At 53.1% G+C, this 128,842-nt stretch overlaps 2 protein-coding genes across 2 annotated transcripts; both read left to right on the top strand.

The window, feature by feature from the left end:
• The first annotated feature begins 54,793 nt into the window (after positions 1-54,793).
• On the top strand, positions 54,794-95,524 carry PADI1 (peptidyl arginine deiminase 1). Its single transcript, XM_032302662.1, has 16 exons — positions 54,794-54,997; positions 73,876-74,056; positions 75,220-75,292; positions 75,917-75,978; positions 77,301-77,418; positions 77,535-77,660; positions 79,240-79,412; positions 79,565-79,668; positions 80,645-80,768; positions 81,167-81,274; positions 82,613-82,764; positions 87,727-87,871; positions 88,645-88,738; positions 89,765-89,844; positions 90,611-90,736; positions 93,483-95,524. The coding sequence occupies exons 1-16, from the start codon at positions 54,906-54,908 to the stop codon at positions 93,714-93,716; spliced, it is 1,992 nt and encodes a 663-aa protein (XP_032158553.1). The 5' UTR covers positions 54,794-54,905; the 3' UTR covers positions 93,717-95,524.
• Positions 95,525-97,904: 2,380 nt separating this feature from the next.
• PADI3 (peptidyl arginine deiminase 3) lies at positions 97,905-127,584 on the top strand. The gene is made up of 16 exons (XM_032301911.1): positions 97,905-97,996; positions 105,682-105,862; positions 108,149-108,221; positions 109,582-109,643; positions 110,622-110,739; positions 111,498-111,623; positions 113,528-113,706; positions 113,912-114,015; positions 114,123-114,234; positions 115,326-115,433; positions 116,615-116,766; positions 118,174-118,318; positions 118,427-118,529; positions 121,045-121,124; positions 124,010-124,135; positions 125,655-127,584. The coding sequence occupies exons 1-16, from the start codon at positions 97,905-97,907 to the stop codon at positions 125,886-125,888; spliced, it is 1,995 nt and encodes a 664-aa protein (XP_032157802.1). The 3' UTR covers positions 125,889-127,584.
• Positions 127,585-128,842: the final 1,258 nt, after the last annotated feature.

Genomic DNA, 128,842 nt, shown 5'->3' with positions numbered 1-128,842 from the left:
GCCTCTTAGCGCTCATCAACGCAAGAAAGAAGAGCCCCCTCCTCTCTGCTCCCAGTGAGTGAATTCCACGGGTTCCACTCTTTAGGGGAGGGCTCGAGACCTAACAACACACAGCCAGCAGCCTGGATTTAAACCCAAGTGCCACCTTTATCTCTTTACCTTTCTATTTTCCCATTCGTGAAATGTACGCGATGAAAGTGTCTTCTCCAGATGATTGTTACAAGGATGAAATGAAGTAAAGCATATTAAAGCCCTTGGCACATAGTGTTCAGAAATTGGTGGTAAGTTCTGGAAACAGCCACTAGCCATGAGGGCTGAAATCAAGTGATAGGAGCGGTCCAGAGACCAGGACCTTGCCCCCGGATGATAGTTCCCCTGTGCGGTTGGGGGACACCAAAGTCACCAGGGAAGGGGGAGTGGGTGACCCGATTGTCATTTCCACAGCTAATGCTACCTGAGTGTCACTGTGAGTTCCTGGTACCCTTGAGGTGGCTTTTCTGCCTAGAGAAGATCATTAGGTCTCCTTTGGTTTTCCAAAATGAACAATTTCTTACAGTTTTAAATTCAATAACTGCATTTCAGCGTTTGAGTTCAGAATAAAAATCCCTCATGGGGGCGCCTGGGTGGCTCAGTGGGTTAAGCAGCTGCCTTCGGCTCAGGTCATGATCTCAGGGTCTTGGGATCGAGCCCGACATCGGGCTCTCTACTCAGCGGGGAGCCTGCTTCCCCTTCTCGCTCTGCCTGCCTCTCTGCCTACTTGTGATCTCTCTCTCTCTCAGATAAATTAATAAATAAAAAAATCTTAAAAAAAATCCCTCACAAATAGTGCAACTTTAAAAATAAGTTTTTAAGATGATCATTTAAAAGTGATGAATGTTTACGATCTTGGTTAAACATGTGTAAACACTTTAAACGGAATGTATAAATTTAATATGTTCAATTTATGTTTAAAATACTTCACTTGCCTTAATGACAAACAAAACTTTCTTAAGCACTTAAATAGTTCTTAGAAATCTAATAATTTATGTTAATAAATATGGTGAATTTGAATTCTCAGAACTACTCTGATGCTGTTGACAAACTTGGATAGATTTCAATTTAAAAATCCTGAGTCTAAATCAATCAATGATTCATTTGTGCATTTTCAATTAGAACCAGAAGGCTGATCTGTTACACCCATGGAGCATATTCTTTTAAATATGATACTCAGAATTCTAAACACGCACCCACCCATCATTTCTCGACGTCACTGTGTAACTGCTGTATGTTTGATTCTCTTAAATGCCTTTTTAAAAATTTTATTTTATTTATTTGACAGACAGAGATCACAGGTAGGCAGAGAGACAGGGAAGCAGGCTCCCTGCTGAGCAGAGAGCCCAATGTAGGGCTCTATCCCAGGACCCTAGGATCACGATCTGAGTGAAAGGTAGAGGCTTTAACCCACTGAGCCATCCAGGCGCCCCTCTTAAATACCTTTGTACTCAATTCTTATCAAGCTCAAAAAAGTGGGTTCACGAAGGCTATTTTGCCACTCCAAGCAAATGTTGAGGTTAACTTCCCAAGCCATTTTGGGGTTATCTCCTCTAAGATTTCTTAATATCTACAGAAACCGCAGGCTTTGATGCAGATTTTTGCCCATGACCTTGATGGGACATGAGTCCTTTGTATGTCACTTGGACAAGATTTCCCATCTCCTGGAAGGGAGTGGTTCTCTAGCTTGGCTCCTACGGGTTCCACCTGTGGATTCCCTATTTCTCAAGTCATATTTGAGGTTAAGTGTTTGGGTTTGGGTTTTGGTTCAACTGGATTTACTGCTTGAATCTGTTCTGAACCCTGTTCAAGGACTTCCTTTTGGAGCCACCCTGTTACAGATACTTGAATGACACCCGACTGAATCTTTCTGATTTTGTTTGGTTCCTAGGCACAATTCTAAGGCGTTTATAGTGACAACTTGAGAATTGACAACTCAATTCTTAAGCTGGAGCTTAAGAAACTTGCACGCAGCTGAAGAAACGGGGTGTCGGTCAGGTCGGAGGGGGTGTAGAGGTGGAGCCTGGGGTGGGGCTTCCTCTTCATTCTAGTCTCAGCCTCTCTGGCCAAAACCCCTCATCCCCCATCACGGTCTATGGTGCTGATCACCCTTTCTTATTTTCCTCAGATGATTCAGTCCCTGGCTGAAAATATCTTGTGCAAGCAAATGAAAACATAAGCCACCCAGTTAAATTTGAATTTCAGATGAACAATGAATAATGATCCCAGAATATTGCGTGAGGCATTGCAAACTATTTGTTGTTTATCTGAAATTCAAATTCACCTGGGCACCCTGTAGTTCATCTAGCAAGGCCCCCCTACGTAACTGTGTTGATAATCGCCAGTCCTACACCCTCTCCCCAACCAATACTGTAAGCCTGTGAAGGTTCAGGCTCTCTGTCTTGCTCCCTGCTGTACTCCTGGTGCCCAGCATGGGATCTGACTCACAGCACCCCCTTTTTTGGGAGGTTGCCCTTGGTGATCTCTTGAGCAATCAGATCGAGCCTCCAGGCTGAGTTCAACACCTCGTTTTCTTCCTGGGGCCACCTGGGCCTGGCTGGGTTCATCCTAGACAATTTTTAAAAAAGAGTTTATTCATTTATTTATCAGAGAGAGAGACAGAGAGAGAGAGCATAGTGGGGGGAGGGACAGAGGCAGAGAGAGAAGTGGGCTCCATGCTGAGCAAGGACCCCGATGAAGGACTCCATCCCAGGACCCCAGGATCATGACCGAGCCAAAGGCAGATACTTAGCCATCTGAGCCACCCAGGTGTCCAATCGTAGGCAAATTTTTTGGGTATGTTGTTCCAGTATTTTGTGATGGAATTTGGAGCAGCGTTTCCTGCTGTTCCCCATGGTTGGGACCAGTCCCGCTGTTCCCCATTGTTGAGAGCCTGGCCCAGGGGCCTCTGAGGTGCTTCTGAGCCCTGGAGTCGTACCTGCTTCACCAATCTGAGGCCAGTAGATGGCCACCCACAGCAAAGCCGAATGTAGGGGAGAGCCACTCACTAGTCCCACCTGTTACCTTCCCAGTGCCTGCTATATGTACCCAAGAGAGAGAACAGGGGTCCCATGTGTGGCAGGAATGTGCTCTGCTGGGCCTGGTGGGGACCCTTCTGCCCTCATAGGCCCTTGCGGGCTTCCAAGGAGGGGTCCTGGGGTCTCCACGTGGGCTGCGCTGCACGGAGCCACCCTCACTCCAGCCAGGGAGGGGCTGAAGCCTCAGCCTCTGCCCCCATGAGCCAGACTCCATCAGCACGGATGAGTCGACCCTCCTCCCACTCGGGCCCAGACCTGCACATGTGTGCGCTCAAACACGCACATAAGCTTATCCTGCTTTGATCCCATGGACCTCGTAAGGGTCAGCTCCCCAGAAGGCTTCCTGGGACCCAGCCCCCTCTTGGAAGGCATGCCTCACCCTGAGGGGCAGTGAGGGGCTGGGAAGTCTGCCCCCATCCCTGGCAGTGAGCCCCTGGTGTTCGGGGACCTCTGATTCATCTCTGTGCCTGGCGCCTGGCCTAGGGGTCGGAAGTCTCAGTAGCCATTCACCGAATGGTATGAGCAGAGTCCTGCCACGGCAACAAAATTAAGCCCTGCTTCATGTCCGGCGCTGAGTGCTCTCACCAAGCTTAGGAGGTGGGGACTACCATTACCCTCACGTTCCTGAAGGGGAAACTGAGGCACGGAGCTTCAGTAACGACAGTGGTGAACTCATTTGAGCCCTGTGAGCCTGCCAGCAGTGAAGATTAACCCTTCCACATAATTCCCCTTTATCCACATGACTTAGTTAAGGCTCCTAGATGTCTCCTGGTTTCGCTATGGCCCTTGGTTTCCAAACTCCCATTCTTTACTGGATAAATGATTAGCTGAACTGTTTGTCGCCACGGATCCATCAGAACACGGTGCTGATTAACCAAGCTCCCTTCCTTCCTCCCTGCCTGTCTGGTCCACCCTCAGCACGGGCCAGCTACAGCCCCCCGCCCCCTGCCCCCGGCAACAGTAGGGCCCTGGGGCCCAAGTGGTCTACCTCTCCATCACCCACGTTCCGGCCCACTTCCCCGCACCAGTTCCTCTCGCCTCATTCACTCCTTTCTAGAAAAGAAAAGCCCTTTCTGCCTGCCTCTTGGGGTGCTCACAGAATGTACAGATGGCCAGAGCTCTCCCTACTGCCAGAGGCCCTCCTACCCCATGAAATCGTTCCTTCCTTCCCTGCAACAATCCATGTGAATAAAGCCGTGCCCTACACCGTCTGTCTTTGTCGGGTTTAGTTTGCCGTAACTTGTCCAAGCTCACACGGCCAGCAGGGAGCCGGGCAGGGTTCCGATCCAGGCTTTCCGCTCTGGGAGCTGAGTTCCAGATGCTCTACTAACTGGCCCGTTGTGCGCCTGCGCGCTCCAGGCCTGCGCAACTACCCGCAGACACACCTGCGGAACGTGGGCCTCCATCGCCCTTCATGCACGCGGGCTCACGCATGCGCTCATCCTCCCGCGGGGAGTGGGGGACCTCCCCCAGGTGTACGCGCGCGCGCTCAACTCTTCCCATATGCCACCCCTCCCACCCCGCGCGCACAGCAGTCCCGTTCTCTGTGGCGGGAAAGGAAGGTGCGTCTGTGCGAAAGCTGGTAGCGGGTTTGGCTGTGAGCCTCGGACCCCGCATCCTTCCTCCGCCTGATGGGGTCTCCTGGTCCCCCCAGAGTTCTCCCAGCTGCCCCCCCACCCCAAACCAGGCTGCTGGCACTGCTGCTGCCCTTGGGGTATGAGTCAGGTCCCTGCAGGGAGGGAGTGCGAGGGGGTTGGAGGACCCTGGAGCTGGTTCATGGAGCTGGGGTGACATGGGCCCCAGCACCCAGGATCTGGCTGGCAGATGGAGAAGAAAGGCTTGAGGGGCCCACACTGAGGCGTGGCTCCCTGTCCCTCCCATCTGAGAGGAGCCTCGGCTGCAGAGAGCGGGGAAGCCCAGGGCGCTGCCCTTTCTTCTGGATATGAATCTTCCGCAGCTGCCTGCGGGCTGGATGGTCTTGGACGAGTTACTTAACTTCTCCGAGCTTCAGTATTTTCGCCTGTTAGGCGAGGACAAAGAAGACAAATGAAAAAGAGGGGCTAACACGGACTATGTGCCAGACACCGGGCCATGAGATTAGAGAGGTTAATTTATTTGATCTTCTCAGTAGCCTGTCAGGATAGATTTTAGGTCAAAGCATGTGAAATTGCAATTTTTATAGTTCAGAAACAGTCAAAATGCTGACAGATGTGTTTAGTATAGCCTGATATTATCTTCCCTGTGTTACAGATAAGGAACGGAGACTGAGAGAGGGGACAATTCCTGCCCAAGATCACACTGCTCTGGAACAGCAGAGCCAGGATTCGGACCTAGGCCCACATGGTTCCTCTCTTGAATGTCACTGCTGGGCCTTGGTGAGGACCAAACCAGCTCAGGGTAAGTGCTCAGCACGGCACCAGGCACACAGCAAGTGCTCAATAAATGCACTGTTTCTTGTTCCTGGGGTGACTTCTCAGTTATAATCTCATCCGGCTAGACGATTGACTCCCCCATTCCTACCCCAGCTCCTCCCTCTGACCTGTCACTCACTCCAGTGCTGGGGTGAAATCATGGGCTGGCCTCACCCACGCCGCACTTGACCCTTGACCTTCATCATCATCAAAATGCTTTCAGGCAAAGGCAGACCATCTTCTCTCAGGGAGTCTTCCCGGATGGGCACCTCCCTGCCAGGTGCACACTCCCTTTCTTCCTGGGCTCAGGTTCAACGCCGTGTTCAACTGGTTTTGCGTTTGCCCACGGAGGCTGTGTGCCTGCCGTGCTCCGTGGGGCTCTGGAGCCAGAGTGCCTCCCCCACACCCCGCCCCGAGATCACCGACTAATGTCATGTGTGGGGCCCTGGGCTAAGTGTTCTCTAAATTTGTTCCCATAGCAACGTTTCCAGAGGGAGAACTTTTATTCTATTCTATTTTGCTGATGTTGAGACTGAGGTTTTCAGAATTAAAGTGACTTTCAGGCTTGAGGTGAGCCCGAGGATGGAGGGGCTCTGACCTCTGCCCAGGGGAATGAAGGGGCGCATCCTGGTGGAGGTGATGTTTGGGGAGGCTCTTGTTCCGGGGCTGGCCTGTCCGCAGGCAGGGGTAGGGACATGAGAAGAGAGGAGAGGATGAGCCAGGAGGACGAGACCACGTGAGCAAGGCTTGAAGACATGAACAGCTCTGGGTGTTTTCAGAGAGCACATGGAGGAGAGAGTGGTAAGCAGGGTGGGTTGTGGGGGCTCACAGCGTGGCTGGACAGCGAGACCCTGGGGCCAAGATCAGGCAGAAGGAGGAAGGTTGCTGGGGTTGGGAAGGGAGTCATGGCCCAGGTAGGAAGTGGGTCCTGATCATCTAGAAGGTCCCTTCCATCCAGAACACTCTGCTATTTCACTGCCCTAAAAGTCTGCAGTTTCACATACGTAGGCTAAATGAGTCTACGGGTTTCGTGTTTGTTACTTTGAACAAGTAGCGTCCAAAGATTCCCTAATCCTGACGTTTTAATGGTCTAAGGTCATGCGTGTCTTCCATCTAAGCTTCTACTAAAGCAAGAGCTTACAAGGTCAGAGGTTCTATAATTCACACCTGCTGAATCAGAGCCCTCTGCGTCTCAGATCCCGTGATTTGCAGATTCTATGATTAATTTCAGGAAGGTGCTAAGCATGTAGGTGGGGAAGGCAGGGGCAAGGCTGGTGCCTAAGCATCAACCCCCTCCTTGAGTGTCAAGTTTCCAAGGGTTGGGTACAAAAGAGGAACCAGGAAATATTTACAGAATGAATGTTTGGGTGAGAAAGGACAAGGCCAGCTTGGTGGGGGCTGGGGTGGTTCTGAGCCAGGTGCAGGGCTGACAGTGGCACCATTAGGAAGACAGCGTCAAGTGCCTTCGTGGGATGGCCACAGGAAGTTGCAGATAAGGGTTGAGGATTTGAGCTTGTATTTGACGTTGGCACGATGACATAGCATGCTATGAAGTCAGATTTGCAGTCCAGCCCCATGGCTGCTGGGAAGCCAGGACAAACCCCAAATGGGGGTGGCCCAGCCTTTTTCATAGATGGCCAGCGGGTAAATATTTTAGGTGCTTTGGACCAAGATACGTATTGTTTTCTTTTAGCAGAGATACAGTGCCCTTGCATAAGTACAATGCTTTGCCATTAAATTCACTAACAAAATAATACACACGCTCCCCTGTGCCTGAAAAGTGTGACGTCTGACCATCAACAGATGGAGGGATAAGCATATTGTAGTATTTACATATGAGGGAATATTATCCAGCCTTGAAAAGGAAGGGAATTTCACTATCTGCTGCAACACGGATGGACCTCGAGGATAGTCATCTCAGTGAAGTAAGCCAGTCACAGAAAGACAAATACCATATGATTCCACTTCTGTGAGGTTCCTGGAGTAGTCAAATCCATAGAGACAGAAAGCAGAATGGTGGTGACAAGGGGCTTGGGGAGGAAGGCTTGGGGGGTTAGTGTTTAATGGGTGCAGAGCTTCTGTTTGGCAAGACGGAAAGCTCTAGAGACAGAGGTGGTCGCTCAACTGTGTGAACACATTTAGTGCCACTGAACCATACACTTTGAAAAGGGTTAAGATGGTTGAATTTATGTGGGGTGTATTTTACCACAATAAAAAAAATATAATATTCAAAGTCCATGTTTTTCCATGTTTTGACATGATTGGAATGCACTGGTAAAAAAAATGCATAAAAATACTGTGGTGATCTGCACACTGTCACCTTAGCTGTGTCACTGTGATTTGTCGCGCCCTGCACGGCCACGCACAGTGAGGAGAGCAGAGAGTTTGTCTGTAACTACTGAGCTCAGTGGTTATGGGGCGAGGGGACCCTGGACAGCGAGTAGGGAGCAGGTACGGTCCTGTTCCGCTGGAATTTTATCTACGGACATGGAAACAGAATTTTATTTAGTTTTCACGTGTCATGGAATATTCTTCTTTTGATTTAACCCCCCTCCCCGAATCAACGTTAACAAATGTTAAAGTTGTTCTTCGCTGGTGGGCTGTAGGCACCTCTGCTGGGGGGTGGATTTGATTCCTGAGTTGTAGTCGGTCAGCGTCTGGTCTAGAACATCAGGTTTCGCGATAATTTGGCCAGTGGCTTCCTTGGAGAATTGATAATGTGGTGGATTGACTTTTGGTCTGTTTGCTCTCAGTCCGCCATTCTGCCTCCACGGGCGGGGAAGGATTTGGGCTGCTTGGGCGCTCCTTTGCCCGAGAGATCTCTCTCGGAGGAGAGAGACGCCTGGTGGCCTGAACATCTGGTCAGGATACTGTGGCCCAGGTCAGGTGTCTGGCAGAGAAACTCAGGGGATCAGGGGCAGGACAGGGTTTCAAGACTGTGTCCCAGAGAGGAGCCCCTCCATCGTGATGCTCTTGGATACTGGGGGCTGGTGTCCTTCACCACCGTGCTAACTTTGGGTTTCTTGGTTCCAATCCCAGGTACCTCCTCTGTGATTCCTATAAAATACATCTAAGGAAAGTGAAATCATTTTTTTTTTAAGGTCAAGCCGGAGACATTATTTTGGCATAGCTCTGGAGAGCCTGAGACCTGAGCTCTTTTTGCCTGAAAAGGAGATTGGCAAGTGTTAAAGGCAAGAGTAGCGCCCAGCTGAGACTCTCTCCTTGAGGTGACCAGAAGGAACAAAGAGAACCCTGAAAGGAATTACTTGCTTCAGGGGACTTTAGTGCTACTTAAAGCTGTGTTCATTTCCCTGTACCTATTGAAAGGTGTCTGGGGGACCACCAGTGGCATTTTTGATACATTGGAGAACAAGAGAGTAAATTACTGGCATGCCTTTAATGTGTTAGTTTCTCCAGGGCTAGGTTACTCGGAGAGCATGGTCAGAACAGGAGGTGATTCCGTTGGCTCCTTCCCCATGGTTGCTGGTTGAAAGGAGGAGAGACGGGTAGTAGGAGGAGGAGGCTGGGGGGAATCTCTGGGTAGGAGGGCTGGAGAAAGGGCTCAAAGGAAGGGGGGGATTGCATTGGCAGAGAAGCACTGAGTTTGGGGGATCTGCTGCTTTTACGGCAAGCACAAGGAAGCCGGCTTCGTCCTGGTGTCGGGGGAGTGGTGTTATCCCTCATCCCTCGAGTTGCTTGCTGCAAACACGAGCCTGAGACTTGGCCTGGGTAAGGAGCAGTCAGGACACGGCCATTTTGGCAGAGCCAGCAAGAAGGCACAGAGATGCGTAGGGCTGGTGGCCAACTGCCTGTCCTAAAAGTGACATGGGTGGGTGCAGATCTCCCTGGGGGCAGGAGGAGAGAAGAGGCTTTTTCCACAAGGGAAATGCATCTAGCTCTGGAGCTGTAGGGGCAGTTCAAGTCTGCTTTTTAGGGTAACTTTCACTCCCCCTGCCTTTCAGGATCCAGCTAATCGATGGAATATATGCTCCCTGCCGGGTGCTGCACTGACCCTGGCAGTGCACCTGCTCTGTGCAGGACACTGTGTGGACCCTGTGAAAGGTCTGAGATCTTACCCTCCCTTTAAGCTAATAGACCAACTGTTACCGTTTCATGGACGCTGGTAAATAACCTGAGACCCCTGCTTTGTGCTGGACCCTGGGATTCGGAAATACATAGGAGCAGGTTCTAGCCTCAGGGAGCTCCAAATGGGAACACTAATACAGGTTTCAATCCAGCACCTGTTGAAACAGGAAGGGCCTGTGTTCAAGTGGGAATGAGGGAAGGCTTCCCAGAGGAGGTGGTGTTTGAACCGGGTCCTAAAGGGCAAGCAGGAGTTTGCCGGGCAGAGGATAGAGAAGGGTGTTCCTGGCAGGGGGATGGTGTGTGTACTCTGGAGATGGGAGCAGTCTAGATGTTCTAAGGAATGGGTCTGGCATGTTGGTCCTGGATCCAGAATCCTGCCCATTTAACCACTTGCTTATTCAGCTCCAGCACGTGTGGGCAGGAGAGAGCACAGAAGAGAGGGTTGGAAGCCCCTGACCTTGAGGATGCCCGCATTCTGCCCAGCACGGGCATGACCTGTTCCCAGGGAGGGGCCAGAGGAGGGAGAAGTGATTTGGGAACACTTCCCAGAGGGAGTAAGTCATTTTATTTTAAAAAATTATTATTGCATAGACAATGCATGTTTGTTGTAAAAAAAAAAAATCAAACAATACTAAACTATACAAAGTGAAAAAAAGTGAAAGCTTGCCCTCCCCCACAATCCTTCTTCCCAGAGGTAACCACTTTTAGCCTTTCAATGTGAATCTTTCTAGAACATTCCTAACATATATAACCATATCTTATGAAAAAATTTTCCAACAAAAATGGGATCACACTACTATATATCTTATGCTTCAAATTGCTTTTATGCACAATCATTATTGGCACAACAAATATTTATTGAACAGCTACTGTATTCCAGGCAGTGTTGGTCTACTCTAGAATGAAAGCAAAGGTCAGGTCAGGCAAGGTTATGGCTCAGGCTGAGCTTACTTTTACAAAGAGAAGAATGGTAAGCAAGCAAACAAATGTATAAAAAATTACAGGGTATTAGAAGTGCTGTAAAGGAAGTAAGCATGAGGTTGTCACAGAGAAAGCAGAAGAGACCTATTTACTAGGGTGGTCAGGGAAGGCTTCTCGGAGGAGGCGATGTTTGATGGGAGATTCAGAAGAGGAGCGGGCAGAAAACCACAGAAAAGCCAGGAAACCAGCTTTAGGCAGAGGGAAGGGAAGCACAAAAGTTTATGCCAAAGTGCGTCACCTGAGTCTGATGATGAGGAAACATCAGATAAAATGGAGGTACAGCGTCTGCAAAAACTTCAAGAATGTCATTGTCATGAAATGCAAAGCAAGTCCAAGGAGTTGTTTCAGATGAAAGGGGACTAAAGAGACATGAGGACCGGATGCAACAGATGATCTTGGATTTTGTTTTGCTGAAATGGACATTATTTTGACAGTTGGTAAAATCCACGTTAAGGACCATGGATTAGATAATAGCATTGCATGGTGTTAGCTTCCTGGTTTTGAAAATTATACTGTGGTTATAAGAGAATTCTACACTTGTAGGAAACACATAAACAAATATGTATCTGTGGTAAAAGGTCATCATGTCTGTAGTTTGGGGAAAAGCATGTATATTAAATATATAAAACATGAATATATATATATATAGAGAGAGAGAGGGAGACATTAATGTAGTAAGATGTTAATATTTGGGGAATCTAGTTGACCTAGATGGCGGGTATCTGGGAATTCTTTGCATTATTTTTATAGTTTTTCTGTAAATCAGAAATTATGGGGGCACCTGGGTAGCTCAGTCGGTTAAGCCTCTGCCTTCGGCTCAGGTCATGATCTTGGGGTCCTGGGATTGAGTCCCACATCAGGCTCCCTGCTCAGCAGGGAGCCTGCTTCTCTCTCTACCTCTGCCTGCCTCTCTGCCTGCTTATGTGCTTGCTTTCTCTCTCTCTCTCTCTATCTTATTTGTTTCATTGGGCACCCCTTATGCTTGGGGCTGAGTGTGTTTTTTTCTTTGTGTGCTGGCCATTTTCCTTCTGTATAAGTAGGGAAGCAACGGGGGTCCATGACCAGACCCTGGGCCCCTTCGGAGGAGGAGAAGAGAAGTTGAAGGAAGCCCAGAGAGCATGATGTTGAGGAAGCCGGGGAAACAAAGTGCTTCTGGAAGGAGGGAGGCCAGGTATGTCCAAGGCTGCTGAGAGGGCCAATAAGATGAGGACAGAGGAGTGGCCCCTGGGGTTGGTGGCCTGGAGGGCACAGTCTCAGTGACATGTTGGGATGGGAGCCTAATCACAGTGGGTGGAGGGGGAATGGGAGGTGATGTTTTGGAGAGACAGACTGGCCCCACACTTTCGGGAATATTGCTAGAAAGGAGAGTGGAGAAAGGGGGTGGGAGCTCGAGGGGAGGTAGGAGGGTGACACTCCTTGTGTTTGCTCAGGGGGACATCCACATCCTGTTTTGAGACAGGAGTGGGCAGAGATGACAGGAGTAAGATCCATCAAAAGAGAGGGAACGTTACATTCCCTCTTGGGGACCTCCTCCAGTCCCATGGCATAAATCCCAACCAGACACTGGTGCCTCCCAAAGGTGGCTCCTCTCTCCACCCTAACGGCTTCCCTGAGCCCCAGTCGTGGCCATCCGCCTGCCTGGTTGATATCTGTCCAAAGATGGCCAGTGGGCACTCCAGCCCAACTTGGCCAAAGAACGCATGACTTTGGGGCACCTGGGTGGCTCAGTCAGTTAAGCGCCCGACTTTTGATTTTGGCTCAGGTCATGGTCTCAGGGTTGTAGGATCGTGTCTGACTCCGCGCTCAGTGGGGAGTCTGCTTGGGATTCTCTCTCTCCCTCTGCCCCCTCCCCTGCTCACTCTTGCGCTCTCTCTAAAAACAAAACAAAACAAGACAACAAAAACAAAAACTTGTCAGATGCCCAGCTGGCTCAGTTGGTAGATGGTAGAGCGTGTGACTCTTGATCTTGAGGTGGTGGGTTTGAGCCCCACATTGAGTGTAGAGATTACTTAAAAAAGTAAAATCTTTAGAGAAACAAACTTCTGTCTGAACCAGCTTCTGCTCTTGCCTTCTGCCATTTTTTTCCCTTCTAAGAAAAAACACCACCATCTTCCCAGTGTTCAGGGCAAAACCCTTTGAGGCGTGTCCGGATCCTTTGGTCTCACTGCAGTGCCCTTCTGAGCGGCCCCTCGCTCTATAAAATCTGTGGACTAAGTTCTGGACTTTGTGGAGAATAACTAGGCAGGTGCCGTGGACTGTCCTTTGCCAGATGCCCCCATTAGTAAGTTACATGGAATAAAACTCTGTGTAAATTGTACGGGGCCACCTGCTGTTTTCTGGTCTCAAAGTGCCTTCTCAGTTTGGGGGATACTTTACTGTCCCTCCCACCTTCTAGGAGTGGTCTGTTCTTGTTGTTCTCCCCTCACTAGATCATTCCAAGAGTGGGTGACCTTGTGTCATTCACCCTGTACCTCCAATGTCTACCACAGTGCCTGACATACAGTAGTTGCTCAATGAATAATTGTTGAATTGATTTGAAATTACCTGGTTCACCTCTTCATGATTTTTTACCATTTTTCTACTGAGTTATTATTTATTTGCAAGAACTCTTTGTTTATTAAGGATATTAGTACTCCGTCTTTTGATTTCTTAGAAGGTGTTTGCTGAAAATGGTGCAAACTTTTCACTGTGGCAGCATGAGCTAGAACTACTTGGATGAACCGCTCCAGCCTCAGAATATACAGAGAAAAGAAAAAAAACCCCACTAATGGACACTTAAAGTTTGCCAGCTCATATGCAGAATCAAAGGGAGGGACGACTTCCCTTCCTTGGAATGCTGAGGAGCTTGGACTCCTAGACCCTGCCCTGACTTAGCTAGTGGCACAAGCAGGTGACTTTTTGGCAGGTCTCTTTGCCTGAGCTGAGTCACTCACAAATTGGGGATAATGATGTTTGTTCCTGGCTCATCAGCTTGGGGGTGTTTTAAACTTTTCAGGTAGAAGGATTTGGTGATGGGTCAACAGGTCCGTAAACATGAAGTGAGTTCCCTCTCTCGGCCACGGCCCTGTAGAATAAGACATCACTGGTGTTTGAGGAGCTCACTGTCCACACGGGGAGAGAAACAAGTAGGAGAATCAGTCCAGTGGCTACGGGAAATGGGGTGTGTGTGTGTGTGTGTGTGTGTGTGTGTAGCCACAGACAGGATACCCACAAAGGGTGGCTGCCTAGAGGGAGGGAAGAAAGGCTTCCAAAGGAAAGCACATCTGAAAGGGGCGAGGGGGTGAATAGAATAGAAGTTTGTCAGACAGACAGTGTGCAGGGCAGTCGGAGGGAGGGACGTGCAGGAGCGGAGAGGCTGGAAGGCTCGCAACAACACAACCGAGATGGGGGCACTGGCATCTGCGGGATTCCCCTCTGGCCGACCCAACACTTCCTCTTCTTCTTGCCTTTCCCGACTTTGGCCTGAGCCAAGGTGGCCTTGGTGGGGAGGTGGCTGACGTGTGACTACAGGAGTGGCCAGCCTCCCTGCAGACAGCTGGGAAGCAGTCCTTTAGGAGGCGCTGCTTGGGGAAGCCAGTCTTTAGGGGGCTTGTCAAATCTGCCTTCTCTGCACAACAGGGAAAGAGGCAGAAGGAGACCCTGCCCCATGGCTCTCTTGCTTGGCTCAGCAGTCTCACATCTCCTAGGGGAGAATCCTTTCTGGGAGCAGAGAAACCACAGGGATGGGGACTCTGGGGGGGACCGGGAGATACTGAGCTGAAAGGCAGAGCTGAGGAGAGTCTGAGCTACCTTAGTCCAGGGAGGGCAAAGTATTTCATCCTCCCTGGGACCTCTGTCCTTGGTGCTTGGTGGCCTCTGCGAGCGGCGTATTTGAGGCTGAGATGTGTTTCAGCAGGAAAGTGTACTGGGATCGATTAGCAATGTCTGCGATGCTGGAAGGCCGAGAAGGGGTCCGCAGGCTGTATTTCTTGCTATCTCTGACCTAGTCAAATGCCTTTTATAGAGGGGGAGACTGAGGAACAGAGAGTGGCAGTATCTTGTTTGTTGTTCTATTTCTAGTCCCAGGACTATATCTGTCACATAGTATCAGGAAAGTCTGTGAAACTGGCTTGTGTGAGACAATAACCCAGTTCTCTAGCCTCAAATCTTGTGTTCTATTAAAACTGGACAAGTGGCTGGTTTGGTGCATGGATGTTGCACGTTCCCTGGGAGTTTTTCTGCAAAGGGACACCCCCCAGAGGAGGAATTGGAGTGCCTTCTCCTGGCAGCCTTGGGCTGACCAGGCTGCAGAAGAACTGATTTTGCCCTCTTCAAACAGATCAATTCAAAAATATTAAGTGTAACAGTAGAATCATAGACCCTCAAGTCTGAATGCCCTCAACAGATTTTATTCCAGTTCAGCGGGAAAAAAAAAAAGCCCAGACATGCACGCAGAAATCAGCTCGATTTCTTTCTAGCTGTGTGACCTTGGGAAAGTGACCTAACCTCTCTGATTCCATTCAGTTTCCTCATTTGTAAAAGAAGACTAATGTAATCTCCTGCTCAAAGGTTTGAATGAAATACATAAGCACATTGTCAGCCAGAGGCTTGACACTGAAAAGAGGAGTCTGCATTTTACAAAATGGAAGGAAAAAAAAATGAAAGAAAACTCAGCAAATTCAGGTTCCAAAGACACTAGTGTCCATATTTCTAGCAAATAGTCATATAAACTGTAGGCACATTTACTGGTCTTCCACCCCTTCCAGAATATGCCATCCCTCTACTTCTCCCACTAAGTCTTGTCTCTTTCAGCAGTTCAGTGTGGAGTTCTGGAATGGCCTCAAAGACCCCAGGTTCACTCAGCACCTACTATGTGCAAGGGCCCAGGCTAAGCGCTAGGGCCCCAGTTTAGTGTAGACAGGAACAGGTGATGACATTCGGTGACCAGGGAAGTCCGGCTCTGCTGGCCCCAACCAGGTTCCTTCCTCTGGGCCTCAGTTATACTCATCTGTGACATGGGGATATGGGCGTGACCAGAGGAACTGTGGGGTCTCACCCTGCTGTAGCCTGCGGTGTGGGGCAGGGAGGAGGATGTTGGCTGTTGCTGTTGGAGGTCTGGAGGTGAGAAAGGGCGAACAGCGTGGTGTGCGCGGGGCGAGAGAGGCGCCCTGACCTGTGACCGCCCTGCCCGCTGGGGAGCGAGCCCGCAGCCAGGGCTTAGCGAGGCTTTAGGCCGGGATTACCGTGGATGGCGGGCTCTTGGGTGACTAAACTGCTCATTCGCAGCCCGAGCCCCGCCCTAGGCGCCGGGGCTCCCAGGACACCGCCCTCCTCCAATCACGGGCTCTCTCTTGGCGGCCCTCCTCCAGGTCTTTGGGCGAGCCCTGGCCCCCACCGCTCCCCGGGATCTGCCGCGGTCTGTTGGGGGAAGCAGTCGTCCCTCAGTTCAGACACCCCAGTCCCGCCCAGGTTTGCTGCTGGAGGACATCTATGCTTCCCAAAGCGAAGTCTTGGCGCCCGAAAAGGGAGCCCCCCTTTTCGGTGGTCCCAGGCTTCCTTCGGTTTTGTGGCAGCCAGGTGTACTGGGTTCAGATGCCACCTTTGCCTTTTGCCTGACCCGTGACCTTGACAAGTTAAGCTCTCCAAGCTCCAATTTCCTTACGGGACCGTGGTTAAACTCATTATTATTAAAAACAACACGGAGCACTTATTAAGAGGCCACACAGAGCGTGGAAACTGCTGGTGTGGTCTATGGACCAGCAGCACCGCATTTCCTGCGAGCTTGATAGAGACGCAGCGGCTAGACCTGCAGCCAGACCTGCTAAGCCACTCTGCATTTAAAAAAAAGAAGAATAAGAATAAGAATTATTTATTTATTTGAAGGAGAGAAAGAGTGAGTGCCGGGCGGAGGCAGAGGGAGAGGGTCTCAAGCCGACTCCAAGTTGAGTGAGGAGCCCCGAGGGAGACAGATTCTTGACCCCAGGACCTGAGCTGAAATCAAGAATCAGAGGCTCAACCTACTGAGCCCCCCAGGTGCTCCCCAGCCTACATTTTAACAAGATTCCAGCGTGCTGTGAGGAGTAACCCCAACGGGGAACTACGAGAGCCACGACCTGTGGGCAGACCCCATCTGCCTCCTATCACCTGCTAAGTTTGGGCAAGTTACTCTGGGCCCAGTTTCCTCCTCTGTGAATGTAGAGGATAATAAGATGAACTGTGTACTTTGAGAGAGTTGTCCTGAGGACCAAACAACTGAAAAATGAACCCCCCCCCCAAGAGCCACCCCACAACAGAACAGTGGCTGGTGCAGAGAAAGACTCCAGCATAAGGGGCTCTCACGCCCGGCTTCGCTGCCTCTCCAGCCCCAGCTGCCACCTGCTCCCCTTTCCTGGGAAACAGCTCCCAGCCACAGCGCCTGCCCCTCTGGGCAGGGACTCCCTTCCCTGCTTGCAGACACCCCTGTCTCCCTCTGTCCATGTCCCCCCAAGAGGGAAAGGACATGCGTCCTCCAATTTCTACCACCCTTAGGGCTTTATACATGGCAGATCCTTAATAAGCAGTTGTGCAGTCTGGGCTGACTTGCCCGTGTTGCTCTGTGTGCATGTGGTGGTGGGGGAAGGGGGCTGAAAGGGAATTTAATGATAGCCTTTAGTAAGCACTTGCTCCGTGTTGAATCCTTGCTGTATGCCCTACATGGTTATTTATCTAGTGCTCAGTAAACAGCTCTGAATGGGGCAGCTGCTCTTATTATGCCCCCCCCCCCCACCCATGAGGAAGTGAAGGCTCCGGGAGACAGACTCATGGATTCAAGTTCCCACCACGGGCAGGTGGCTGACCTGGGATCTGGCGTTGTCTCTCCCCTGCTGTGTGAGGATGCCTCCTCTCTATTGAGTCTCTGGGGACAAAGAGCAGGGAAGGAACTGGGGAGAGGGGAGTCCGATCTGGGTCTGGATTGAGGTGGGATCCGAGGTTCCCCTTTGCCGTCTCCCTGGAGAGACTATTAGCCTTGGCGTGGGGTGGAAGGAGAGAGAGAAAAAGAGGATGCATAGGAAAGGGAGCTAGCTGTTTCTAGAACACTTCTTCCCCATTTTCCAGATGGGGAGAACGAGGCTTACTGCCTTTCTGGGAGTCCCATGGTCAGAAGCTGAGCCTCCCAAGTGCCTGTCTCCCTCCCCCAACGCCCCAGCTTCACCCAGCTCCTGGGCCAGGACCTAGGCCCTGCCCCTGTTTCTTCCAGCCCCTCCCAGGATTCTCCCTTAATCCTTTCTGCTTTGGCCTGACCCGCCAGGTGGCTGGAGATCAAAGGTCCAAAGGAGAGTTGGGGGTGGTGTTGGGCCAACAAAGCCTCACTCAGGTAGGGAGACAGGCTTCCCAGCAGAGGGTGAGCCCCTTCCCCTGCCCACTGAAGAGGAGGGAGACCCCATGTAAGTCTGGCTTTGAACTCTGGACTTTGTGATTTTAGGGCTGGGCTCTCAACCTCAAGTTCTCCTAGGATTCCGGGGAGATTGGTGCTGTCACCGATTTCCCAGATGGGGAAACTGAGGCTCAACGTCTGTGGTTGTTTCCTGTGGCTGCTCTAACAAATTGTCGCGAAGTTGGTGCCTGAGCCATAGACATTTGTTACTTTATGGTTCTGGAGGTCAGAATTTTGAGGCGAGTCTCACTGGGCTAAGGTCTGTGTCAATAGGGGCGCGTTCCTGATGCTCTAAAAAAGAATCATTTCTCTGGTTTTTCCAGTTTTCATTCACTGGTGCACTGTCTCCTTCCTCCAGGTCCAGAGTCAGCGGAGTCGCATGCTAGGAGAGGTTCTGTCCTCTCCTAAGGGTTCCTGTGATTAGATAGGCCCAGGCGGCTAATCCAGGATTATTTCCTTATCTCAAAATCCTTAAAGCATTTCTGTAAAGTCCCCTCTGCCATTTTTGGGAGTTCCAGGGATTAGGTTGTGGACCTGTTTGGGGGGTGGATTATTTTGCCCAAAACAGAGGGGTTTTATCCAAAGAGATCTGTCCAAAGCCACACAGCCCAGGAGTGGCAGAGCCAGGACTTGAACCCCCAAACCCTAAGCCTCAAATCCTGGTGACCTCTCCTACCGGGCGCCCCTGCTGCTCTGTTTCTAACTTCTGTTGACTGGATTTACCCACAGGTTTCAGGAGACTTCTAAATTAATAAATGACTTTCTAGGGCACCTGGGTGGCTCAGTGGGTTAAGCCGCTGCCTTCGGCTCAGGTCGTGATCTCAGGGTCCTGGGATCGAGTCCCGCATCGGGCTCTCTGCTCAGCAGGGAGCCTGCTTCCTCCTCTCTCTCTTTGCCTGCCTCTCTGCCTGCTTGTGATCTCTCTCTGTCAAATAAATAAATAAAATCTTTAAAAAAAAATAAATAAATGACTTTCTAAACAAAGATCTCTCGGTAGACTGGCGCTCAGTAGATACCATTAGTTGGAGGATGGAAATGCCAAAGGTAGGATGGAGGAATTGGACCCCCCAAAGAACCAGGCTCCATTGTGGGCACCCTAGCTTTGCCTCCATACTTCTCCAGCTGGCTCTAGGACTTCACCCTAGAATTTACATGGAGTATAACCATGAGGTTTCATTTAGCAAGAACTGTAGAGAGAAGTGGCAATATGAATGGAGCTGGGGAGCGCCTGGGTGGCTCAGTGGGTTAAAGCCTCTGCCTTCAGCTCAGGTCATGATCCCAGGGTCCTGGGATCAAGCCCTGCGTCAGTGGGGAGCCTCTCTGCTTAGTGGGGAGCCTGCTTCCCTCTCACTCTCTGCCTCCCTCTCTGCCTACTTGTGATCTCTGTCAAATAAATAAATAAAATCTTTTAAAAAAATACGGATGGAGCTGGAAGATGAGAGGCCATGTCCCCTTTCACATTTGCCTACCATATACCTTAGTAATAAGTAGGGGGTCATAAAATCTCTATAAGAATAGTCAGTGTATTTATTGTGGGGCTATTCCTAAAACTGTTTATATTTGTTAGGATATTTTTCAGCAATAAGGGGAATTTTATTGGCTCATGATACTAAAAAACCAACAGGATAACCTTCAGGTATAGCTTGATCCAGCAGCTCATACATGCTCAGTTCTGTGGCTCTATCCTCAGTTGGATTCTCCCCTTGTGTTCCTAAGATGGCATGAGAAGTTTCTGGGACTCTATGTCTCTAGATTCAAATTCAGTAGTAAAGAGAAAGCTCCATGGTAGTAGAAAAAAGTTCTGGAATGGGTTTGTTGATCTCAGTTGGCCTGTCTGAGGTCATCTGTGTATCTCTCAGTCAATAACTATGGGCAGAAGGATAGGACATGTTGATTGACTTGGACACCTGCCTCTGAAGCTAGAGACGAGGCTAGTTTCTCTTAAAGCACCAGATTGGCAAATTTGGGGTTCCATTAGGAAGGGGGAATGGATGTTGGGCAGTCTATGGTATGGCCTTCCCAATCATTATCATGTCCTCTTTGTGAGGACACATCCCTTTGCTCTTTCACAGTCATGGGCACATTTGTACCTATGGATACCATGACTCTTTTTTGGGGGGGGGGGAGTGGAGAGAGAGAAGGAGAGAGAGGCAGAGGGAGAGGGAGAGAATTTTAAGCAGGCTCCATGCCCAGCATGGAGTCCAACATGAGGCTTGATCTCACAACCTTGAGATTGTGACCTGAGCTGAAATCAAGAGTCAGATGCTTAATTGACTGAGCCACCCAGGTACTCCCGGATGCTGTGACTCTTCTGTGTGTGGGGGTTGGGAGGGTGGGGTGAAAATCAGAAAAAAATTGAGGAGAAGAGAAAATGATGGTCAAATAGGATAGAGCCCGGGAGAATTAGCACATGGAAATTAATGTCACAAACTCGTACTTTGTCCCCGCCTCTGTGAGCCTCAGTTTCCTCATCTATAAAATTGGGATAGTAATACCAGCATCATGATATTAAGTGAGAGGCACTTTGTAAAAGTGTATAACTAGAAAGGGGGTGGCCATCCAATCCCTCAACAATCATTTATTAAGCACCTGTATGTGCCAGGCGCCTTGTTGGGGGATCTAATGATGGGCAAGCCAGATGCGGTCCCTAAGCCAAAGGGCCCAGAATTTTCCAAGGATAAGAAGTTGTTGTTACCATTATTTAAAGATGCTAATGTCAGAGGGGGCCTCCCCAACTCCCCAACCAACCACGGGTGTGTAGGGACTTTCCCAAGGCCACTGAATGGTAGAGCTGGGACTTGAATGTGGAGCCTCCAGCTCTCTCCAGTATGACCCGGGGCCTCGCCCTCCCCACAGTAGCTACTTTCTGGTTAATGGGCCAGACTTCCTTCTGGTGCACTTAGGAGCCACGTTTGATGTTGCTCAGCCTGGTTCCAGGAGCGTCCAGGCCCTCCTCAAATTACCACTGGTAATTGGGCTGGAGAGTTAATCACAGCTTTGAGGTTCCACTTTCCCCTCCGGCGGCCCTGCACTGCTGCCTGGAGAGGGAGGCTGAGTGCCAGCACTGGGTAATGATTTTTGTGTTCTGGGATGAAGCCACTGGGAGGAGGTCAGGCCAGCTCTGCTCAGTATGTACATATGTGTCAGGTCATTTGGGTGTGCATTGTGTGTGTGCGCACACCGGGGGTCTGTGAGGTTCAGAAGTATCGCCGGGTGGGTTTGGGGCCTCCCCAGAGGAGACCTTGTTCCACTTGTCCCTATCTGGGTCGTTAAGCCAAGTTACCTTTCCCTAGTCGGCCTCAGTTTCCTTAACTGTAAAACGGGAGTAATCCTTGCCACGGTCCTTGTCTTCCTTAAGAGATGTTTGTGAACACCACACAAAACCACGAGGCCAAAACTGGCTGGGGAAAGGGAAGGACACCCCATAAGGATGCAGACAAGCTCCCCACTTTATTAGCTGTGTGCCCTCGTCTTCACCTCTCTTGGCCTGCTTTCATCTGCAGAACGGGGACAATATTGGGAGCCACCAAAGCTCATCAAAGCTAAGACTTCCATCCATTGCCCAACACCAGTATTTTATGTCCCATAAGTAAAGAAAGGAGGGGACCAACCAGGACCCCGTGCCCCCTTACACCGAGGTTATATTTTATTCTTACCAGAAGAGCTCCTTTGCACAACGTTCTTTATCGTAAGTCGGTCTTGTGGATACATTACAAGGAAAATATAAATGAAATAGAAGTGAATTGGTGAAGATGTTCTTTAAGCATCTTCATATTCAGAGGCCAACTTTTCGGAATCACTTTTCAACTCAGACTTGGCAGGGAACAGGTTTTCCCATGATTATGTCCTCCGTGCCAGCAGCAGTGTGTGTGAGGGGTTGGCGGACTCTTTGAGAGAGAGCTTGTCCTGCAACATACTTTCTTCCAACCCCTCGACCTTCCAGCATTCCATGGGGCCCTTTGCCCTCAAACTGTAAAAGGCAGAGAGATTCAGAGGGAAGGTGACAGTTTGCAGCCCCTCTGCCAGCTTGGCAGGGGCTCGGAGAGCACTGAGACTACAGAAGTTTGGAGATCCGAGAACAGGTAGACATGAGCTGGAAAACGGTGATCAGGGAAGGGCTTCCAGATGGCACCCCGAGTTCTCAGACCTCAGACGGGGTGCAGAGCAGTTGTCACTTCTTTTTAATTTTTTAAAAGATTTTATTTATTTATTTGACAGACAGAGATCACAAGTAGGCAGAGAGGCAGGCAGAGAGAGAGGGAAGCAGGCTCCCTGCTGAGCAGAGAGCCCAATGCGGGGCTCGATCCCAGGATCCTGAGATCATGACCTGAGCCGAAGGCAGAGGCTTTAACCCACTGAGCCACCCAGGCGCCCCTAGTTGTCACTTCTAAGGAAGGTGTACAGTGGCACTGTGGGGTTATGCAGGGTGACCCTGGGCAAGGGTGGCTGAGACCTCACACTCAGAGGCCAAGTGGGGATGCGGACTTATCAGGATGGTCAGGAACCACATGGCAGGACGTCCACCTCTGATTCTACCCAAGTGCTGGATGGCCCCAGCTCTAGTCAGCAATATTATAATGCTATATTTAAGTTATTTTTTTAAAAAGATTTTACTTATTTGAGAGTGAGAGAGAGCATAAGAGAGAGCACAAGCCAGGGGCGGGGGCAGAGGGAGAGGGAGAGGCAGATTCCCCACTGAACATGGAGCCTCACATCGGGCTTGATCTAGGACCGCAGGATCATGACCTGAGATGAAGGCAGATACTCAACTGACTGAGCCACCCCGACGCCCCTATAATGTTAGATGTAAATTATGAATTTAAATGCTGTTGAGGAAAGAGGAAGGAGTGAGGAATGGGGAGGAAGAACGCCAAATTGATGGAACTCACCCTGATTTGCTCAAAGCAGGTAAATCTTCGTTGGCTGAAATTGATCTGAAATGACCAAGGTTACCCATCGGCTGGTTTAGGCTTCCCCCAGCAGGGAACGAGGAGCCTGAGACATAAACTACATGCAGATGCAGAAAACAGAATGTTTTTGCATGTGTGACTTTGTGTCCTGGGAAATCCACACTCATAGCATATTCAAACCCACATGCTTGAGTGTTCCTGACCACATTGATACAGGCAGGAAAAAGATTCAAAGGACAGACATCCAAGGTTGCTATAGGCTTCTTCAATGGGGCAGGACATGCACAGTCTAGGACGGATACAGGAGCTGACTGGTATTTTAGGTCCCAGGCTCCTTCTGACTCGGTGGTCTGCCCTCCTCAATACTTGAGGATTGGTCACCTTATGATCTGATATGGCTTTCCATATCACATATGCATTCTATCTGGTAGGAAAGCAGAATGGGAAACGGAGGACAGATTCATTCTTTCTTCCTTTTTTAAGGGTACCAACCAGAAGTTGCACTCACAGCTTCCTGTCACATGACTTGGACTTACCCTGGTCACATGGACATGGAGGCTGCAGGGAATGCTGGGAAATGGAGTCTTTCCTCCCCAGCCAGGGGTCCACTCTTCAAAGGAGAGAGAGGATCTGGGGGAGGGGCATCTAGCCCTCTGCTGCATGGATGGCTTTCCGTGTTCCTTGTTCTGTTGCATAGTGAGTGAAATCATCTTGCCCCGTACTGCTGGTTCCATTTTTACTTGTTTCTTCCGTCCTTGTCCAATGGGAGGCAGGTGATGGAGAAGGAAGAGGGAGGGTCTGATCTGGGCTTAAATCCTGGGTTTAACTTTGCCACTTTCTGGCTGGGAAATTTAGGGCCAAGTTACTTAAACTCCCGGTGGGGGATGCCCAGATGCTCCCCCTTCCTGTGAAACAAAACCAAATCCTAAAACACACGGCCCCAGCGGCGAGGAACACCAGGCAGCGGAGAGCTCTCCGGTGAGTCCCTCTCTAGAAATTGTCCTCAGCCAGAGGGAGCTACCTTGCCCAAGGCCATGCCCTTCCCTGGGACAGCCCACATCCTGTGATGCCAGTGTGGGGGTACAGAGCCTGCTCCTCGCCTCAGGGGAGGACATCTCTGAAGGCCATTCCAGCAGCAGAGCCTCTGGTGGGCTTGGCTGAGGTCTCTGTTGGGGATGCGCTCCAGTCCAGCTTCTCCCTCCACCCAAGCTGGCTCTCTCCCCGCCACTGCCACCCCATAGGTATGGATCCTGAGAGCACCCCTCGGTTAACTCCTGCTGTGCATATCTCCACCCTACACTCTGCTTCCCCAGGAGGGACTCTAGGTCAGTTCCCTGGATCTGTAAACTTGAAACAATACTGCCGTGATGTTTCATAAATGCAACTGCCCAGCACACAGTAGTTGCTCAGTAAATGATAACCTTGGCGAATGCTTCAATGGATAGGACCGACTCTGCCAGACAGCGTTTATATCCTCTGCCCGCGTGATGTCATTTACTCTTTGTGACGAGCCTGGGAGAGAGGTACCACGAGGATCCCCATTTTGCAGAGGAGCAAACAGGCTCAGAGAGGTCAAGCAACCTGCTCCAGGTGCCCAGCTTATGAGTACTCAGACGCAGCGCTGACACCTGTTAAGTGGTGGGTCAGGATGACAAGGTCAGAGCCAGGAGGACTGGCTCGGTGACTCCAGGGAAGGAGCCTCTGCCTGTCACCCCAGGGGCTCCTTCAAGGCTCCCTCCCAAGCCTCCAAGGATGGAGGCGCTTTGCTTACGGAAGTGCGCTGGGCACGGCGGAGCTGTGCTTGTCTCCCGTGATTCTTATTATGATGACGATGGCGCCCATTTGTGCAGCCCTCACCCTGCCCAGCCTGCGTTAAACACTCGACAGGCATCTTGTCATGTACTTCTCGCCTACCCCACAAGGCAGGCGGCTGTTCCTGTCTGTTTTCTAAATGAGACAACAGAGGTTTGGGAAGGTGAAGTAAATTGCCTCGGTCTGAGGGCAGGGAGTTGGCAATGTGGGTCAGTGTGAGTCTGGAAGGTTGTCCCTCACCATGAGACCTTTGTCAGGATGAGGCCCTGAAGAGACTGCCCTCAAACAGACCCCAAATAGAGAGGATAAGTCTACAAGGGCTGGCCAGTGTCCCAGATCAGGGGGTCCAGGGAGTTCCCAGGGACACCCTAGAGAAGCCCCTACTTCGATGAGCAGGCTTGGCTTCTCTCCGGGCAGAACGGCTAGTCTGAGAGGGGGAGGTCCTGGGGCAGTTCCTGGTGGGGCAGAAGAAACACAGGCCCTGCTAGAGAGGAGACCCCAGTTTAATGAGGGAGGCTGAGGCCCAGCCCTTGCTCTCCACAGGGAAGAAGGAACAGTGGTGGAAAGGGGCCAAGGAAGGGGAGAAGCTGGAGCAGGAAGCTGGCTCGAGGCCAAGGCCAAGGCCAGTTTCTCCTGTCTTGCCCATCCCCCGTGCATTCAGGCCTCAGTAACAAGCCCATGAGTAACTGCCCAGCACCTGGGCGCCAGTCATGAGGGCATGATGGGGCCTCATGAAGAAGCCACGTGACCTGGGGTGGAATGTGCTGATTTGGGAGTGGCCCTGTGTCAGGTTGTGTGTAGGCCGGGCTTGGCCATCCCTCTGGGCTGCCCACCCCCTGCCCCCACCTGTCCCCAGTCCCCACCCCAGTGCTGAGTGGCCCTGGGCCACTTCTTTCCCCTCAGGACCTCAGTTTCCCTATCTTCCATGGCTCAGCCACCTCTGTCTTGGGACCATGGCACTGAAGACGCTTCCCCCGCTGGTTCCCATCCTGGCCAGCTCCATTTCCCACACCTCCTCAGCTCTCCGTGCCCTCCACAGAGCCCCTTCCAAGGAAGGCCTGAGCTGCTCAGTGGCTTGGCCTTTATAACCCGCTCCCTGCCTGGGCTGGCTGATGGGGCAGGTTCCCCGTGGTCCTCTCCTGCTGCGCTGTCACCTCCTTTCCCCGCCCCTGTCCGCCCCTGGCAGGGTGTAGGGGATGGAGGGCTCTCAGCCACACTTAGTGGTCTCTCTGTGCGAGCAACTTCCGGGGTGCGTGTCCAGCTGCTCATGGGGCTCCCGTGGAGGGGGTTGGCGTCCCCAGTGTCACCTGACAGGAGAAATGATCACGGGGCTCACAGCCATTCCGCACGCTCTGTTCTTGACGGGCTGCTGTCTCTCCCTTCCCCACACTCAGAGTTAGTGAAGCCTTCACATTCCGCCCCCCCGGGGGGGTTTGTGCCGGTACCCAAAGCCAGGCACCCCTCAGACGGTGTGCGCTGTAGAGCTGGGACTTTGTATATGTTGAGTGTTTTCCTACCCTGGAGGAAAACGCTCAACCCAGGTTCTGGACTCCAGCCCTGGCATGCAGTAGGTGTTCAAAATATATATATATATATATATTTTTTTTTTTCAGATAAATCCAGTGACTGGATGGTGGAGTAAATGCATGAAAGTTTCGTCATCTATGCAGTGGGGGTGGTTATGGGACTGCCTTTAGGCGTCTGGGAGGAGAAATGAGAAATGCCAGTGGGGGGCTCCACACAGCACCAGCTCATAGGAAGTACCCAGTGCGTGCTGACCAAGACTATTATTGGGCTATAATTTGGCAGGACGAAGGGATAGGGACTTGCACCTGCCGCCCTGTCAATTTCTCTTAGACCTCCACTGAGATTCCTGCCTTTAGAGTGAGTTGAGGCCAGTAGCTGATAGAAGAGCTCAGAACCGCTCAGTCCAGAGTCTCAGCCTCCAACTCCTGGGGACTTGTGGGCCACCCAGACCTCAGTGTTGTCATTGGGCAGTGACTGGGAGGGCAGCCAGCGACCCTTCAGGAGGACCTCATCTGAGAGAACAGAGCCAAGGCAGGACCCCGCACAGAGGGTGACTCCTGAGGTTGGACCAGCCTTGGGATCAGCCTCTGACTCTCTGCTGTGCACCTGCCGTGTGCCTCCAGCTGGGAAGGTGTGATCTGGGTGAGATGTGGGAGGCAGCTGCTTATAGGGAGTTCGGAGTCAGATACACTTGGGTCAGATCCTAGTGGGGTAGCCATGGAGAAATCCCCTCTCCTGTCTGAGGCTCTGTCCTCAAGCTGCAAGCTGGCACTGAGGACTGAGTGAGTGAGCACAGAACCCAGCCTGAGATGGTTGTGCTCCTGGCTGCCGCACACAGTGTTCCGGAAGCAGAACCTGCCTCGTACGCTTAATTACAGCGTATGGTCTTGGCTCTTAAGGATCTTGTATTCTCACTGAGGAGACAGGATGGGTCAGAAGCAAGCTGGGAGTCCATAATTTCAGCTATGATGTGGATCCCAGGGGATGAGCATCTTGGCATCAAAGGTGTAGCATCACCTAGATTGGAGTGATCCTGGAGGGCTTTCTGGAGAAGGGGTCCCTGAGCAAAGCTGCAGGGAGAAAACAGGCTGTGGACAGGTGGATGGGAGAATGGAGGGCATTTGGGCGAGGGAACAAGGTGCAGGAGTCATGCTGGTGGGATGTGTGGCCTGAGGGCTACCAAGGACACTTTTGGGGTGCCACACGAATGGGATGGGGGAGGCAGGGCCCACAGGCTTCTGAAAGGAGGCTGTTGAGTGGGCCTCTTTAAAGAAAGTTTTTCTCTTTCACACCGCACAGGGTTAAGAGTTAGCTTTAGCAGTTCAGGGGAGAGACAAGAGGGTTGCAGCCTCCTGTGTCTTCAGGGTCAGTCCAAGCCCCTCAGCCTAGCCACCTGGGGCCCTTGGTGACCTGGCCTCTCCCCATCTCTCCTACCTGAGCAGCCCCACCCAACCCTCCGGCCCCTCTGAACGACGCCCTTCCCCAACCACGCCCTTCCGGGAACCACGCCCATTCTCTAAACCCCGCCCGGCTTCTGAGGCCTTTGCCCTACTGTCCTTGGCCTGGAATGCCCTTTCCCCCACGCCCACCTGGCGAACCCCTCCTAATCCCTTTAAGACTGACTTCAAAGCCACCTCCTCCGTGAAGTCTTCCTGGATCTGCCCAGGAGGAAGGGACTCCTTTCTCCTCTGTGCCCCACAGCGCCCCCTGCCTGCATTCATCATGACAAATGGCATTTTGCTCTGCCAATTAGTGGCCGCGTGACCCTGGGCAAGTTATTAAATGTCTTGGTGCCTCAGTGTCCTCCCCAGTAAAATAGGGGCAATAATAACACCCGCCTCGAATGGGTTAACACTTGTAAAGCATTTAGAACAGTGCCTGGCATTTAGTAAGTAGTAAATGTTACCCATGATTAAAATAATTACTGTTGCCTCATAGGGCTGTTAGGAGGATTAGGGAGTTAATGCACGTTAAGTGGTCAGCATGGTGCGGGGCACCTAGTGAGCCCTTAACAAATTAGAACCTATCATCCCCATTGTCACTGCCATCCCCACCATCACCGTCCTCCTGTCCTCCTCTGGTGGCCCGTGTGCCTCCCCCCCACACAACCTCCGAGGCACTGCTGGGACCTGGCCGTCTTTTATCCCAGGGGCCAGTTCTGAACTGGCCCCACAGTAGGTGTTCAGGAAGTGTGTTAAGTGGCGCGGAGACCAGGTAAGAGCTGGGTGGAGAGGGCTCAGGGAACCATTTTTCCCTCCTTAGAATTTTTTTTTTTAAGATTAATTATTTTAGATTGAGAGAACACGAGCAGAAGGGACAGAGGGAGAGGGACAAGCAGACGGTGCCAAGCACGGAGCCCGACTGGGGCCCGATCCCACGACCTGAGCTGAAACCAAGAGTCTGACTGTGCCACCCAGGCGTGCCCTCCTTGGAATATTTTAAAGCTAGCCCCACTCGAGGCTTGGAAACTTCTGTCTAAGCTATGACCTTGCTCCAAGGGGGTGTCCTGTGAGACGTAGGCATACCCAGCTCCACAAACTAGTAGCTGTGTGGCCTTGGGCAAGTCCCTTAAAAACGTGGGGCCTCCATTGCCTGCTCTGTGTCATGGGGGCGGTGATGGCCGTGGCCAGCATTCGTGGAGTGGCAGCTCCCGTCATAAATGCTTTGCACGCGGTGGCTAACTGAGTCCTCGCGGCCGATGGGCGAGACAGGAGCTATTGAAACAGAAGGCGCCAGTGCAGTAATTCGGGTGAAGGGTTCGGCCCCACATCCGGCCCTGGGGAGTACTCTGCTCTAAGAGCTGCCACAGAGGGGCGCCTGGCTAGATCAGTGGGTAGAGCAGGCAACTCTTGATCTCAGGGGTGGTGAGTTCAAGTTCCAAGATCCTCTGGATGCTGACTAGGACGGAGTCAGGCCCATGCTCTGAGTTCTGGACCTTGCCTCCTGCCTGCACTAGGGTACGAGGGTGCATTCCAGGACTCTCTCTGGAGCCTGGTGGGGCCACTGGCCTCTCTGGTCTGCCTCTGCTGACTCCCCCGCCCCGTGGCATGAGTCAGGCAGCACTGCCTCCCTGGCTATGCGCCGGGCCAGCCACCTACCGTGCATCACGTTTTGATGTGAGTTAATAACAGCCATTACTGTCATTATGAAAAATTTACGTGACCGTGCAGGTCCAAGAGGCCCCAGAATGCCCCAGGGGAGCTCCTCTCCAGGGCTGCTTGGGAGGAGGCTCCTGCTTCCTCCCAGTTCTGTCCTGCGCAGTTGGACGGGGAGTCCTTTTAAGGATGAAGAGGGTATCCCCATCGTGAGGCTGGAGCTCTGGACCAAAGATCTTAAAGAACGCTTAAAATGCATGACGGAGCTGGCAAGAACATAAAGAAGCTATTCAAGAGCCAAAAATAAATTAAAAAAAAATTCAAGATGGGTGCACCTGGGTGGCTCAGTGGGTTAAGCCTCTGTCTTTGGCTCAGGTCATAATCTCAGGGTCCTGGGATCAAGCCCCGCGTTGGGCTCTCTGCTCAGCTGGGAGCCTGCTTCCCCTTCTTTCTCAGCCTGCCTCTCTGCCTGCTTGTGATCTCTCTCTGTGTCAGATAAATAAGTAAAAAAAATTTTTTTAATTAAAAAATTAAAAATTAAAAAAATTTTAAGATAAAGAAAGGACGTGGACACAAATCAAGAGAGGAAAGTGAGTCCCACCCTGGTAGACTCCCCTGAAAGGTGCCTGTGAACTAGAGTTTTGTCAGTGTTTCAGTGGAAGCGAAATGTACCAAGTGTGCTGTTCGCCCCTTTTAGCGTGAAGGTTTTTTAATTTTGACGAATGCAAAAGGCAGTCGACCCTCGAATGACATGGGGCTTTGCGACGCCAACCACCCCACCTCCGTCACGCTGTTGAAAATCCCCTCATCACTCTTGACTCCCCAGACTTAACTACTAACAGCCTATACTGTTGGCCAAAACTGGTAGCACAACAGTCAGTCAACAAGCATCTTGTCTGTTCTATGGACTGTGTCCTGCATTCCTACAGGAAAGTAAGCTAGAGAAACGAAAATGCTGTGGTAATTGTATGGAGGAGGAAATACATTTGCCCTACTATTCTGTTTTTATCAAAAAGAAAGCCAAGTGTAAGTGGACCTGCACAGTTCAAACTGTGTCCTTCAAGGTCAACCGTAGTTGTGACCCCACCACCATGGTCAAGATCCGCGTTTCCTCTCCTCTTAAATCTCCCTGTGTCCCTCTGTAGTCTGCCTGTTTTCTCGTCTCTGGCCCTTGGCAAACACTGATCTGATTTCTGTCCCTGTGGTTTTGCCTTTTGTGGGACGTTGTAGAAATGGAATCCTATGGTATGTTACCTTTCATGGCTGGCTCTTTTTCAGCATAAAGCATCCGAGAGTGATTGTGGTCAGGTACGCAGGTACCTTATGTCATTGTATGGATGTACCACATTTCCTTATCCATTTGCTAGTTGAGGGACATCGGGCTTGTTTGTGGTTTGTAGTGATTGCGAGTAAATGCACAGGGCACGGTGTGAATGTAGGTTTTCATTTCATTCGGGTGGATAGCTAGGAGTGAGTTCGTGGGGTTGTATGGCACGTATGTGCTAGACTTCATGAGACTGCTCTGACAAACTGTTTTCCCAAGTGCCTGTGCTACTTTGCAACCCCCTCTGTGACCAACAATGTGCAGCTTTGCTTTTCTTATTTACATTTTAATGATTTTATTTATTTATTTGGGAGAGCGAGGGAGCAAGCATGTGTGAGTCAGGGGAGGAGCAGAGGGAGAGGGACAGGGAGACTCTGTACTGAGCATGGAGTGTGAGTGGGGCTCGATCCCACGACCCTGAGATCATGACCTGAGCCGAAATCAAGAGTCAGACACTTAACCAACGGAGCCCCCCAGGTATCCCTGGAACTTTGGTTTTAATAGATGCACAGGAGACAGGACATAGAGCCCAAGACCTGACCAGGTAGAAAGGGGGATCTGGATCCTCTGCAGACAACGTCTTCAGTGAAAGGGTAAACTTGCAAAGTATCTGTCTTCCAAAAGGGCATGCAAGAAAAATGTTGGTCTTGGCTTTGACTTAGGATGGAGGCGGGGATAACCGCTTTCCTGAGCCAGCCCTCAGGAGAGACTAGAATCCAAATTCCTACTTCTTGCTTGGTTCAGAAACCTCCAGCTGAGAATTTAAAGTAGATCCGTTTGAGTAATACTCCCAGGTCTCCAGCAAACAAACAAACAAACAAACCCCCCAAAACAAAAAAAACTAAAATCCTTTTGGGGGAAAACATCAATCAGTCTTAAAAACCTTATAAAATTCCCACAGATAGAGTCCTAATGGTCATGAGCTTGCAGTGAAAAATATTAAAAACACACAAAAACCAAGATTCCATGAACAAGTTTTAAAAGAAATAAGAAGCAGGAGGACCAGATCCGCAAACCCTCAGGTACAGCAATGAGAGCATTCATCTTAGGAAATAAAGGTGCACAGTCATTTAAACAAATGAAAGTATTGAAAGTAGGAACAAGGAATGAGAGTCTATCAAGAAGGACCAGGCACGGTATCTTTTAAAATTAAACAGATGCTTAGCAGATGAACCAGCATCTCCACACCTAAGTATCTGCCAAAGAGGAATGCAAACCAATATGTCCCGGGAAAGATTTGTGCGTGAATGCTCATAAGAATTTCTGAGAGCCCCCGACTGAACAACCCAAGTGTCCACCACGAGGACAGAGAAACAATTGCGGGATATAGTGGAATGGTATCTAGCAATAACAGGGAATAAACTGCAGATACTTTCAACTCTCTGAATTCATTTCAGAAGCACCGTGTGGGGAGAGAGAAAGCTAGATACAACACACTGTATGATTTCATTTTTATGAGTTTTTCAAAAAGGTAAAAGCTAATTTCTAGTGACAGAAGGCAGATTAGCGGGTGCTTGGGGCTGAGAGTAAAGGGGGCAAAAGGATACGAGGCTCCTTTTTTTGGACGATGGAAATGTTCTCCATCCTGATTGTGGAGGTGGTTCTGTGAGTGTCAAAACTCATCAAAGGGTACACTTCAAACAGAGACTTTTACTGGGTGCAGATTATACAACATAGCTGTACCTGGGGAAATTATACTTCCATAAAGTTAATTTTAAAAAAGCAATAAATTGGGGCACCTGGGTGGCTCAGTCAGTGGAACATCCGACTCTTGATTTCTGCTCAGGTCACGATCTCAGGGTCCTGGGATTGAGTCCCAAGTCCGGCTCTGTGCTGGGCGTGGAACCTGCTGGAGATTCTCTCTCTCTCCCTCTCTCTCCACCCCTTGCCCCCTCCCCACCTCCCCCCTCACATGCGCACACACACACACACACACACACACACACACACTCTTTCTCTCTCTCTCTCAAAAAAAAAAAATTTAATAAAAAATCAATAGGCAGTTTGACAGAGACTCAATTTGAGCTTCTAGAGATGAGATGTATAAAGTTGAAATAGAAAATACAAGAGATAGGTTGAGTCATAGATTAAACACTGAAGAGAATTGAAGAACCAGGAGGTTGGTGGATAAATACCCAGATCCCAGCACAGAAGAATGAACAAATGTAAAGGATGGCACGAGAGCCTCGAAAACATTCACTCAGCTTGCTCAAAAGGGGCATCAGGGAAATAAAGGAGCAATGCTTTTCAAAGGGAAGGCGGCTGAGAATTTTCCAAAACTAGGGAGAGATGAATCTTCACATTCAGAAATCCCATCATGAAAAATGAAAAGAAATACACAACTAGGGGCTCCTGGGTAGCTCAGTGGGTTAAGCCTTTGCCTTCGGCTCAGGTCATAATCTCAGGGTCCTGGGATTGAACCCCGCATCGGGTTTTCTACTCCACGGAGAGCCTGCTTCCCCTTCTCTCTCTCTCTGCCTGTCTCTCTGCCTGCTTGTGATCTCTCTCTCTGTGTCAAATAAATGCATAAAATCTTAAAAAAAAAAAAGAAATACACAACTAGACAATTACATTGAGATTTCGGAATACCGAGGATAAAGGGAAGACCCTAAGAGCCCCGGTAGGAGCAGAGGGACAGCGACTGAGCTGATAGGGGACCTTTGATCAGAGACAGTGGAAGCCTGAGGCCACACCCACAGGAAAGGCCCCCCGGGGTGGTGGTGGTGGGGGGGGTTGGGAAACAGCCCTTGACCAGCCCTGGTTGCTTCGAGAAGCTATCTTTGTGGAAGGAGAGGGAATTAAGGCAGTTTCAGATCCGGAAAAGCTGAGAGTGTGCTCCCAGATGAGACGCATTTAGAGGAGTTCGTCAAGGATGTGCTTCAAAAAGAAAGAACATGATCTGAGAAGGAAGTCTGAGCCACAGATGGAGTTGTGAGTAATAAACACGCCAGACATGTGGCTAAATGTAATTAAACACCAAATCTATAATTAGCTGTAATAATGTCTTTTTTGAGGGCTTAAAAAAATAGAGTGAAAATACCAGACAACAGCAGCATGTTAAGTCACGAGGGGTGATGGGATTTAGAGTTTTCCAAGGTGGCTGTCCTGTTTCGGAGGAGAAGTAGTTGTAGTGACTTACATACGTATGCTTTCAGACAGAGGTCTGCAGACTGTGGCCCTTAGGCCCAATTAGGCCCATTGCCTGTTTTTATGCATAAAGTTTTATTGGAATACAGCCATGTGCATTCCTTTAGGTATCGTTTATGGCTGTTTTCATGCTACTGACCGCGGCAGAGCTGAGCGGTTGCTCTCCAGACTGTGGTCGGCGAAGCCTAAAATATTTACCACTGGGCACTTTGTAGGACACGTTTGCTGGCGCCTGCTTCAGGGAAGCTACTGAAAGAAGAGAAACAGAGGCGATAGCATTTAAAGGGAGGGGGGTGGATAGAATGAGGAGAAAACTCAGTTCAAAAAAAAAAAAAAAGGAGGAAAAAGAAAGATCATAAAAAAGCAGGATGGCAGAAGTAAGTCCGGGTGCTTCTAGCCCCTGCCTGATTCTCTGCTCCCACTTCAGCGAGAGGCCCCCGCAGGGGAGGCCGGACGCACCGTCTCTACATCTTGCCTCTCTTTTCTCCCAACACACTCCAGTGAGGCACTTGTCCCCGTGGCCCCTGTCCCAGCTCTGGCCCAGGAGACCAAAACCTCCCGATGGCGGAGCCCAGTGGTTGAGAGCTTCCCGACTGGGGTACCATGGAGGGTCCTGGATGGCCAGCGGTGGATTCACTCAGCTCGTGGGCAGGGTCCAAGGTGGCCGGAGATCCCCAGTCTGTCACATTCGTCCCTGAGCAGCCTTGTGTGTTTCCCAGGGGCCACACCAACATGGTGTTTTCTGTGTGTGCCGTGACACGGGAAAGGCAGGAGGCCTGGCTGGGGGCCATCTGCCGTCCTCCTCTTAGAGGCCCCTGCAACACGTCACACAATGGATCATGCCCCTTCTCGAAACACTCTCTTCCAGACACACCTACTCCTGCTGGGTTTTCCTCCCACCTCCCTGGGTGTTCCTTCTCAGGCTTCTTGGTTCTCTCCAACCTCTGGTTGTTGGAGGACTACAGACGTGTCCCCGGGGCCTCATCTCTCTGCTGTCTACACTCCCAGGAGCACTCATCCAGGGTCCCGGCTTCGAAACAACCCCATGACTCCTGCCGTCACACCTCTAGCCCAGCCTTACCTCTGAACCCTAGAGGGACCTCTGCCCCCGGCATGTATTGGCTCAAGGAGACCTAATGGCATCTCAGTCTTAACACCCACCAACCAACCTCCTGATTTCCAGCCCTACAAGCCTACCCCCTCGCCCAGGGTCCCTATTTCAGCCGGTGGCAGCCCCAGGCTTCAGGGGGCCCACCCCCAAACATGGAATAGCCTTTGGCTCCCATCTTTCTCTCACACCCCACATTTGATCCATCCGTGAACACTGTCAGATCTGCCTCCAAAAAACAGTTTCAGTCTGAGGACTTTCCCCCTGCTCCACCGCTGCTTTCTCGTTAGGGTTATTATCATGTCTCTGACCCGTGTCTCTGCTTCACCGTGGCCTCCTATGAGTGGCGGTCAGCAAGGTGGCCAGAGGGATTCTGTGAGAAACCAGGTCAAGTTCATGTCTCTTCTGCTTAAACCCTTCACATAGTTCCTCAACTCATGCAGATGGGAAGCCCTTCCTTTTGTCTTCAAGGTCAGCACAGGTCCACCTGCCACCTTTCTGACCTCATCCCCTAACGCCGTGTACCTTGCCCTCCACCCCCGGCCACGCTGACCTCCCAGCAGGTCCTTGGATGTGTCTTGGGGCTTTGCACATTCTGTTCCCTTTCCCAGCACTGAGATTCCCCCGACCCTGGTATCCCCACTGCTTGTTCCCGTGCTTCCTCAGGTCCCTGCTCAAGGGTTCCTCTGCTGGAGAGGCTTGCTGGCCCCTGTACAAAACAGTGGACTTGGGGCGTCGGGGTGGCTCAGTCAGTTAAGCATCCGACCCTTGATTGTGGCTCAGGTCATGATCTCAGGGTCGTGAGATTGAGTACCCCATCAGGCTCTGCACTGGAGGTGGAGCCTGTGTAAGACTTGCTCTCTCCCTCTCCCTCTGCCCCTCTCCCTTCTGTCCCTCTCTTAAAAAAACAAAAACAAAAAAACCCAGCAGCCTTGCCCTGCTCTGTGGCATTGAGCACCCTGTCTTACCACTGTTGGCCTTAACCTTGATCACCCGGCTCAGGGCATGTTGGTCCGTGTCCTCCACTTGTTATGAGTTGAACCTGTATACCCCCATTCCCTAAATCCAGGCACTCACGTCTGAACCCCCAGCACCTCGAAATCTGACCCCATCTGGGGACAGCATCCTTCCAGAGGGAAGCAAGCCCAAAATGAAATTGTCAGGTGGCCTGAACCCAATGTGGCAGGGGTCCTCATGATAAAAGGGATGACCTGGGGGCAGACGTGCAGGGAGGATGCCACATGAGTGAGGAGGCGGCCATTTAAGAGCCCCGAAAATGGCCAGGAAAAGGTATTTTCCTGGGGCACCTGGGTGGCTCAGTTGGTTAAGTGGCTGCCTTTGGCTCAGGTCGGATCGAGTCCTACATCGGGCTTTCTGCTCAGCAGGGAGCCTGCTTCTCCCTCTCCCTCTGCCTGCCGCTCTGCCTACTTGTGCTCTCTATCTCTGTCAAATACATAAATAAATAAATAAATAAATAAATAAAATATTTTTTTTTTAAAAAAAGGTATTTTCCTCACAGTGGTCAGAAGGAACCAGCCCCACGATACATCCATCTCGGACTTCCAGCCTCCAGAAATTGACTTGAGACAGTCCATTTCTGCTGTTCGAGCCACTCAGTTTGTAGACTTCTCTATGGCAGCCCTAGCAAATAGATACACCACGGTTCAGTCACTCTTTCTTCCCCCTCTCCACGTTCTGTGCGTTGGAAGAAAGTCACGCGCAGCCTGCAATTAAGCTCCACTCCTTGAGGGGAGAGTGGCTCCGGAAGCTGTTTGGAATTCTCATTCATGGACGGTATTTGCGTTAGTCATGTGTTCGTTGTCCGTGTCCCCCAACCAGACTCAACCTCCCAGGGCTTGGGTGGTGGCTCTTCAGCTCACTGCCATGTCTCAGCATCTAGAACAGTGCCTGGTACAGAGTAAGGACCTGAATATTCGAATGTCCAAAAGCGATGAGTCAACGATGACGATAATTGGAAATGGACTAAATTATCTACTTTAAAGACGTAGATAGTCCGTGTAGATGAAGAAGTACAATTTTGTATTAAAGAAACTCCCCAAATATTAAATCACAGGAAGTTTGAAGAATAGAATGGAAAAAAGACAGATGAAAAGAAATGCCAACATAAAGGAAACTGGTATGGCTTTAATATCAAGGATAAAACGTTATTAGAGGAGCGCCCGGGCGACTTACTCAGTTACACACCTGACCTTTGATCTCAGCTCAGGTCTTGATCTCAGGGCTATGAGTTCAAGCCCTGCATTGGGCTCTACCCTGGGCATGGCGCTTACATTAAAAAAAAAGAGAGAGAGAGAGAGAGAGAGAAAATTATGGTGAAAACATTATTAGGAAACAATAATGTTATTGATTATAATAAAATAGAATAATTATAAATAAATAAAATTTAAGGAGATTGCCACATAATGTTAAAAGGTTCTGTACGGGGGCACCTGGGTGGCTCAGTGGGTTAGGCCTCTGCCTTTGGCTCAGGTCATGATCTCAGGGTCCCGGGATTGAGTCCCACATCAGGCTCTCTGCTCAGTGGGGAGACTGCTTCCCTCTCTGTCTCTTCCTGCTGCTCTGCCTACTTGTGATCTCTCTCTCTCTGCCAAATAAATAAATAAAACTTTTAAAAAAATGGTTTGGTACATTGGAAAGCCAGAATAATTCTGAACCTGTATGCTCTAATAACATGAGTTCAAAATATATAAAGTGAACTTCTTGGCTTTTCTTCTTGCCTTTCTTTTGTATATCCTGGACTGGATACCAAAGAAGGTAGGAACCCAGAAACATCAAAAGGCAGAGATGACAAAAAAAAAAAAAAAAAGGCTCCAAAAAAGTCTGCCTTCTCGGGCCAATGAATAAGAAAAGAGGCAGCAGAGCAACAAAGGCTGTCTTAGACAGTGAACCGCTGTGCTCCAGCCACATACCCCAGAAAGAACTGTCTCCAGTATCATCCCAACAGCAAAATTTACAGGAATGGAAATCGTACATCCATCTCAGACTTCTAGCCTCTACTGTGGCTTTCGGGCCATAGTGGAATTGAAATAAATCTGAGTAATTTCAAACTCCTGGCAACCAAAAAAAAAAATATGCTTGTCAATGATCCGTGGGTCAAAGAAGTCTCAAGAGAAGTTAAAAAAAAAAATACATTGAACTGAATGAAAAGCGGAATACATTCTATCAAAATGTATGGAGCACAGAGGAAGCTGTGCTGAGAGAGAAACCTACACTAAATGCTGATGTGGAAAGGTGATGTAGAAGTCTCGAGCCATGTTCCAAGCTCCTGCTGTGAGAAGCTAGAATAGTGAAAGAAGCCCAAGGTAAGCAGAGGGAAGAAAGTCATCAAGCTAAGAGCAAAAATCAATGCTGTCCAAAACAGAAGAACAATAGAGAAATCAATGAAACAAAAAGCTGGTTCTTTGAGAAGGTCAATAAAGTGGACAAGTGTCTAGTGAGACTGACAAAAAAGACAGAAGGCATGTTCAATGTCAGGAATGAAGCCAGGGATATCCATACAGAACCTGGGGCTATCAAGAGATTTAGAAGGAAATAATACAAACTACACGTGTAAGTCTGACAACTTAGTTGAAGTGGGCCCCTTTCTCAGAAAACACAAAGAACCAAGATTCACCCAGTATGAAATAGGTAATTTGGCCCTGTACCACTTAAAGGTACACTTAAAAACTCCTGAAGGGCGTGCAGCTCTTGATCTCAGGGTCCTGGATTTGAGCCCCACGTTGGTGTAGAGATTACTTAAATAAGTAAAACCTAGAATCCATAAGTAAATAAAAACTCGTAAAAAAGAAATCTGGCCCAGATGTTTTTGCTGGAGAACCCTACCATGCATTGAGAGAATTATCACCAGTCCTGCACAGTCTCTTCCAAAAAACAGAAGAGGAGGTCATTTTGCAATTCATTTTATGAAGCCCGAATGACACCGAAAAATAGAGAGCAATAAAAATATTACACATATAAAATACAGAAAATACAAGAATCACAAAAATCTATGAAGGCAAAGTGGACTGAATGCTGAGCACTGGGTGGGGGGTGGATTTTAACCCGTCTCACTAACTGATGAGGCCGACAAGGAAATCCGTAGTCAGCAGAAGGTTTGAGAAGGACAAATAACAGACCCCACCCACTCAACAGACACGAGCACTTTGCATCGATCATAGATGCACACACATTCTTCTTGAGCACAGGTAACATAAGTGAAAACTGACCATGCGAGTCCAGTCCAGAAAGTAAGTCTCAACAAAATGGAAATAAATTGCATCCTTCAGTCCACATCCGACTCTTGTGCAATGAACTTAAAACTCAGTACAGATAGTAAGAAAAACCTATTCATGTGGAATTAAAAAAAAAAAGTTTTATTTATTGATTTTTGAGAAGTTGTGGGGAGGAACAGAGAAGGAGAACCTTCAAGCAGACTTCCCACCTAGTGTGGAGCTCAATTCGGGGCTCGATCCCATGACCCATGAGACCACGACCTGATCCAAAACCAAGAGTCAAACGCTTAGCTGACTGAGACACCCAGATGCCCCTTATTGGGAAATGTTTTAAAATGGCCTTGTAACTAACTTGTCAGTTAAATTATGAACGGAAATTTTGAATGAAACAATAGTGGAAAGACAACATCTGGAAACCAGTGGGCTCAGCTACAGTGGTTCTTACAAGTGTCGGCCTTTGGCTCAGGTCGTGATCTGAGGGGTCTGGGATCAACCCTGCATCAGGTTCTCTGCTCCGTGGTGAGCCTGCTTCTCCTTTTCCTTCTGCAATTCTCCCCCTCCTTATGCTCTCTGGCTCTCTCTGTCAAATAAATAAATAAAATCTAAAAAAACCCCCAAAACCAAAATGCAGAATCTTAAATGTTTATGGTGGAAAATAAGAAAGGCATAAAATTAGTCAAAATATAATATAATATATAATATAATATAACATATAATATATAATATAATGTAATATAATTCTCAATATAAATTGAGAATTCAGGAAAATAACAAGATTAACCCAAAGAAAGGAATGATGAGTAGAAATGTGGGAGAATTGATGAAAAAATTAGGATTAAAAAGAATCAGAATTTCGTTCTTGGAAAAGATTAATTAAATTGATAAACTTTTGGCAAGATTCAGTGGGGTGAAAAGAGAAACACATAAACAAAGGAACTTAATGAGAGAGGCATGAGAGGGTCTGATGATGTAGACTAGGTGGTTCAAGAAAGCTACCCAGTTCCTGGAGGGGACAGATACCACCTCAGATCTCTTGGCCTTGGAAGGACCACTAGAAGGTCACCCACATTGCAGTCTTTTGGAAGAGGCAGTCCTGCCCCTCAGGGAGCTTCACAGTCCCACTGGCAAACATGCAGGAGCTCAGGCCTTCAGGGGGTACCTGCTTGCTGTCTGATGGAAGTCCCCAGGGCAGGAGCCCTTTCCTTGGATGGTATCCAACTGTCAGATTACCATACGGCTGCCCACTGATTCCCAGAGCAGCTGCACCCTCCCCCGACTCCACAGCTGGGTGAGCGTTCCAGTTTCTCCACATCTTCACCAACACTTGTCATTATCTGGTTTTTTTTTTTTTTTTTTTGATAGTAGCCATCCTAGTGGGTGTGAGGTGGTCTCTCAGTGTGGTTCTGATTTACATTTCCCTCCTGAATGCCAATGCTGAGCATCTTTTCATGTGTCTTTTGGCCGTCTTCTTTGGAGAAATGTCTATGTCTATGTAAATTCTGGGACACCTGGTGGTGGAGTCCGTTAAGCGTCCCGCTCTGGATTTTGACTCAGGTCATGATTGCGGGGTCATGCGATGGAGCCCTGAGTGGGGCTTTGCGCTGGGCACAGAGCGTGCTTGAGATTCTCTCTCTTCCTCTCCCTGTGCCCCATCTGCGTGTCTCACTCTCTCTCAAAAACAAACAAACCAATAAACAAACACCTTGGTCCATTTTGTAACTGGGTTGTTGTTTTGCTATTGAATTGTAAGAATTCTTGATATATTCTGGATAGTAGACCCTTGTCAGAGTGCAGTTTGCGAATATTTCCCCATTCTCTCAAATGTCTTTCACTTTCTGGATTTTGTCTTTGAAGCACAAATTTTAAAATTTTGAGGAAGCCCACTTCATCTTATCTTTTTTTGGGTGCTAAAATTAAATCTAGATGAAAAGAAAAACATGTGTGCAACAAGTGTGAAAACTCAGATGTACCAGACACATTTCTAGAAAAATGTAACTGATCCATCCAACCCGCGGTGTGCTGGTAAATGCTTTACAGTTGGCACCCCAAACCAATAACCCACACACGCACACGCACAAAACCCCCTCTGTTGGTAGCATTTGCCAGTTTCCGTGGTGTGACTTTTCCCACCATGACCAGGTTCAAGCTACAGTGCGGCATTGCTGAGTGCAGAGGTGGGCAGAGATGTACAGCGTCCCCTTTGCAAAGCCGGCCTCCAGCACTCTGCGGAGCTGTGACAAGAAATGGACTCCTGCTGTGTCTTCCTGCACCTGAGCCCCCGCCGAGCCACCCTCCCCTCTGGGAGAGTCGCTGATGGTGCAGCCAGCGAGGGCCCATTGGGGTAGGCTCCTGCCAGGGAGCGGTAGCCCAGGAGCTCCCCCTCACTGGTGGCCCAGCTTCCTTTCCTGGTTCTGTACACCCCCAGAGCGTTCCCTGAGGCCTCCACCCAGGTCCTGGCCATGGTAGGGATCTGCCGAGTCTGGGGGAGGGTGGGTGGGGAAGGGCAGGGAGGCTCACATCGCCCCTTCCTCCTGCCCCTCACTGTCCGCCAGCCGAAACTCCTAGGTGGGGAGGAGAAAACCAGGGGAAGGAGAGAAGCACATTATTTACTGGGTGCCTCCTGGGTGCCGGCCCAGCGAGAGCCCTGGAACATGAGCTCATCACCACCGTTTCAGGGCAGTGGTCCACTCTGAAACTTTGAACCTCACCAGGCTTGTGTAGACTCAGGAATCACAGAATGTCAGTGACCAGCTTCTGGAAGTGGAGGCTCAGAGAGGGCCAGCAACACGCCCAAGGTCACACAGTGGGCCATGGCAGAGTTCATCTGGAACCTCAGACTATGGACTCCCATCTCAGCTTTGGAACTGTACAAATGTGGGTGTGGCCCACGAAACCTCTTCAGCGCCCCACCCCCCCATGCTGCCTTGCACTGGCCTGGGGATCCCCATGGGGTCGAACATACCCCGAAATCAGGTGTGGCTATGCCTGCCCCGTTGTTTCCTGCAGGGAGCCCTGGAAGCCCCGCTCCAAGGCTACGGTGGAGGCGGAAGGCAGCAAGGCCGGCTCTGAGCAGCAGAGACAGGACCCCCATCCTGTGAAGGCTGCGTGCTCCGAGCACTCCCCAAAGGAGCCAGGCATGCCCTGGGACCCTTCCGGAGGCTGCGGGTACCAAGGAGACACAAAGCGTGGGCTTCGGAGGCAGACAGCCAGGCTGGCATTCCAGCTCCCCACATAACTGCTGCGTGACCTTGGGCAAAGTGTCTCAACATCTTTGAACCTCCATTTCCTCTCGTAAAGGTGCCTGGTCCCACAGTGATCGTGATGAGCTCATGTTCCAGGGTTCTCGCTGGGCCGGTACACAGGAGGCGCTCAGTAAATAGTATGTTTCTCTCCTTCGCCTGGTTTTCTCCCCCGCCAGGGCATCCTGATGGCTGATGGTGAGGGGCAGGAGGGAGGGGTGATGTGAGCCTCCAGGTCCTCCCCCATCTCCCCCCTCCCACCTCCCCACCCCTGTCTTAGCAGATCCCTACCATGGCCAGAACCTGGGTAGAGGCCTCAGGGAATGCTCTGGGGGCATACAGAGCTAGGATTGGGGAAGGGGGTTCAACCTAAGGTAAATCCCCAAATACCCCTAATACAGATCTTTCTGAAACCTGGGTTCCCACAAGGACAGGTTGAGGTACAGAGTGGCTCTACTTGGCCCCCTTGGCTGGGAGAGTCCCAGACAAGGGGGCCAAGCTGTGCTGCGGAGGTCCTTTGTGACCTTGGGCAGGTCATTGCCCTTCCTGGGGTCCTCACTGTTCCTTCCCACTCAGCCCCAGGCTCCCTCTGGCTCTGACCATTGGAGATTTCTAGCTCCTGCCCAGCCTTGGCTCACACAAAAGCTGCGCCCCAGGCTCCCTGGGGCAGACCCATAAACCAGGCTCGTAAATACCTGGCAGGACAGCAGGCCTCTCTCAAACAGAACTGTTTCTCAAACAGGATTGAGAAAGGCTAGCTCTGGGCGACCCTGAGTCAGCCCGTCAGTCAGCCCGTCACAGGGGCACCTGTTCTGGGCCGTTTGGCTGCCTGGCCTTCTGGACCAAGTGTCTGGGAAACCAGCTCTCTTAGTCACCCTTCACTCTTTCCTGCCTCCGTCCTCACCTTCTTCCCTTTGGAGATAAACTTGGGCTCTAGTCCTGCATCCCTGTGTGGCCTTGGCCCTGCCACTTTTCCTTCTGGGCCTCAGTTTTTTCACTTGTCCAACAGGGAGGCCAGTCCTGGGCTGGCCTTGCTTTTGGGTGGTGATGATGCTCAGGGAAGACATTACAGGAAAGCTTTTTGCCAGTAGTGAGTGGATATGGGATTTAAGAATGACTTTCACAATACAGCTGGTCCCTTCCACAGACAGAAACAGAGTTTCCCTAGGCTCCTCCATCAAACTACAGATTCCTCCAGGACAGAACTGTGCCCATTAGATCAGAAGTTTTGATAAAGAGGGCGAGAGGGACTTTGGGTAATCCTTAGCTCCTGTAAGGTAGGAGCTGTGTTTCCCCCATCAGACTAGCTGATCTGTGTGGTCAGATTGGAAGCTTCTCAGGGGTAGGGCTGTGCCTCCTCTATCAGAAAATTCCCGAGGGACAGGCAGTTTGTCTCTACACTTAGTCTGGGGATCCCTCAGAGCCTGGTCTGTGCCTACCCCTTCAGACTGGGGTCTCCCCCTGTTCCCTGCCTTTCTCCTTCACAGCCAGCACCCGGGAGGACTGTGTTGTGGGTGGCTGCAGGGTATGTGCTGGCCCGTGGGGATATGCAGGGCTTCGGGACGAGCGGCTGTCCCTGCCAGGCCACACTGGCACCGGGCACTCCCAGGACGGAGGACCAGGGTCGATCTGGGTCCTTCCAGACCATGTTGGGGCTGGCTGGCTCTCAGACTTAGCCAAAGCCTGATTGACCTCACGGTGGTTCCCCTGGGGGTGTCCCTGGGGCTGGGGGCCCTGGGAGTGCTGTTGGGGAGCGGGCGGAGAGGGGCAGCTAGAGGGCTGGCGGTCGACCCTAGCAGCACTGTGAGGATCAGCTACCCAGTCCTCTCAGATGTGAAGATGTGAAGACCAAGGTCATGGAGCCGGTGCCCAAAGCCCCCCAACCCCCACAGGCCAGTCGGCACGCGGCACCAGATCTCGGGGCTCCTGACTCCTGGCTCCACTCTACCGGTCTGCTTCTTGCAGCTGTGCTCTTGGGGAACCTCCCCTCTAATCTGGGGGTGAACAGAATCCCCCTCCCCACACCCCTCTACGGTTAGCACCGAGCCTGGATAAGTCAGGAGCGAGAGCGTGGGGCTGGTCTGGGAAGACTACGTACGCCTCTTACCTTTGCTCCTGGCCTCATCCTGCCTCCTCCTCTCTCCCTGTTCCTGGCCCGCAGCCCTGCCCCTCTGCACGGGAGACTTTCCAAGACTGAGCCCTGAGTAAGGCACGGGTGGATGCCTGCCTCGGAGGGGTGCAGGGGTCCCGGCCAGGGAAGCCAGCAGCGACCACAGACTCTCCTGGAAGTCACCTGCTTAGCATGGGTGGCACGTGATTTTTGTGTCCTGCTTGACTAACCGCACGGGGCTGGTAGTTTCTCTTTTTCAGGCTGATTTATAGGCACTTTTCATACATGCTGGACGTGAGTCCTTTGTCAGACATACAGATCTCTGCTCTCTGGAAATGTAATTCATGTAGTCACTGGTCATTCTGGGAGCCTCAGGGTTGACCGGCCAGGCCCTGCTGGTGCCGGCGCCTGTGACGTGCCCCTGCCCTGGCATGAAGAATGAGAGGGAACGCAGCTGGTGAGAAGCCGGTTCCTCTTGCCACACTAAAGTGGTTTTCTTTGGAAATGTTGAATCAAGGAGAATTTCTTCAGAACTCGGGTGGGGTGGACAGAAAGGTTTCCCTGTGTTTGTTTTCTGGGGTAGGTCTTTACATTCTTTGCAGTGAGCACCGCTTCTAGAAATTTCCTTGACTCCCCATGTCCCAGTGCGTAAATGTGGGCTCGCCTGTTGACCTCTTCCCTGGTTTCTGCTCTGGTTTTGTGTGTTATGGCTGGACCCGTCAGGACATGGCGGAGAGCCTGAGCTCAGACTTAGCTGATGTCAGTGAAGTTAGCGTATAGGAACAGCCCGCCTGGCTCTTGTGCCTTAGTTCTGCAGGAGTCCAGGCTGGAAGGCAGGGAATGGGGAGGTGGAGATGCCCCGGTGGAGGCCTGGTTCCTAGGAGAGAGGACAAGCTTCGGAGGTTCCCGGGCTGCCCTTCCCAGAAAAGATAGCAAGAGGAAAGCAAGAAGGAAATGCGGGGTGTGTTGACAGCTTTTAGGGTGTTGGCTACAGGCCATCTGGTAAAACCTGGAACCTGCTTGCCAAAGACTTAATATGATTAACTTTGTTTTCTTCACATCCAGGCCAAGTGGCAGAGGACCTGGCTTCTAGCTTTGGCTCTGTGGCTGGCTGCTGTGTGACCCAGAGCCAGTCACTTGCCCTCTCTGGACCTCAGTCTCCCTGTGCCTTGCCCTTCCTCCTGCACCCTTGCAGTGGTGGATCCAGTTTGATCGGCTGAGTAACCTGATGGCTCTGAGCCTCAGTTTCCTCATCTGCACAGTGGGGATACACACAGCCACCACATGGGAGGTGTATCGGGGGGTGTGTCCCCAGCACCCAGGCAGGTGCAAAGTAGGTGATCCCTCCGTGTCTGAGGTTGGGAGCAGGAGTTTGGGGAAAGGGAAGCCCTGGGGAAGCCGGGGAGTTGAGAGGGCTGGGGTTTTTCTGTCCCTCCCTCTGTCTTTCGGTTTGTCTTTCTCTGTCTCTACTGCTCTCTGTGCCTCTCTTCCTCACTTCTGTCCCTTTATTCCCTGTTTCGAATTTTCCTTGTCTCTGTCTGTCTCCGTTTCTTCCTGTCTCTGTGTATCTCTCTGTCCCCTCTCCCCCCACTTCTCTCTGGCGGCCCTTTTGGCTTCACCGAGCCACAGGGCCAGGCTAGAGTGGGGAGAAAGCTGGAGCTCGGCGCCCAGGCTGCACTGTGCTCCCCGAGGGCCACAGCTGGGGTGTGATGGAGCCCAGAGGGCTCTGTCACGGGGTGGCTGGAACCCCTGCCTAGACAACCTTGGGCTGCTGACTGGCTGTGGGCCAGTGGCTGAGAACACCTGTACCACCGTTGAGTCTCATTTTTTTTTTTTTTTTTTTCCCATTCAAGCCAGCTTCCTGACCTCCCAGAGCTGAAGGCTTGGCCACTCCCTGCTTCTGTCCCTCTGAAATATGCAGTCTTGCCAGTGTGATGGGGGAAATGGGGTTAAAACAGGTGGTTTCCTGGGACAGAGCCTTGGGCCGGGGATGGGGGTTGCTACTGAGAGAACAGAACATTCCATGGAAGCCAGAGGCAGGCGTGTGACATGGCTTCCTGGAGGTAGTGGACTGTGAGGGTCTAGGAGAGGGACTGGTATGCACTGAGTGCCTACCGGGGACCTGGCCGTGCCGAATGCTTTGTAAGCAGGACCTCAGTGTCTTCATCTGTGGAGTGGGGACAAGCACAGCCACCACCTGGGAAGTGTCACGGGGGACGTGTTGAGGCCAAAGCTGATCCCCCAATATCCCAAATGCTCCTCCAGAGGGAAGTGGGGCGAGAGGGGACCGTGAGATGTACAGAGACGAGAAGAAACAGAGAGAAATGAAGACAGAGAAAGTCCAACCCAGAGAATAAAGGGACAGAAGTGAGGAAGAGGGCTGTCCATGGTCACCCAGCCAAGGAGGGATGGGCCAGGGCTGGACCTTCCCCCGGACCCATGCTCTGTCCACTGTTCGTACAGCCTGTCCAGCTGCTGACCCCCTGCCAATACTCCTACTGTTCCTTTTTCCTTCCCTGTCTGGGGGAAACAGAATAGTCTGTGTGTCCTGGGCAAATTGCTGGCCCTCTCTGGGCTTATTAGTGGTGACAAACCAGACCCATGGCTTTCTGGGAGGATCTGGAGAGCCCCAGGCTCCTGATCAAGGGCTACAGGTACTGCTGGAGCGGGGAGGGTGAGCAGGGGGCTTTGGGCCCCTACTCTGTGTGGGCCCGAGAGTCTACTCTTTGGTCTGTTTTCAGTGTAAGCCCCTGAGCATCCAGCTTATCTCGAAAGCTTCCTCTTTCCCTGACGTTTTAGCAGAGTATGTGTCCCCCCACCCCCCGGCCATCAGGGCCCTTTCTGAGGGGGGCGTCTGCCCCTGGGCTGCCCACCAAGCCCAGGGCTCAGGCCAGGCCAAGGCCAGAGGGGCCAGATGGCTGGGGCTCATGTCGTGGAAGCTCCCAGGGTTTGAAGGAGCCAGAGAGACAGAGTTAGGTGGCTGGGACCCAGATGGTCTTACTGGTGTGAGGTGTCGAGGACGGAGTGTCTCTCGAGTCCTGCCGTCTGGCCTCTGTGCCAGACACAGGACAGTCTTGCCTCCCTAGGGCAGAAGGTCGGGGTGTGTGTGTGCGTGCGCATGCGTGTGTGTGTGTGCACGCATGTGTATGTGTGTGAGAAATGCAGCAAGAGGGGCGAGGCCTGTGGCACCAAGGACAGTAGAATATGGTAGAACAAGCTCAGAGTCCCACGGACAGGACCGTGGCCCTGTTTCCGTCCTCACGGGCAGGAGACCTCAGACAACGTGTCTCCCTCTGCCAAGCGGAGGCGACAGCAGCCTGCCGTCTCGCTCCACTCTGAGAAAGCACGATGGTGCCCGAGAGGCCTGACGCACGGAGCCGGTGCCCTGAAGGGCTCAGTGACCTCTGGCTGCCATCACTACCATGCTTTCTCTCCACGCATGCGTCCCTGGGCCTCTGCACGGTTCCCTGTTGGGGCTCTCGGGAAGCTTCATCGTCGCTACCCTTCACACGCCCACAGTCCCCATTAGCCGGCCGTTCCTAGAAGGCAGGCTGCGGCCAGGTCTTGTCCTCTGCTCCCAGCCTGGCCCATGGGGGAGCTGCCCAGGAAACCTTGATGGCATAAATATGCCCGACTGATATGGGAACGATGCTGGGCTCTTCTGTCCAGTGGTTTCTCCCCTGGGGGCCTGCGGAGATGATGTCTCATAGCAGCTGGACAGGCCAGATCCAGATGGAAGGTCCCTAGTGGACAGGGCTGCCCTATACGAAAGAGGAGTTTTTCAAGGACCCCTATCAGGTGGCCGGAGAATCCAGGTTTCTCGCTCCGAGGCTGATTCCTTGTCTTCTACTTCACGTTGCCTCTAGGAGGCTGTGTATTTTTGAAGCAAGTTGCTCTCCCTCTCTGGGCCTCTCTGTCTCTATGTGTTTGATGAGGCAGGTGGACCAAGTTTTCTGGGAATGCTTGCTGAGACGTGAAGTGTTGGGAGATGCCTAGCAGAGGTACAGTCCCTCACCCCCTCTCCGGGAACGATTCCCTAGCTCTGTGTGAGCTGGTAGAAGGTGCCTGATTGTCACGGTGGGACCGCAAGTTCAGCCAGGTTGGCTGACACTGGAAGATACTGGATCTCTACTGTAACAGCTGTGAGGAAGGGCTGTCATCATGGGGGGAGCCCCCAAATTCCCTGCTACTCCCCATTTTATCAAAGTCTTGAAGAAAATGAAGATGGTTCATTGAGGAAGGTCTGAAGGATACCAAGCACATTTTTCTAGAGACACTGCACCCCAAAATAGACCCTTGAATCAACTCAGAACTATAAGAATGCCATGGGTCCCTTAGTTCAAAATCCCACACTTGCCCTGTTTTGGGGGTGGGAGGAGGGGAATGTTCCTTAGTTCTCAGGGCCCAGAAGAGTCGGGCTTCTCTTCTTCAACTGGTTTGGTTGTATCTTGTGGGTGCCATGGTTCATGAAATTGATTCTATTTCTCTTTTCTCATGGGCCACCAGGGAACTCACTGCTAGATCTACCAACCAGGCAGATGTCCATCCCTGTCTTTTATTTTCTTTTCCCACTCTTTGACGTAATTTTCTCATTTGAAAAATGATTTTACCCAGGGTGTATTTTGTAAGCTGCCTCAAATTCTTTCTGTTAGGATGTGGAATAAAAATCCATGAAAGAAGGGGAAAGGTTGAGTCTTGCGTGGAGTGGGCACTGGAGGAAGGGAGGTGGAAGTGGGGGAGGGGAAGGCAGGAAAGCAGGTGATGGGTAGAACTTTATGGAGACCCCGCAGGTCAGGGAGCAAATTCCTGGGGGGCAGTGAGTGGGAGCAGCAAGAGAATTATGATCAGAACAGGTGTCAGGCACTGAGTGTAGAAGGGGTTGTCACGGGTCTGGTCTGGGGGTTCTTGAGTGCCAGGCGAAGTTTCTATGTCTCGAGGATTGCCTATATCCCAGGCACTTTACAGTCGTTATTTTGAACTTCCAAGTTATTCCAGACTTACAAATTAGGAGACTAAGTCTCAAAAAAGCTAAATCATTTGGCCAGTGCTGCGAAATCTGAGAAACGGCTGAGCGCGGACTGGAACCACAGATAGCAGGGCTCCAGGGTCTAGACTTTCCCCATCCAGCTGCCCTCCTTTATGGGGGCCACAGGATGCCGGAGCAGTCTTCTGGGGTGGCGGGTTGGCAGATGGGTTGTGTGTTCCAGACAGGTCCCTACTGCCTGCAGTGTGGAATGAGATGAGCCTGGGGACAAGGAGAGCGGGGTCGGCTCAGGTCCTGGCAGGGACAAGGGTGCGGGTGCTGTAGGGGTGAAGGTGGAGGGGAAGGGATGGGGCTGGAGAGGTTTGGGAGGTAGAGCTGATGAGTCAAGTGGGGTGACTGTTTAGATGCTGGAGATGAGGGAGGGGACGACTGAAGGGATTGCCTGGGTCTGTGCTTGGTACCTGGGGTGGAGGCGGCACCATCTGCTGAGAGAGGCAGGGAGGGGGAGGGCAGACGGCCAGTGGGGGGCAGGGAAGGAGGTGATGCGCCCGGGAGGCTGCTGAATCGGCCACTTGTGGGGGTGGGGCTGGCTGCACCTGACCACGAGACCCTAGTGCCCAGCCCAGCCCCGCACGTGATGCTGTTAGTGCCACGTGGAACCTGGGATGTTCCAGAGCTGGGGAGGGAGTCAGTGATCCCCAAAGGTCCAAGGTGCCCAACGGAGACCTGGGTCTGGCACTCAGGCTCTGAGTTGGGTGACTCATGGCCCTCGCCACTTCCTGCTATTAGAGCCACTGGCCGCAGGCCCTCTCGCCCTGCGGGAATCAGTGGGTCCCCTGCCTTCTCTCGATAGTTGAGTCAGAGCCCCTGAGGCCCACAGGGGGTCCAGGATCCTGCCCTGGGAGATCCCAGAGGAGTGAGTCAGCGTAAGGAGCTGCGAGGGCCCGACCGGTGGTGAGCCCTCCGATGCCCAGAGCAGCACCTGTACACAGAACACCCAGGGCACGTCGTCTCCAGTGAATGACTGAGAACCTGGGACCCGGACTTGGCTTCCCGTGACTCTGCCGCGTTGTCTTGTGTATGTCAAAGCTCTTCTTGGAGCCCTGGTTTACCCGACTGGAAAATTAAGGGACTCTAGGGGCTTTTCCAGGTGGAAATGGGAAGATCATGGGAGGCAGGAGGAGCTGAGCCTGTGGTGCTCGGGGGGGCCTGGAAGTGGAGAAAGGCCACGTCTGGGGCTCCAGAGAGCTGACTCTGCTGCCTCCCCCGCCCCCGTGGCCATCCTACGTAAGCTCAGGCACAGGCGGCACGTGGTGGCTGAAGAGGACTCCTCCCCCGGAGGAGAGGAGCCCACAGCTGATGTCCGCAATCACAAACAAACCCAGAACCCATTCTGACGGCTTGCAAGGCCCGAGGCCGGCAGATTCCTTGTCTGATCGTGCCAGACCTTGCCTGATGGGCCCAGGTAGTTTACCCTCTTCGGCATCAAATGACTTCCCCAACCGGAGGGATTCCTTCCACCACCCTTATCCACCAGTTTTTAAATAGTCCGAGTTGGGGTCTCAAACAGGGGCCTGAGGGCCAGATCTGCTGACACTACGGGCTTGACCTACAGTGTTCTGTTTTTAAGAAATATTGAATTTTAATGCATTAGGCAAAGCATCTGTGTTACCTGTGTTACTCCCTTTGCCACAGTTGGTACCCCTCCCTGGGTGCTACAGCTGGTGGCTTCCCACATTTATTATCTGCCCAGCCTCTGAAGGCATCTCGGTCTGGATGCTCGGCGCTGGCTCCAGAGCCCTGTCTGGTGAATGGGGAAACGGGACGTGGGGGCTCCTGGGTTCACGGGGTCCCAGGTCCCTGAGGTCTGCCCTTCAGAGCTGTGCTCCAACATTATTTCCCCAGCGAGCCTTCCCTGATCAGCCGATCAGCCGACCTCAATGGCACCCCACCCCTCCGCCCCTCTAAGCTGCTTCCCTGGGTCTCAGCACTTCCTGACGCCCCAGTGTCTGTCCTGCTGTGTCTTCCCTGTCTCTCTTGCTACTCTGTATGTCCCATGAGGGCAGGGACTTGGTCTTATTCACCACTGTATCACCAGCACCAAGAATAATGTCTGGTGCATGGCAGGAGCTCAAAACGACCGTGAGAAAATGGGGAAAATGAGTCCCTGGACATGGTCACGCCAGCAGCGGACATCCTCTCTGCTGCCACGCCCCCGGCCCGGGGGCATCCTGGAGTCATGCGAGGGTCCCACGGTCACCCAGCAGCTGGCAGGCCTCTCCCCCTGCGAGGGGCTGTGTTTGAGGCTAACCTGGGCACGTCCTCCCCGCTGAAGGTTCTTGCCAGAGGGGAGGGGGCAGTGATGTCATTCAGCTTCCCTACCCCTGCTCCTCCCAAATTTGACCCATCAGGCCTGATGTTCCAAGTTCAAATAGATGACAGCATGGGTGTACAGCATGTGCCTTTTGTGGGTTGTGGGCAGGGCAGGAACCTGGGCAGGTCGTGGTGTCTGAAGGGACATGTTCTTAGAGCCAGGGGAAAGGAGGAGGGGGGCTGGGAAGCCAAGAGAAGGAAACTTATTTTTCCTTCCTTCCTTCTTTCCTTCCTTCTTTCCTTCCTTCCTTCTTTCCTTGCTTCCTTTCTTCTTTTCAAGATTTATTTATTTAAAAGGGAGCGAGCACGCAGGCACACAGAGACGGAGAGCGAGAAGCAGACTCCCAGCCGAGCAGGGAGCCCGAGGCGGGACTCGATCCCGGGACCTGGGATCATGACCTGGGATCATGACCTGAGCTGAAGGCAGATGCTTAACCGACTGAGCCCCCCGGGGGGGCCAGTCTCCTCATTTTTTCTTAAAGACAGACTTCATTTTTTTCTCTAATAGTAAAAACATCAGCTTACCAAAATTTTCAAACAATATACAAAAGCATAAGGAAGAAAGTAAAATGAAACAAAACATAAGAACCCTGATATTCTATGTCCCAGGGATCCAGTCAACAATTCAGAGCCAATCCAGGGTCCGATGGCCTGGGTTCAAATCCTGCCTCGACCACTGGCCAGGGTCAGATCTTGCGAGGGTCCCTTAGCTTCTCCGTGCCTCACTTTCTTTGTGAAATGGAGATGCACGGATGTTCCTCTCAGCCTCTGTGCCCACGCTCTGCTACTCCCTCCCTCTTTCCTCCGGCTCTGGGAACATTTCCATTAAGGGGCTGTGACCTGCCCAAGGCCCCTGCCCCACCCACAACCCGCAAAAGGCACGTCCTGTATACCCAGGCTGTGGTCTGTTTGAACTTGGGTTCCTGGCTTAGCTGTTACCTGCCACCTAATATGTGGCGAGGATTAGGTCGGGGATGACACGGAAGGGGGTGAGCACAGCGCCCAGCACGTGGTCAGAGGCCAACAGGTGTCTGCTAGCATCTCATCACCGTCACCGTCATCACCCTTATTTTTGCAGACAGCTCTTCATGCACCAACCTGCCTTCTTCCCTTCCTCCCTTTTTCATGTCTGTCCGTCTGTCCATCCATCCATCCATCCATCCATCTTCCTTTAACAGGCATATTCCCATGTGCTCTCTGGGAGCCCACTTTTTCCACTCCGCTTTATATTACATATGAACAAAATGGCTCGGGTTCTGCTTCGTGGGACTGGAAACCCCTTGGGTGTTGTGTTGCTAGGCTCTGTGTCCATGGGGGTAAACGCAGACTTTGCATCGGTGCCATTGGGTGTAAAGAACTTTGTAGATGGGGAACATTCGCCGTCGGATGTGTTGGCCCTAAGACAGACATTTCAGGAAGATCTTCAAAGTGAAAAATAACCACATAAATGCTTATACGATTTTTATGTTTCCCATCTTCCTCCTCGGACAGGGGGTTCCCGGAGCAGGGACCGTGTCCCCCTCCGGCCTGGTCAGACTGGCAGCGCCCCGGGTGAGGGTGCTGCTCCGTTTCTCTCTGGCATCCTCCCACCCCAGACCTGTGGACGGCGGCAGTCCTGGCTGTGCGTCCTTATGCCGCCCCTGCAGTGGCTGCCCGGGAGCAAGAGGACCCTGTGGCCAAGGGGGTGTCCAGTGCCTCTGGAGGGAACTCCCCTCCGCCTCCTCCTCTTTGCCCAGTATGATGGGAGCATGGCTCCCGTAAAGTGTTACCATCCTTGCGGGCTTTATAGACACTTCCTAACTGGGAGCCCCCGGCCCCCCTGCCCACCCCGAGCCCTCCCCGTCTCTCTGATGACAGCTCTGTCCTCCCAGCGGCTGCGGCCCAAGCACTCCCGTCATCCCCGACTCCCCTCTTCCTCTCACACCCACACCCAGCCTGCCCGCAGCCTTTCCCAGCCCTGTCCTCAGGAGACATTCAGAACCCAACGGCTCCTCCCCACGGTCATGGTTGCCCCTCGGACCAAGCCACCATCGTCTCAGAGCTTGCGGTGGCTCCCGGAGTATCAATGCCATTGGAGCAGGGACTGTGGTCTGTTTGGTTCTTGGCTGCGTCTCCATCACCCAGAGGAGTGCCCACCGCAGAGTAAGGGCTCCGCGAACGCTTGTCAAGGGAGCGACCGGGGTTCCATGAGCACCCTGAGAACAGGAGGACTGCAAAGATGGGATTTTGAGGGATGAATCAGGCCTCCCCAGCCCCTTGCTCTGAGTGCCTTGTGAGATGCCCTCCCCACTGGCTGGCCGTCTCTGGAGTTGGGGTACAAGGCTCTAGTTTCAGCTTCTGGGGGTGGTTTGGTGAGTCAGGAGGACCTGGGTGTCAGCCGTGGCCGTCCTCCTACTGACGGTGGGTCGTCTCCTCCCTGTAAAATGAGGATACCGGGAAGAGTCGTGAGCGTTTCTTTCAGCGAATGCTGGGGGTCAGGCCCTGTGCTAACCCTCGCACGCATAGCTCCCACATCCCCACATCCGTCCGATGGAGCAGGCACAGCTGCCAACTCACTCCTTGGAGAGGAAGCCACAGGAAGGTGGAGCGTCCGCCCAAGGTCACAGGTTGTAAGAGGCCAAGCCGGTATTTGAACCCGGAGTCTGACTGCCCCATGCTTTGGATGCGTGAGATGGGGGTCTGCACCCGGCACATCATCAGCCCTCAGAAAGTGCTGACGTTGTGACCGTGAAGGTTCAAGCGCCGAGGTCTGAGGCTGGAGTCAAAGCTAGGGAAGGAGAGACAGGGCCCCCGGGGAGCTTCCTGGGACAGCTGAGCCCTGCTGCATCGGGGACTCCGATGGAAGCCCCCATTTCCCATCTCTCTGAGAGACCTGGGGTGCCTCCTCCCCTGGCCTCCTGGATTGGCAGGCCTGAGTGAGAGGGCTGGGCGTGGAGCCAGGAGGTGGGGACTCGGTTTAGGCAGCTAATCAGGTCACAGGGTGAAATTAAAAGGGAGGAGGAACGCACCGGCCCATCAGAACGCAGGCTCCTTCCTGGCGGCTTGGTGCCCAGGACAGGAGCCGGGGAGATAGGAAGAGCGGAGCCCGGGAGCCTGGGGCACGGGATGGCCCCGCAGAGATCTGTGAGGCTGTCCCTCAAGAAACCCACCTATGCCGTGTGTGTGGTGGGAGTTGAGACGTCTGTGGACGTTCACAGGTGAGAACTGAGAGGTACCCGTCTGGGTCTAGAGGGCTGGGCTGCACCGGAGGACCCCGAGGCCATGGGGTGGGTGCCCGTTGGACACATCGCGCATGCTAGAGGGTGCTGGTCGTTCAGAGTGTGGAGCAGGTGGCCTGATGGAGAGCCTGGGTATCAGGGAGGAGCTAGGGTATCAGGCCCATCTTGGGGCTCCGTCTCTCCTGGGCACCTGGGGTCGGGTCTTTGGCCTCAGGGTTCTAGCTCTGAGTCCCGGGCTCTGTGTTCTGACATCAGAGAGGCGCTGGTGTGCGGCGCCAGAATGAACTGGTACTCAAGACGGGGAGCAGCACCGGGCCGCCCTGAGTTTCTCTCTCTTTCTTGCCAACAGCCCTTCTGTCGGAGGTGGAGGTGTGGGGTGTGTGGCGGCTTGATCCTTGGAGGCGGGCCAGGGTGATTGGGATCAAGAGGGAGTGTCAGAGGGATGATTCAAGGAGTTAATAAAGGACAAGAACCTAGAACAAGACCCGGGCTTGTGTTTGCCGCGATAATGACGGTGCTGGCGGTGATGGGGGCACCTGAGAGGTGACATCTGAGGGGGCCCCAGGAGAATCAGCTTCTCCTGTTGACTCAAGTCTCTGACCTGTCCTGGCTGTGCCCAGACGGGGGCCCAGGGACCTGGTCTGGCTTCAGTTTCCTCACCTGGCCATGGAGGGAGCTGGACTTGAGGGTCTCGGGGGGGCCTTTCCAGCTCTGATACTGTCTGTGGACTCCATTCTGTCTGGAACTATTTAGGGACTCCACTCCTGCTGGATAAGAGGGAGCTGGAGCTCCTGCAGATTAGGGGCTCAGAGAAGGTGGGGGCTGGGGCGTCTGTCACAAGGTGGGATCTGAGCTCGCACTGCCTCCTGGGTCTCAGTTCCTGTGCTGTCCCAGTCTGGTTGTGAATGCTGGGTCTGCCTTCCCGCTTGGCCTCCGGTGGGCCTCTGTCCCAGAAACCCTCTGAACCCCGCTCAGAGTGGCTTGGGGCCCCAGTGACAGGGCTGAGGAGGGGGAGCCAGGACCCTTGGAGGCCAGACCTTGGCTCTGAGTCCTGTTGGGAGTCCTGGCATGGGGCTGGTTCTCTCAGATCTGGGTGGGTAGCTGAGATCCCATTTCTCCTGTCCTTTTAACGTTGCATTTCCTCAGCTTAGCAAATGGGAAAACAGGACGCCCAGTTAAGTATGCATTTTAGGTAAACAACAATAATAATTTTTAGTATATCCTATGGGATCTACTTATGTTTTTAAAAACCGGCGCTGAAATTCAAATTTAGCTGGACACTGACTTTATCTGGCCACCCAGCTCTAACACCAAGGGCAGGGAAGGAATCGCTAGCAGGCCCCCACTGTCCGGATTCCAGACCTCTGCTCTCATCCTGGGGGGGGTGGTTGTTTCCGGAAGGTCATTTCAGAAACTTGGGCCCTACACAGTGCTGCTGACTAAGGCCGGAAGCATTTTCCTGGGAGCCAGAAGACATGGGTTCTAGTCTGAGCTCAGCTGCTGATTTGCTGTCTGGCGTCAGCCAAGTCACCGGTCCTTGCTGGGCCTCATTCCTTATCTGAGCCCCAACAGAGTGAGCTGAGTCCTGTCTTGAGTTCAGCGTGGAGGTCAAGGGCCCCGATTTTGGACAGACTTGGCTTCCCATCCTAGCTCCATTTGTGGCTGTGTGACCCTGGGCAAGCCGCTGTCCTTCTCTGGGCCCTGGTGTTCTCATCTGACAATGGAGTGGGAGGGGGGATAAACGAGACCCTGCGTGTTTAGGGCCCCTGGAAGCTGGAGGTGCTCACAGCTCCTCCGGTCCCTCTTCCCATCACGTCTCCGAGAGTGGGAGGAACAGAGGACGGGTTAGGCTGTGTGTGGGGTGGGAACGGAGGGTGGTTCCCCTTTGGGATCACCAAGCACCCCAGCACCCTCAGATTCAGGCCCTGGCCTAGCGGTGGAGCACAAGGAAGCTGCCTGGGTTGGCCACAGCTCCTGCGCTCTGGTTGACTCTGGGAGGTGGGGGTGGGGGCACTACTTTGGGGCCCTGAAGTGAGCACTTTTAATTATTTTATTTTGAATGTGGGGCTCAGACCTATAACCATGAGATCAAGACCTGGGCCGAGATGAAGAGTCGAGCACTTCACTGACTGAGCCACCAGGCGCCCCCGGAGTGAGCATTTTGAGAGACCACCGCCCCACCTAACAGCCCTTAGGGAGCCTTCATCCTGGGCATTGGTCTTGACCAGGGGTGTAAATACTGAGGGTCTCTAAGTTAGAAAACAGAAGTTTATTTGCAGCAAGTTGGTTTAAAAGGAGAGGAAAGGAAGACCCCCCCGCACCCCCATTCCCACCGACTGGTCTAAGATAGGTAGCGAAGCGGGCATGGCCTTTTCAGCCTGGGAAGGTTTGAAGAAGAGCCTGAAGGTCACCCAGGGCCCGGGCTGGCTAGGATGATGAACTTGGGGCTCCTCCACGCCCATTGGTGTCCTGCTCCAGCTGAGGCCAGGCAGCGGGTTTCTACTTAGCCTTGCCGATTGAAGGGGAAAGCCCCCCCAACCCCAAAGAGGATGTTTGCCCATCACCTGAGCTGCCAGGAGGCTAAGCCTCCCAGGAGAGCCAATGGAGGTGGAGATGCGGGGTGATGAGTTCGAGGTGCTGTGTGGACCTTGTAGAGAAATATTTGTCTTTGGGGTGATTGTGTGCCCCAGCCCAAGGAACCCTTGAAATCCTCTCAGGATGTGCTATAGAAACCCCCCACTCCAAAGGACTAGCTCCCCACCCTGAACCATCGCCCCAGCAGACTTGCTCCCCACCCCCCACACTAACTGGTCAGATTACCCTGGTTGTCCCTGTCCATGCTTGGAGGTGGCCCCCAGAGGACGCATGCCAAAAAAGGGGAGGGTGGGGAGTGTGGGGAGTCCATCCGTGGTGCGGTCTGGCCCTCCTTGTCCACCCAGAGGCCAGAATGAGAGCCCCAGGCTGGAGGCTGTAATGAATGTTTACTCTCTGGCCCGGAGAAGCTGGCTGTGGGGGGAGGGGGAAGAGACATCCTCCTGGATCTCTCCAAAGCCTCCCCCAGCCCTGCAAAAGCTTCAGAGCAAAATAGACTCTTCAGAACAGACAGGTAACATTCGAGGTGCCCAGGAAAGAGGGACTCCGGGTCGGGGGGGCCTCTCCAAGGAGCTGGAGAGAGGCCCCAGGCTGCTGCTTTTTCCTGGAGTTCTGTGTATTTCAAAAAATGAAAATGCCAAAACAGAGTTATAAAACCTGTGGTATATATATTCTTAATGTTTACATTGAATAAATTGATGCTTTTAACGTGCGCAGAAGTACAGTGAGGTATAATTGTGCGGCTCACGGGGTAATTACCGGATTGCTGTAGACACTAATTCGTAATGACGGACAGACTCCGAGAGCCGGGCTGGACCAGGGTTTGAAAGCCGGGTGAGGACCGTCTCTCTTCCTGGCTCCAACCCCGGGCCGCACCGCATTCCTTTGTTAGAAGTAATGTTGCAGTTTGAACGTGAGGTGCCTGGAGACTCTGGGGCCGGGGTCCTCCCCGCCCTCCGCGGGGTCGGACATGGAACATGCGCTGTGTGTTCTTGGGATGGAAAATGTTGGCGTCGGGGCACACCTCTGAGGTCGGTCACTGTTTAATCCTACAGGTGTCCCTGCCTCCCCTGGTCCCCCTGGCCACCTGCCATTTAAGACCATGGGCCCCTCCCCGTCGGTCTCTCTGTCCTCCCCTCCCTGCCCCTCCCATCATTTCCGGGTTGGTTTCCCTTCCAGCTTCCATCACTGCTGACCCCCGACCCCCCGGCAGTCCCGTCTCCTCCCAGTCCCTGCCCCTCCTCGCTCGGTGGGCCCACACTCTAGGGACCCCGAGAGAGTACTTGAGACACCAGGAATGGGGGGGTCGCTCCCAGATGAGGTAGATTCCTCCCGACCCCAAAATGCTCTCTGTGTCAGATGTCCTCAGCTTTGCTCTGTCCAGAGAAGGTTCTACTCCCTTTTGGGAGGCTGCTAAGCAGCTGTTTAGCTCTGCCAAGGGGTCCTGAGGCTCGAAGATATTGTGGGTGCTCGAAGATATGTGGGGCTAGAAGGAGCTGGCAAATCCCCAACCAGCTGAGGATGTCAGCTACCGGGGAGCCCGGGACGTGGGCCTCAGCTGTGGGCCCGGACAGGTGCCATCGAGACCGTGTGTGGGCTCTCGGGGCCAGGGCCGAGGGAGCTGGGACGCACTGGCTCTTGTCAGGGTCCTGCCCTCACAGGAGGTACAGAGCGGTGTTTGGCCTTCCAAATGCCCCAGAGAAGCCAGTCACCCTGCACTGGAGCCCGAGGCCACTTGAAGCCCTTCAAGTGCTCCAGTCACAATTTACGACCCCGCCTACCCCCACCCGGGTCACAGGCACTGTGCTGGGAGAGGTGGGCTAAGGCAGGGTTGAAAACTCCACAGTTGGACCTGGCTGTGGGTACACCTGTGTGGTCTGAGCCGGGCCTAGCCGAGGTGGCTGGGCTCAGGTTCCTCACCGGGGATGGAAGGCCGGCCACCATCCTCACTGGGTCCCTCACGGTGGGGCTGGGGCCACTGGAGAGTCAGTGCACTGACTGAGGAGTCGTGACCTCTGGCGGGGGTTCGGGCGCGTACTTGCAAGCCGTGTGACCTTGGGCCCATCGCTTAGCCTCGCCTGCTTCGCCCCTGCACGGCGGGGATGACGTTGCTTCTTGTTCCTACCTGTGGCTTTGGTCCCCATTTTACAGATGAGGAATTTCATCTCGCATGAAATGTGTACGCACAGGCATGCTTTTCTTTCTGCAGTTGGGGAGCCCGTGGGTGAGAGGGAAGAAGTGACTCACCCGTGACTTCCCATCCATAGCTCTTGGCTTCTCTTGGGGAGGAGGGTGTGTGGGGGGGAGGTTCTGGTCCCCAGCCCCCATGTGGCTCTGCTGGGGGCGCCTGCGGCTGAGAGCCCTGTCCTCTCCTCTCCAGCCCGCACTCCCAGGAAGGCAGGGGTCCGCTTGAAAGAAGGCGGCCCCCGCCTGGCCCCTCCTTCCAGGTCCTGGGTGTGCCCCTCCCTGAGCAATGACAGGGCATAAGCTACCCATGATTGTTATCACTGGGAAGGAAGGAAACAGAGAACACAGCCACACCCTGCACCCTTCTAGATTTAGGAGAAAGTGTCTGCCTGTGACGTGGGGTCTGCAAGGGGCCAGCCACAGCCAGCACCCAGGGGGGTCCGAGGAGAAGGCCACACTGGGGTGGGGAAGCTGGGGGACCTTCTGGGGCCTTTGCCCCATGGAGGGCATTTAACAGATCCTACTGAAACCTACCTTGTGTCCAGGCCCCTGCCGGGCTTGGCACTGGGAGGTGATACAGCCCGTACCCGCCGGTGAGGGACTCTGGTCTTCATCTGGGAGCAAAACTTCAGGATGTGGATGGTAATCACCCACATTTTTGGTCAAGTCGGGTACAAGGATCCTCTTACCTACCAGCCTTCTCTCCAGAATCTGCTCTCTCTCTATGTCCTTTGTGACCATAATGACAGGGGGTGGCACTGTAGCAAGGGCTCACGGCCTTAGCTCAATGAAGTGTCCCAACAACCCCACAAGGTGTGGACAACTATGGTCCATATTTTGCAGACAAAGACATGGAGACACAGAGAGGTCGAGACACTTGCCCCAAGTCCCACAGGAGCTGAGATTTGAGCTCAGATCTACCTGATCCCAAATGCCATGAGTTCCACCCCCAAACACCTCGAGGTCTGGGAATATTCTGTGTTGCTCATCAGTTCAAGGGGAGGAGTGAGACCGAAGGAAGAGGCTGAACTTTGGAGTCTGTCCCAAGTGGGGGCAAATCCTGGCTCTGTCACTGTGTCCCTATATGTGATCTCCCTTTGAATTTCAATCTGTCTTCTGTAAAATGGGGAGAGGAATCCTGACTTCCCCACTCAGCAGGCAGAGGTCAAGGGGGATGGTATTAGAATGGAATAGCAGTGTGGTGCACACCACGGTGTACCTGCCCCATGTGGACCCATGAGGGCAGGGCCTGGGTGACTCACCCCTGCCCTTCCTGTGCCCGGTGTGGTGCCTGACGCCCGGTGTGGTGCCCAGGGAATGTGTGTTGAGGCAGGGCAGCCTGCAGCACTAACTGGGAGCTCCCTGGGCCCCTGGGCAGTTGCTGTCCTTTAGGATTGGAGCCTGGAGGGGCTGCCCAGCTCTCTGGGACCGTCGGCTATGGTAGGTCTTTGCACCCAGCAGAAGCATCCACGGGGCTGGCTGTACCAGAGAGGACTTGCTGGGTCCTGCTGGCTGGCGCTATGTCATTTCTTGTGCCTGTGGCTGGAAGGTGGCACCTTGGGGGCACCCAGGGGGCAGGTGTCTGGCCAGGTGTGAGGGTGGCTGTCGGCTTGGTTGGCCCCATTTGCTCGAGAGCTGCCCGCTGGCCCCGCTTCTCAGCCTTTCCATTCGATTCTGCATTATTCTCCTGCCTTTGCCTCTCCCCAGCCCTGGGCAACCGTCCGGAGCATGCGTGCCACCATGCCCCCATCCCCACCCACCCAGCTGGAGGCTAGGTCAGGACCATTCTGCCCTCCTTGCCCAGGCCCTAGGCTGGGAAGAGGGGCCCCAAACCCCTCAACTCTATCCCCTGGGGGCTGGTGACATCCAAGCAGCAGCTATGATGAAGGGCACGGGAGGGACTTCTCCAAGACTGTTGTGTTTCTCCTCTCCTTAGAGACCAGTGGTAAGTTTCTGAGTAGTTGGGGTAAGGTGTGGCCTGCTGAACCCCAGTAGGAGGAAGCTTCTGGGAAGGTGCAGCTGAGCAAAAGGAAAAGCTTTCTAATTACCTGAGCTGTCAAAGCACAAAGGGATGTGTGGTAGTGAGCTGCCTGGCCCAGGAAGTGTTCAAGCACAGAGCCCTGTAATGGGTTGGAGGCAGGCCAAGATGATCTCTGAGACCTTTCTCTGACCCAGGGCCTGGGCAGATACTCCACAGACTTACTGTTTTGGGGGAAGCAGGAGCCAGGAGGTCATGGGCACTGTCCTCTTGGCCTGCACCAGCCTCACTCCTGCAAAGTTCAGGAGCTTGTGTGGGGAAGAGGGGACATGGCTTTCCTGACTCGGTGCCCCACACACTGCCTTGGGTTCCATGCCAACCCCCTCCCCCCCAATCTCAAGGAATCATGTTTAGGAGCTTGTGTTGCAAAGTTCCATTTTCCTTTTTCCTTCCTACGTCTTCCCCACCTCACCCTTCCAGTCCCCCTGGGGGCATGCTCAGGGAACACACGTTCATTTTCATGTCAATCAGTACAGCATATGATGGGAGATAAACCTGCTGCTCCTTCCTCCCTTTGCCAGCTGTGTGACCCCAAGAAAGTTACTTAACCTCTCTGAGATTTCTTCATGGGCTAGATGAGGACAGCAACACATACCTGTGAGGGTAGTTGTGAGTGCAGATGACCTCATGGGTGTCAAAACCTCAGCAGGTACCTGGCACATGGTAGGTGCTGGGAAAAGCCACCCCAGCGTCTTCCTCCCCACTGTTACCCGCGGAACACGCTGTCCTTCTGCCTCATCAGGTGGCTGGGAACTACCTGTTCACTTGAAATTCCCTACCTCACCGTCGGCGCCTCCTTCTGTGAGATTTTCTAAGAATTGACTCTTCTCCTCACAGCCTCTTTCTGAACCTGGTGCATACCAGCTTTGGGGTGCACGGATGCACACGGGTCGGGCAGTCTGCGGCTCTGGGGGACACAGATGGACTGCGACAGGGCCCCAGGGAAGGTCTGAACCTGCGCTATGGGAACACGGGGAAAGGTCACAGGAAGCTGGCCCTTATGGGCTGGGCTATTTGGGGGGCTCTGGGCTGAGAGATAGTAATGGTGGCAGCGGCACCTAATGCCTTTTAAGCACCTACTGTATGCTAAGCACTTTAAATCATCATCTCCTGGAATCCACCCTCCCCGCACAGCCCTAGGAAGTAGCTCTTTGGATTATACCCATTTCCAAGAGGAGGAAAACAGAGGCTCAGAGCAGGTGAGCGACCGGGTTTGGGCCCACACTCTGCACAGAACCCACACTTCTGTCCGCAGAGAGATGGCATCTGAAGTGGGTCTTCAAGAATACAGATTTCTTCTCACCTGTGCACCCCTGCAGAGGTGGGAGAAAGGCCTTAGCTCATTGGCATCAGCATGGACATGATGATAAAGACACAACGCTGACATGTGTGGTAATGACTTACACCCTCTCATCTGATGGGTGCTTTCAAGTCTGTTATTTTATTTGCCTGTGAGTCTGGGTTGGGTCTGGGGGTTGCTCTGTGAGACTCCGCCGCAGGGCAGCCGGCCAGCAGGGGTCAGCTGGAGGCTCTGACCCAGCCGCCCTCAACCTCCTACCCCTGCTGGTTACACCCCCAGCCCTTCATCCACAGCCCCAGCCACAGATCTGGGAGCTTGAGAGATGAGGGGGTGGACCCCCTCTTCGAGGCCTGGGCACGGTCTAGGAGAGGACACGAAGCGAAGGAGGCTCTGAGATGGTGAGGGCCTATTGGGCATAACCTGCCAAGCGTGGGCACCAGCGGGAAGCAGCGGCCCCTTCCTCTCCTCCCCAGTCTGCAAAGCTCCTGCTTGGGAGAGCCTTGGCTCTTTTGCACCTTTTCTACCCCGAGAGGCAGCCCAAGGGAAACCACCTGGGTCGGCGTGATGGAACGGGGAAGGCCGTGGGGGCCAGAGGGCAGGAGAGACCGGCATGGAAGCAGCGGCCCGGGGGGTCAGCCCGGCCCATCGTGGTCCTCATGCACGTCATCACCTCTCCCGGAGGCCCGGCCTTGGAGGGACTGTCCTGGCACCTGCCAGGTAGAAAGAAGCCGGGAGCGGACTCCCAGCATCCCAGAGGCAGCAGCGCTGGGCTTGGAAGGGCTGGACAGCCCCAGAGCATCTGTTCCTGCTCTTCCCCCTCTTCTTTTACCACTGTTATTACTGTTCCTATTATTTCTTACCCCGAATAGGGAGTTGCATGCCAGGGCTGTGACTTGGAAATGTCAACTTCTGCCCAAAGCTGGGGATTGGCTTCATAGAACCCCACTCTCCTTGAAAGGGCTGTGTCTGGCGATGTCTCTGGGCTGAGTGATAGCCAGTCCCTGGCTGGGGCAGGGCAGATGTCTCCCAGGAGCTGGGAACCTTTCTGCCACCAGCTGGGGCTCATGCCTGCTTGCTTTTGGGATGTGTGGGGAAAGACTCTGGGGCTGGGCAGGTTGGATTCAAGTCCAGCAGGGCCACCTGCCAGCTGGGCAGTCCTGGGTTTCTGGGTTTCCCTGTCCTCATCCGTAACACAAAGTTTTACTGTCCTCCTGGTCTGTGCCAGACACTGAGCTGGGCGCTCAGATGACAGTAGGTTTAGGGAGTAAAGTGGAAAAAAATGCCTGCATTCTAGAGGGAGAAACAGGGGGGACAGGCAATAAGCAAATATGTCAAAATAAGCAGAATATGTCAGGTGACATGAAGCTGGCTCATGGGGTAAGAGAGTGTGGTATTCATGGTGTCTTCTTATCACACTGTCCTGAATTGGGCAGGGAAGACTTTTCTGAGAAGGAAATGAGGGGTAAGGACCCAGCAGATATCTGTGAGTTGAACATCCTGAGCAAGAACTGCAGGTGCAAAGGGCCTGAGGTAGGAGTGAGATGAGCGTGCTAGAGGGAGAGCAAGGAGCTGAGTCTGGGAAAAGGGGGAAAGGGAAGCCACATGGTCTGGAAGCCAGTTTGACTCTGTGGAAGGGTTACAAGCAGGAGGGACATCAGAGGGTTTTTTTTTTTTTTTTTAAATAAAGAGGACCCTTTTGCAGATAGGTCCAGAACAGACTGAGGGCAACAGGAGAGGAGGCAGGAGACCAGCTGCTTGTAAAAATTCATGTGAAAGTGATTGGTAATCTGCTCTGGGGTGTTAGCTATTGGCGAGGTAAGAGTGTCTGCCCTGGGCATGACAGGAAGGTGGAGTCCTTAGGGTTTGCTGGTTCCTGGGTGCAAGGGAGGGAGGGGATCCCAGGGTGAACCCGAGGATGGAGAGGCAGGGGAAGGTCTTGGGCAGGTCTGGACGGGGCAGGGGTGGGGAGGTAGGAGTTTGATTTTGGACACTATAAATTTATTTATTTATTTATTTATTTATTTACATTATTGTTTTTAGAGTAGAACTTCTTTTAAAAAAATTATTCCAGTATAGTTAACATACAGTGTTACACTGGTTTCAGGTACACAATATAGTGATTCAACAATTCTATACATTAACCAGTGCTCACCATGGAAGTGTACTCATTAGTGTGTGTATGTATATATATGTATATGTATACATATACATATATATACATATATACATACATACATATATATGTATATATGTATATATACGTATATATACATATATACATATATATACATATACATATATATATACATATACATATATATACATATATATACACACACACACACACTATATATATATAAAACACATCTTTTTTATACATTTATCTATCAATGGACACTTGGGCTGCTTCCATAATTTGGCTGTTGTTGGTAAGCTGCAGTAAACTTAGGGATGCATGTATCTTTTCAATTTAGTGTTTTTGTGTGGCTTGGGTAAACACTCAGTAGGGGAATTATTGGGTCATAGGGTAGTTCTATTGTTAATATTTTGAGGATCCTCTGTACTGTTTTCCAGAGTGGCTGCACCAGTTTGCATTCCCACCAACAGTGCGTGAAGATTCCTTTTTCTCTACATCTTCGCTGACACTTGTTTCTTGGGTTTTGGGTTTTAGCCATTCTGACAGGTGTGAGGTGATGTCTCATTGTGGTTCTGATTTGCATTTCCCTGATGACGAGTGATGTTGAACACCTTTTCATGTGTCTGTTGGCCATCTGGATGTCTTCTTTGGAGAAATGTCTGTTCATGTCTTCTTCCCACTTTTTAAAATTTGTTTTTTGTTTTATATATTTTGGATATTAACCCTTTATTGGACATGTCACTTGCAAATATCTTCTCCCATCCCGTAGATTGCCTTTTAGTTCTGTTGATTGGTTCCTTCACTGTGCAGACACTTTCTATTTTGATGTAGTCCCCATAATTCACTTTTGCTTCTGTTTCCCTTGCCTCAAGAGACATATCTAGAAAAATGTTGCTACGGTGGATGTCAGAGAGATTACTGCCTATAGTCTCAAAATTAATTAAGGACCTAAATGTGAGAACTTTTTATGGTTTCAGGTCTCACATTTAGGTCCTTAATTCATTTTGAGTTTATTTTTGTATATGGTACAAGTTGTCCGGTTACATTCTTTTACACGTAGCTGTCCTGTTTTCCCAATACCATTTGTTGAAGAGACTTTTTCACAATGGATATTCTTGCCTCCTTTGTTGAAGATTAGTTGACCGTATAATTGTGGGTTTATTCCTGTGTTTTCTACTCTTTTCCATTGGTCTATGTATCTATTTTTGAGCCAGGAGCATCCTGTTTCGATTACTGTAGGTTGGTAGCATATCCTGATATCTGAAATTACGATATCTCTAGTTTTGTTCTTCTTTTTCAAGATTGCTTTGGCTTTTCCTTGTCTGTTGTAGTCCATACAAATTTTAGGATTCTTTGTTATAGTTCTATGAAAAATGCTGTTGGTATTTGATAGCGTTTGCATTAAATCTGTAGACTGCTTTGGGTAGTATGGGCATTTTAACAATATTTGTTGTTCTAATCCATGAGCATGGAACATCTTTCTGTTTGTGTCATTTTTTATTTCTTTCATGTTTTATAGTTTTCAGCATACAACTCTTTCACCACCTTGGTTAAGTTTATTCCCAGATAATTTATTATTTATGGTGCAATTGTAAATGGGATTATTTTCTTAATTTTTCTTTCTTTTGGTATATAGAACTGCAACAGATTTCTGTACATTGATTTTGTATCCTGGGATACAATTCATTTCCTGTGATACTGAATTCACATATCAGTTCTAGTAGTTTCTTTAGGGTTTTCTATATATAGTATCATGTGATCTGCAAATAGTGAGAGTTTTATTTCTTCCTTACCAATTTGGGTGCCTTTTACTTCTTTTTCTTGTCTGATTGCTGTGGCTGTGACTTCCAGGACTATGTTGAATAAAGTCACGAAAGTGGACATCTGTATCTTGTTTCTGATCTTAGAGGAAGAGCTCTCAGTTTTTTACCATTCAATATGATGTGTTGTTTTTATTTAAGGCCTTTATTATGTTGAGGTGTGTTCCCTCTGAACCTACTTTGTTGAGGATTTTTATTATAGAGGGATGTTGTACTTTGTTGAATGCTTTTTCTGCATCTACTGAAATGATCATATGGTTTTATTCTTCCTCTTGTTGATGTGATATATCATGATGATTGATTTGTGAATATTAAACCACCCTTGTATTTCAGGAATAAATGCCACTTGATCGCAGTGCATGATTTTTTAAAATAGATTGTTAGATTCAGTTTGCTAATATTTTGTTGAGGATTTTTGCATCTGTGTTTATGATAGCTATTGGCCTGTAGTTCGTTCTCTCTCTTTTTGGTGTCTTTATCTGGTTTTGATATCATGATAATGCTGGCCTCATAAAATGAATTTGGAAGCTTTCCTCTTCTGTTTTTTGGAACAGTTTGAGAAGAATAGGTATTAACTCTTCTTTAAACATTTGGTAGAAATCACCTGTGAAGTCATCTGGTCCTGGACTTTTCTTTGTTGGGAGTTTTTTGATTACTGATTCAATTTTATTGCTGGTAATCAGTCTGTTCAAGTTTTCTATTTCTTTCTGGTTCAGTTTTGGTAGGTATATGTTTCTAGGAATTTATAAATTTCTTCTAGGTTGCCCAATTTGTTGGCATGTAATTTTTCATATTATTCTCTTACAATTCTTTGTATTTCTATTGGGTCTGTTGTTGTTTCTCCTCTTTCATTTCTGATTTTGTTTATTTGCATCCTCTCTTTCCCTATCTCTCTCTCTCTCTCTCTCTCAGAGTCTGGCTAGAGGTATATCAATTTTGTTGATCTTTTTAAAGAGCCAGCTCCTGGTTTCATTGATCTGTTCTATTTGTTTTGTTTGTTTATTTGTTTGTTTTTATTTCATTTATTTCTGCTCTAATCTTTATCCTTTTCCTTCCTTATACTGGTTTTGAGTTTTGTTTGTTGTTCTTTTTCTAGCTTCTTTAGGTGTGAGATTAGGTTGTTTGAGATTTTCTTTCTTCTTGTGCTTGGACTGTATTGGCATAAACTGCCCTCTTAGAATAGCTTTTGCTGCATCCCAAAGATTTTGGACCATTTCATTTTCATTTGTCTCCATGTTCTTTTAAATTTCCTCTTTGATTTCTTGTTTCATTAATTGAAACATTCATTGTTTAGAGTAGCATGTTATTTAGCTTCCATGTATTTGTGTACGTTCCAGATTTTTTCTTGTGGTTGAATTCTAATTTCATAGTGTTATAGTCAGAAAAGTTGCATGGTATGACTTAAGTATTTTTGAATTTTTTGAGACTTGTTTTGTGGCCTAATATGTGATCTCTTCTGGAGAATGTTCTGTGTGCACTTGAAAAGAACATATAGTCTGCTGTCTTAGGGTGGAATGTTGAATCTATCTGTTATTTCCATCTAGTCCAGTGTGTCATTCAAAGCCACTGTTTCCTTGTTGATTTCCTGTTTGGATGATCTATCCATTGATATAATTGGGTTGTTGAAGTTCCCTACAATCATTGTATTACTATCAATTACTTCCTTTATGTTTGTTATTAGCTGCTTTATGTATTTGGGTGCTCCCATGCTGGGTGCATAAATATTTACAATTGTTATATCTTCTTGTTGGATTGTTTCCTTTATGATTCTATATGGACATGTTACATTTAAAGTGCCTGTTAGACATCCAAGGGAGATGTTCAAAGAGCAATTAGCTATAAGGGTCTGAAGATGAAAAGTAGAGGTTCTATGTATATCATCATGGCAGGTGGAGATCATCAAGGTGGTGAATGTCACCAGACAATAGGACTGAGCACTAAGCCCTGGGGCCGGGTGGGCTGGAGCCAGCTGGGACATCCTCACAGGAGTGCCTATGAGGTGACCCTGCCAGTTGCTGAGTTCTGTTCCAACTATGCATTCTGGAATGGAGGGGGAAAAATCACAGAATGGGAGCTAGACCTGAGCTAAACCCATTGGCCACCTGACCACTGAAAACCTCTACTCTGACTGGCAGGTGGCCATGACATGTGCATCTCCTGGAATTAGCCTCAGTTCAGAGCCAGTGTCCAATAAAGCTGGAAAAGTCTGATCATTTCCTTTTCCCCAGTGTATAGTCACCTGGATAAAGGCTGTGACTTCCTCTGGGGAAGCCTGGGAGAGAGGGGAATAGTACCCATTTTTAGCAGTACAGGAGGGTCCTTCCCCAAGCGGACCTGATTGTCCATTTTTTAGGAGGTTTATGAGCCTGTTGGCAAACACAGCCATGATAGTATTTATTTATTTTTTTTAATTTTAAAAATATTCATCCATTGGGGCCCCTGGGTGGCTCGGTGGAAACCTCTGCCTTCGGCTCAGGTCATAATCCCCGGGTCCTGGGATCGAGCCCCGCATTGGGCTCTCTGCTTAGCAGGGAGCCTGCTTCCTCCTCTCTCTCTGCCTGCCTCTCTGCCTACTTGTGATCTCTGTCTGTCAAATAAATAAATAAAATCTTTAAAAAATATTCATTCATTTATTTTTGAGAGAAAGAGAGAAGAGAGAGAGAGAGAGAGTACACGCATGTGCACACACACATGTAAGGGGACGGGGAAAAGGGGAGAGAGTCTCATGCAGACTCCACACTGAGTGTAGAGTCCTATGGAGGGCTCAATCTCCTGATCTTGAGATCATGACCTAAACCAAAACCAAGAGTTGGTCGCTCAGCTGACTGTGTCACCCAGGTATCCCTCCATGACAGTATTTAAAATTAAATTCTATATGCTTACAAGTAAATAAGTTATATTTAAAACAAAGGTGATAAACAAAATTATCTCCACTTCCTTACTATTTTGTTAAACTCTACCGAGATTTATGCTCTGTGATCATTTACCTCTGTCTGGTAGAAATAGTGAGGTAGGGGGTGCCATTGTGCGTTTCTTTGTGCAACTCTTGAGTTCAAAGATGTTGCATTGGTAACTTGATATTGGCCATTGGTGGAAGTCTCTAGGCCATGGAAATTGGCAAAGTCTACAAATCAGAGCTCCACTTACAGTTTTACTGATGAAGAAAAGGGGATTAACGCAGGTTAAATTTAAAAGCGTGTTACGTTGTGATTAGCACAAGAAGGAGGGAGGTGTTTGTCTAGCATTCACTGGCTCAGCAAAGAGGTTGTTCACCGATAGAGTGAGGCTTATCTCCACGGCTCCGCCTTCATTTTATTCTTGAACGCAAATGAAAATATTCATCTGCATTTATGTCACGTATCAAATTTCATGACAATGAATTTATTGGGGAAAGAAAGAGCAGGTTGGGAGGCAACTGCATTTGCGGAGTTGTGGTTGAATGGCCAGCATGGTTGGGCTGTGGTTTTGAGAGGCATTCTGTAAGAATCAAAGGGATTTATGGGATTTCCGAGTAATTTTATAAAGAAGAGTAACATACAGTGTACTAGAGCTGCTGGCGGTTTGGGGGGCAGCCCGCTGCTGCCTGGGGTACGCTTCAGTTAGGAGGACAGAGCAGCGAAGGAGAAGTCAGGTGGAGGAGAGGAGAGCCGTGTGCCCCAGAAGCCAAGCGGAAAGTGTTTGAGGGTCAGATGCCCCTAGCGGCTCTCTAGAGGAAGAAGAGAAGGGACCTCTCTCTGGATCTGGCACCGGAGCAGTTTCAGTGGCATGGCGGGAGGCGAGCCTGACTGATGACAGGTTACAGGGACAACGGGGAGCCAGGACTGGGCAGCCAGTGCGCCAACTCCTGAGCTATTTTCCTGTAAAGGAAAGGAGTGGAAGAGACAAAGGTGTGGGTGTCCGAGCTGTCACCTCCCACCACCTCTCTACCTCAGGCCGATGGGCCATAGGCAAGAAACAGAGGCAGAAATTCAGGGCTGCCCAGTCCTGTCCCCGGTTCATTCTGATGCTGCACACCAGTTCCTCATCAGAACGCACAGCCCAGACCCCAAAGCCTGGACCCAGTACTCCGAGTTGGAGCCCTTCTTTAGACCAAAGACCTGTCCCCAGTGCCCAGGAGATGGAGCCACAAAGGGCCAGATACACTATCCCCTCCCTCCTGGACTCTCCAGCCCCTAGAAATGTTGTCAGGCTGTGGGCAGTGGCAATGAATCTGGGTGGAATGTGGTCAGCTGGTGGGGGTGGGGCGGGGAGGTGCACCTGCAGAGTGGGGAGGGAGGGACTCCCTGGAGGCTGGGGCGGTGCTTAGAGGGTCTGATGGAGGGGAAGGTGTGCAGAGGAGTGGAGAGGTGCTAGGGAGTGACCTCGAGGTGGGCTAGGGACTCTGACCCTGTGAAGGGAAGAGAGATCAGGAAGGCCGGGGCTGCAGAGAAGGGATAACGATGTCTCTACTTCAGGGGTTGCTGGTCCCGGTGGTGCTGGGGGCTCAATGGGGTTGGCATGTTAGAGGACTGAGCCGGCAGGTTGGCAGGTGGTATCGCTGGACCGCTGAGAGGGGAGTGTGTGGGCGGTGTAGATCTTGGTAATGACAAAGTCTGGGGTCTGCACCCCATCACCCATGGGGCTGCAGTGCTGGAGATGGTGGCAGGAGCCGGCCCCCTTCAGGAATGAGGGCAGAGTGACAGTGATGTGGTAGTGGCCGGGAGGAGGGGGACTCCTTCCCACCTCTGGGCCTGGGGTTAGGGGAAGTGAGGGGGGAATGGACACCATTGAGAGAGCTGCAGGGGGTCCCCTGCCTGCTGTGGGAAACAGGTTTCTATGGCAGTATGAAGGTCAAGGACACACTCCGGGATGTGGCTGAGGCCACCGCACAGGTCTGGGGTGTGGGATCGTCCGGGAGTGGGGTGGATGGGAGATGGGGTCCGATTAGAGGACGAGTGTCTGGGGTACTTGGGTTTCTATGGTAACTGATTAGACAAGGACAGAGGGCATGTAGGATGGGGCTTCCTGAAGGTACCACGGGGCCACGAGTGTGGGCTGGCGCGGGTGGGTCTTGCCAGCAGCCTGCAGGGCCCCAGGGCCCTTCTCCACCCCAGCCACATCTGTGAAGTGAGGAGTGAAAACTACTTGCTGAGCATCAGAAGGCCAAGCGCTGAGTAGGACTTGGGGTTGTTGTAATCATGATCTCTGTCACCATTGTCATGGGAGGCAGTTTGATGGGCACCGGTAACCATGTTGGGGGGGTGGGTCTGGTTTCTCTGGAGGGTTTAATATCTGGGTGGGTTCTCAGGGATCCGGGAAAGGATAGAGGCAGGAGGATACATTAAAGGACCCCTCTGGCTCTGGATCTTTGCAGTCAGGTGGATGTCTAGTAAGTGGACGTGACCTTTAGTGGCTGATGGCTCTGTCCCCGGGAAGGGCAGGGGAGAGCCCTGACATGCAGGGGAGGGAGAAGCACTGACCGGTAGTTCTGTGGTGCGACATACCCCTCTAGGGTATGAGCTCCACCTGCGGAGCGTAGGGTCAGAGCAGAGTGAGAGGGATAGGGAAGAGGGGTAGAGGAAGGGGGCAAGGTGCAGCACTCAGTGGAGTGATGGGGGCTCACTGAGAAGGGCAGCTGGATGACTCAGTCATTAAGTGTCTGCCTTTGGTTCAGGTCATGATCCCAGGGCCCTGGAATCAAGCCCCGCATCGGGGTCCATGCTTGGCAGGAGCCAACTTCTCCCTCTCCCACTCCCCCTGCTTGTGTTCCCTCTCTCCCTGTCTCTCTCTGTCAAATAAATAAAATCTTAAAAAAAAAATACTGGAGGGGAGAGAAACCCATACTTAGAGAGAGAGAGAGAGAGAGAGAGAGAAGGTGACATTTAAGCAGAGCCTTGAAGAGGGTAAAGGAATGAGCCTTGTGGACACCTGGGGGAAGAGCATTCTATGCCGAGGGAACAGCCAGTGCAAAGGCCCTGAGCTAGGACAGATTGGCAGCTTCATAGAACAGCAGGAAGCTCAGTGTGGCAGGAGTAGAGTGGGCGAGGGGAGCATCGTGGGGAGGAGAGGTCAGGGAGGTGGCAGGGGGCAGATTACTGGGGCCTTGTAAGCCACTGTGAGGACTTTACCTGTTACTGAGTGTGACAGGAACCACTGCTTTGGGGCAAAGGAATACACAATCTGCCTAAGTGTGTCGTGTGCGGAAGAGACTGGAGGGGGGCACAGGTGGGTCCAGGGAGACCAGTGAGGAGGCTGCCCAGCCATCAGGTAGTGGTTGGGGGTTGGTGAGAGGCAGATGACCCCGCGCGTTTCCTCTTGGGTTGGAGAATTTGGAAGTATGGGCACGGGAAGCTTTGGGGTGGGGGTAGGAGGTTGTGCCGGGGTTTTCTGTCTCTGCTCTCTGGAGCCTCGGGGATCGCTCTTGGGCGGGGGTATTAAGTGCCATGGTTTGGGCCCATGTCCTGCTCGCTTGTGTCTGTCTTAGGTCCTGGGTTCCACAGGAGGTCCGCCAAAAGGGCCCTGCCACTAGAGCAAAGCCCCATGTTACAGATGGGGAGACCGAGGCCAGAGGACAAGATGAGGTGCCCAGGGTGGGTCCCATGGGAATCAGTACAGAGCTGGGTTGGAGCCCAGGCTGCCTGGTGCCCGGTCGGGCTGGTCTCCTGGCCAGTGGCAGTTCCCCTGCCACTCCCCCGTCCAGCTCTTAGGGGGTGCTGTTTGTATAGCTTGGTGACCTGAGCGCGCTACCCAGCTGTGGTCTCTCTCCTGAGCTCCCTGGAAACTCACCTCTCTCCTTTCTGTCAGTGATGTGCCCAAGGGGGCCGAGACCTTCGGCGTCTCTGGGAGCCCCGGAGTGGAGGTCTTCGTGGTCTACGACCCAGGTCGGGTGACGGGGCCCACAGGCAAGTCCCGCTGGCCCCTGGACGTCAGTGTGGAGGTGACCATATCTGTGGACGCGGCCAGTAAGGACTTAAATGATCTCAAGGTAAGAGGCCACGTCTCCACAGTCAGGGGCCGTGTTCCCCACCCCCCCACCCAAGTATAACCCCATTCACACATCACCCTTACTCCACCAAACCCCACAAGACTTAGACATCTGCCTCTGTGCAGCACATCTCAATGCCACAGACACCCCAGACATGCACGCCCCCCCCATGGCAACAACGTCACCCATACACGCACGAATGGATATGCTCATAAAAACAGCCTGCCTACTCGCCCCTGCCATTCACAGGCACCCTCACATGAATACCTGTGTTCACCCTACACACAGACCCCAAAATATGCTCCGTAGCAGGAAGGACTCGAGTAACAGCCCGGGCATATACATATGCGCATGCACGGAGACACAGGTGCCCACCCAGATGTGCCCCTGTCCCCATATCCAAGGAAGGGAAAGGCTTTGCTTTCATGGGCAGCCCCTCATCACTTACCCCCAGGAACCCTCCACACACACAGTGGCCCACTGGTTCACTGCCATGGCCCTTTCTCCCCAAAAGGCAGAGACTGTGTAGCTGTTGAGAGCAGGAGTCCTGGAACCTGCCATGGGTTCAAATCCTACTCCCTCTGCTTACAAGCCTGCAGGAAGGGCTGGGAGTGGCCTCATTAGGAATGGGCTCAGTCTCCTGGGGCCATCTTGGGATCTCACTGAGATGACCTGGGTAGAGCACTTGGCATGGGATCTGGACCCCGGGAAAAGCTCTGTGACCTCTGGCTCTTTTGGGGAGTGGGGGGTGCGGGAGCGTGTGGCCACTGCTCCCATTTTACAGATGAAGGAAGAGAAGACACATGGGCTGAGTCGCTGGCTCATGTCGATGGCGTCTGCCGTCCCTCCCCTCATTCTTCCTCTCTGACATCTCCATGGATTCCTGAGGGTCCAGCGGCTCCCCCCCGGGACCTGCCCCACCCTCCTCAGCCCTCCTTGCTCCTCAGCCCATCCCTGCAGCCCGGGAGGTATCCACAGCCTCTCGAGCTGGGGAAGGCAGATCTGAGCCCAAGCCAGGAGCCTGGGCATCTTGGCCCTTAGGCAGTGGGGAGACTCTGGGGAGCCTCAAAGCGGGACTGTTAGGGTGTCCCCCACCACGCCCCCTGCCCCTGCCATCTCTGAAGGGTGACTGTGCTCATTTAGGGCTAACAATGTCCCCGCAGGTGAAGGTGTACTACTTCGGGCAGCATCAGGATGGGGCCCTAGGCCACAGCCTGCTCTATCTCACCGGCGTCGGTAAGTACCGGCTCCTGGCTCCCGGGATGTCCCCCCGCCCCTCTCTGTTGCCCTCTGGAGGGTGTTAGTTGCCCCCTGACTCCCAGGCCTAGGCCCTCTTCCTCAACCTCCAGGAGCTTCTTCAGAGACCTTTAGCTCACTCGGGGATGGAGACTCAGCAGTACTCAGGGCCACCAGAATCTAGAAACTGTCCATGCCCACAGCTAGACCCACCCTAGGCCTCCTTCCTCCGGAGGCCACCTGTTACACCACTGGAACTCAGGATTCCTCGCTAAGATTCAGGGAGCCGTGAGCCACCTTCCACCAGAGCCCTGGCTGCTGGTCCTGAGAACTGCGGATCCAGCACTGACAGCCTCAGGCCTCATTCCCAATGGCCAGAGGCAGGGCCACCAAGAGCTAGCAATTCAGTAAGCATAGACCAGCAATGAATTCAAGAGTCCCAGAGTCTGGGTCCCTCCAACATCCAGAACTTCAGGGGGTGGCCACACGGCCTCCCAGGTGCTTGGTGTGGTCCCCAGAACAGGTCTTCCTGGGTCTCATGGGCAAAGCTTGCCTCGGCCTAGACCTCATGGGCATGGAGGCGGGATGCGTGAGCCTCTGGTGCCCCTCTCCACTCTTTTACAGACATCTCCCTCGATGTTGACACGCATCGCACGGGCAAGGTGAAGAGGAGCCACGGCGACAAGGTGACGCTCTCCTGGCTACCCTGGGCTGGCAGAGTTGACACACAAAACCAGGGGTGATGGATCCCAGGGTCTGTGGGATCTGATCATGTAGGGAACCCATCTGGAGGCTGCCAGGTTGGCCCAGGTGGGCGTAACTTGCACCGTGTGATCACTGTGCTGCGTGACTCCTGTGTGAGCTCTCTTTGAGCCTATCTTGCACCACTTAGGGATTAGAATTGGTTCTTTTGCTTGACACATCTTTTCTTTCCTTAGCTGTATTTGAACCTGAAACATGATAAGTGCTTCATAAAAGGTTGCCGAGGGACTGACTGAAGGCTGGGAGAAGGCAAGGCTTCTGATAGAGGAGGCTGGGTGGACAGCCTCAGTTGGATCCTAAAAAGTGAGGAGGAGGGTGGGGTGGTCCCGAGACATTATGGGGATTCCATATAGAAGTATCTGGAAACCATCCTGGAGGGGGTAGAAGGTGTAATTTGTAGGGAGAGATCCTGGAGAGAAAGCATGGGCCCCAAGGACAGGCTTTGAGGACAAGAGGGGGTTAAGGCAGCCATGGGTGGTTGTACAGGTTGTTCACTGCACAAGGTTGCTTGGCTAAGGTAGTGAGTGGGGCTATGATACAAGTCATGTCTTGCATCCTGGCATAGGGCAGCATTTACCAAGAAAGGTGGACAGGTATGTCATATAGGCTAGCAGTGACCCTGTGGAGTCCCCCAGGTCTCCCAACTAGTTGAATCCCAGCTAGGGGACTGAGGCCTTCCTTTCCAGAGCCTTCCTTTCCATTTTCCAGAGCCTTCCTTTCCTCTTCTGTGAAATGAGGCAAGTGAGCCCTGACTTGTAGGGTCTGGTAGGGATTAAGTGAAGGTGTATAAGGGAGAGCTGCAATCTGATCTCCAGCCATCTTTCCCACCTTGGCTTAGACCTCCTTGCAGGACCTGTAGACTGAGGGTAGATGCTGGGACCCAGAGAGTTGGGAGAAAGGCAGCCTCTATCCCCTAGGTAGGGCCAAAGTTCAGTGGGCTGGTGAAGGTCGTTTCTGAAACAGCCTTCCTCCTGAGGGAGTGACACCACCCTTCCTCCTCCAGTGCCATGGCTGGGTGTGGCCACCATGTATGGTTGCATAGGTTGTTCACTGCACAAGGGTGGGGTGGCTCTGGGTCTAAAGACCTGGAACTCCAGCCCCCAAATCTATGATTCTTCTTTAAATCCTGAAGTAAAGCCAGAAAACCGAAGTCTCCATGTTAACAAAATAGCCCTAGCCAACTCCAGATCCCCTTCCCCCAGCTCTCTGGGTCCCACTGACCCCAAACCTTCTTGTTTTGCCACAGAAAACCTGGCGCTGGGGCCCTGAGGGCTATGGGGCCGTCCTGTTGGTGAACTGTGACCGGGACAGTATCACATCCAGAGGGCCTGACCTTACCAACAGCCAGCTGGCATCACTGGACGGTGTGTGATAGAAGGGTGTGTGGGGACATCCAGGGCAGTGGTGTGGGGCAGTGCAGGCTGGGGGAGGTGGGAGGAAGGTGCAGGGAGAGTTGTCTCAAGGGCGCCATTCTCTCCAGACCTACAGGACATGTCCCCCATGGTGCTGAGCTGTGATGGTCCAGACAGGCTCTTCGACAACCACAAGCTGGTCCTGAATGTGCCCTTCTCGGATTCCAAACGAGTGGGGGTCTTCTGTGCTAGGGGTGAGTGGCCTGCTGGGGCTGTTGTCCTCCCTGCTCTGCTTGTACTCTGCTTCCCAAACTCTTCTCTTATACACATCCCCTCTCCCCTGCAGCATCTTCTATACCTCCCTCTACCTCTGACCAACAGCCACCCCAGCAGCTCACAGCATATTACCTAAGAAGGGGGTTCGAAAATGAGTCCCATTTTATAGAGGAGACCACTGAGGCTCAGGGGCAGGAATCCAGGGTCTCTAAGTCATATAACCAAGGGGTGGAGGAGCAGGCATTGGGACCCAGGTCTCTCAACTGCCCAACCCCTTCTCTTTCCACTGTCCACGCCACTCCCTGGTCAGGCAGCACGGGGCGAGCTCTTGAAACATCCCAGCTCTGCGCAGGCTGGGTGAGGTGGGAGCGGGAACTAGCAAAGCTGAGGCCCGGGCCGGCCCTTGGAACCTGGCTGTTCTGCCAGAGATTTTTATTAATCAAAATCTGTGGCTTAAAAAAAATATACCCATCCTTAACCCTCAGCTGCCTTCACTTATTTTTATAAGTAGCAAGAGGCTTCTCCTGCTCTTTTGTTTCTTCCCCCCTTACCTCCTTCTGTTCAGACTGACCCAGAACTTGTCCTGGCCACCTGAACCTGGCAGGAGCCAGAACCTTCCTCCTTGTGCACCCATGGTCGAAGTTTAGGCTGAGGGCCCTGCTTGGAAACGCTTACTGGGACACCAGAACATAAACAAAATCTCAATAAGTGAACAGATAACCTTTCCCCACTGCGAATAAGAACATGCCAGGGTGACCTTTCCCAGACAAGCCTCAGGCGAGGACGGAAGGGGGCAGTGCCAAACCACTACAGGCTAGGCGCTTTCAAAAAAAGAAATTGAGGTGAAATTCACATAATAGGAAATTAACCATTTGAAAGTGGACAGTTCCCTGGCACTTAGTAGGTCCTTGCTGCTGTGTGACCACCACCTCTATCTAGTTGCAAGATCGTTTCCTCACCCCCACATAAAGCCCCGTACCCATCAGTGGCCACTCCCCATTCCCCTCTGCCCCCACCGCCAGTCCTAGGCAACCCATAATCTGCTTTCTGGCTTTCTGTCCCTATGGATTTACCTGGTTCGGATACTTCCCTGCAAATAGAATCATGCAATATGTGGCCTTCTGTGTCTGGCTTCTTTCAGCTCGCATACTATTTGCAGGGTTCGTGCGCACTGTAGCACGCATCAGCCCCTCATTCCTTCTGATGGGTGAAAAAGGTTCCATTATATGGACGCGCTACCGTTTGTTTATCCATTCATCGGTTGATGGCCGTTTGAGTATTTTTCACCTATTATGCCAGCGGCTTTTATCTCTTGATCTGATATAAAGCTTTACACTGACCTCATGAGATACCGTTGGCCCACTTTTACAGATGAGGAATTGAGGCTCAGAGAGGCTGAGTCACTGAGCCAGGGTCACACAGCTTGCACGTGGCAAGGCTCGAGGAGAGTCCCAGGAGAGCTAACACGAAGGTGGCTCTGCCCTGGATCCCTGGCCTCTGGTTTCTTCCCTCCCGTCCGTCGTCCCAGCACTGGCCCCTGCCTCTGGTTTCCCCTAGGCGGGCGTTCCCTCGAGCACTACAAGCAGGTGCTGGGGCCTCAGCGCCTGTCCTACGAAGTTGAGCGGCAGCAGGGAGAGCGGAAAATCAGCTTCTTTGTGGAGGGACTCACGTTCCCTGACGCTGATTTCTTGGGGCTGGTCTCCCTTAGTGTCAGCCTGGTGGACACGGGGGTATGTACAGTGGTGGGGGCTGGCGTGGCGGCTGAGGGTGTGGGGGAACCCGTTGGGAATCTCCGGGGCTGGGCAGGCTGGGGGGCTGTGGGGGCCTTGGGGCCTGATGGGGCTTCCTGCAGGGCCCATTTAGTCCTCATCTCCCCCCCCAGACCCTGCCTGAGGTGCCCCTCTTCACAGACACCGTGGCCTTCCGCATGGCCCCCTGGATCATGACCCCCAACACCCAGCCCCCCCTGGAGCTGTATGCGTGCAGGTGAGGCCTCACTCCTCCCGCAGGAACCCCACCGTCTCTGGACTGATAGAGATAGGATCGGAGTGCTGGGTCCAGCGTTGGGCCCTCACTCAGTGGACAGATGCCTGAAGGTCACCCGTGGGTGCAGGCTAGGCAGGGGAGAGCACCAGGCTGGCTTGGGTCTGTCAGCCCCATCTTGTTCTGAGCAGCGAAGGCCCCGGCTGAGGTCACTGGCTCCAGTGTCGGTGTTCCTGCCTCTCCCGTGTCCTGCCGGTGGGACAGCTCAGATCCAGTCTGGGCAGCAAGGCTAGGCTCTGTTTAGGCAGCTGGTGGTCACAGGAGACCTAGCCTCGCTCTGGTGTGGACAAGCTGCTAGGCCTGCCCAGAACACGGGAGCCCACCCTGCCTCTTGCACCCGCTGTGAGCCCCAGCCCAGCCTGGGACCCTAGTCCTTCTGCCGTCTCCCAGAATCCTTGGCAGGCGCCGTGATGGACAGGGGAGCCTTGATTGGCAAGGCCACTCCAGGCTCGTGTGTCAGAGATCAGAGCAGCGGACAGACCCACCGCGGACTTGGAACCTAAGTCAAAAGGCCGGGAAGGTGTGGAGAACTGGGTTTGCTCTGCACTTGTTCGGAAGGGAATTCTTTCTTTCCATTTGCTCACTAACCCCACCCTGATGCCTTTGTGTGGGCCGGAGGAGCGGGAGCGGATGGGGCTGTCTGCCCCTCCCTGCCACCTTCCCCAGTCTCCAGGCCGCCTTCTCCACAGCTGCCCCTGCTAGCCTAGGTGCCCTGCCTTAGGGTTCCATACCTTGCTCCTGACCTTGCAGGGACAGATAACGTCCCCTATGATCTGGGGACATTATCTGTCTCTGTCTTCTCTAGGGCAGGGATGTGTTTGAACCCCTCGACCCAGGGGCCACATGGGGCCCAGCGCAGACGGCACCAAGGCCCCAGTCAGAGGTCACTATTACGTTCCTCTCTCCCTATGTTTTGCAGTGTGGTAGACTCTCATGGCCCAAATAAGAAATTTCTGGAAGACATGTCGGACCTAGCGTTGAAAACCAACTGCAAGCTGATCGTCTGCCCTCAGATTGAAAATCGAAATGACCGCTGGATCCAGGTGGGCGCAGGAGCCGGGGGGAGGGGTGGCCTGGGACTCCTGGATCCCCGTCCTTTACCCCGACTTTGGGAAATGGGGCCCGCACAGGTTCCTAAGCAGCCTTGGTGTCCCGAGAAAAGCCAGGACTCGGTCGGGATGGGGAGCGAGGCGCCGGCAGCTTAGGGGAACACACTCCCGCTGCCCCATCACGCCAGTCTCTCCTGTTTCCCCCACGTGCTCGGGTCCCAGACAGAGTCCTCTCCCAGTGGCCTCCCAGAGGCCTCACCTGTACCCCTGACCCAGGCACCTCCAGGTCTTAGGAAGCATCTGTGGCCCCGCCTTGGCCCAGGGATGAGGGGATCACCCCGTTCAGAAAATCACAGCTGGGGACACCACGAAGATCTCTTCTCCCCTCCTAGGACGAGATGGAGTTTGGCTACACCGAGGCCCCTCACAAGTCCTTCCCAGTGGTCTTCGACTCTCCCCGAAACAGAGGTCTGAAGCATTTCCCCTATAAGCGGATCCTGGTATGTGGCAAAGGGCCAAGTGGAGGTCCTTGGGGGGCTCCTCCTATAGGACGTTGCTGGTCCTGGCCCTTGTCCTTTAGGGGGAGCTAAAGGACACAAATGGTGGAGAAATGGGGAGTCAGTGGGGGGGGGAGATTGGGCCAGAACATGCAAATGACATGCAAACAGCATGCAAATTAACCCCCCATTCTGGGAAGGGCAGGCCAGTCAAGTCCTCCTGGGGAGCCCTTCTCCCCCATGTGGATGGGAGTCAACAGTGGGGCCAGCCTTGGGGAGACCAGACTGCCTTGTGGGGGAGTGCACCTAAGTTAGCGAGCCCTCACCACTCTTGCTTTTACGAGGTGGGGCCTCTTTTAAGGCAACAAATGTTTTCCGAGCCCCTGCTGCAGGCCAGGCCCCATGCTGCCTCTCGTGCCCAGGATGGGGACGAGAACAGCCCCAGCAACCGTGCACTGCATTCCAGGCACCCGGCCCTCGGGTCACAGGGTCACTCCTCAAATCCACAGTTCTGTGCTCAGTCCCTCTTTCCAGAGGCTCAGCGAGGTTAAGTAACTTACCCTAGGCCATGCAGCTAGTGGTACCAAGAGGCCAAACCAGAGCGACTGTCTCTACAGCCCTACCGCTAGGCTGAACTGCCTTTGGAGGTGGGCCTGAGCCCTACAGCTCACCATCTCTGCCTGGTTCCCGGCTCCCACACCCCCGCGCAGGGACTGTCCCTCTGTCCAGGTGGGGGCTGGGAGGGGGAAGTCCGGGAGCTCCTGGTCACGTGGAGCAGGGTGTTTACCGCAGCCTGGAGGGGCCGGGGCCGGGACCCAGTCCCAGCACAGGCAACAGTGAGCCCCACAGGGTGAGTTCCGCATCAACCAAGGGCCTGCCCCAAAGCCCGGGCCTGACCCTGCTGGGGCGGTCCCCGCTTGTCTCTGCCCCTGTCTTTACTCTGGCCTCCCTTCCACTTGTTCTGCGTCTAATTTGCTGTTCTTTTCCTAGCTGGAAATGGAAGCAGGATTTTCCAACCCTCTCTCTTCCTGATATGTGTGTTCAGAGCTACAGCCGCTCCTAGCTGCAGCCTCATGAACGCCCAAGTTCTGGTGGGCTGCATGCTGATTACCTTACACTTCAAAATATTGTCTAGTTTCCACTTGGATTTCTTCTTTGACCTAAGGAGTCTTCAGAAGGGTATTGCCTGATTTCCCAACATTTGGGGATTTTTCTCATTATTGTCCTGTTGCAGACTTGGACTTTAATCGCGCACCTCCACCCCCTCACCCAAGAGTTGTCACTTCTTGTCCTAACTGACCCCTCCTTCTGGGGTGGGGGGACTTGCTGGTCCTCCCCTAGGGTCCTGACTTCGGATACGTAACCCGGGAGATCCTGTTCGCTGGCGCCTCCAGCCTTGACTCCTTCGGCAACCTGGACGTCAGCCCCCCCGTGACAGTGGGCGGCAAGGAATATCCCCTGGGCCGGATCCTCATCGGCAGCAGCTTCCCCAAGTGAGAGGCTGGGCGGGAGGTGGGAGGGCGTGGGGACCCCCACAGGACGCACACTCCGGCTCCCTCACCCCAAACATGGGTCCCCAGTCTGAGAAGTGGTCTTTATTCCTGCATGCGGTCCTGAAGTCAAAGACTCGAAATCCTAGAATCTTCAATTTAAAAGCTCATTTCTCGTTGGAGAAAACTCACAAACTAGCGACCCACGGTCTTGGGGCCTGCCGAGTATTTCATGAGCTTCATTAGTCACCAACTCGTATATAGGGGGAGCTGCCAGATTTCCAGCTTCTTTTGAAACACGGAAATTGTTGGAGAGGTGATGCACCATCTGGCCCAGAGGCGGGAGATGGACCTGGTGCCCTCTCCCAGAAGGTCAAAATGGCTATTGTTCTAGCAACAGCTTAAAGGGCCCAGGGGTCACCAAGGTGGTTGCCAATGAACAAGTGGCTGGCCAGGACACCAGAGTGGCAGAGGTGACCTTGTGGGTCCCACCCTGGACAGCTGTCATCAGGTGATAAATAAGGTTTATAGGGGTCACCTGCTGAGACAGGTGACAGTGTCTGCTAAATTCTGCTGGCCGAAGAGTGGGGTGCGCTGTCCCGGGATCCTGGTGGGGTCCTTGGCTTCCGGCCTGGACATTAAGCCCACCACGGGCACTGGAGGCCACCTTCTCCTTTGTGTGTGTGGGTGGCCTGGAAACCCGGTGAAAACCCCACGGCCTGACTGCAGCCAGGCAGTCACAGGAAGGTCACCCAGCCTTAGGTGGTGACCCTGGCAGTCTCAGGGCTATGGATCTGGTAAGGTGAGCTTTCCTGGCACTAACCCCAAGCACGTAGCCGGGTGCCCAAGCTGGGTGCCCGGGGCTGAGGTTGCCTAGAGGGAGGAGTGCTCACCTTGCTGGTGACTCACGCTCAGACACTACTCTGGGACCGGATCCCGCCCACAGCCCTGGAGGCGGAAGGACCGTGAAGCCTCCAGGTAGTCCTGGGCTTTAGGGAGGGAGCCAGGAGGAAGGAGCACAGGCTTTGGGGCACAGATGGGCTTGGGTTCGAGTCCTACTTCTGCCATATAATAGTCACACGTTTTGGGATAAACCACCTAAGCAGCACTTACTATAGTCCCTGACGCATAGTAGGTGCTCAGTTAACTCATTTGAAGCTATTTATTTCATGCCTACTATGTGCCAGGCATGGCTGATACTAGGGATTTATCAGTGTGCAACAGATACATTAGAAAAGGAACAAATTATTTTCTACTCCATGCCTTAGTTCCCTGTCTGTGAAATGGGTCTATTAAAAATCTTTGTGCTAGCTATATCATCCGCACTAGTGGGGATACAGAATCCGTGTTAACTGTCTTCTGGATGTTTCGGTATTGTTTAGCTGGGTCCCCAGCAGTGGGTCTGCTATGAAGCAGGTTGGAACTCATTGGACAAAAGTTATTAATCAACTACTATGTGCCACGAACATAATGGTTTACCCATTACCTCAATTAATTCTTAGAACAGCCCTATGAGGTTATGATGATTATTATCCCCAATTCATAGATGATGAAGCTGAGACTCAGAAAGGGGAACGGAATGCACTCATTCATGCATTCATTTGCTGATTCCATAAATATTTATTGAAACTTCCCATTTGCCAGGTCTGTGGTCCTGAATAAAAGAAATATTTTGGAAGCTCCCAGGCTCAGAGCAAGGACTGGGGATAGGGAGGTGAGGATCCCCAGTGCAGCTGAGACCCAGTCCACTGACTATTGTGTAGATAACCAGAAACAAGCTCCTTGGTAAACAGAAGGGGTCCCTGAGACTCAGAGAGGGACACCTACTACCTAGGATCACACAGTAAGTTAGCAGTATGGATAGAATCCAGATCTCCTCCTTGGGCCCCAGACTAAAATTCAACACTCAGGCTGCTGTCCTGTGTTCCTGTCTTCGCTTCTTTTGGACCTCAGTAGTGAACAAACAGACAACCTACATTCATTCTAGCAGGGAGAATGTTAGGTAAAGTGCACCCTGCGGAGAAACTGACATTTAAACAAAGCCCTGGAGGAAAGATGTGGGTATTTGGGAGGAAAACGTGTGAGGGAGTGGAAATGGTCAGTGCAAAGGCCCTGAGGCAGGAGTGTGTCGGAGACATTAGAGGAGCAGCAAGGAGACCCATGAGCTGGAGCTGAGTGAGTAAGGAGGGGCTCCATCGGGGATGAGGTCAGAGAGCGTAGCGGGGCAGAGTTCAGATCATGACTGCACGTTATTTGTACATACAGCATAGGGGAATCGTGGACAGTAAGCAAGATACTTAGCGGGCACCTGGGTGGCTCAGTGGGTTAAAGCCTCTGTCTTCAGCTCAGGTCATGGTCCCGGGGTCCTGGGATGGAGCCCCACATCTGGCTCTCTGCTTGGCAGGGACCCTGCTTCCCTTCCTCTCTCTCTGCCTGCCTCTCTGCCTACTTGTTATCTCTGTCTGTCGAATAAATAAATAAACTCTTTTTTTAAGAAAGCAAGATACTTAGTACTAGGAGCCTCAAGCAGGCACACACTAGGTGCTCAGTAAGTGTCCTGTCCATGCTCTGGTTTCTCCACCCCTGCGCCACATATTTAAAATCATCTTTGAGCAATTCTGCCCCCTGGTGGTGGCTTTGATGTGACGCGCAGAGCAGGTCTGACGCTCCCCAGGCTGGCTTGGGCTGACGGGGCCCTTGCCGCAACCTCGTGTTCTTCATTCCTGCCACTTTCTGCTCAGGAGCAGGTTCCAGAGTCTCGCTCTTCTCCATTATCTCACTCTGTTTAGGAAGTCTTTTAAATCAGCAGCACTATCTTAAAATAACAGAAATACAAGAAAAATATTTTCCACAATCCTATCCCCCAGATCAAATCAGTGTTGTCATTTGTCACTGCTTGTCGAGTCTATGACATATTTGAGTGATAGAGACCATGGACTATCACACAGTTGTTCAAAAGCATACCATTTACAAACAATTTTTAGTTTTTGAGCATCTAGTACATAAGAGGTGCTGGGACCCCAGAAGTGAATGTGGACAAAATCCCAGCCCTTCTGGAGCTTATGTTCTGCTGGGATGCCAGGCAATACATGAGATAGAAAGTACATCAAATAGTGCCAAAGAAAAGTAAATCTGGAAGGGGATTGAGGGACTGTTGTAATTTTCAAAGTCCTCATAGAGAAAGAAGATGATATTTGAGTTAAGTCTGAAGATGGAAGCGAGCCATGGGGAGAGGGGAGGCGGGCAGTAATTCCTGGCCCAGAACGGCATGTGCAAAGGTCCTGAGACAGGACTGTGCCTGTACCTGGTATGTTCAAGGGGCAGCAGGAGGCCAGCGTGGCCAGAACCGAGCAGATGAAGAGGAGAGTGGAAGGCGGGAAGTTGTCGGGATTGGTAGGGGCCGTGCGGGTCATCGTGAGGACTTTGCATGTACAACGAGGGAGACGGGGGTGGTGGGAGGATTTTGTCTGGAGGATGGAGGGATCCTTCATCTGGTTAGACTGCAGGGGAGCAAGGGTGAAAGCGGAGAGACCAGGGAAAGAAGCAAGCCACCGGAATTCTTTCTCTCTTTCTTCCTTTCTTCTTTCTGCCTTCCCTCACTTTCTCTCTCTCTCTCTTTCTTTTTTAAGATTTTATTTATTTGAGAGAGAGAGTAGGGGAAGGGGCAAAGTGAGAGGCAGACCTCCCACTGAGCAGGGGGGGTCCCATCCCAGGACTCCTGGATCATGACCTGAGCTGAAGGCAGAGGTTTACCCCACTGAGTGGCCCAGGAGCCCCTGCCACCAGAATTATTCAGATGAGGGAGGTGTGTGGGCCAGATGGTGGCAGAAGAGGAGAGGGGAGGGCTGGATTGTGTTCTGCTTAAGGGAGAAGCACCAGATTCGATGTAGGCTGGGGAGCTTGTCCATGATAGGTCCTTAAGCCAGGCAAGCAAAGCCATATTAAAAAATATTAATATATTAAAACATATAACATATTAAAAAATGTCTCTCTCTCTATATGCGTGTGTTTGCACGTGGTTACCTGTGCTAGGGAAAGGTGGAGAGAGCCCAGAGTATATCAGACATGGCTCTGACTTTGGACAAGTCCTCCCTTGACCTTGCTAGGTCTCAGCTTCCCCATCTGTGAAATGGGGACATGGCCGTGCTCGAGGCAGTATGGAAATCCCCTCAGGCCCAGGCAGATTTTGGTAATGTCTCCTCCCACAGCCCTGGGACTCCAGCTCCCAAGACCTGCTCCCTGGTTTGGGGCCACCTCAGCCCCTCCCTCTGCTAGTAAAGGGTGGTGTGAAACTGCCCAGAGCTCATTTCAGGAACTGCTAGACAGTCCGTGTTGAGCACAAGGTGACCAGGGCAGTGGTTCTCTGGCGCATGAGTCAGCCGAGGGGCTTGTTGGAATGCAGATCCCACATCCTTGGATGCGCCACGTTCTTCAAGACTCTGAGATGTGGAGGAGGTCAGGGCCCAGGAGCTCTCTGTTGAAACAGGCAGCTGCCCCCACCAGAGTCTGACTCTCAGCTGGTCCAGACCTCACGCTTCCGGAAACACTGGGTCGGGGGGAGGGGCTGGCCAGCTCCTGGTTGTCTTTGGAACCTGAGGCTGGGCACCTTAGGTAAAGAGTCAGCCTCTCCGAGTCGTGTGATATGAGGTCAGGGTCTTTAGTTCCCTTTGGCAGGTGGAGCTCTCTTGTTTGACTCTGTTTAGTGGGGAGGGGCTGGCAGGGCCTTCCTGGCCTCGGGGAGGATGCTTTGTGTATGGGAGGGCTGGAGCCTCTGGGATGACGGTCAGGATGGACAGGGGGTTCTGGGGAGCCCCTGGGAGCCGGAGCCAGGAAGTGGGGACGAAAGGAGACCCGTTCAGAGAGACATCATGAGGCCTGGACAGAGGTGGGAGGCTCAGAGAGTGCCTGCAGGGATCCGGCGGATGGTAGGCATGAAATGACCCCACTTTTTCCCTCCTGGGCCAGGTCCGGTGGGAGGCGGATGGCCAAGGTGGTCCGGGACTTCCTCCAGGCCCAGCAGGTGCAGGCACCCGTGGAGCTCTACTCTGATTGGCTCTCCGTGGGCCACGTGGATGAGTTCCTGAGCTTTGTGCCCACCTCTGACCGAAAGGTAGGTCCCCTCTCCTCCTGCCTGAGCCACCCCTCCCCCTCCCCAACCTGATGGGAAAGGATAGGGCAAAGCTGCTTGGAACCAGCTCACTGCCTATGTCCTTAGGGAGCTCAGAGTCAGGGCACCTTGGGAACAAGATGGTGTTCATCTGGGGGGCTTCCTGGAGGAGGTCAAGCTCAGATCAGGAGGGTGCTGGTTGGCTCCACCACTCATACACTCATTCTCGTACTTGTTGGGTATTTGCTCTGATCCAGACCTCTCAGCCTAGACCCAGGGATGACACTGATAATGATAACTGGTAACGTTTAGTGAGCACCTATGATGTGTGTGTGTTTTAAGTCATCTAATCTTCCAGCAATTCCATAAGGTGGGTAGTATTATCATTGTCCCCATTTTATGGATGGGAAAACTGAGGTTCAGAAGGGCAATTACTGGTAGGGTAAGATTCAAACCCAGACAGGGGACTTGGGACCAGCCTCTTAACCGCTCAGCTCCACCGCCTTGCAGAGAGGGCCCCTTGCTCAGAGAGCGAGCAGCCTGGGAGGGAGGCTGACCAGTGGCCAGCGGCTGAGTTCCCTGGTCGCCAAGGGCATCCAGGCAGAGAATGTCTTGGACAAAGGCTTGGGGATGTGAACCAGCTTGGAGGATTAGGGGACTTGCTGAGAGTTCTTTGTGGCTGGTAGGTGGCACCCCTGCATGGTCTGGTGAGTTTGGAGTCTCCTGCACCTAGGGGGACCCCATCCACTGAGACATTCTTCCTCCCTCTGTGCTAGGGTTTCCGGCTGCTCCTGGCGAGCCCTAGCGCTTGCCTCAGACTGTTCCAAGAGAAGAAAGAGGAGGGGTACGGGGAGGCCGCCCAGTTTGATGGTGAGCGCCAACGACCCAGTCCCCTTGCGCGGATCCTGCCCTCTCACTGCCAGCCCTGGGCAGCGGGGATGCTTCTCGTGGCTATGCCTTTGCCTTGCTCCGATCCCTCCGCTTAGAGCTGGACATCACTAATTCTTCTGACACCCTCCCCTGGGAGCAGGGCTGTCAGTCCTCCCTTTACTGGGCCGAGGCAGGGAAGCCAACAGGCCAGTGGACTGTCCGAGGCACACACAGGGGGTGACCTCCGCAGTAAGAGTGGGTGGCTCCTGGCCACACCCCAGGAGAGGAAAGCCACCGGAAACAATGTGTGCCCTGCTGATCTTGCATCCTCCCCCTTATCCCTTTCCTGGGAGGCTCAGGGAGGAGTGCCTGGCTGAGGGCTATCCCCAGGATGAGGCAGGGCTTGGGGCTCGCTCAAGAGTGGGGGATTGGGGAAGAAGCCAGGTGCATGGTCAGGGCCACTCTGCAGACCTGCCTCTGGGAGTTGACAGACTGTCCAAGGATCTGGCTGGGCCCCCTTGAGCACCTCCCCCTTCCCACCAACACATTTCTCAGTGTTCCCACCTGAGAAATGGAGTACTGGAAGGGGTGTGGCAGAGCTTCAGGACCTGGGTTCAAATCCTGGGCTGGGAGATCAAGCTTATGTTCCAAACCGCTCGGTGCCTCAGTTTCCTGTGCTCTGAGTTGGGGGTGATAATTAACCCCTCTAGCATTGTTTTAAAGATTAATCGTAAATTTAAGAGGGTGCCAGAGCATGATGGGTGTTCAGTAATGGTAGCTGCACCTTAATGACACAGCACTGAGCCAGAAGTCTCTTTCCCAGGAGGCTGTGCTCCATCCCCGGGACACGCACTTGCAGTCAGAGCCTGGGCCCTGTAGGGTCTCCTGGGTCTGACATTCTCTGTCCTAGCTTCAGCCCCTGGCCCTGAGGTAGGAGAAAAATCCTGGCCTGGATTCTACAGCCCCAGGCCCGAGATAGCCCTGGGCAGTCTGCCCTGAACCCCCGTCCTGCCTTCTTTCTCTCAGGGTTAAGTCACCAGGTGAATAGAAGCATTAATGAGATGCTGGCCGACCGTCGACTCAGGAGCGACAGTCTCTATGTACAGGTGAGGGTTCTTGGGGGTCCCCCGGTCCCAGGAGAAGCAGCCCCAGGAATTGCTGGGTTGGGGATTTGGGCTCAGCCCCAGAGCCTCTGACTGTCGGGGGGGGGGGCTGCCAAAACCTGTGGGTACGGTAGGACCTCTGCAGTGGGAAACCCAGGGACTGATGGAGGAGACATAGCAGTCCCTCAGGGAGCTTCCAGTCTATTGAGGGAGATCTAGCTCTGCTCTGAGGAAGTGAGATTCCATGTTCCGGGGAGCGGAGTGAGAGGAGAGAAATGTGGAGAAATGGGGCCCCGAGGGGGTGAGGGGTGGGGCAGGTGGGAGTCAAGGGGACAGTGGGTGATGGTGGGAGGAGGTCTCTGGGAGGGGCGGGGCTAATGCCAGCCAAGTGCAAGGTGCAGGACCTCGTGGCAGCTGTGCTCAGTAAATGGAGGAGGCCCTTCCCTTCTCCTGAGCGGAGCCTGGCACTCTCTCCCTCACTGCTGAGATGCACAGGGGTACGGCTCACGCTGCGGCTGGGGCAGTGTGGTGTAGCGGCAGGCACTTTCGGAACCCAAACTGCCTGGGTCCAAATCCCAGCTCCGCTGCGTCCTCGCTCTGTGCCCTTGGGCAGGTCCCTGGAGCCTCAGTTTCTCCATCTGGGAGTGGCAGGGGCCCACAGCTGTTGGGAGGATTGGAGGAGTGCAGGGGTGACACGCAGTTGGCATTCAGCAAGCGTTAGAGCCTCCCCGGCTCCCTGGGTGCCCGCTGCCTCTCCCCCTGCCCCCAGAAATGCATCGACTGGAACCGGGAGGTGCTGAAGCGGGAGCTGGGCCTGACCGAGCGGGACATCATCGACATCCCCCAGCTCTTCTCCCTGAAGGGCTCCTATGCAGAAGCCTTCTTCCCGGACATGGTGAGAGCGCAGAAGGTCATCTCCTTTCCCTGGGGCCCGGCAGAGTCCAGAGGGGTGTCATTTGGGGTTCCGGAGGAGAAGCACTTCCTGTCATCCGAGGGCCGCTGGGCAGAGACGGGGGTGGGCAGGTGGCTTGTGGACCTCTCCGGCGTATGTTTGGCTTTTCGTGCAAAGCATCTCCATCGGTGGTTGTCAACCAGGGCGAATTTGCCCCTCAAGGTCATTTTCTCATTGCTACGAGGATGGGGGAGCTGTGGGCATCTGGTGGATGCGGGCCGGGGTGCTGCTGAACCTCCTTCCGTGCACGGGCCAGCCCTGAGCGAAGGGCACTTTTTTCCTCCCAAGTGGAAAAAGGAAGCATCTCTGGTTCCAGTGTTTCAGGCGTCCTTTCCTGGGCCTCAGCTGCTGACTCTGCCCTGCACCGTTTGCCCCCTACAGGCTGCTCCCCAGTGCAACTCCGCAGGCGAGCAGGCCGGCCCAAGGTGGCTGCCTCCCCGCTGTCATTAAGTCAGCAGCTGACAAGCAGATGCCCAGGTGTGATCTCACCGGGGTGGCCTCTGGGAGGGGCCCAGTGATGCTATCAGCACAGCACTGGCTAACCCATTAACACCTTGGGAAAGGATGTCAGGGTGTTGTCGGCTTGGGCTCCCCAGGACAGGAGACCCTCCTTCAGCCTGGGGCCTTTTGCTCTAGTCCCTGTCACTGGACAAGCCAAGGGGTGGGAGTGAATCCTGAGGGCCTGCCTGGAGGCACAGGTGTGGGGCGGGGCTTCCTTGCCAGGATGTGTTCTCTCTCCTACATCCTCACCATGAGGTCCTGGCAGAGACCTCTAAGGCAGGGCTTCATGACCTTGGCTCTCCTGATGTTTGGGCCTGAATTCTGCAGCATCCCTGTCCCCTGCCCATAAGATGCCAGTAAGTAGCACTCCCCTTGCTGTGACAACTGGAATGTCCTGGGGGCAAAATCACCCTGGTTGAGAACTAAGGCAGTATTGTGTGTTAGAACTTTCTCAGGTAATGGAAATGTTCTGTGTCTATACAACACAGAGCCACCAAGCTACTGAGCACTTAAAATGTGGCTAGTGTGTCTGAGGAATGAAATTTATAATTTTACTTAATTTCCAACAGCTGCTTGTGGCTGCATGTGGCCGCCATATTGGTCAGGAGACACTAAGGGACACCCAGGTTCTGGTTCTGGCTGAAGGTTGGGGGACAGCCTGGGATCCAGCCCATGACCTTGGCCAGCCCTCTTTTGGGAGCCCCCACCCCAACACACACCCCTCTGTGAGAATCCCTAAACTTTGGTCCAGACCCTGCTTAACCATCCCAGTATGTCCACACTGGAAGAGCCTCATAGGGAACGCTCACTGAACTCCCTCATGTGTCGGATGGGGAAACGGGCCCTCCGAGCCGAGTGGTTGACTTGCCTAAGGTCACCCAGCAAGTGAGGAGCCTTCAGTCTCCTGAATTCTCATTTCCTCTCCAAGCCCTTTGTCCCTTCACTTGCCCCACTTACACCTGGCATATTCTGGCCCATTCGTGGGCAGTGGGGTAGCTCAGGGCCAAGGCCATAGCATGGACCCCAGAGGACCCTCCAGCTTCATACTGTTCCCAGCTGCAGATGGCCCTGTAGGGTAGACTTGAGGCCAAGGGGCCATGGCAGGGAAAATGTGAGAGTGCCGAGTCCGGGGTGGTCCGTCCCATGCTGAGATGACCCAGCACCAGCCTCCAGACAGCAGGTCCCCAAAGAGTCCCCTTGGAACACCAAGGACAGCTCTTCTGGCCATCAGTATGGGGCCGAGGTTTTCTCTGACACCTCTCCATACCCTGTCCTAGGGAAGCTTCCCTTGCCCAGAGTTAGGGCCCTCAGCCAGGGAAGTGGAAGTGCCCTGGAGACTGAGAAGCCCCCAGGGGCTCCTAGCCCCTTGCCCTGACTCTTCAGACCCCCAGCCAGCCACAGTGCTACCAACTCTGGCAGAAGACAAAGAGCATGAGTTTGGGTGTGAGTTACATCCACATCAAATTTTAGTCTCTCTGTTCTCTTTTTTTTAAAGATTTTTAAAAATTTATTCATAAGAGACAGAGAGGCAGAGGGAGCAGCAGACTCCCCGAGGAGCTGGGAGCCCAATGCAGGACTCAATCCTGTGACCCTGGGATCATGACCTGAGTCAGAGGCAGACGCTTAACCGGCAGAGCTACCCAGGCGCCCTCATCTCTCCGTTCTCTGATTGTGTGGCCTGGATTATGTTACTTAACCTTCCCCAGCCGCTGACTCAGAGGGAGGCTGTGAAGTTTAGTGATGCTGTATCTGGCACACAGGGCATGTTCAAAAAACCATAACACTTATCAGGGTTTCCAGGGAGAGTTGAGCAAGCTGTGCACTGCACAAGGACATCACACCAGAAGGACATTCACACCGTGGACCTTGTAGATATTTGTTGTACAAAGTTTCTGGCCGATGATGGTGAAGGCTTGCTCTAACTAAACTGTTAGAATCTGACAATATTTTGAGAGGAAGTATTGGAGGAATACTCTCATTCATATAAAGGCACCACGTATGTTCTTGGCAGCCCTACTTGGTATTAATCTTCTCTTCCAACCGCAAATCCGTTTCTTCTTTCCATGGACCCTAGTTTTTGTGCAAGCGCCTGTCCTAGCGGCCCAGGGATGCTGATGAGAACGGGATGGACCTGGGGACGGGGGCGTCCCCTGGTAGCAAGGCTTCCCTCATCTTCTCTCTTCTGCAGGTCAATATGGTGGTCTTGGGCAAGCACCTGGGCATCCCCAAGCCCTTCGGACCCATCATCAATGGCCGCTGCTGCCTGGAGGAGAAGGTGCGCGCCCTGCTCGAGCCGCTGGGCCTGCACTGCACCTTCATCGACGACTATCTGTCCTACCACGAGCTGCTCGGGGAGATCCACTGCGGCACCAACGTGCGCCGGCAGCCCTTCTCCTTCAAGTGGTGGCACATGGTGCCCTGAGCCTGCCTCCGCCCGCCATCCCCTCCGCCCACCTGCCAGGGAGCCACGCCAGGGTGATGGCGAAGACCCTCCACCTGGCCTCCGGCCTCTGAGGGGAGCCCCTGGCACTTCTTCCCGAGTGCCTGCAAACGTGCTGGCCACCGCGGGCCCGGGGATCTGGGGATATGACAGTGGACACCACACACACACACACCTCCCTCCGGAGGGGCCTCCCCGGCCCAGGGAGGACTGAACTCATTCCTCCCTCCCCCTTCCTGATCTACCACTCCTAGAGGTTCTAGAAAAGGGCAATGGCCTTAATGTGTTCACGGCCGGCTGTGCCTGGTCACTCTAAGTAGCTCCCCCTCTGTTCTGCTGTTCCTCCCGTGTCGGCACCAGGAAGGGGTCCCAGAGGGCCTGGGCTCTGGGGTGGAGGCTTGGGCTGCAGGCATCCGTGGTTCTTGTACAAGCAGGAGCAGGGGTGGGAGGCACCTTCTTTTCTCTACTAGCTGTCCTGGGACCTCCTGGGACCTCTCAGCCACGTTTATAGAGACAAATAAGGACAGGAAAACCCGGCATCTGAGGGCCTGCTTAAAAAGGAAAAGGCAACAGAACCCCTTTAATACCTGACTCCGTCCTTAGAAGGGTGCTTGTTACCTGGTTAGAAAGCCTTTAATTACGAGTGCTGGCTGCTTCCGGCCCCCAAACGCTGTGAGGCTGGAGAGAGGCCTCAGGGGGACACACAGAGGCAAGCTGGCAGGAGGCCAGGGTGGCAGAGGAGGCCGATGCCTGAGGACGAGCCACGGGGCCTGGTCCCCACTTCGGATTTTAGACTCTGGATGCAAAACGGGGGGGGCTGACCGTTCCAGATGTCACAGGGGGCAGGGGCCCAGATGTTAAGAGAGGGTGGGGGGGGCCATTAGGTTATCTCTGAAGGTGGGGTTTAATTTCCTTTAATTGTCTTTAATTATTCCCCTTGGTCCCGCAGGCAGTGGGAGGGAAGGCTCGCCCCGTCTCTCTTGGCAGCTCGGAGACCCTGCACGTAGCCTGGGTTTCCGCTGTGGAGTCAACCCCAAAGCAAGCCTGTATCCACCCCCATCCCCCCCAAAGAAGGCAAGAGAACTGCCATGGGGGTGGGGGTTGGTTAAGAGGCCTGTCCCCGGTGAGGTCACCAAGACGTGTACAAGCAGGCAGGCTTGGCCAGTGCTGGGCAAGCGGTGGCCCCTGCCCCAGGCAGGCGCAGGCACAAGGGAGCCAGCCTGCCCCCTCCCCGCCATTGCCAGGGACTCTCAGCCCCGGGCCTCCACCAGCGGGGTTTTCAGTGGCCCCTGCTAAGTCCAAGACCAGGCCAGCCAGCCACTGTTAAACTCTGTGAGCCATAGAACACTTAGCAACCAGAAACTTCCATGGAAACCGGACATATGAAGTGGATGAAACAGAACTGCTCTGGTTTAGATGTCAGGGGTGGTGTACCTGGGTTCTCCCCTTCCAAGAGATTCTGGGGACCCCATTTGGAAGCCCCTGGTTGAACCTTTGCACTTTCTGCTCATAACCGTGACGCAGCCTACACTGAGCCAAGGAGAGAAGGGAAGCTCTTCGGGGGCCAAGGGTGTGCAGCCAGGGTTGAGATTCCCCAGGGAAAGGCTGTGGGTGGAGGGGAAGGGGCATTACGGAGGGATCGGGAGGGTGGGGAGCAGGCCTTCTCAAGCTACCCTGAGCATGGGCAGCTCTGGAATTAATGCTAGAGTTGTCCGAGGGCCCTGATGACCCCCACTGAGGATGTTCCGGGTGACCAATCATCTCCTACGTGATTAATAAAAATGTCAATATGCATTTCTTCAAGTGGCTGCCTCCTTAGTTTGTATTCGTTGGGCTGCAGGGAGGAGGGAAGGGGACGGGGGAGAACCTTCTTTCCAGTTCCACCCACCATGCCCCAGCTCCCTGGCTCAACTGCGGGCCGTGGGCAGCTCCTGCCTGGCGGAGAGAGCCCCCAGGGCCGGTGCCAGGCAGGCAAGCAGGCGGGCTGATTCAGCGGGATGACTGGCACAGGCCCATGGCTCTGAGGCCAACTGCCCTGCTGAGATGGGTATCAGAGGAGAGGTGGGTCCTAACTCTTCCTTCCCTGGGCTATCTCTCTCTTCCATCTCTCAGATGCAGGTGGGCTGGGCCCTACTGGCGGAGGCAGGAGACTCTTCAGTGGGACTGGTGCCAGGGCCAAAGGCCGCTGTGATCCCCTTTCATTCCTGCCTCTAAAGTGACTGGGTTACCCAGCCTCCGTGTTCTGGTTTCAGGAGCCTGAAAGTATCACCCCTCTCACCCTATACACAGGCTGCTGCCTCAGGAGACCCCCTTTGACACTCACTCACTCACTCACTTTATTCTATCTTTTCTTGTGGACTAAAAGGCAAAACATTGCTGCCTATCAGTCATTGACACTTTAGTCTGAACGAACCGCAGATGTATTTCTACAGGCTGGTATCAACCGGGTAGAAGCGAAGGCCTGGCTCTACTTCCAAAGGGAGATGACAGGGCTCTAAGTCAGAGGCTGGTCCTACCCAGCACAGTGGGCCAGTGCCCAAGGGAACCCCTTACTTCCTGCACCGATTCCCCTGCTGTGTTCATAAGCAGGTAGGGAGACTGTCTGGACTTCCTTCTGAGTCCTGACTCTTACCCAGAGCTGAGTCAGCCATCACACCATTTTCCAGCCAAAAAAAGTAAAGCTGTCATTGAATCTAACAGCCCAGCGGCTCTCCTTGAGAACATCCTTCCCAGACTCTGGGAGAGAAGGACATCAGCCTTGGAGACCCGCCGAGATCCTTGAACTGCTGGGAGTTCACCCACTGGGAACTCTGGGGAGCAGGTCGCAGTCCCTCCCTTGCCTCAGACTGGCAGCATCGCTAGAGAGAAGGGAGGAAGCTTCATCTATCAGCATCTTTAGAGCCTGGCTGGGTAGGGTGTGTCCCCGCCATTATCTCTGCCCGGGTGGTGATGAGCCACATTTTCTACAGGTGAGGAAACCAAGGCTCGGAGAGAGGGAACGTAACCACCCAAGGTCATGTAGCTGGTGCATGGCGGAGTTGGGATCTGAACCCAAGACCCCTCTCCCCAGAGCCCTTGCTGCTTCAGGTGGCTGAATACCCACTCTGGCCTCAGTTTCTCCACCTGACAAGTGAGCCTTCCTACCCTGATGTTCTAAGCTCTTTCTAGCCGGAAAGGGTTTAACTTGCACCACCTGCCCCTTCCACAGGCAGGAAACAACACACAACGTTAGTAATAAAATAATGCCGAGCTTCACACTACAACTCTGCCCACGTCGGTCCCATGGAAGCCCTGCAACAGCATTTTCAGAAGCGACACGTGAGGGACACAGCAATGAAGTGACTCGCCCACTCGGCGCAGCCAGGATGTGGTTGAGTCAGGGCTGAATCCAGTCCTGCTTCTACACTCCATGCTCTTGGGAAAAAGTCTGCTGTTCCTCAAAGTTTCTCAAAATGATCTGGGGTGCTTATTAAAAAAAAAAAATATCCACATGCCAGGCGGCACCCCCTTCCTGGCGCGTCAGACTGGAGGCGGGGCCTGGGAATCTGCATTTTCACCCGCTCCTTCAGCAGGGTAGAGAAGCTCCCCACCAAACCAGATCATCTCTGAAAATGCAGGAAAAAGGGTAAGGAGGTGTGTGGAGGTCTTCCTGGGAGAGAGAGAAGGCCCCTCCTTCTCTCTCTCCCAGGAAGAAAAGGAGAGTTTGGGCAGGGTTTTAGGAACTGGGCTCTGGGAACCACTGGGGAGCTGACTACATAGCCTTTTGGGGAGACTCCAGGGGTCCCAGCTCCAAGGCTGAGGATGCAGGTAGGAAGGGGACGGGAAGAGAGAAGGAAGGAGGCGCCCAGGTCAATAACCCACATCTTTGCCTCCTCCACCTCTCAAAGCCCTGGTGGCCCAGCCAGATGCCTGTGGGGACTTGCTCCCTTCGAGGGAGAAACTGACTCCCTCCATGCTGGGGGCGGAGCAACAGGTTCGTATGCAAATGATGGGTTCCTTCCGGCCAATTCTGAGCTCCCTGCTCTGGGAAGGGGCTGGGCTTCCAGGACTGGAACCAATGAGCTAGCACCCCGGGCTGAAGAGGCGGGGCCGGTGTCCTTTAAACCACACGTCAAGGGATCTGAGGGGCAGTGTTGGGTTTGGTGGCCCAGGCCCAGTCCCAAGGCCAGCATGTCACTGCAGAGAATCGTGCGTGTGTCCCTGGAGCATCCCACCAGCGCCGTGTGTGTTGCTGGCGTGGAGACCCTCGTGGACATTTATGGGTAAGAGCCAGAGGCCTAGGGGTCTGCAGTCCGTTGGTGCTGAGCCCCTTGGTCTCTTCCCACAAGCTGTGCAGGGCTTCCTCGGGACGCAGGCCTGGCTCCGCTGCCCTCCCCCGAGTCAGGGGATTTGCAGTGGTTGAGCTCTAGTCCAGGGCCTTGGAGGATGCTGGTGTCATGGGGGTTTGGGCACAGTGGAGGACCCTTGTAGGCTGGGTACACACGAGTAGGAAGAGGTGACCCCAGCCATGGTCCCCAGCTTATGAGCTCTGCAAAGAGCATCAGTCATTTCTTTAGAAATCATTTATGCTTATGTAGCACTTCCTGTGTGCCAGACACTGTTCGAGGCGTGGCAATCTCCTTGAATTTAATCTTTGAACTTAAACGCTTCAGTTTAACCTCACAACAACCTCTGAGCTAAGTTTGTTGTCAGCTTCATCTCATTTGATGGATGAGGAAACTAGCACAGAGAGGGCAAGCCATTTGCTCAGGTCACACAGTCACTAAGTGTCAGTGCCAAGATTCAAACCCATTCATGGTCAAGTGTCTTATGATTTTAGCTGTGTGCCACTTGAAGAAGAAGGATCTGGTTTCCTCCAGCCATTCAGAGCCCACCTGATAATGGCCCTATTGTGTGCCCTGGCCATGTCCTTAAAGCCAGTGGCTGGAGGTAAGGCCCCACCTTCTCTCTCTCTCCCAGGAAGAAAAGGAGAGTTTTGGCAGGGTTTTAGGAACTGGGCTCTGGGAGCCACTGGGGAGCTGGCTACGTAGCTTTTTGGGGAGACTCCAGGGGTCCCAGCTCCGAGGCTGAGGATGCAGGTAGGAAGGGGACGGGGAAGAGAGAAGGCAGAACTGTGTCACCCTTCCCTTGTCACTGGTCTTGCACCCTCTCTGCAGACCAGGTTTTGAAACCTCAGCAGTACTGATGCGATAATTCCCAGCTGCAGAGGGTGTCCTATGCACTGGGAGATGCTGAGCAGTGCCCTCAACTTCTACGGACCAGATGCCCATGGCACACCCCCACTAGTGACAGCCAAAAATGTCTCCAGACATTGCCAGTTGTGCCCTGTAAGGGGTGGGGGGGAATCACACCCAGTTGAGAGCCAGTAACCCAAACTAAGACTTTAAAAATTGGAGCAAACTTAGTCAGAAACAGAGATGGGGTTGGCGCCAGAGGGTTAGATGAGAAGGGGTGAGGGGCTGGTTATGGGGGGAAACCAAGTCTGGAGCAGACCTGACCGAGCTAGGCATGGGGAGCTAAAGATTGGCTGATGGTGGGTGGGCAGTGAGAAGTAGGAAGGGGATTTGGAGGAGGGGACAGCCACAGAGGCTGTACCAGGAGGAGTGACAAGGGAGGAAGGTGTCTGGCGCCACCCCCTCCTGTAGCGCTGCGTGCCCATGGCCGTGACTCACCTGCGTTGGCTGCCTCATGCCCGTCGGGCAGATGTGCCTCCAGTTTGACCTGCCCGGGAGGCTCAGGGCCAGCTCCTCTCCTGCAGAGTTTCCTTAGACGATGGAGGACGAATTGGGGCCACCAGAGGCAAAGGCAGCAGTGTCTTGCGGGTATGAGAATGGATGGGCCGTGTTGGGGTTCTCAGAGGAGACTGGGGGGGTGGACAGCCACAGAGTGCAGAGCAGAGCCTCAGGCACCCTCAGATGAAGGATTCTTGGACCTCTATGACCAGACCATCCTGGGGAAGGGGGAGAGCTGCTGGTCCATTCATTCACACATTCATCAAGTATTTCTTTGAGGTCTAGCGTGGGCTGGGCACGGGGACACAGCGGTGAACAAGGAGGTGTGGTCCCTGCTCTCTGAAAATCCTGTCCCTTCAGAGTCCTATCAGAGGCTGGACCACCTTACGCTTGGTGGAAGGATTCCTGTCTTGCTAGGGGAGAGGGACTGGGTCAGCTCTATAGTCCCTCCCAGCTTGGAGATGTCGCCGCAATCCTGGTGTTCACACGGCGGGCCAATGAGGGAAAGGGCAGTGGGTGTGCTGGCTCAGTCCTGGCTCCATGATGACTTAGCAGCCGTCTGACTTCGGGAAAGTCACTTAACTTCTTGGAGTCTGTTTCTTCACCTGTAGGATGGACACGGTCCTATCAGCGATGATACTTAGAGACGACTCCGTACCAGGCGCTGCCCGAAGCGCTTGGTGTTTAGTAACGAATTCTCCCAATTCCATGAGGGGGGACTATCATCATCCTCGTTCTATAGGTGAGGAAACAGAGCCACAGAGAGGTTGAGTAACTCGCCCCATGTCACACAGCCTGTGAGGAGTGGTGGAGCCAGGCTGCAACCCAAACACGTTGACCTTCACTTCAGAGGACTCCGGGGAGGATTGAATGAGACTGTGTGTGTGGAGCACACAGGTGATGCCGGGCCCGTGGTGGGCAGTCTGTTATGGTGACTGCCACCACCTCCTCCATTACCGCCACCTTCCCGTCCACCTCCGCCTCCTCCCCTCCCTCCTCCTTCTTTTTCTCCTTCCTCAACTTCTCCTCCTCCTCCTCCTCCTTCTTCATGATCATTTTAAGGCTCTGTCCCAGCCCTTCGGACAGCGGACAGCCTCAAGTGTCTCCACACCCGCCATCCACAAGATGGGTACAACCTCTAAACCCTACTGGGAGGAGGAGGCAGTGAGAAAAGAGAAATGAACATAAGCCAAGCAGTCAGGGCAGGTTTTCTGCAGGAAGGGCCCCAACCAGAGCCTTGAAGGATGAGCGCAGGCAAGACCATTGGGGTACTCTGTCTGTGGCAATGGACTGAACCCTGTCTTCCTGCCTTCCGTTGAGTGGGAGACGACCCTGACTTGTTAAGGGGGTTGGGGTTTCCTGAGCAGAGATTTCTAGGGGGAAAGGGAAGGGATGTGCTGAACCTCCCTGGGGACACATGTGTAGCCAGGGTTGAAAACCACTGCCCTGGTTGGACGAGCGAACAACTCCTGTCCCCTCTTGCTCAGCAGAGACAGGTCAATGGGGTGAAAAGGCAGAGGGCACCTGGGGGCCCGGATTCCTGCATTTTAATCCTAGCTCAGTCATGCTTTGCTACCTCATCTTGAGCCACCTTCTGTGCCTTCCTGGGCCTCAGTTTCCCCTCATGGGCCCTGATGAGGCTGACATTGAACACTGGGTTGCACGCTTTGCTCATGGAGGTGTCTGGGCCCCCTCCCCGGTTTGACAAAGTGGCTCTCCATCTGCTTCCCCCAGCTCGTGCTGTGTGAGAGCGCTGACCTGCCTGGGCAGAGCGGGGCCCTGGGAGGCTGGTGCATCGCCAAATCTCCCAATGACCTGGGCTTTAGGAAAAGGGTTCATGGGGCCACCATTTCTCAGGGGTACATTTTCTTAGTGGAAGAATGTGAGACTAAGGAGGGGCCGTGGTCTTCTGACCCTGGTGATGGTGAGGCCAGAGGACTTGGGACCTGAGAACCTCGCTGAACAGGGAGGGGCCACGAGTACTGCCACCCAGAGCCCGAGCTGTCTGGGCCTTGATGTTCTCTGGCCCCGTGGGCCACGTCAGTGGGGACCATGGTGGTCATCTCGTCAACCTGTCTGTTTCAGCCACAAAGACCTTTCCCATCAGTTTTTTGGCTCTGAAATGTCTGGTTTCGTTTTCCCAGAGGCCAAGACCCTGAGCCCATGAAAGGGGAGGATGGGTTTGGGTTTGCAGAGGAGCAGGGGTTGAGTCCCAGCTCCATCACCGACCCGCTGTGTGACTCTGGGCCAGTCACCTGTCATCTCTGGCCTTGTTCCCTCACCTGTACAGTGGGGATAATAGGACCGACAGTGTGTGGCTGTGGGGATACCTCTGTCACCATTGTCACATCATCGTCCTCACCATTGAGGGGTGACATAGAGCAAAAAGGAAGACCTGACTTGTCTTGATTCCTAGGACAAGGTCGGCTCACCCTGAGACCTTCCCATGCTGCCCAGGGAGACAGCGCACCCTTAGCCATGGTTCTCAGATGTCACAGGGCATCAGTTTGGCTTGAAGGACAGGTTCTGGGGACCCTGCCAACAGCACAGCTGGGTCTGGACTCTGCATTTTCAACGGATAGGTCTGAGGTTGGCCACCGTGATGGTGACTAGTTGTCCTGGTTTGCCCAAGACCTTCTAGGTCTTCGCACTGGAAGTCTTACACTGCAGGACACACACGGTCTCTGACAAAACAGATCTGTTGGTCACAGTAGCATGCTTCCACTCCCCCTTTGTCAACTGAGCTTGTAGGGCCTGCAGGTGGGCCCCTGGGCTGGCCAGAGCTGCTCAGTGCGGGGAAGAGCCTCAGCCCATCCCGTGTGTGGACAGCCTCAGTGAGGGAAAGCTGGGCTGGGCCTGGGGCAGCCCAACATGCTGGCAGCTCGGGGTGGACAGGCTAGAGGAAATTTTGTCCTGCTGAGCCTCTGGCTTCTTCCCCTGCCCTCCACAAGATGGGAAATCCAGACCCTCCTGTACCTGATGCAGGCTCTTTTCCCAGAAGCCACCATTTTGATCTTCTTAACAGCTTCCCTGATGGGCGTGAGCACTGGACTGGGGGAGTCTGGACCCCTACCTTCTAGTCCCTTCTCTTCTGGGCCTCAGTTTCCCTGGAGTAAAGTAAGGCATGGATTCATGTGCCTTTAACTTTCACTTGTCTCAAGCGTTTACATGCACTGACTCCTTTAATCTCTACTTTATAGACGGAGACACTGAGGCAGAGGGAGACCAAGCCTCTCCCTCAAGGTCACATACCTAGTGGGTGGTAGGGCTGGGATTTGGACCCAGCTTGCCCACGCCCACAGGCTTAACCCCCTCCCCTCAGCTCCAAGGTGTTGACCTCCTGATCAAGAACTTTTGCTGCCTCCCCATGATAGCCTGAGTTTACCCTTGACCTCCTAAGGCTTCACTGTGAAAGTAATTCCCCTCAGATGTTTCTCCTCCTTGTCCTTGGTTCCCCTGCCTCTCTCCAGGAAGCTGCCCCCCAGCCCCCCAAGTCCACCCTCTCAACCTCCCTCTGTCTGCTCATTTCCCATTTCATAATTTACTTGACTATCACCCTTCCCCCGTCTCGGATGGGCGGTTTTCCAAGCCTTCCCCATGATCTCATGTGAGCCTTGCAATTGCCCGTGAGGTTGACCAAATGGGTGTCATCATTCCACTTTGTAGGGAGGCCGGGTAATTTCTCAGGGTCACCTGGCCTATGTGCGACCCAGCCCAGTCTAGAATCTGACTCTTGACTCTGGTCCTGGCACCACTGGGCTCTCAGCATCTTCCCCCCAGGCCTGGCAGGATCTCCATCGGATCCCTGGTGCCTCATACAGGGAGGTACCCCAAACCCGGGGCTGGGGCGGGGGAGCTGGGTGGGGTCCCATACCAGAAGGATCATCAAGCTGTTCACCTCGAGCTCACGGGCACCCAGGGTCCAAGCAGCAGTTTGGGGTTGCGGGAAGTTTCATGGAAAGTGTATAAACCTCCTGGGGAGCTGGAGGCCAGGTGACTCAGGGAGTGGGGCTGAGGGTGACCCCTGGGGTGGGGTGGGGGGCCCTTCATACCCAGTCTATCTCCACGTGTCTCTGTCTTTCTGGCTCTCCATCTCTCTGGGTTTTTCTACATCTCTTTGTCTTTCTCTGTCTCTGTGCCCCCATGCTTCTCTGTCCAGATTCTTTATGTCCCATGATGGGCCTGGCTCCCACACCCAGGGCACAACAGGACCCAGGGTACCACCAGCCCTGGAAATTACAGGCTTTGGGAATAGGGTTGCCAGATAAAATCCAGGATGCCTAGTTAAATTTGAAATTCAGATAATGAATATTTTTTTATTGTAAGCTTGTCCCAAATATCGCATGGGACGTCCTTAGACTAAAATAACTATTCGTTGTTTCTCTGAAATCCGGGTCCAGCTGGGTGTCCTCTATTTATGTTTGCTAAATCTAGCAGCCCTCCTTGGGCGGAGAAGCAGGTGTGCTGGCCCCGCCCCGAGGGTGAGGACACCTGGGAGGGCCACGCCCTGGGCTGGGACCCGCCTCCTGAAGTGGAGCTTGGGCTTGGCTTATTTCTTTATTTATTAAAAAAAAGCCTTTTGAGAAGCCTCAGGATCCCACTGGCGGAGGAGTGAAGGGGGTGTATTGCAGGAGGTCTGCTCTCCTCCCAGTGGGGCAGAGAAGGGCAAAGGGCCTGGAGTCGAAGCGCCGGCTGTGCTAATGTGGGGAAGCCTCTTGCTCGTCCTGAGCCTCTGTTTCCCCACGTGTAAGTGGGAGTAATAATCCCTCCTCCCAGGGCCACAGTGAGGATGAAATAAATGCTGGTTGGAAGGGCTCAGCCAGGCCTGCCCCGGTGAGCGTGCTGGGTATGGGGGCCTCGGGGGCTAGGGGTATCGTGATTACTCTTGGGGAGGTGGTGGGTGAGAATATGGATTCAGGAACCAGAAGGCTTGGGCCTTGCCACTTACTAGCTCCATGACCTTGGGCGGTTTACTTAACCTCCGTTTCCCTAGCTGTAAAATGGGAGACCATGGTAGTCTGCGTCTCCTAGGTTTATTGAAAGGATTACGTGATGTAATAGACCTAAGAACCTGGCACCGGGCTAGCATATAGCCGGAGCTCAACAAATGTCCGCTCCTGTTATCCCCCAAGCACATGTGTATGCTGCTTCCTCCAGGAAGCCTTCTGGTCCTTCTGGCTCACAGTGGCCTGTCCCTACATGGGATTCCACTGACCACTGACTTCCTGGCCATAAGCCCCATCTGGCTGCCCCGGGCAGGGCTGTTTTTAACTCCCCGATGGGATGGAAGTTTCTGGGGCAGTGGGGAGAGCAGTGGGTCTATCTGCCTCGGTCTGACAATGCCTCTGGGCACAGTGGGCGCCCCAGGCACCCCACAGACAATCAGAGGGTGAACAGACTGATTCCAAACAGGACTCCAGACTAGCTGGAGGTGGGGTGGGGGACATGCAGTCCCAGGGCCAAATGACATAGACTTTTTAACCGTACAGATAATGACAGGTTGTTTGACTGAATCTGGCCCAGTTTCCCAGTTTCTGCAGCGCCACGGAGAAGCAGGGGCTCTGGGTCAGAGACGCAAGGCAAACTGGCTGTGCCATTCAATGCTGTGTGATCTTGGGCTTGGTACTTGATCTCTCTGAGCCTCAGTTTCTAACCTTTGCATTAGAGATGGTACCACTCACTTTGCAGACTTGTAAGAATAAAAGGAGCCAGGAACTACAAGGCACTTGGCACATGGTGGGCACGCCACAAGATTTACTGCCCTTCCCTAGGGAACTCCCAGAGGATGTCTCACCCGCTAAAGAGGGATGCGTTGGGACCTTGAGGGGGAGACTTCTCTTAAAGCCGTGGTCTTAGACTTGCACTGGGGTCCATTTGCTGGCTGGTGTCCCCTGAGCTCCTCGTGCCCAGCTTGGCACCGGGGGATTATAAAGTACTCAGTTGGGTCCTAACTTTCAAAGAGCTTGTAGTTTTGTTGGAAGTTAAAATAAGTCATAAGGGAAATGTTAATGAACACAGAACCTGGGAATGTGAGATTGTGAATGCATTCATGTGGGGTCCAGGCTTCACTCCCAGGAGCTTGCTGTGGGGATCTGAGAGGATTGGGGTGGTCAGGGAGGGCTTCCTGGAGGAAGCAAGAGTTTGAGCCAAAGCTCAAGCATCTGAAGAGCTATTGCATCCCTCTAGAATTTCCCATGGCTTCTTGTCCTTCCCAGGTCGGTACCTGAGGGCACAGAGATGTTCGAGGTCTATGGGACCCCCGGCGTGGACATCTACATCTCTCCTAGTGTGGAGAGGGGCCGGGAGCGCGCGGACACCAGGCGGTGGCACTTTGATACGGGGTTGGAGATCATCGTGGTCATGAACTCACCCAGCAACGACCTCAATGACAGTCATGTGAGCAGGACCCCTGGTCCAAGGTCGGGGGGTGGATGGGGCCATGATCTAGCTCCACAAGCGCCGGCACCCTCTATTTACCCAGCCGGCAGGGTAGCGTGATGGGTAAGTACCTGCCCCTGGAACTAGCCAGCCCTGCAGCTTACAGACATAAACTGTGTGTCTGCTGGCAAGTCACATCAGCCCTCTGGACCTCGGTTTCCCCGTCTGTAAAATGGGGATGATCACAGCACCTTTCCTCCTGGTGTTGGTGTAGGGTGGAACATGAGTCAACATGGGCTCCTTTTCTTGTTTCCCAAGACTCCCCGTTTCTCTGCGTCAGGCCTCAGTTTCCCCATCTACAGGCTGAGGGTTGATTAGGAGATCTCTGCCACCCTGAATGAAGGAGAGAAAGCAGAAATGGGGGATACCAGTGACGGGGATGCTCCCTTCTACACGGTGCCTCACCTCCTAATCCACCTGCTCCCTGACTTCCTTCCCTTCCCGGGCAGGTAACTTCCCTTCCTCTCCTCATTCAGCCACCAAAGGTGGGTTTAACAAGCCCCAGCTGTAGGCTGAGGCCAGAACCCTCAGGGCAGGGGGCATTTAAAAGAGGAAAGAAATGGGGTGGCCCTGGAGCTTGGCCCAGGTGATGTCCCCTTAAAGGGGTCATGGGAAGTAGCTTGTTACGCAGGAGTGGCATGTTTCCACTCCACACAAGGGGCGGTGTTGCAAAAAACTGACCTTTTAAGGACCACTGACCACATGCCACGCCCTGGACAGCCATGACTTCACACAGGCCTCACAGCAGCTGCGAGAGGCAGGGTCTGATCTCCATCCCATCGGTGGGGCCGCCAAGGTTCAGAGTAGCTGTGTTCTGCACAGAACTGCCTGGCATCTGGGGGGCAGGTTCCCTTCATCACCCCCTTGGCTTTTCCCACCCACGTATCTGAGATGAGCCCCTCCACGGAGCTCTGTGATGCAGGCGGACAGGTAAATGAACTCATTTTACAGACAAGGAAACCGAAACCACTTACCCAAAGTCAGCAGATCTAGTGAGTAGCAGAGTTGGTGAGCTTCAGGATAGAGTCTCTGGGGCAGGGCAAGAGGACCAGCCAGCCGGTGAAGGGCCCCTCCTGGGTGCCCTGCCAAGCTGGGGGCCACGTGGATGCCAAATACCAAAGGAACTGAGGAGGGTCAGAGTGTCCTGCCCCTCCCCTTCCCCCATCTTTGCCCTGGATCCAGGTAACTGTGTGCCTGAGACCACTGAGCCCCAACTCAGGCTTGACAGTTGGGGGTCAGTGATTGCAGGATTTCGGGGTTCCCAGCACTGAGGGGTGAATGGCCCCTGTAAGATCCTGAGCCTTCTGACAGAGCTGAGGGACCCCCATCAGGAGCTTCTGTGCAAACAGAGAGCAGTGGGTTGAAGGAGCTTTGACACGTGGGCCTGAAGCTGTGTTCTCATCAGTCATGGTCAAACCAGCCTTTAACAGCTATCGGGGCTTGCCGTGGCCAAGCACGGCGCCGAGCATGTCACCCACCTTCCTTCTTTGATGGTCACAGCCTACAATCAACCCTCTGCGGTAGGGACTATTATTATCCCTACTTTACAGCAGGGGACATTGAGGCCCGGAGAGGGCTAGTGACTCTTCCCAGGATAGTCACAAGTGGTGGATCCGGAATCTGAGCCCAGAGCTCTGGAGCAGCTCACACGATGCCACCTGCCCTCTATGAACAGTAGCAGACATGTCTGGGGCCCTTCCTATGGGGTCAGTCCGGTACGTGCATTGTTTCTAAGCGGCACTATAATCCTCTGCGGGCAGCAGGGACCCATGTGCTTGCTGTTCTGCAGATGAGGAAAACAGACATCTCAGAAAGGTGAGGGACCTCAGCCAAGGTCAAAGAACCCAGAGGCACTGGGCTCAAGACCAAACCTATCTGAATCCCCCAGATAAGAGAGGGTCCCTAAACCCTACACAGTCAGAGACCTCCTCAGTTTATGAGCAGCAAAACAGAGATCCAAAGGGGAGCAGGGGCTTGGCCAAGACACACGGTAGTCATTGGCAGCACAGGGGCCCGGGTCTCCAGGGAATCCCTCAAAAATGGTCCCATTTTACAGATGGGCCAAACAAGGCATGGAAAAATAAATGGCACAGAGACTAACAGAAGAGCTGGGTTGGTAAACTCAACTTCAGTGCACAGAGCTTCCTGAGACCCTCTCTCTGTCCTGCTAGACCCCAAGACCTGTCCTTTGGGGTGGAAGATACTGGCTTCTGCCAGCTTGACTCTAAGCCCATTTCTCTACAGGTTCAGATTTCCTACCACTCCAGCCATGAGCCCCTGCCCCTGGCCTATGCGGTGCTCTACCTCACCTGTGTTGGTAAGTTGGGGCCCTGCAAGGGCCTGGGCCAAGGGTGGGGGGTGGCTGGGAATGTCAAGGAACAGGGGTCTTTTTACAAACATCAACTCATTTTATTTTAAAAATTCAAATAAGGGTATATTTTTAAAAATTCTAATGGGATAAAAGAGTATATATATGGAAAAGTAAGCTTCCCTTTCTCCCAAACTAAGACTTCCAGTTCCCCAAGCCCAGCATCCTTCTAGAGATCTTCTGTGCTTGTGCAGGTGGACACAGGCATGCCTCTACACTCCCTCCTTTTGGAAGCAAAGGGAGACATAGTCCAGGCCTGGACCTTGCTTTTCCACCTTAAGAGTTTTGTGCCAGTTGAACACAAATTGACATGTAAACTCTGTGCATAGTAACTCAGATTGGTTAATACAATAAAGGAAAAGGTAGATAACATGAATGAACAGGTGGGGAATTTCAACAGAGAGATAAAAACTATAAGGTGTCAAATGGAAATGCTAGAACTAAAAATCATGGTAACAGATTTTTTAAAAAATGCTCCTGGTGGTAGACTTGACACAGCTGGAGAGAGGACCAGTGAACTTGAAGATAGGGCAATGATAAATTAGACCGTACTAAATTTTAAAACTTTTACACAACAGAAGACAAGCAAAAAGTCAAACTATGGGGGCGCCTAGGTGGCTCAGTGGATTGGGCCGCTGCCTTTGGCTTAGGTCATGATCCCAGGGTTCTGGGATCGAGCCCCGCATTGGGCTCTCTGTTTGGCGGGGAGCCTGCTTCCTCCTCTCTCTCTGCCTGCCTCTCTGCCTGCTTGTGATCTCTCTCTGTCAAATAAATAAATAAAATCTTTAAAAAAAAAGTCAAACTATGGTGCTGCCTGGATGGCTCAGTCCACAGAGCACATGAATCTTGAACTCAGGGTTGTGAGTTCAAGCCACACCTTGGACACAGAGCTTACATTAAACAAAAAGGGGGGAAAAGTCTGATTATGGACTGCAAGAAGAAATTTGCAATGCATACAGCTGATTTGGTACACATAGATTATGGAGAACTCCAATCAATAGGAAAAAAACATAAACTAACAAAACAGGCAAAGACTGTGAACAAACAATTCACAGAAGAGAAAGTCCCAGTGACCAGAACCTAAATAGAAAGATGCTTAATACTTAGCATTGCCAAAGATGTGGAATTGGGAGCCCCTGGATGGTGGGTGGGAGTTTGCATGGGTACAAGCACCTGCAAAGCACTTAGCAAGAAAGCTGAAAATGCTCAGTCTGCAGGAGGCATTGTTAGAGGCAAAATATGCATTATTGGACTTGTGCCAGACTCCTGGGAACCCCATAGTGACTCACCCTCTGTCTTCCCCTTACAGACATCGCTCTGGATTGTGACCTGAACTGTGAGGGCAGGCAGAATAGGAGCTTTGTGGACAAGGTAGGGTGACTCAACCTGGACCCAGAAAGGGGCATGGAGGTTAGCATTGACCTAGTCTGGGTTAGGAGGGGCAAGGCCATTACAGGTATCCCCCTGCCTCCTAGCTGGTGCCGAGGTCGGGAGAGCCAAATGGGAAGCAGGCATGGCTGGGGGTGTTCTTTCACCAGGAGAAAAATCATTACCAAGAATTATCAAGTATATACATGCCCAGGACTGGGCTACGCCTTGCTTTATGGGGAAAAGTCCTTCTGGAATGTCAGTCTAGCTCAGGGGTCAGCAAACTTTTTCTGTAAACGTAAGATAGTAAATATTTCAGGCATTGCAAAGTGTCTCTGTTGCAACTCTTCAATTCTGCCATTGTAGTGTGAAAGAGCTTTAGCCAATTCAATGGATGTGACTATTTCAATAAAACTTTATTTACAAAAACAGGCAGCGGGCCAGAGGTGGCCCCCGTCCTGGCATGCCAATCTTCTGATCTAGGCGAAAGGGGAACTCTGCCAAATATGAGGCTGTCAAAGAACTTTGGGCTGAACTGTTGTGGCACTCAACGTATTGGGAGATCTTAGCAGAAGGTCCCCGTGGGCTGTGTGAACAAGGAAGACTTCCTTTGAAGTCCGCTTGAACTAGGCTCTAAAGCGATGCAAGAGGGAGGCGATTCCAGGTGGAGGGACGAGCGGGAGCCAAGGCCTGGAGCCGGGAACAGATCTGTAATCAGGAAGTTGTTGAGAAATAGGACATTGGCCCAAGACACACTGCCTTTGGCCATGAAAGACCTCTGTGTAGTTTGGAAATGCTGGTGTGGGCAGTCTGGAGCCACGGCTGCGTCTGGTGCAGGAAGTGCTTCCGTGAGCATGTACCTGTCCTCGCAGGGAGGGCAGGGAGGAGGAGACGGGGGTCAGGAGGCTGGCCAGCAGGTTGCCGGGCGGGGGCAGAGGACAGTTGTCAGCCCCATCACCAATTATGCTTTGCCATTGGCAGCGGGATTGGGTCTGGGGGCCCGGCGGGTATGGAGCCATCCTGTTGGTGAACTGCGACAGGGACAATCTGAACTGTTATGACCAGGACAACCGAGACCAGCAGGTGCACTGCCTGCAAGGTAAGGGGGTGCCCCGGGTCACTGCTCAGCGACCCCGTAGGTCGCACTGGAGGGAGCACCAGGGGCCAGGGTTCCGGCTCCCAGACACCCTTTGATGTCACTCAAAACCTGCCTCATGCAGGCAGCTAACCCCTCCCAGCCTGTCTGTGGTGGATCCAAAGCTTCCTATCCACACCCCAAATTCAGCCTCCCCACCAGGCACCCCGGGCCTGCATTTCAGGATGCCCCACGTCCTAAGTCAGTCCCGCACTGCGCACAACAGCCCCGTGAGGAAGACCACAATAGTGGCCTGGGGAGCGGGCAGTCACAGTTTCTCTGGAATGTGAGCACATCTGTCCCTCATTTGAGACTGGGGAGCACTGAGGCTTGGGGAGGGAGGGGCCTGCCTGGTTTCAGCAGGGAGTGATGCTTGGACTGAGACCAGACTCTCAGCTGCGTGCCACCCAGGTGGCCTACCTACCGCAAGCTTCTTACCTGTCCCCGGGCTCAGGGCAGGCCGCTCTGCACTTCCCGTTGCTCTGGGCAGGTGAGGGAGCGGAGGCCCAGAGAGGATCGGACACATTCACGTGGCACAGGCTTCCGATGTCCTCATGGTTTGCTCTTGACGGTTTCTAGCATTTTCACAGGCTGGGCAGAGCCGGGGCTCAGAGACCTAAGTCTTGGCGCCCTCTGCCCCGGGAGGCGGGTGTGTGGTGGGCAGGAGGAGAAGACACGGAGAGTCAGGCCCCATGGAGTTGCTGCCCCCTCTGGTTCCACAGACCTGGAAGACATGTCCGTCATGGTCCTGAGGACCCAAGGCCCTGCTGCTCTCTTCGATGACCACAGACTCATCCTCCACACTTCCAGCTATGACGCCAAGTGGGCACGGGTCTTCCATGCCTGCGGTGAGTTCATGCCCATCCTCTCCCCCTGTGCCCACTGCCCGGGGGAGGGGGGTGTCTCAGTTTCCCCACCTTGGACTAGAGGGCAGGCTCTGCTCTGGCTTCCAGCCTGCCCTGGGGGGCAAGGAAACATGGTCAGATGGGGAAACTCTGAAACAGGTGGGCTGGCGTCCCCACACAGCCATGGCCCAGGGTCGTTTGATTGGATAAATTAAAATACATTCAGGGGCACCTGGGTGGCTCAGTCAGTTAAGCGCCTGCCCTTAGCTCAGGTCATGATCTCAGGGTCCTGGGATCAAGCCCCAAGTCAGGCACCCTGCTTAGCGGGGAGTCTGCTTCTGCCTCTCCCTATGCCCCTCCCCCTCAAATAAATAAATAAAATCTTAAATAGACATATTTAAAAATATAATTTAAGCCTGTTTGGAAATTCTTATCAAAACTTTCAAACACTCGGGACGCCTGGGTGGCTCAGTTGGTTAAGCAGCTGCCTTCGGCTCAGGTCGTGATCCCATCATCCTGGGATCGAGTCCCACATCGGGCTCCTTGCTCAGCAGGGAGCCTGCTTCTCCCTCTGCCTCTGCCTGCCATTCTGTCTGCCTGTGCTCGCTCTCTCCCCTCCCCCTCTGATAAATAAATAAAATCTTTAAACAAAAACAAAAACAAAAAACTTTCAAACACTCAGAAAAGTAGAGGGAACAGTGATGATCCCTTGGACGTCAGTCACTCAGATTCAACAATTACCACTGTTCGCTTCTCTTGCTTTCTCGGTATTGTAAAGCCACTCCCTGACATGATGGCTATTGTCCCTGCAGAATTTAGCATGCATCTCCCCCCAAACCAATGACAATTGTTCTACAGAGCCACAGTATGAGCAAGGACATAAAATCCCTTTTAAAGATACAAATGCATACAAGTAATAAAATGCTCGTTTTTGAAAAGCTCAAAGAAGGGGCGCCTGGGTGGTGCAGTGGGGTGGGTGTTGACTCTTGGTTTTGGCTCCAGTCGTGACCTCGGTGTCCTGAGATCAAGCCCCACATCCGGCTCCACGTTCAGTGGGGAGCTTGCTTGTGATTCTCTCTCTCCCTCTGCTCTCTGCCCCTCCCCCCACTCACACACGTGGACTCTCTCTAAAATAAATCTTTTTAAAAAATTAAAAAAATTTTAAAAGACCAAACAAGATAGAAGCATATAAGGTAAAAAATGAGAGTTCCTCATCCCTACCCCTAAACCTGACTTTTGAAAATGCGTTCACTGTTAACGATTCGCTATGTGTTCTTCCTGACTTTTCTCTGTAGGCATCAAACGTGCATGCGTGTGTGTGCACGTGTGTGTGCATGTGTATGTGTGGTGGACATTCCTTTCTGAATGAACGCAGCTCTGCCTCGGTCTTTTGCACAGCTGCGTGGTATTCTGGAGCACGGGCGTGCTGTCGCTCACCCACTGCCCTAAGCACAGGGCAGTTCTTGGTGTTCTGATTTGACCACAGCATAGGTTCCTCGAGGGCAGGGGTCTTGCTCACGGCTGTATCCTGAGCCTGGAACCTGGCCTCCTAGATGCACAGTAGGTGCTCAGTAAATACTTGTTCAATGACTAAACAGCGCGAGTGCCCTTATACACGTATTTGTAGCAAAGACACCTAGAAGTGGGATTGCTCATTAGGAGTAGAGGTTCCTTTGCGAGATGCTGCTGGGCTGTCCTCCAGAAGGTCTGAACAGGCGTCTTAGAAAGGAATGGCCTTTCCACTGGCTCGCCCACACTGGGGATCAAGCATCTTCTCTCCTTCGCTGAAGGGAGGGCAGAGATGGGGGCTGCTCTCTGGCGTGTGAGGTTGGCCCAGCTCCTCCTGCGTCCGTCGTGCTCTGTGGGCCCACCTAGAGGTCACAGCCGTCCCTCCCGTCCCCTCCCAGGTCCTGAAGACTCGTGCGAGGCCTACAGGCATGTGCTGGGCCAGGACAAGGTGTCCTACGAGGTGCCCCGCTTCCACGGGGACGAGGAACGCTTCTTTGTGGAGGGTCTCTCGTTCCCCGACGCCAGGTTCACGGGCCTCCTCTCCATCCACATCACCCTGTTAGATGACTCCAACGAGGTGAGGGCTGGCCGGGGCAGAGAGGGTGAGAGAGGGCTCCATCCCCGGGGGAGACGGGCACCAAGGGTGTGGAGGATCCCAGACCTCTTGACCTCCCCAACCCCTGCTGCGGCCCCTCTGGAAAGGAGGAGATGCCAACGGCATCAGCCAGGCCTCTGGACTCCAAGGTCAGTGCTCTTCCCCATCTGCCCATCCTCTGCTGTAGGATTTCTCTGAGTCCCCGATCTTCACTGACACCGTGGTCTTCCGCGTAGCACCCTGGATTATGACGCCCAGCACCCTTCCGCCGCTGGAGGTGTACGTGTGCCGGTGAGTGTGGGAGGCGGGTGAGTGTGGGTGTCCTTCGGAGGCTGGAAGCCCCTCCTGCCTCCACACCTGGCTCGGTCCTGAGCCGTGCTGCCTGGGCTCGTCCGCAGTGTGAGGAACAACACGTGTTTCGTGGATGCGGTGGCGGAGCTGGCCAGGAAGGCCGGCTGCAAGCTGACCATCTGCCCACAGGACGAGAATCGCAATGACCGCTGGATCCAGGTACCGGGGCTGCCGGGCCTTGTCCAGCTAGGACGCCATTGGAGGGAGAGGACGACCGTGGAGGGAGAGGCTGGCCCAGCCTAACTGGGGGCGGGGCTGGGGGGTGAGGCTGCTTGTGGATATCTAGAAGGACCTGGGGGCTGTGACTGTCCTCCCCAGGGCACTCCTTTTTCTTACTATAGACCTAGAGCTCCCTCCCTCTCCCTAGAACTTTCTAGAGACCCAGGCACACACGGACACTGGATTGAACCTGCATTCACCCACAGGATCTGGGCTAGGCACGGGGCTGGCCCTGAATGGGATGGTGGAGGTGTGGGACACAATCCCTACCCTCAGCGCCCGGCCCTATGGCTACCCCTGGAAGGCGACTTTGTCCTCCAAGGGACATTTAGCAGTATCTGGAGAAATGGCTGTCACCCTGACGATGCTACTGGCTTCCAGTGGGTAGAGCTCGGGGCTGCTGCTGTGTGTCCTACAGTGAATGCACAGGGTAGCCCCACAGCAAAGAATTGTCTGGCCCCAAGGACCATGAATGCTAAGGCTGAGAAGCCCTAGTGTGGTGAACTGTTGCAACAAACCCCCTCCCCCTGCCCCTGCAATTGAAAATGTTGTAGGGGTGCTGAGCCATCTTTGCCTCCCGGACCAGAGAGGTCAGGATGAAGCTGGGCTAGATGTTGAGAGATCTGAGAAGGAGGCAGACCTATACCTCCTTTGGTCCCCTCAGCCCTACCCTTGACCAGGTGTGGAGGCCAGAGGTGCCAGCTGATGTCTAGAGATTTGTTTGTTCAACTCAGGCCACCCCGAGCCCCTCTCTGTGGCCACTCTCCCTGATCTGGCATGGGGACACCCCCCAGCATCACATCCACGTTCTAGTTACTCCCCACCTGTCTTGCTGTGTGACCAGAGGTGAGAGCACACCGTCTCTGAGCCTCCAGCCCCTCCTCCAGCCAGCAGGTGTCAAGAACCCCTGTGTTCTTCAGCCCAAAGGGCAAAGCTGGCCTGAAACAAAGAACCCGCAAGAACAGTCCTCCCCAAAGGGCTCAGTCCCAAAGGAGGCTTTGTTGTCCACGGGGTGTCTCTCTCGTTCGCAGGACGAGATGGAGCTGGGCTATGTTCAGGCGCCACACAAGACCTTCCCGGTGGTCTTTGACTCCCCCAGAAATGGGGAGCTGCAGGACTTCCCTTACAAAAGAATCCTGGTGAGTGGTCGGGGGCCGCAGGCTACAGCCTGGCTCGGAGGGCAGAGGAATGTTTTCCAAAGCCCCACCGGGGTGTAGACTCTAGGGCGCGGTGGTGGGGACCACGTTCTTTAGGGACAGGAGCGACCAGATAAAATACAGGAGATGCCTAGTTACCTTCAAATTTCAGGTCAGCGATGAGGAACTTTTGGTATAAGTATGTTCCCAACCGTGCAAGGGACATAGTTATACTAAAAATATCCTCGTGCTTTATCCGAAATTCAAATGTAAGTGGGCATCCTATACTTTTTATTTACCAAATTTGTAGCCCTAGGTAAGGGCGGGGTGAGGCCGGGCTGCTGCTAAGAACACAGGCTTTGGAGGCGGAACAACCAGGCTCTGTTACTCAGATGCTGTGTGGCCTGGCGTGAGTCACCTCCCCTCTCTGAGCCGCGGTTTCTTCATCAGCAAAAATGATGTGATAGCCCTGGCCTCACAGGTGTTTCTGAGGCTTCTCTGTCCTCGGCAGAGGGAGCACACAGTGCTGTTAGCTGAGATTAACACTGGTAATAAGAACTACTGTGAAGATGGTCCTCGGGGACCAGGACCTCCTAGAAGAGAGAGGGGAGACTCCCTTGATGCTGGAGAGACCATGAGACCCTTCCAACCCCTGCTGGATCACAGAGGTGGTGGTAGAAGCTCTTGCCTGGGCCTCAGTGTTGTTTGAGTTGCTTCTAAGAGATGGCCCTGGGGAGCTCTCCCATTTTTCTGACTTGAAAGACTGAGGGTCCATCCCCAGCCACTTGGCCCCCAGGAACAGGCTGCTCTAGAACAGCCAGGTACTTGCCCTTGGGCTGCACTTGGCAGGAAGTCTGCTCAGAGGGAAAGGGGCAGGGGCCATAGCCTCAGGCTCCATGTCTAATGGGGAGTATAGGCAACTGCAGCCCTGTCCACTGTCTCCCTGTGACCACGGAGATAACGTGCTTTCATGTGGCAGCAGGCCCAGAGTGCCTGTGTGTTTCACAACTTTAGCCCCATGCATGCGTGAAATACTGAATAGGTCAGATCCCTGTCCTTGACTCAGTATGTCCATGATGGACAGACACCCCTGCCCCATCCTGAAGGAGCTCAGAGCCCAGCAAGTTGGCTCAAGCTCTTTCTGGTGACCCCCACCCCTAGCCTGACTCAGTTTCCCCTGCCAGGGTCCAGATTTCGGCTATGTGACTCGGGAACCACTAGACAGCGCTGTGAGTGGCCTGGACTCCTTCGGGAACCTGGAGGTCAGCCCCCCAGTGGTGGCCAATGGGAAAGAGTACCCCTTGGGGAGGATCCTCATCGGGGGCAACCTGCCTGGGTGAGAGAGGGGCAGGGAGAGGTGTTCCTTTGGTGGAGGGTGGTGATGGTGGCAGGGGTGGTGGGGGTGAGGGATCATTCCACTCCTGGGAGAGAACCCACGAGGAGTGATAAATTCCTACTTCTAGATGAGGTAGGGGAAGCAGTGGGCTGATGACCGGACACTGTCCATTGACCTTGGTGAATTTTGCGAAGGCCACGGTGAGCAGAGACCTAAGAGATAATTCAGTCCAGCCTTTTCATTTCACAAGTGAGCCCAGAGAGGGTGAAGTGGCCTGGTACAGGTCACACGGAATCCAAAGTTGTGACTAAACTTAGGTCTTCTGTTTCCAAAAAGAAATGATATTGCTAATAACAGTCTATTAATTAATAGTTCCAGAAGAAAAAGCTTCAAGTCTCAACAGTCCTAGAGCAATTACATTTCAAGAGCTTATTCATACTATAATGTAAATGACTACCATCAGATATTTTCCTGAGAACAGGAGAAGGAAGGTATAGGACATGAAAAATGAGATGTCATCACACACACACACACACACACACACACACACACGCACAGAATAATAGACTATTTGTTGTTCAACATGTGACACAGAGATACTGATGCAAAAGAAAAGGAATTATATGGTGATGGTTTTTTGTTGTGGAATAGACCAGGGCATTGAGGCATCCAAATTCAACAAAGCAGTTAGAACAAACTCGCAGTCAAATAAAGGTGAATCTAGAGGCTTTGGAGGGGATTCACTGCCCTCAACATGTGATCCCACAGAAAGAGGAAGTTCAAGGTGTCTGGGTGACTCAGTCAGTTAAACATTCAACTCTTGATCTCAGCTCAGGTCTTAATCTCAGGGTCCTGAGTTCAAGCCCTACCTTGGGCTCCAACAGGATGTGGATCCTGTTTTTAAAAAGACAAAAAAGAAAGAGGAAATTTGGGCCGTGCCATTAGATACTTATGTGGAAGTCCAAAGAAGAATGGGGGTTAAGTTCACGAGCATAAAATGCTGGGGCTCTGTGTTCCTTGGGGTGATCTTGTCCATCTCTCTCCCCACTGATGAACAGAAGGTGAGGCCACAGCAAGAGAGACAAGTTAAACTCCCAGAAGAGCCGCCTGGCCCCAGGGGATCGGATAAGGTGGCGAATGTCTCTGGGAGCCAGTGAAGATGGGTCGGAGGGCGGCTCTGAGCGTTTGCTGGGATGGCAAGACCTGGGGGTCACCGACTGGGTGGGGTCGAGTTGTCCTGCCTCCAACTGTTCAAGAGCTCAGCCTGGGCAGAATTTAAAGGACACAGTGCATGTTTTTTGTAAAAAAAAAAAAAAAATTGGATATTGCAGAAACTCAAACTTTGTCATTCCTTTTCTGCACAGACATTTTTAAGCTAAGCCATGTTTTTGACCCCTCGGGCCCCAGGTCCAGCGGCCGCCGGGTCACCCAGGTGGTGCGGGACTTTCTCTATGCGCAGCGGGTGCAGCCCCCCGTGGAGCTCTTTGTGGACTGGTTGGCTGTGGGCCATGTGGATGAGTTTCTGAGCTTCGTCCCTGCCCCTGATGAGAAGGTAAGGACGGCGGTGACCTGCCTGTCCCTGGTGTCTGGGTCAGAGGATGAGCTCCAGGGGGCCGGGCTCAGGCCAGGGAACTCAGGCGGTTCTGTCCTCTCCACACAGGGCTTCCGGATGCTCCTGGCCAGCCCTAGCGCCTGCTTCAAGCTCTTCCAGGAAAAGCAGAAGTGGGGCCATGGCAGGGCCCTCCTGTTCCAAGGGGTTGTTGGTGGGTACCCACACTGTGTCCCTCATCCCAGGCTTCCTGCCCCCCCCCATCTAAAGCAGAACACATCATGACTTGAGAGACAGATGGCCAAGTCTATCTAGCAGGGTGGTCCCCCCAAAGAGCCTCACTGTTGCTGTATGCCTTGTCCCCACCGGCCCCCGCTGCCTGCAACTAGGGGCAGGGACATGACGAGCCGCATGGGCCTGTGACCTGTTGTCATCGGACCACGCCCTCACCTTAGAAGGTCTGATGCTCTGCCATCACTGTCTTTTATTCTTTTTTTTTTCTCTGCCATCACTGTCTTGAAGTTCTTAACCATCTGGGCTTCGTGAGTGAAACCTCTTGCTGCCTCCCAGGGGTGAGATCCCTTCTGTACCCCCCGAATCCCTGAAGCCTCAGCCATGGGCAGTGGGAGCTGGTGGGGCCTCCCCTTCTCAAACCCCTGCCCACTGTGGTGGTGGTTGTAGCAGGAGTCTGGGCTTGGGGAGGCCTGGGTACATGGGCCCCTCGGCATCCCCAGGGGTTGGGGGGTGTGTCCTGGCATTAACTGTCCCTGTCGTGGACTGACAGTGCCCCAGGTCATGGGGTGGGCACCTCGCAAGGGGTGAGCCTCTTGCCCACCCCCGAGCAAGGGAGCTAGCACACCCCTGTGCGGATTCTGCCTGTTTACCGTGGCTTGGGATGGCAGGCCTGGGGGAAGGGGAGACATCTGGCCTGATGTGGGTCCTGTGGCTCATGGGCTGGGATGCCGGGCAGCCGGTGGGCTGTGCACATGTGCCAAGTTTCAGCTGGGGCTCCCAGTCCTGCGGGGGTCTGTGTTCACCAAGTGGGTGTCCTGTGACCAAGGGAGCATGATATCCAAGAGCAAGGAAAACACCAATATGACAGGGTGGGAGAGAGACCCTGGAGGAAAGAAAAGTCCTTTTATTTTTGTATGTTTATTGAAACTTTTTTTTCCTGTTCTTTGAACAATGGGTCCCACATTCTCATTATGCTTGGAAAGAATTCTGAGAGCCATCGCTGGCTGGGGCTGGGGGCAGTGCGCCTGCTTGCTGGGATCGCCCTATCCCCACCAAAATTGTGTGAATCAGAGAGGACTGGTCCTCTCCGACAGGGACTCTGGCGGTCTCAGGGCAAAAACCTTTGGCTGGGGGAACTATAGCTTTTCTTGGCCTCATGGGAGATAAATAATGTCTTGGACCAAACCTCCAAGGGAAAAGATTGTGTAGAATTTAGAAGCTCTCAGTAGAACTTTGCAGTTCCTTTTTCTCCGTTTACGATCCTCACCCCATTCCCAAGGCTACCCTGGAACCCCAGGTGTAAAGTGGAAGAAACACAGTCTTCCCAGCCCCTTTGTTCCCATAAGGATCATGGCTAAATGCCTTTGGGTCCAGAGCAAACCTGAAAAAGCCTCAAATCCAGATGTTACAGATCGGGTGGTGGGAAAGCCATCATCACCTTTCCTGGAAGGACCACGTCCTCCGTGAACAAGACCCAGGAACAGGCTGAGTGGGTTTCCCAGCCGTCCAGCTGGGAAGGAGAATGTGGGAATTCATGGCCACCAGGCCACATGAAGCCACTGTGCCCCAGGACACCAGCATCTCACTGGCCACACTGTGTGCCAGACCCCACTTACTATCCCCTCCTCCTGCAGACCCAAGAGCACAGGGAAGTCAAGGGAGTCACTGGCCCAAAGGGCTCAGCAAGCATGCAATGGAGCTGGCACTGGACCCCAGCTGGGAGACCCCAGCTGGGTCGGAGGGGATGCCGAGCCTGCAGATGGACACATGGGTCCAGGGGGGCCTGTCTTTCCCCTTGGTCAAGCTTCGCTGCCTTTTGTGAGCACTGGGCTGGGGTTTCAATCACAAGCCCCCTGTTTCCTAGCTGTAAGCTCCTGGGTGAGTTTTTTTGCTTCCTTGACCTGAAGGTGCCCATCTGTAAAGAAGGTGACAATGCACACCTTGTGGGGTTACAGGGAAGCTAAATGAGGTATTGAATGTGGAGAACCGAATCCAGAGCTCACTGGCAGCTGTGAGGATTGTGAGCCTAACCTCCCCTTCCCCACCCAGCCCATCATGGAGACTCCAAGGAGACTCTTGGCCATGAGTTCCCCTCGTGGAGGGCAGGTACAGGGTCCATCAGGGCTGATGGACAGGTGGATGGCCCAGCCCCACTACCAAGGCCAGCGGCAAAGAAGAGGGATCAGCACCCAGTGCCCTAGAAGGGGCGGACATTTCCGGTGAAAGGCATCTCCACTCCCGGCGTACTCAAATAGAGCTCTAAGTTCCGTGGCACTCAGCTACCTGTCCGCCCCTCCCACCCCCAGGCTTGTGCCATGGCCAGGCCGAGCTCTGCTGGGTGGTGTCTACCCCATGTCCAGAAAGGCCAGAGAGCTACTGACTCGCAAGACCAGTAGCTGTGAACTTGACCTCTGCCTGGTTGCCTCCCAGAGCCAGTGATCCTCAACTCTGGCATCATTCCTGCTCCTCCTCTAACATCTCTCTCTCCCTCTCAGGGGATAAGCCGGTCAACACCGTCTCCATCAACCAGGTCCTCTCCAACGCAAACCTCATCAGCTTCAATAAGTTCGTGCAGGTACAGGGCTGTGAGGAGACGGTGGGCATGGCTAGGGGACAGCAAAGGGGACAGAGTCCGAGGCTCAGGGTCCGTGAAAGCCCAAGCTGGAACTGGCCCAGGCAGAGGGGCTCCAACCCCTCCTCTGATCCAGGAGAAATAGGGGGCAAGCCATGTGCATGTGAGGAGGACACGCATCCAGGCAGAGGGAAGGGCACAGACGATAGCCCTGAGGTAGAACGAAGGGGCGTGGGATATTTGAGGATGAGCCAGGGGGTTCTGGGGAGATGAGGGGAGGCTGGGTCATCGAACAATGGAGGGTATCGCAAGGTCGTTGACATTTGAGGCCACTAGGGCATTTGGGCAGAGGAGGGCCCTGATGGCATTTATGCTTTGAAAGGATCGCTCTGTGGCTGTGTTGAGAATATATCAGTATTTCATAGCAGGGGGTGGGGGTAGTGACATTAGGTCCCAGCAAGAAACACGAGGGACCTCAAGCCGGAAAACTGGAATAGTTTAATCAGGGAATATTTATTTATTTATTTAAAGATTGTATTTACTTATTTGACACAGAGACAGAGAGAGATCACAAGTAGGCAGAGAGAGCGCGGGGGAAGCAGGCCCCCTGCCGAGCAGAGAGCCCGATGCAGGGCTTGATCCCAGGACCCTGAGATCATGACTCAAGCCGAAGGCAGAGGCTTAATCCACTGAGCCACCTGGGTGACCTATTAAAGATTTTATTTATTTGAGAGAGAGAGAGTGAGAGAGAGAGAGAGAGAGCGAGCATGAGAAGGGGGAAGGTTAGAGGGAGAAGCAGACTCCCTGCTGATCAGGGAGGCAGATGCGGGACTCAATCCCAGGACTCCAGGATCATGACCTGAGCTGAAGGCAGTTGCCCAGCCAACTGAGCCACCCAGGCGTCCCATAATCAGGGAATATTTATAAAGGTGCAGGCAGAATCTGAGGAAATCAACAGGAGATTGTGTAATACTCCCAGGTTAGAAAGAGGGGAGCTGTCACTACCCCTAGACCTGATGGCATTAGAGAGGGAACATGCTGCTGGAACCTGGAGAGGTCCCCATGAAAAGAGGGCTTGCAGATAGGAGCTGTGACTTTCCTGGCCAGCCCACAGTGTCTTGGCTGTGAAGGAGCTTCAGGAACAAATATCCCAGCAGCATTCTGCTACCCAACCCCCGCCTCCTATCAGTGCCCCACGGCAGCATCTAGCCAGAAGGCAGTGGGCACAGGAGCCCCCCATTCCAAGCACTAGGCTTCCAAGCCATAGAGCAGAGGAGAAGGCCATAGCGAAGGTCCAGAAGGGCAAACAGAATACCCAGCAAGCTGTCATCTAAGAAGGAAATGCCAAGACAGAGTTAAGCATTCAGGAATCCTGTTAGGGACAGTGCCTGCGAACCAAGGACAAGGAAACCTGTCCTGAGGGGAAGGCATTTTCACAGTGGAGCCTTAGGAGGTCAAGGGTAGACTCCGGCTGTCATGGGGAGCCAATGAAAGTTCTTGATCAGGAGGGACAACACCTTCCAGCTAAGGTGAGGGGATTAAGCCTGTGGGTGCTGGGCCCTGGCAAGCTGGGTTCAAATCCCAGCCCTACCACCCACTAGGTATGTGACCTTGAGGGAGACGCTTGGCCTCCCTTTGTCTCCGTGTCTCCCTCTATAAAGTGAAGAAGATTAAAGGAGTCGGCGTGTGTAAACACTTGAGATGAGTGAAAGTTAAAGGCACCTGAACCCATGCCTTACTTCACTCCAGGGAAACTGAAGCCCAGAAGAGAAGGGGCTAGAAGGCAGGGCTCCAGACTCCCCCAGTCCAGTGCTCATGCCCCATCAGGGAAGCTGTTAGGAAGAGGAAGGGAGCTGGAGGGAGCTGGGAGACCAGACCTTCTGTGGGTGAGGGGGTAGGAAGCCTGAGGGAAGCATCCTGTAGGGCCATGCAGTCTCAGACAGGTTCAGCAAGGCGGGGCCGTGGTGGGGGGCGGTCCACAAGCCAAGATGGCCATGGGTCTGCCTTATTACCCTTGTTGCACTCAGCATTGGCCATTAACAGCTGGTGGGAGGTGTGGCCGTGGGATTTCAGAGCTGGAGCCAGGCAGTGAGGCTCTTGGTCAAGTCTACCCCACCCCCCAGCTGGAGGTCCACGAGGAACAGAATGAGGGCTGCTACAGGGCATGGAAGCGGAAGAAGCAGGGTGACTGGTTCAGGCTGGGTGGGGGATGGCTGTCCACCAGATGGGAGCAGTGGAGGTGGTGGAAAGAGGTCAGACTGTGGGTATATTTTAGAGGTAGAGCCCCCGGCACTTGCTGAAGATGGGTGTGAGGTAAGGGGGAAGGAGGCACTGGAGGGATAGCAAGGCTTTCGGCTCAAGCAGCTGGCTGCCTTTATGGAGCTGAAGGACACTGGCGCGGGGAGGGGTGACGTGTGTAGAAATGAAGAGTGCGTCTTTGGACATGTTTTATCTAATGTGCCAATTAGCCATCCACTGAAGGTGCCCAGTGGTGGTTGTATGTGCAAATCTGAGATCAGGAAAGAGGGTGGGCTCTCTATGCAGTTAGGAAGTAGAAATGTGGGAATTGTCTGTGTGTAGATGATGTCTTAAACCATAAGACTGAAGGATCTGAAGAAGGCAAGAGGGCTAAATATGGAACATTCTGGAACACTCACAAAAAGAGAATGCTGTGGAACACTCTGGAACTAGCCCAGCTGGTAGGATAGGACTGTGAGAAGGGGGACCCAGAATAGGTGTATTTTGACAAAGGGACACAGAGATAAGGTTTGTGTGGAAAGTTTAGCCCATGGGTATATGGGCAGCCTGTCTCCTTAACCAGACAGGACCTCTTGGGTCCGCGCAAAACTCGCTGATAAGGTCTCTCCAACTCTACCCACGCCCCCTAGAGCTGCATCGACTGGAACCGGGAGGTACTGAAGCGGGAGCTGGGCCTGACCGAGCGGGACATCATCGACATCCCCCAGCTCTTCAAGACTGAGAGGAGAAAGGCGGTGGCCTTCTTCCCTGACTTGGTGAGACCACCGTTCGTGAGTTAAACCTGTTTCATCAAGTTAGGCTCCAAGCTTTTGCTCCCCAGAAGAGCAAGATGTTTGGTCACTGCCTTGTGTGGGATTGTGGTGGCTGGTGGGGGTGGCAGAGAGAATCAGGGGTCCCAGGATGGCCAGCAGATGGGTGTCTAGTTGGCTGACTGTCCTGGTCACTACAGAAGGCTCACTGGCTAAGCCCCTTGCTCAAGGACCATCAGGCAACGGCCCTTCCCTTCACCCAGGGACCCACTTGATATTCGTGGAGGGAATCAATGATCGCATGAGGTTACGTGTGCATAGCACTCAGTATCAGCTGGGAGCTCAGACACCCCCTGTGTCCCCTCTGTCCCAGTGCATAGCTGTTCCCCCAACCCCCAGATATTTAGGATACACTGTCAGAGAAACGATTAAGGTTGCTCCCTGCTTTCAGGGAGTTTCCAGTCTAATCTACTGCTGGGAAACTCTCCTCACCTCCCTTAAGCGTGTGTCCCACTCAAGGATATCTTTTGTATAATGTCCTGTGCCAGTTGAGAGGTGGAACAAAGCAATTCCAGCCTGAGAGGAAGGCCTGGAGCTCCAAGAAGGCTTCTTGGGGGAAATGACCTTTGGTTGAGGCCGGAGGGCTTTGCCTCTGGAACACCTGGACTGCTGGGGCCCCACCCCATGGGTTCTGATTCAGCAGGGGGCGCTGAGGCTGCTCTCCCAGGACCACACTTCCAGTAGCACTGCTATAGATGACCCAACTCTCCACCCCTTCCCTCCTTTCCCCTCCTCCAGCCCCCCTTCACCTCCACCCCACAGAGGAACTCAACTCACCCACCATCAGAGCCTTACAGGGAGCCTGTCCACACCACCATTGCTTCATCCCCCCTTTCTCTTCCCCTTTCTGGCTAACCTTATGCCCACCTCCATTTCCCCATTTGCAAAACTCAGTTTCCCCTCCTTTTATCAATCCCCTTCCTTCCTGCATGTTTAAGGCGGATCTGCATTTACGTAAATGCCTCCAGCCTTTGCAGGAAACAGGGCCACCGGAGCCAGCCTTAGCCAGAGCAGGAGGTTTAGTGTAGCATCGCCACACAGAGACACAGACACGGGCAACGATCCACTGGACCGACCCACTTTGTCAACTTCAAATACCGCAGAGAGAGAGAGAGAATCTGATTGGTCCAGCGTGGGTCAGATGTCTGCCCTGGTCCAATCAGCTACAACCTAGGAAGTTGCGATTCTGCCCCACAAACATGGCAGCCACCGTAGTCCGCCCGTAAGGAGGGATGTCCCTGGAGAAATGAGCTGTCCCTGGGAGCTTTGTGGTTGTTCCCGTGGGATGGCACATCTGGCTAGAGTCTCAGCAGCCCAGGTGACTCTCCCACTGCGTGCAAGGATAAGGAGCTCTTCTCAGGGCTGCACGCAAGGCAGGTACCAGGTCCCGCCAGGTGTGGTGCAGGTGTCGAGGCGGAGCTGATAACGAAGTACTACCCCTGAGCTGGGACCCCGCTCTTTGCAGGTGAACATGCTGGTGCTGGGCAAGCACCTGGGCATCCCCAAGCCCTTCGGACCCATCATCAACGGCCGCTGCTGCCTGGAGGAGAAGGTGCGCGCCCTGCTCGAGCCGCTGGGCCTGCACTGCACCTTCATCGACGACTTCACCCCGTACCACATGCTGCACGGGGAGGTCCACTGCGGCACCAACGTGCGCCGGCAGCCCTTCTCCTTCAAGTGGTGGAACATGGTGCCCTGAGCCCGTCCCCCGCACCCCTATCCTCTGCCCCTGGGACAGGACATCAGCCGGCCCTGAACAATAAGCATCAAGAGACCCCAGCGTTCCAGATAGCACCCCGAGGGTGACTGTTTCTCTCAGAAGCCTTTTCCCTTGAAGTGTTCACTCTTCACCACTGGCAGCCCATTTGGTTCTCAGACTTGATTCTTGCTGGCCTCCCAAGAAGAAAGCCCTCACTTCTTGTGGCCTCTCATGAGGATCGACATGACCCATGGAGATTCCTCCAAGCCTCCTCTTCCCCATCCCCAAATCCTCTGTTTGGGTTCAAATTTACTTTGGGGTCTAGAAATATCCATGTGTGTGATTTGCCCTCTTGTCCTGTGTGTTCTAATGGAGGAAGGACCCACAATTCTGCTTGGGTCCAATTGCCTCTCACTCTGCAGGGGAACAGCCTTAAAGTCAGATCCCTCCACCCAGAAGAGATTCTACCCATAGCTTCCCACAGAGGGAAGGAGGTGGGGTCCGTGTAGATCAAGGTTGGATCACCAGTCTATCTGTCAAGCTTCTGAACAGATGCTGAGCTCTCTACCCCACCCAGGGCCCAGCAGGAGCTTTCGCACAGTTGGTCCTTTCTAGATGTGTGTTGAAGGAATGACTGTTGGCCCTTAGCCTTAGAAATGCCCCATCATCTGACATTCAGAAATCTGGCTTTGTCCAAAAACCTCCAGGAATTTCCTGGAGATGAAACTATGTGGGAAATTCTTGGATTTTAAGAAGGCTATGGGTGCAAAGGGGAGAGATGTCCTTCATAACGCGTAAGAGGCTTCCCTGGCCCCAGACCGCTCTCTGCAGGAGGGGAGAATCAGTACCAGGCTTTGTGTTGCTCTCTGGTCAACCATTCCATGTCCTGCTGTGCCTCAGGAGAGGGGGCCCAGATGGGCAGATCCACCGAGACAGCTCACAGTGGGCCAGCTCTGGGAATGACCTACCTTGAGGGCCAGGGGAGGGGGCGAGGGGTGGGAGGGTTCCTCCAGATGTGTGCCAGTTCCATATGTGTTCTGTACGGATCTAGCTGGGTTTCTATCACTGGCTAATAAAGCTACAGCAACACGAATGGTTTGGGTCTACTTCTGGCCCTTCTTTGGGATTAGAACGTAATAGAATGGAGAGATTGTTTGTAGCTGAGGCATAGGCTTGCCTGGCCCGTGAAGAATTGGGGGAGACAGGTCTGTGTTTTGGTAAGATGGGGAGGTGGTTCCGCATTGACCACAGGAAGAGTGAGGGCTACCGTGGACAGTTACAGTGATTTAGCCACATGCATGCAAGCCTGGGGGTCAAGGGCCAGACCTCCAGGGCCAAGTGAGCATGGCGGGGGGAGGGTCTGAGCTGTGGCCGGAAGGTTGCATCGTGAGTGTGGCAATGGGGGAAGCCGGGGTGCATGGAGCATGGGGCGCCTGCTGTGTATGCGTCTCAGCATCCTCCTTCCTGCCCATGGGAGGCCACGGGTGCCCCAGAAAAGGCCAGGTGGGCTTTGCTTCATAGCCTCAGGAAATCACGCCCCCTGCTCAGTGTCCGTCTGACCCCCTACCAGGGTGCAAAACAGAAACACACTCAGTCTGGCTCCGGGACTGGGTTGCTTCCCAGTGGTTAGAGAAGGTGCTACAGCCTCTCCCCCAAACCTCTTCCTCACCATGATTTACTTAGATTCTCTGGACCAAAACAAACTGAGTGCTGCTGGAGGGGTGGGGAAGGGATGGGTGGCTGGGTGATGGACACTGGGGAGGGTGTGTGCTATGGTGAGCGCTGGGAATTGTGTAAGACTGATGAGTCACAGACCTGTACACCGGAAACAAATACATTATATGTTAATAGAAAAAATAAATAAGTAAATAATGAATAAACTTTGCCAAAAGTTAAAAAAAAAAAAGTTTCTCTGGACCGGACTCCCAGTACCCCTATGTGGCCAGATGTTACCAGAATAAGCCCACCTCCAAGGGAAGCTGGTCCAAATACCGATGCTGAGAAAATCCTTTTTTTTTTTTTTTTTGAAAATCCAATTTTTTGAAAGGGTTTGCAGTGGGGAATGTGACTTTCTAGAAGTCAAGTGCTGAAAAATCAAGAGAACTAGGATGAGTTTGCAAGCAGGCTTTTCTCCCCCGTCCCGCCCATGCCTTCCCAACAGAACCCCAGAACCCAACAGAAAGCCCTGGAAACTTCTTGCTTCTCCCGTTCACCTCCCATGCTTTCGGCTGGTGTGGGTGGTACCACTGAGTAGCCCCGGGCACCTGACCCCCATGCAGAGGGGAAGCAAGACAAGCTCTCGTTTGGGCCGCCACCCACGGCACTCACCTGTCCACACGGGGAAAGATAGAGCTGCTCTATCAGTTGTGCACTACTGCTGTCCCGAGTCACCAGAAACATAGTGGCTTAAAACAACACAGATTTATCATCTTACAGTCCGGAGATCTGAGGTGTGAAATGGGTCTCACTAGGCTAATGTCAAGGTATCAGCAGAGTTATTTCTTCTAAAGGCATTAGGGGAGAATCTGTTCTCTTGCCTTTCCAGCTTCTAGAAGCTGCCCGCATTTCTTGGCCTATAACATCTTCTTCATCTTCAGAGCCAGTGATGTGGGCTCTCTGGCTGTTTCTCTGATTCCTCTGTCTGCCTCTTCCGCTTATAAAGACCCTCGTGGATGAGCCAGGCTAAGTGGCCATCTCCAGGTCAGCTGATTCATAACCTCAATTCCACCTGCAACCTTGATTCCCCTGGTCCACGTGAGGGAACACAGTCACAGGCTCTGGGGATTAGTATACAGACATCTTTGCGGGGCAGAGGGAGCATTCTTCTGCCTCCCATGGCCTGCCAGGCTCCCCGACTGGGCTTTCTGGTCTCCACGAGTTGGAGCACACATGTCCCCTCTGAAATCCAGCTCAGCTCCTTGACGAGTATCAACGGGGTCATCAGGAGAAAGATG

The sequence above is a fragment of the Mustela erminea genome, chromosome 10, assembly GCF_009829155.1.
Source record: "Mustela erminea isolate mMusErm1 chromosome 10, mMusErm1.Pri, whole genome shotgun sequence".
Classification (NCBI taxonomy): domain Eukaryota; kingdom Metazoa; phylum Chordata; class Mammalia; order Carnivora; family Mustelidae; genus Mustela; species Mustela erminea.
This window is presented reverse-complemented; position numbering and strand designations above follow the sequence as displayed.

Bases quoted from the DNA above. Each gene is read 5' to 3' on its own strand.
- PADI1 (XM_032302662.1), top strand. From the start codon at position 54,906: ATGGCCCCGCAGAGATCTGTGAGGCTGTCCCTCAAGAAACCCACCTAT. The intron at 77,661-79,239 runs GTGAGTGGCCTG...GGTTTCCCCTAG, and splicing joins GGGGGTCTTCTGTGCTAGGG to GCGGGCGTTCCCTCGAGCAC. The intron at 79,669-80,644 runs GTGAGGCCTCAC...TATGTTTTGCAG, and splicing joins CTGGAGCTGTATGCGTGCAG to TGTGGTAGACTCTCATGGCC.
- PADI3 (XM_032301911.1), top strand. From the start codon at position 97,905: ATGTCACTGCAGAGAATCGTGCGTGTGTCCCTGGAGCATCCCACCAGC. The intron at 97,997-105,681 runs GTAAGAGCCAGA...TGTCCTTCCCAG, and splicing joins ACCCTCGTGGACATTTATGG to GTCGGTACCTGAGGGCACAG. The intron at 116,767-118,173 runs GTGAGAGAGGGG...CTCGGGCCCCAG, and splicing joins ATCGGGGGCAACCTGCCTGG to GTCCAGCGGCCGCCGGGTCA.